Source organism: Artemia franciscana, chromosome 15 (assembly GCF_032884065.1).
Source record: "Artemia franciscana chromosome 15, ASM3288406v1, whole genome shotgun sequence".
Taxonomy (NCBI): Eukaryota; Metazoa; Arthropoda; class Branchiopoda; order Anostraca; family Artemiidae; genus Artemia; species Artemia franciscana.
In genome coordinates, this window is record NC_088877.1 from 41,833,946 (window position 1) to 41,978,124 (window position 144,179).

Genomic DNA, 144,179 nt, shown 5'->3' on the forward strand with positions numbered 1-144,179 from the left:
TGATTTTAATATTCATTTTGCAAATTTTGAGCTTTCTATTATTTGGTCGAATAACTAAATTGTGTTTTTGTTTTAATTATTTTATTCCCTTTTTAATTCTACGAGTTTTCACTGGCTACTCAACTCAGTCTCAGATTAAAGAAAATTCCTGTTCATACACTAACAACGTTCCATATATGTTCATTTTAGATAGCTATTACAAGAAGTCTTATTTTTTGGGGTGATATACAGACCAGACACATCTGTTGAAATTTAGAAAGTAATTGTTTGGTAGTTCCCGCTATATACAATAAGAACTTCAATTCATATTTTTTGCAATAACCTCACAATTGTTCAGAGTCATTACCAAATGAAAAAGAGGAGCTCAAAATAGGAAGACAAAAAACCATGACGAGATGAAAAACACACAAATAAATCATTATAATTAAATTGGTACAGCATATTCCACTTTGTTTTCACCATTAACAGGACACCCACCAAAATACATCTTTCCTAGTGTAGGGCAATATTGAATGTCGATATCGATATATCGCACCAAATGTCGATATCGAAACGTATATATCCATACGACATTATTTCGTTTTTTTTTTGTATTTATCGGTGAACATCCGGCTTTTGAATATAGCACAGCTGTATCCAAAAGTTGGCATAGTCTGTTCATAAACTACATCTAGTAGGGGTTGAATCTCCAATTTCACTGAGAGCCTCAGAAAGGCTAGGCTAGATAAAAAACCTTCTAGACTACGTTCAGAACACACTCGTCACGACTGCCATATACTTTAATTCGCGTTTAAAAAAATTACATATAATCCCGGACGATCTTCTCTAAGTTGAGAGTAAAATAGCAGGACCCATGGATTTAGTCTTACTGGAATCTGTATGAATAGATGCAAGTGCCATGACAGTTCCTTTGATTCAGCCACCACAGGATCAAGCCATTTTGTGGGGATTTCATAACGAAGTTTCAGTAGACAATAGAAGGCGAGATTCGTCAGCGCCTGCATCTGTCATGGTATCCAGATTTTCAGTAGGGAGTCTTTAGTTCCAAGAGAAATCGATCCACTCAAGTCATGGAAGTCTTGTAATATGGGTATCAGAAATACCTATAGAATTTGTCATAACACTAATGTCCATGCCCGCTACTAATTCCCTTTCTGAAAGTGGAATCCAAGCATGATCAGTTATTCATATAGTTCGTGGAAACAAACTTTAAGTAAGGAGCAACTCGACCAAATAGCAACCAAACCTAAAAGCATGGAATTTTGATAACAATAGGTACATCAAGTGAATTGGCCTTTATGCTGAATCCAGTTATGTAATATTCATCAAGTCTCATGTACCCATCAAAGGCCATGGAAGTCTGAAGAATCACGGGAGAGATTCTTTATGGGGTAATTTTACGCAGGAGAAACTTTCCATTGAGACATGGCAAGGGAGAATTTCCAGGAAACTTTTTCCTGGAGGGAGCAGCTCGACCAAATAGCAACCAAACCTAAAAGCACAAAATTTCGATAACAATAGGTGCATCAAGTGAATTGGCTTTTATGCTGAATCTAGTTATATAATATTCATCTAGTCTCATGTACCCATCAAAGCCATGGAAGTCTGAAGAATCACGGGAGAGATTCTTTATGGGGTAGTTTTATGGGGAGAAACTTTCCATTGAGACATGGCAAGGGAAAGTTTCCAGGAAATATTTTCCAAGGGGGAAGAATTTCCGGCATGATTTGAAAAATGATTAGAGAATAAAAGAAAAACAAGCCTTTTTTTTCAAGCGAAAGTTGGCTCAAATGGATTCTCCAGGAGGAATTGTCTGGAAGAAGTTTTTTGGGAGGAATTTTCAGCAGGCATGGAATTGTCTGGAGGAAGGGGGATCTAACTCGGAAGAAAGTTTCCAACGAGGAATTTTCTTGGGAAGATTTTTCGTGCAGGGAAAAGGCGGATTTTCTAGCATTATCTGAAAAATAATTCAATGAAAAAACAAATTTTTTCAACTAAAAGAAGGAGCAACAATGGACAAAATGAACAAACTGTTTCGTGCATGAGGAGGGGGTCCCTCTCCTCAACACATTGTTCTTTACGCGAATTTTAACCTTTTTTCCCAATTATTTAAGAAAAGCTCCTGAAGCAAAAGAGCCGTTTAATTAGAGTAAGGAGATTTTAAAAATGCAAAAAGAAATTTTTGTTTGTAGAGCGACATATTAAGGAGGTGTTATCCCCCTCATACATGGAACAATTTCTGTTCTTTTAAGGTTTAATGGTGCTCTGTACTTACAGAGGAATTTTTTTTTATTTAATCACTGAAAGGAATAGCCAACTCTCAGGAGAAAATATTAACATGCTGCTGATTTTGAATCACCAAAAATAGCCCGAAGCTTATTTTTCTTTATCCTTAGCCCGAGGAATTCCAAATCAGGGCTTTCGTAATTCCATTCATGTAATATGGAAGTTTTTTTGTATATTATTCAAAATTTGAAAAAGGTTGCGCAAAATACTCTATAATTACAATTCCTGTTAATGAATTTTGACAAAACCTACAGTTAATTTGAGCAAAAAAAATGATCGTAATTATCGAAACCGGCACATCGATTGTCGAATATTGAAAGTAAAAATTTCGATATATCGTTTAATCAAATTATCGCCCACACAAATCTTTGAATCAAAAATAATTCTGTTCACACATGTCACTAAATATCAACTCTAATAGAAAAGGTAATGTTTATCGTTCCAAGGTTGTTTTTTTTTTTTTTTTACAAAGTTCTTACAGAAGACGACATATTTTGTCGAGCGGAAACGACCAAGCGACGTCGTTGCGTAAAATCCGGCTGGTTTCGTCAATAGTAGTTCTGGTTTCTGGTGCAGTATATGCAATTACGTGGTCTTTGTCGAGCCTTTTGTGTCCAGAACCGCGCTAGTGAATCTCTGACGATGCCAGTAGGTCGAAGTCGAAGTGGTATTTACGCATTTCCCTCTTAACTTGCTCAGTTTTTGACAACTGAGACATTGTACAAACGTTCCAAAAGCCAAACTTGGTGTATGAAACTTTGCTAATGCCTAATGCCTGATGAAACTTTGCTAATGCCTGAGCAAAGGTGATTTTGCAAGTCACCTGGTATGGTGATTCTGGTGTGGTATAGTGAAACCTGGTTGGTATGTCTGTTTATGGGTGATTTTGAAATTAAATTGGTATTTCTGAGTTCAAGAGAAAATCTAAAAAGGCAGAAAACACATCACAGATACGTGTTTTAAAAAGCTATGTGAAAAGCAGTACCAGTAGTACGGCTCACCGATGCATAAACATGGGGCTGTCATTTATTTTAAACGAATTTTCACTAGCCAGAGAGAGAAATCCGAAACAGAAACGATATGAATTTACCCCTACGACTTTACTTTTTCCGTCATATGGACAAGAAATCCGGCAACCGAATCAAACCTCAATGGGGTCCCGAATAAATGCTCAACTTCTAGGCGAGGAAGCATATTCGACTGCAACTGCAAGTGAGGAATGAATTGCTATGAACGATACATATCAGCTAGACAATTAAAAACAGCCAAACGTCAGTCTTCAATAAGTTTCATTAAGTTAACCCCTTCGAAACAGAATATAGTATTTTAAGTATGCATACATAGCGTATGTCCGCCCTATTCTGGAATATGCGTGACCTGTTTGGGTGCCCTCAGCACTTAGAACAGAGTATCTTTGCCAGGAACTTGAATATATTCAGAAGCGAGCGGTGTCGATCATCTTGGGCCGCCGTGACATCCCCTACGAAAAGGCTCTGGAAGTGCTAGGACTGCCGTCACTTTAAATTGGACCCAACATAAAAAAGGAAAAAAGACAATGAATATTTTTTATCGAATTCGTATAATTTACTTTACGATTTTGCTGGGTTAGGCTAAATTGATTTTTTTTTTTTTTTTTTTTTTTTTTTTTTTTTTAGTTACACACCTTCTCTTGCTCTTTGGTAACATCTTTTAGATTTTACTTTCATCACTACAACTATGAAAAACTCATCGTAGCACAAAGCCACCTGAGGTCTACACAACTACATTTACTTCTCCATCCAAGTCCATTCAGATTTGCACTCTTTGTCCCCCCCCCCCCAAAAAAAAAAAAAAATTCATTACAGTGTCGATGATAGGAATTAATGTGCCTAATGTCACTTATAGGATTTTTACAGTGAAATCATAAAAAAAAAACTCGCTATGATTTAAGGAGTATCCATGTCGTTGAGAAAATATTATTATGTCCAAAGAAGTGCGTCTTTTTCCGATATTAATCTGCATTAACATATTTTTTTGTATATTTTACACGTTAAATTTGTCTTTAATCAGCAAAATGAGGTTTAAATAATATCAAAAAGTAGCTTACGCCAACTTTAACGAATCAGATCTTTCATACAGTTTAATGATCGGCTGAGATATTCAATGAAAAATTCCGATTGGCTCAAATTAGGAATTGCTAAATCTTGGAATTAGTAAAATCTTATTGTGAATGGGCCTTAAAAAATAGCAAAAGTGAAACAAGATGGACTTGATTCACACGGCAACATTGAACAGCAGTATGGTCAGCATTAATGTGTCTTTTTGAGCGAGTCTCTTTTGAAAAAAAAAAAAAACAAAAACATTAGGATATAGAAACGCTAATCAGCCATCCATTTTCAAAGTTCATTGTTTTAGCGTTTTTTCCCCACCACTACCTTACCGTTACTACTTTACGACCTTACCGTTCTTTCCTACCACAATGCTCTTACAGAAGAAGAAGAAGTAATTTTGCAGCATCTGATACCTTGGTATATAGACAATAAAACAATGATAAATTAGCTTTTACGTCAGCATAGTTTTTGAGCGTCACCACTATCGCTGCATCTCCCACACTAGAATACAAAAATTTAATTAATAAATATTCCTATAACATCCATTTTTGGCTTTAATCATCTCCATTGTTCAGTAGTAAGCAAAACAATCCAAACGGAGCATATAAGGGTTATCAGTTTACGTTGGACGATTTAATTATGCATAGCGGCCATGAGTCCCAAAATAGTACAGTATTGATAGCATTACTGGCCTTAACTACAACACCAATACCAGTGGTAGGTTTCCCAATTTATGAAATACTGGGCTATATAATTTATTAGTCCTATTGCAAGACCCTACTATCACCGCCATTATAGACCCAAGTAGACTAAGAGAGCTATTTTGAAAGTTTCAGTTCAATTTTCCCCAACATTTGAGTTTTCAGAGATTTCCCTAGAAATGAGTTGTTGTTTGCTGTGTAGCCATGAGATGTCATTCTGCTATTCTTGAAAATTTCTCCAAGTCCCCCCCCCCCAAATACGAAGAAAGATATTTTCGTACTATCTCCTATTATAATTTCCTTGCCAACAAAATTTAAAAAAAAGAAAAGAAAAAATAACTTCTTAAAGAATAGACTACTATTCACTATCCTTTTCTTCTGATTTATTTGTTTCCACTTCTGTTTCCACACTTTTCAAATCCTGAATGGCTTTTCCTGTATTGTGGGGTGCATCCAAATCCGGAGGTGGTATTATCGGTATTGCCGCATTTGGCCTTTTTGGGACAAACTGGTGGACACCCATTTGTCCGTGTGGGGCGTAAAAAGCCATTCCACCTTGATAAACTTCTTGTGCAGACTAAAATAAAATAAAGTTTTCATTTACCTTCGTGCAACAGACATAATGAATATAACAAAACATAAACAAACACTGTAAAAGTAATATGTTCGATAGTGTTTTAGGTTCTATTTTAGTTTTTTTTTTCAAGCAATCATATTCTAGACAAGAGAATATTTCTATATTTATTTACACATTTTACCTTAAAGCCAAATAGGCAGGAATTTTCCCAAAAAGGTGTACTTTGGCTAATCTAAAATTGTGCTAGTGAAGAACTTTAATCTAGTTTTGCCTTGGTAAAGAGCACTGTGTCTCCAACGTGTTACTTTTCCTTTCCTTTGTTGCCCCTGGCCACTTCGTATGGAAGAAGTGGCCGTAGAAACTCGGGAGGAGTCTCATACGATTGGAAGTTACTGTGCCCTTTTCTGCTACACCCCAGAGGAAATCCGACCATACTTTCCAGATGGTAATTTTTCACAAATCAGTCGAAAGGTCTAACAATATATCCTTATTGACGACTTGAACCCCAGAGCCCCTGGGGTAAGAGCCACGGGGTCTTTTATATTTTGTGTCCAATTAGATTGAAACTTTCAACGATCGTTTCCTAGGCCAAGCAGAAGCTAGGGTACAAAAAAAGCTCTTTTTGGCGACAAGAGTCCACCAGAAGAAATACGGTCCAAGATAGGGCCGTAGCTTGTTTTTATCGACACTAAACTTTACATCTTTAAGTCCTTCGGCAAAGGGGCCCCAATACTAAAGGAAAAATGTAAAAAAAACCGGTTCCCTGAAAACAGGAAATGAGGAAAGTTTTCCCTTTTTACGATTGGAAACTCACAGCCATTATTTTCTGTGTCAAAGGACACTTTTGCAGAAAAAAAACTACTTAGGGTCCCCTAACACAAAGTAAAATATTAAATTGTGCGACTTTCCCGACTGGCATAAAAGTTATACCCTTAAGACCTTGGATCATGGGGCCCTCATGTACAAGAAAATGAATAAATAAATTCCAAAATTCCAAATCTTTTTTAGATGGGGTACAGGCTCAAAAATGTTCAAAAAACCTCTTTTCCGATTGGCTTGAAACTTTCAAGATAAGATATTTACTCTGAAAATCGCTGTTACATGTCCCAAAGGGCAAATTCAATAAAAGAAGAAAAACAAACGGGACAAAAACATCACAACAAAGGTTAAAAAACAATTACACACCAAAAACTGGCAAAAAAATATATGCAAAATCTAAATTACCAGGAATAATAAATCAATTTCGCAACCACTATTTAAAAATGTTGTTTTATTAGACTCGCCAAAAAAATATGAACAGGTTAATAACATAGAAAAAAAAAAATCAAGTAATAAACTCAATAAAATATTTAAATATATGTTTGAATTAAAAGAGACATTAAAAACAAAGAGGGGAAAGCAAACGTGCAATCATATTCAAAACAAGGCCAACAACTTCTGCAAATAATAAAAGAGATAAACTAGGCGGGTAGTTTCTACATCCAGCGTTGTACAAACAGCGTTGTCGTTTCTCCCGCAACGCTGGTATGACTACGCGTTTAGACATTGCTTGTGAAATAATAATTCATTTCAACAAATGTCATCAACTTACTGTGAATCTGGTATAAATCGACTCCCAAAATTCAGTGAATTGACATTGCTAAACTCTGGACCATAAACCTCCTCCTCTTCCCTTTGCTGGTTTATTTATTTCTAACAATATGGCTGAAATGATTTGTCCGCTGTAGAGTGTTGCCAAAGTTTGATATTTGGACTGACAAAAGTGTACCCGAATTTTTTTATGGTGCACTGTTGTCACGTGTTGTATTATAAGCAGAAACGCCCAAATCAAAAATTTTGACGATTGTTTTTGCTAATCTGTCTAACTCACAGTTCAGAGGTATGACTGAACAGAAAATCATCTTGAACTCGGTTTTAAATTTTGTATCAAAATCGATGCTTGATGGATTAAGAGCCGACATAATTTTCAGAAAAAAAGTGTCTTTTCCACCCACGACGCTCTTTTAAAAGTTACGTTGTAGATTTCTGTAAATGGTTCGCTGTAGCGGCTAAAGAAAAACGAGCAATGCCATTATTTGTAATCTTTTCACCGAGTGACATACCTGTTATTGGTGATACTGCGGCTACTTCTGTGAGAGAGAGAGAGAGGGAGAGAGAGAGTGGAGGAGAGAGAGAGAAAAAAAAAGAAAGAGATGGTAAGATTTCAGAAGTTTACAAGAATTTATTCTGATCACTCAGCAAAACAAATTTTGTTCAAGGTGCCAAACAAGTGGCATTCTTCAGCCGAATCAGGCAGGGTATTCCAGATAATATGAGATACAATTAAGGAATTACAATAGATCTCACTGTTAGAGTTTCTGGAATTTGAATATATACTAGCTACGGAATATTCTGAGAGCTACAGAGCTTATAATTCGAGTGATGAGATACAAAATATAAACTAAATCTAAGGGACCGAGGAAGATTATCGTGAAGCTGAAAATCCCTTCATATACAGAATAATTTATGCTCATTTGAGTTTTAATGTTTTTCCTTACTTTCAGTTGAAAAAACATTTTTTTTTTTATGTTTAACAAATAACAATAGATTTGTTTAGTCTCAATAACCTAACAGTAGAGCTATGATAGCGTTACCCGGTGAAAAGTTTTATGATTTTTTTTTTTTTTATTCAATGCAATTTCTCAATGTAAAACTTTTCATGCTGTTTGTTGTGGATTATTCATATTAAAAGAAATGCTTATAGACAGGGACGTACGCAGGGGGGCCACGGTGCTCGGTTCCCGAAAACCACTGTGAAGCCGGGAAGGGGCACAAGCCCTAAGGCCCCCTCAATTGTGCCTTGACTCATATGTACCTAAGCTCAATTTACCGCTTTTTTAGGGTTTGGAATACTACCACCGCCAATTGAAACACAGGAAACACGATACACAGGAAAGAACACAAAGCTTTTCAACATCCAGTATCGGTCACAAACCAGTTTTTAGTGTTTTAGATATTTAGTTTTTCATCTATATATTAAGTTGAGGCAGAATCTATGTTGTTGTGCGGTAGCAGAAAGAGCCGAAAGGATTGGGGCTTTCTAAGAAGGTTAGGGAATGAGCTTTTACCAAGAATTGTAATGGAATTTCATCAAGAATCGTCTTATACCATTTTCCTGTTGGCCCCTATTTGCCTTATGGATCCTTGCTGTGGATAAGCTGTCTTTTGGCAAGTTTTAAAAGAGCTCAGGGTTGTTCGTGTTGTGTGAGATCATGTGAAATATGCTAAGATATTTATTTTAATCCTTACGAGTTAAAAGAATATCAACTAGATATGTTTGTTTATCAATGTTTGAATTGATATTTATTGGAGTAATTTTGGGAATTATTTAGGCCCAACTCATTTGATCATTGTTGAGTTCTTCGGGGATAATGTCTGAAGCTCTGGGTACTGAACGAGCATCTTCGTTTCCGATTTCCAATTTGCGGGATTCGTTCCCGTGATTTGCAGGAACCGAGGTGTTGCATTGTCTCCCGAAGGATATAAGCCTAGTACAAAATGATAGAGATTTTAAGAGTAGTTTGAAACGCTACCTTCTGGAATGCCAATAATGATTCAAATTTAGGAAAAAAATGATTTTTTTTCGGCTTGCTATTTTTCATTTTAGTTACGAGGTTAGGAATTCTAGATTATAAGGATGAAAACATCCCTTAGAAGCCTGGAGGTTGTTGAATGATGATATTAGCGCTGCTTTGTTAGTAAATTAATCTTCATGCAATGTACCCAAGGTCATTTTCATCATCAGATTAATATATACAAATAGCCTATGTTTTCAAATAAATTTATAACTAACATTCATGAACGTGTTAATTGGTGTAATGAGTAAGGTTAGTAAGTAAGGTAAGGTTAATATTACTGATAACGGTAAAATTGAATACCGATCCAGCGTTGCCAACGTTATACAATTAAACCGTTGTTGGTATAATTTAGAGGTCCTGGTACAGTAGACACTTAGACATTTCATTGCAGAATATAAGATTTTTGAAGATGTAATTTAAATTTATATTCAAAAATATAAAATTTTCAGTACATTGGATCGTATTTGCAGGGTTGTGTTTTATTTTTTTCAACTTTCCGAAACTTCCCATGTCACCTCTAAGGAATTAGACATGACACAAAAAGAAATCTTGGCAAATCTCAAACAGATCATCTCAAAAGGATTCAAAATTGGTTTCTGAAAAAAGATGAAGATATTTGGGAAAAAAATTGCTCGCCTTTTAATTTATTCGAGTATTTTGTCAGTGAACTCACGCAAAATGCTGTAATTATGCTGCAACTAAATACTTTGGGTATAATTTGGTCAAAAAACCTGTACACACTACTTCAAAGCATTGGCAACGCTGTATCATTCAATTTTTCTATTTCATCTTACTATTGAAGTAACTCCCAACTAAAGGCTTAGAACCGCTATTGGTTTAAGGGATAGCAGGGCCTGACCTTCTCTAACCTTGTTACATCTACGAATAAAGGATATAAAAAATATAGGCCCTTCAAATCGTCTAGTGTGTGAACTAAGAAAGACAGAATTTGCTTTCCAAAATTTATGTATAAACTTTCTAAAGTGTAGAATCTTTACAGCTCTTATTACAGCAATAAGGACGGGGCTTAACCGACAAAATCATATAGAAAGACTAACCGTTAAACCTTGTTGAGAGTTGTAAACTCCCTGTTGAAATGCAATTTGTTCCTGAGTGACACCAGGGAAAGTCATTTGCTGAGGTGCGGCCCCGGGTGTTGAAGCCACAAAATCATTTGGCGGATACATTGGGACTGGAGGCGGGCCACTTGGATACGTCACGTGAAATGCTGCAGCAGAAGGGAAAGTAGGGGCAAATGTTGGAACACCGGTTGCTTGTTGAGGCTGTTGAAACGGCGCTGGAAAAGGAATAATTAAAATCAGAAAAAATATAAACAAAATAGCACGTTATCAAACAGTTCGTGGTAACGAACTGTAGTAAGGAGCGACCCGGCTCAATAGTAACCTAAACTCTAAAGAATTGAATTTTGATATCAATAGCTACATCAAAAGAATCGCATTTTAATGCTGATTTTAAATATATAAGTTTCATTAATTTTAGACTTACCCATCAAAAGTTACGAGCCTGAGAAAATTTGCCTTATTTAGGAAAATAGGGGAAAACACCCCCTAAAAGTCGTAGGATCTTAACGAAAATGACACCATCAGATTCAGCGTATCAGAGAACCCTACTGTAGAAGTTTCAAGCTCATACAAAAATGTGGAATTTTGTATTTTTGCCAGAAGACAAATCACGGGTGCGTGTTTATTTGTTTGTTTTTTTTTTGTTTTTTTTCCCAGGGGTCATCGTATCGACCAAGTGGTCCTAGAATGTCGCAAGAGGGCTCATTCAAACGGAAATGAAAAGTTCTAGGGGCTATGTTGGAGGATCTTTCCTTGGAGGAATCTGTTATGGGGGAAGAAAATTTCAATGAAAAGGGTGCAGGATTCTCTAGCATTACTATAAGAAAACAATGAAAAATAAACACGGAAACCTTTTTTTAAATGAAAGGAAGGAGTAGCATTGAAACTTAAAACGAACAGAGATTATTACGCATATGAGGGGTTCTAAAAATACTTTAGCATAAAGAGCGAGGTATTTAGGAGGAGATAAATACCTCGCTCTTTATGCTAAAGTATTTTTAGTAATTTCAACTATTTATTCTACGGCCTTTCTGATTCAGGGGTCATTCTTAAAGAATTGGGACAAAACTTACGATTTAGTGTAAAGAGCGAGGTATTAACGAGGATACAAACCCCCTTGTATACATAATAAAAATATAAGGTTATGGAAGTTTGTTACGTAAGTTAATCCTTAAGTTACGTATATTCTTTACTAATAAAGACGTTCGTTAAAAATTAAAAGTTCTAGTTGCCTTTTTAAGTAGCCGAAAAATTGGAGGGCAACTAGGCCTCCTTCTCCACCCCTTATTTCTCAAAATCGTCTGATCAAAACTAAGAGAAAGCCATTTAGCCAAAAAAAGAATTAATATACAAATTTCATTTTAATAATTTAACCAAACATGCAATAATTCAAAAACGTTCAGAAATTAAATAAAAAAAACTAATTTTTTTAGCTGAAAGTAAGGAGCGACATCAAAACTAAAAACGAACAGAAATTACTCCGTATATGAAATGGGTTTTCCCCTCCGCAATTCCTCGCTCTTTACGCTAAAGTTTGACTCTTTGCCACAATTCTACTTTTTAAAACAATTAAAAGCTTTAGCGTAAAGAGCGAGGGATTGCGGAGGGGAAAACCCATTTCATATACGGAGTAATTTACTAAAGAAAATAAACTTGAATCTTGTCTAAAATTACTTTAAACCAAGGACAGGGAGAGGATTGAAAAAACAAAAAGCCGTAATTTTAGGCAACACTTTTTTAGTCCAGGGGGTATTTCAAATTAGTTTCAGGGACAAATTCTATTCTTTTAGTTCCAAATAAATTTTTGCGTCATAACGTGTTTCAGGTGAACAGAAATATTTCTATGTAGCCGACATAAAATAAAAAAAACGTATAGGGTTTACAGTGTAAATAATTAAGTGATTTATTTATGAATTTGACAAATAATCTACAAAAACATAAGAAGGACGGAGCATAAAAGAAAAAAAGAAGAAGACAAAACAAAGAACATTTAAACATAGCAACATAGCAACGACAACAGTATGTAGTTGCAACCTAACGCGTAAAAACAACCGACAATTCAATTATAAATCGAGCAAGAACATTAAACTAGGGGAACAACGGAAAATTACAACACGGCCTACTATTTTCTTTCTATTTTCTTTCTATGCATTTCACACTCTGTCATTTCTATTGTGAAAAGATAACCGAAAAACCATTCCATCATATTGGTCTTATTTATTTAATTAACTAAAAAAACAAGTTTTTTCAACTGAAAGTAAGGAGCGGCATTAAAACTCAAAACGAACAGAAATTTACTTCGTATATGAAAGGGGCTACTCCCTCATCAACGCCCCGCTCTTTACGCCAAAGTTTGACTCTTTTTCTCAACTCTTCTTTTTAAAACAGTAAAAAACTTTAGCGTAAAGAGCGGGGCGTTGATAAGGAAGCAGCCCCTTTCATATACGAAGTAATTTCTGTTCATTTTAAGTTTTAATGTCGCTCCTTACTTTCAGTTGAAAAAACTTGTTTTTTTATTTAATTTCTGAACGTTTTTGAATCAATGCATGTTTTGATTTTGGCTCTCCGCAGAGGAATAATTAAAACGAAATTTGCATATTTTTTTTTTTTTTTTTTGGCTAAATGGCTTTCTCATAATTTTGATCGAATGATTTTGAGAAAAAAAGCGGGGGAGGAAGCCTATTTGCCCTCCAATTTTTTGGTTAATTAAAAAGGCAACTAGAACTTTTAATTTTTTACGAATCTTTTTATTAGTACGTAACTATAAATTAGCTTACGTAAAGAACTTTTTATTCTCATGTTTTTATAGCATATGAGAGGGTTCACCCCCTCGTCAGTACCTCTCTCTTTACACTAAATCTCAAATTTAGTCCCAATTCATTAAGAATGACCCCTGAATCACAAAAGCCGTAGAATAAATACTTGACATTACTAAAAATACTTTAGCGTAAAGAGCGAGGTATTAGGAGGAGGTGAGCCCCTCATATGGGTAATAATTTCTGTTCGCTTTCAATGTAAGTTTCAATGCTGCTCCTTACTTCCAGCTGAAAAAAACTTTTTCATATTTATTTTTTCATTGTTTTTTTTTTTTAAATAATGCTAGTAAATCCTGCGCTCCCTTCATGGAAATTTTCTTCCCCCATGGCAAAGTCCTCGATGGAAAGTTCCCCCAGCATATTCCTCTCTTCTCAACCCCTCCCCCCAACCAAAAAATCCTCCTGAAAACGCCTGTACACTTCCTAATAACCATTACTATATGTAAGCACTGGTCAAAGTTTGTAACTTGTGGCCCCTCCCACGGGGACTGTGGAGGAGTAAGTCGTCCCCAAAGACATAGTTATAAGGTTTTTCGACTACGCTGAATAAAATGGCTATCTCAGAATTTTGATCCGTTGACTTTGGGAAAAACATTAGCGTGGGAGGGGGCTTAGGTGCCCCCCAATTTTTTGGTCACTTAAGAAGGGCACTAGAACTTTTCATTTCCGTTAGAATGAGCCCTCTCGCAACATTCTAGGACAACTGGGTTGATACGATCATTCCTGGGAAAAAAACAAACAAACAAATAAACACACATCCGTGATCTGCCTTATGGCAAAAAATACAAAATTCCACATTTTTGTAGATAGGAGCTTGAAAATTTTGCTATAGGGTTCTCTGATACGCTGAATGCGATGGTGTGATTTTCGTTAAGAATCTGTGACTTTTAGGGGGTGTTTTCCCCTATTTTCTAAAATAAGACAAATTTTCTCAGGCTCGTAACTTTTGATGACAAAGACCAAATTTGATGAAACTTATAAATTTAAAATCAGCATGAAAATCTGATTTTTTTATGTATATTTTAGCATCCAAATTCCGTCTAAAATTACTTTAAACCAAGGACAGGGAGAGGATTGAAAAAACAAAAAGCTGTAATTTTAGGCAACACTTTTTTAGTCCAGGGGGTATTCAAATTAGTTTCATGGACAAATTCTATTCTTTTAGTTCTAAATAAATTTTTGCGTCATAACGTGTTTTCGCAACATTCTAGGACAACTGGGTCGATACGATCATTCCTGGGAAAAAAACAAACAAACAAATAAACACGCATCCGTGATCTGCCTTCTGGCAAAAAAATACAAAATTCCACATTTTTGTAGATAGGAGCTTGAAACTTCTACAGTAGGGTTCTCTGATACGCTGAATCTGATGGTGTAATTTTCGTTAAGATTCTATGACTTTTAGGGGATGTTTCCCCCTATTTTCTAAAATAACGCAAATTTTCTCAGGCTCGTAACTTTTGATGCGTAAGACTAAACTTGATGAAACTTATATATTTAAAATCAGCATTAAAATGCGATTCTTTTGATGTAGCTATTGGTATCAAAATTCCATTTTTTAGAGTTTTGGTTTCTATTGAGCCGGGTCGCTCCTTACTACAGTTCGTTACCACGAACTGTTCGATTAACTAAAAAAATCCACAAAACAAGTTTTCAGAGAAAAGTAAAGAACTCCATTAAACAAAACTTGAGCAGCAAAATAATATTCCGCTGAAAATACCCCCCCCCCCCCGCGGATTGTTAGTCTCCAATCACCTTCGAGTTACAAAAAAAGGGATTAGAACTCTCAATTTCTGATTGAATGACCATCCTCCGAAGTTTCTACGGCCATAAGACGGAGGTGGGGAGGAAAAAGGGACAGTCCACCTCCTATACGAGATAAATTCTGCTCATTTTGGGCATAAATTCTAAACATTATCTTAATGCTTTGTTTAACTAAGTTCACTCACTTCATTTTTCATGAAATTAATTTAAAAAAACTTAATCCACAAAACAAGTTTTCCAAAGAGAAGTAAAGACCTCCAGTAAGCGAAAAATGAGCAGAAATAAAGCCAAATAATCTTCCAAGCGAAAAAATACCACAAATCACCATCAATAAATAAATTAAACCCGAAACGAACAGAAAACCAAACAAACCCACAACGAGCAGAAATCAACCTGAGTAGAACTGACAACCCCCCCCCCCCATAATTTGCACTTTACTGAGAAACAATATAAATATTATATGTTTTCACTTTATTTATTAAAATTAAAAGTAAAAATAATAGTAAAAATTATAATAGTACATTAATAGTAAAAATTATTAAGACTTAAAGGAATTAATATCAGTATATGTATACTAAACTGTCAATCCACATTTATTTGTTCTTTTGTTTTTGTTTTTTTTTAGTAAATTGCATGTTATGCTTAAATACAGTACAGAAAAAAAACACCTAAGCTTTAAAGAATAATTAATTAACTAATTTAATTATTAATCTGAAAATTCATCAACAAAAATATAAAAAGGACGAAGCATAAAATAAAAAGAAAAAAGAACATTTAGACAAGCAAAGCAACTGCAAAAATATGCAAGTGATCCACATGTTTAATGGGAAGTTAAAACGTGGACCACTTTTAATATCAAGTTATTAAAGATAGAGATAAAGGGGTCCGCGTGTGTAGTGGACCCATTAATATAAAAATATTAATGGGTTCACTATCTTTTTATGTACTTCGCGGTCTTGAATGTTTCATTTCTTATGTGAAAACATAAAATAGCAATAATAATCTTCTCTATAGTCTTATTTTATTTATTTGGTATTACTGCATGATTATTATTGTCGTGCACGCAAGATCTCTCTTGTGCTTTTGATGCATCCAAACACAACATAAACACATCAACTAAATCCTTAGCACACAAGAGCCAAAGTCCAGATTGACCGATTGGGATTTGGGGCACACAAGAGCCCCATAACCATTTAATTAAAAAAAAAATAACGCCATCTATGTTTGGCGTCTATTGCCGTTTTTTCAACCTTCGCAATCGTTTTTCTCTCAGGAAATCAGGTATTTATTAGTACCCAATTTTATCAATCACAGCAATTATATTAATTATTCTTATTGTTACACTTAAGAGATCAAACGATAGATGGCGTTGATGTTTCCTATTGACACTAGCACTAGTTTCCACTTTTAGAGGTTACCCATACTCTCTGCTTGAACGATCAGACCTACACTGGCCTAAATTGTTTATATCTCGATAAATAGACAAGAGCTTACTTTGTTCAAAAAATGCCGGAGCTTGGACCCTAACAGGGGCCGAAGAACTGTAAGCTGGGGCAAAAACTGGTGGCGAATGCTGTGGCATAACAGTAACCAAAGATGGTGCCGGTGAATTCGTTTGCATTCTCTGTGTTGAATATCTCTTAGGCCGATTAGCCCCTTCTTGAAGCCTAGGAGGCAATTCTGTCTTTTGATAAGTATTACCTAAAAAGTGTTTTTAAATGTTGTAAACAATGTTAACACAATATAGACATGTAAATAAAAAAAAATTAAATAAACATTACCAATTGGTTAGCTGAAAACCATTATACTATTTACAAATTCACAAAATTACAAAAAAAAATCACAAAATCAGTTCGTTTTTTCTTTCCTTTTGGTAAGTTATTATAAATTTTTTATATACATTTTCTTCTTGATGCTACGTTTCTCTCATATATATTTTTTTCTTTTTATGGCTACGAGCAAGGCTGTATCCAAAGGGGGTAGGGGGTTTGAACCCGATCCCGAAATTTTTAACAGACCAGAAAAACATAACAAAAATGAATATAAAGAAATTTTTTATGTATTTTTTGAAGTTTTTTTTTGTAACCCTTTTCCCAAAAAAATTCTTTTGTGACAATCCCCCTCCAAAAAAATCCTGGATATGTCCCTTGCTAGGACGCAGTTCTGTATCTTGACAAGAGTTAACTAAAACATCTTATAAAAATATTACAGAAATTGTTAAAACTATATATCCAAATCAACATTAAATAAACATTATAAAAAGGTTAGCTGAAAAGTATTATACCATTTATAAAACTAAACAAACTTAAAAAAAAATCATAAATCAAGTGGTTTTTCTTCCTCTTTCTATTTTTTATACCAATGTCTACAAGATGAGAGGCTGGTAGCCTTGGAAATGGAATCTATGCATCATTGAATATATTGCAAACATTGATAGATTCAATGAGGATGTTTTCGGAAGATACATCTATTTTGACAAAAAAAAGACGTGACAGAACACGGAGGCCATAAAAATGGGAGCACGTTTACGTTATTTTGAAGAAAAGATAAATATATATTTATTTTGAATCTTAATGATATTAGGTTTATTACACAAAAACGCTAACACAAGCCCAAATGGGCCGAATTCGCACAAAATAATTTCCAAATAAGAAAATGGTCCTCTGTGAAGCACGTGAACAAATTTCTATTCTTCGTCACTTTCATCACAACTATCAGTTCTGTAGTGTATTTATTTATTTTTTACTATTTGCGTCAACATTTTGATCTGTTAGTCGTCAGCTAGGCCATACGCAGGGGGGAGGGCTAGGCGAGTTTCATCTCCCCCCGGAAATATTTTTTGACACGTAAAAACGTAAGAAAAATGAATACAAATCTTTAAAGCGTTTCTTTATTTTTTTTACCCCCCCCCCCCCCCCGAAAACAAAAATCCTGGATACGGCCCTGATCATCAGCTGCAATGGGTGACTCACTCGTTGAATGAGTTGAATTATCCTAGCCCTCTGTCTTCTGTTAAGTTAAATTTCAGGTAACTTTTGGCTTTCAATGACTTAATGACAACTGGCTAGATTTTGTTTATGTGAATGGCTTTTTTTTAGCGAGAACTGTTGTCTTTTGGTTTTTGTTGTTTTTAATTTTTTAATTTTGATTTTATTGTTACTTTCTTCCGGGTTGTCAGCTTTTTGAATCTTCTAATTTTGGTTTTTGTTTCATTTTGATCACGACTGTTTGTTTTCGTCTTTTGGTCTAGTCTGTATCGTTCGCACTTTCGCTAAGAAAATTTGTCCTCCCGTAATATCCGTTTTATTTCAACTAGTATTTTTATTGGCCTTACAAACCCATTCTCACTTTTATTACTTTTTGCATTATATATTTTTTATACGGCCAGCATTATATATATATGGCCATAAGGCCAAAAAAATGGCGCTTATAAAATCCATACTCACTTTTCTTTTTTTTGTATTATATATATTTCTTTGGCCATCATTATATACATGGCCATCACCGCCATTTTTTGTTGGGCATGTAAAACCTATTCTCGCTTTTCTTCTTTTTTGCATTATATATTTTTTCATATGGCAGGCCAATGTGGTTAATTAAACGATTTTTCTTATTTTTGACTGCCTTAATTAAAAGCTTTACCATTGATACAACATATTATGTTGTATTGTGTGGCAGTTTGTATTGTGTGGCAGTTGTATTGTGTGGGAGTGTGGCAGTTATTATTGTGTGGCAGTGAAAAGCAGCATGAACAAAGTGAATATTTACATAAATAATTACAAACTAAGAAGTAATAACGAATGAAGCTTTTCAAGTTGAGTCAAAACATTAACGGGGAAGGAATTGCCCTTTTTCAATTATCTCCTAGCGTGGTCACAAGATAAAATTTACTGAAAGTGACTGGAGAAAAACATGGACCTAATTGCTGGATACGTTTTTTAGTGTATGATATAACAGACTTGTGTCAACAACCATAGTAAACCTTGAAAGTAGTAATAATAGTAATAAAACGATTTTATTTTTGAACACCTTACACGGTCATGCAGATGAGCGGCAGTTCTTGTCATAATAAGGCAGTAAACACATAAAACATATGAAAATCACAGCCATAGCCATCGTCATAAAAAATTATACATTAAATCGAAATATCACAGATTCAAACTAAACGGAGTCAAACAGAGTCAAATGAATAAAAAGAATAATGAACTAAACTACCACTGCTACTACTACTACTAATAACTCACTGCAGCACCAAGCCGCCCGAGGCCAAATACAGCTACGCACGCTCCTCCTTCAACCTAATCTATTCAAGGCCTCCCTCTTTACACCCTCCCAGGAAGTTCCCATTTCCTTTAAATCTTTATTTATGACATCCTCCCAACCCAGACGAGGACGACCTGTTGTCCGTGTAGCCCCAGACGGTTGGCCAAAAAGAACAATCTTCGGCCATATGTCATCCTTCATCCGCAGAACGTGGCCTAGCCATCTCAACCTTTCTTTCATTATAGCCCCAGAAAGCGGGATAGAACCACATTTTTCGTACAACCTACTGTTTGAAATACGATCAGTCAGCAGGGAACCCAGAACAATTCGTAAGCAATTTCTCTGGAAGACATCTAGTACATTTTCGTCTGCTTTTCGGAGCGCCCAGGCTTCAGTGCTATATTTGACCACTGTCATCACTATAGCTTCTAATGTTCTAATCTTGGTTTGCAGACTTATATTCCTATTCTTCCAAACTTTTTTTTAACTATGAAAAAAAAAACCATGAGCCTTAGCTATTCTACTTTTAACAACTTCACTGCTCCCACCATCTTTACTAATAATACTATCAGGGTAAATGAAGCTGCCAACCTGATCAATCTTTTCGTTACCCAACGTCACCTTTTCATCTTCACTTATTCCTAGCCTTAGTGACTTACTCTAAAAATTCATTCATTTTGCTCATAATTTCATCTAATATGCTTAAATTATCAGCATAATCTAAGTCCAGGAGCGTTTTGCCTCCCCATTTGATTCCGTGGTCTCCAATTGCCTTTCCTGTGCTCCTTAAGACGAGGTCCATCAAAATGATCCACATAAAGGGGGATAGAACACAACCCTGCTTAACTCCTGATTTAATACAAAACCAGTTGCTAACCTCATTTCCTACCTTAACCGCAGCAGTATTATTCTCGTACATAGCACAAATCACTCTAATGTATTTTTCTGGTATACAATATAAGAATAAGACCTTTGCTAACGCTCTTCTATCAACAGAATCGAAAGCTTGCTCATATTCGATAAAACTGAGGACCGAAGGTGTTTGACAACGAAGGCACTTCTCAATTATTAACCTAAGAGTGAAAACTTGGTTGACACACCCCCTATCTTTTCTAAAACCGCACTGTTCTAATGAACTAAAGCAAATAAATATATACAATTATTGACGAGTGGGTGCAGAATTAAAAATCTTGACGAACGAGGGAGCAAAACTACTTACGTACCGCATATGCCGTGCTGGTACCGGCCGAATTTTTCGTACCGCTTGAGCCAAACGTCGCGAGAGCCTTTGACGCGAAGGGGGATGCTCAGGGGAGAGGATTTCACGAAGCCGCAGACTAAGTAAGACGGACACATACACGGTACCGCAAAATAAAAGAGGTTTTCACAAAATTCAAAAACAATTTTTAACTACACACTATAATAATAATAATAATAATTTATTTATAACCCACAAAGTACATTAAACTGTGGAGTAAACACACAAAAAAAGAAAAAAACAAGACAAAAAACATAACAACATAAATAACGTAGCAGCATAACAACATACAACATAAGTAAATTACCTCAATTCAAAAAATGGCCAAAGATGGTCAAAAACACCAATCATTTGCCGAGTTTTAAGACATATATCTGTAGATAAATGTTTCAGTCGCGAGAGCACATCAACGATGTCAAATTTAGAAACGACTGTATGATTCCGATACCACCGAGGCAGACGCAGCAAATACTTGCAATACTTAAAATATCCTGAGCGTATTTTCTTTGTATCCTTCTTGCGAAGGAGGAAAGCAAAACCAGAAAGATAAAAAACAGCAGGGGCGCAAAAACTAGAATAAGGACGGCATAGTCCTTTTCGGTTATACCGACCACGATTTGGTGAAATTTTCGCGTATCCAACCCGCATAATTTTCAGCACGCTGGACGTAATAGCGGAGGAAGTAGACGAAAGTTACGTGGAAAAAGAGAGACCCAACCATTTAATACTTGCTGAACATGGTATAGTTGAAGAACCCAAGAAAAGAGGTGATGCTGATGGAGGACTCCCAAAACACAAAAACTCACATTTGGAGGCATTAACTGAAAGGCCTACTGTGGATAGTGCGGCTGAAAGCCGGTAAAAGTTGGTAATTAGACTATGTTTTGTCCGGCTAAGAAGCAGAACATCATCAGCATATGCAACGTGACTAATGCCTAAATTATCATTGTAAGAAATTGACGGTTGAAGACGTTGGAGACACGAAGCTAAAACACATTTAAATATGCTCGGGGATAATACGGCACCTTGCCTAACGCCTTTTTTTAACAGGAATATACTCCCCTACAGTACCATTCCACTTCACCCTAACTGAAGAATTCGCATACCAATACTTAAGCACGGAAACAATAGAAAGGTTAACACCTGAGGCTGCTAGAGGAAACAAAGCATTTGAATGAATTACACTGTCAAAAGCACTAGAAATGTCAACAGCCAAACAATACAGGGGACTTTCTTGAGCAACAGCTTGTTTCATTAGTCGACCCACAATATGGTGAGCTTGAACGCAGCCCATACCTTTTCTAAAACCAAGCTGGAAGGGTGTAAAATTGCACTTGGAGTTAATGGCCGGTAGCAGTACATATTCAAATAGCTTACTAACAAAACAAGACACAGTGATAGGACGGTAATTAGAGCAAGCACTGGGGTCCTTACCCCTCTTAACTATGGGAGATATACAACCGGACAAAAAACTATCTGGCACAACGGACTGTGCCAAACACATCTGAAACAATAACTGCAAATGCTTCAGCAGTTCAGGACAATCATAAGTAAAAAACCTGAAGCAAAGACCATCACTATCGAGAGACTCAGACTTATTCACTTGCTTAAGAGCTCGGAGTATAACACCAGATTCCACCGACAACACTTGAGATTGGTTGATACGAATAGGGAGGATTGAGTTGACAAGCTTTGTAAAATGATTTTGGAGATTAATATTAAATGAGAGCAAAATATTTTTATAATGAGAAACGAAGTCACATAGCCGAAGAGACGAATTAATTGGAGGTGAACACTTCACACTGTTTATAACACGATCCCAGGATTCCTTGTCACAAGGACCATCCCAGGCATTCAGTCTCGCTCTACGCAGGGAATATTTGTACTCTCGTTTGGTTTTCTGTTTTATTTGATGTACTGAACCAGAAGAAGGATGATCACAGGCTATCCACATACGGAGCCAAAACTTAGCTTTTTGTTTAGCCATCTTCACTTTAGGATCAACTTTCCAAAAGGGATTGCGAGTACCCGTTCGCACGCACTCGGAGGGAACAGCTTTTTTAGCGGCAGACTTTAGACAGAACACTATTTGCTGATAATACGAGTTGATATCTATCCAAGTTGAAGTTGTAGATACAGATGTTTGCAATAAGTGGAAAGGCACTTTAATAGATAATGATAACTGGGACAATGTCAATACATAAAGTGGAACATTGGTATTTTCCCAATTTAACTTTGAGAACCACTTGGGAGAGTTACATTGCACAGAGCTTGCAATGGAGCAAGATAGTTGGCACGTGATTGGTAAATGATCATCATCGATTTTAGAGTCGTCCACATGAACTATTAATGAAAGTAGAGTTGAATCTGACACAATTACATGATCAAGGTTGGAAGTAAGACCACAACGATTGTGAATATAAGTAAAAAGAAGATCTTTATCAGCAAGATGGAATCCTCCGGGTAGTGAATCGAGAATGATTTCAGATCGGTCAGAATTAGATAATAAGTCAGTGTTCATGTCGCCGACGAGAACCCATTTGGTGTTTTGTTTTGAAAGGTCGCTAAGTAATGTTCGTAGGCGATTACATGCTTGTGAAAAACTAGACAATGACTGCACAGTCTTTTTATTACAGGGGAAATAAATGTTTATAAATGCGGTATCACCACATTTTATCGCTAAAATGTTAGCGTCGCTTTGCAATAATATCGGCTGAGTCTTGTGTCTGAAATAGATGGCCAGACCTCCTGATGGTCTACCACAGGTTTTCTGGGCGGCTCTCAAGAAGGTATAATGGGTCCGAAAACGCTTTAGGCTATCAACATTCACTTTAGAGAGAAGGTGATCCTGTAGAAACACAATATCATTTTCAAGCAGCTCACTAATCAGTAGATCCTTGTCTTTTGTACCATTAATATTAAGGGACACAAAGCTAAACGGAGTTTGAGCATTCATTTATTAGCGTTGTTGAGAGCCGATCGGAGAACTTCGCATTTCAGACTAAAACTTACGTGTTCCATAGTGGAATTTGCACATTTTGGCGAGGCTTGGCAAGGGTTTTCCTTGGAATTCACATGAGGGCCAAAACATCTGAAACACTTGGGATTTGCTGGTGAGCGGGGACAAGCTCCAATCAGGTGATCAGTACTTTGACAGCGAAAGCATCGACGCGGAATGGATTGAAAGGGCTTAGTGCGAAAAATTTCGTACCCAATACGGATTCCAGACTCCAGTACCGCGTTCAGAGCGGTTTTGTCGATAAACTCGAGGCGAGAAGTGCGAGAACTGCCGATTTTATTAGCACTAATAAGTCCTTCCACTGAGGCCTCTAAATCAGCTCTTGAATAGTTATGGGCTATTTCACGGACAACAGCTAAAGGCTTTTTATCAATTACTTTGGTTTCAACGTTTGGAATGGAGCTAGTAACAGCTGCTGCCAGCATGTCGGCTGAGCGCTTATCACGTACCATCACAACCCAGCTTCTGCTGTGTGGCTTAGATTTCAGATTTACGATCCCCTCGTGACCATCCAACGTTTCGAGCTTCTTCATCCGAAGGATACGGTCGCTGAGCTCCGGGGGTGGGTTTCTTACAACGACTGCGTAGGACGGTTTCAACGTTTGGAATGGAGCTAGTAACAGCTGCTGCCAGCATGTCGGCTGAGCGCTTATCACGTACCATCACAACCCAGCTTCTGCTGTGTGGCTTAGATTTCAGATTTACGATCCCCTCGTGACCATCCAACGTTTCGAGCTTCTTCATGCGAAGGATAGGGTTGCTGAGCTCCGGGGGTAGGTTTCTTACAACGACTGCGTAGGACGGTTTTTTCGTGTTTTAAGTAGGGGCTACAAGCTTAGACTGTCCCTCAGTAACCTTGGACGCAATATCACGCAGCTGTTCAAGACAAGAGTTCACCTTGGCACTGAGGATACTGAAGGCATGAACAGGGATCATTGGCACTTCGCTGGGACATTTGATAACAAAGTCCGGAAGCTTTATGTTCTGGGAATCGCACTTTACAAGCGAAGAAATAATGTCCAAAGCACAGTTTAACGTAGCATTGGTTCCTACGCGCTTCGATGGGACTTCATTCGGAAAAAGTTTAAAAAAAGCAATTTACGGGTCTCACAAAGAGAAGAAGACTCGAAGGAATCGGCCATGTACTCTTTTATCGTATCGGGCGAAACTCCTTTAGCAAGATTTTTCTGTACAAAGCATACGGTAGGATTGTAGAAAAGTTCATCTTCGCACCAATTACCAGTTCCCATTTTCTCTAGATTGAAGGTTCACTTGCGAGAGAAGTAAGGGAAGCGTTGGAGGCTGCCAACCTTGTCCCCGCAATTTAAGGGACAAGCCCGGCGGGTACCACGGCTCTTGCAAACAGCTCTCCCCCATCCTTCTGCTTACTTTTCTCCTCTCACCTTTATCGTAACGCAATCGTCTATAATATCGGAAATTATAATTATTTTCGCAACTGCTTAATCCTAACCTATATCATATATAGGTCATGAAAATATCGATAAGAGAAATCACTGTTCCCAAGAGAATTTTCACTCAAGTCTGAAAATAATCCGCTTATTTATAATTCTTTGGACACTGAATTAATTATATGAAAATATTGGCTATAGGTCAGGTAGAGACGATAATCCTTTACCAAATATTAGTGATGGGTTCAATCCTATCATTTCAAAACGAAAAAAGAGCTCAAACAAAAAAGGCAATAGTCGCATACCTGACAACACTGTATTATACAGGCTTTAAAGAGATTTGTTAAATTTTTCCCTGAGGAATGTTGTAAGGACCGTCTTGGGTGCTCCTTTAAATGGTCGTATATCAAACAATAAGCTGTGCAAAAATGTAGCTCTATTCCACCTTCTAAGGTTATAATGAAAGATAGGTTTAGATGCCTAGTCTGCTTTTTACGGACGAGAGAAGTAGTTTTAGGGTTATAATGGGCTATATACGATGGGAATATATAATGGACTATAATTAATTATAATAACGGGCTATAATGAAAGAACTGTTAAGATGTTTAGCTAGAGGTTTGGAGATCCCTAAAGCAAAGCCATTTGCTACTCATTTCTCGCCTTAAAAAAAAAAAAAATTGATGGTGCGTGTTATACTTCAGTTGTCCAAAATAAACAACGTTTCAACCGAATAATTCTCGCCAAACTATATAATTCAACAGCATTGCCACATTTTTTATACACAGTACCAATTTGGAAGATTTTCTCGCAAACAGATAAACGTAAACTCCGTTCAGTATAATGAGTCGGAGGTAATAGGCTTGGGGCTGTCTGTGCAGTATTTCAACTCTTGTTGATAGAATAGCATTGCCATGTGCTTAAAACCATTTTGTAGCGAAGATGGGTCCAGGATTACACAAAGCCTCTAACCAAACTGGAAGTCATAGGGACTTCTTGCTGTCCGGTTCTAAGCCGACTTAAACACTTCGGTGTAGACTTGAGAAGATATGTTGGTCCCCGTCCTGCACTGGTATCCGGGATCGTTGCTTTTCCTCAGGCCAAAATAATTTCAACGATTTAAAGAACAAGCAAATTGGAATTTGGAATGTTACGATGTTTAAAAATGACTATCGTCTGGACATTTTGACTGACGAATTCAGACGGTTTGAACTGGACTTATTAGGAGTTTCAGAAGCTCATATCCCGATTGAAGGAAGCATGAAATTAAGTGACATTGAACTTGTTTACTCAGACAGGAAGGATGGGGAACGTAGGCATGGAGTAATGCTAATGATGAATATGAAAGCTGCTAAGTTTTGTTTAGGCTGGGTAGGTGTTAATAATAGGATACTAATTGCTCATTTTGTGACTAAAAAGTTCAGGGTATTAATTATATCAGTATATGCCCCTGTTGAACCAAATAACGAGAAACTAGTGACTCAGATGAATTTTACTTACAGTTACGGGAGCAAATAGACAGGGTATCAGGTAGAAATATTGTGTTTTTACAAGAGAATTTAACGCCCAGGTCGGTAGAAATAGGTATAGATGGTATTTCTAGCCTAGATAACTACCTCCCGGGAAGTAATGATATTGATAGACTCCAGGATGGAAATTTGAGAGAAACTTTCCAGGAACAGTTGAATACTAAACTTGAGAGTTTAAAATTTGACAATGTAAAAGATGTTTAAATTAATTTTAGAAAAACAATTTGTGAAGTCGCTGATAGTGTCTTAGGGAAGAAAGTTAAGACTGCAGATAGGAATATTAGTGAAAAGGCTTTATCTGAGTTATAGATCTTATGAAAACAAAAGGAATGTAAAGAAAGTGGAGAAAGCATTAAAATATGAACTAAGGAGATATGACGTGGAGGCCATGGATAAAATTGCTGAGGATCTGGAATATGCAGCTAGACAACATAATAGTAAAATATTATACTGGCATGGTAATAAATTGAGAGGGAGTAGTCAATCCGGAATAGTCCCAGTTAAAAATAGGAATGGTGCCAAAATTAGTGATAAGGAAAGAGTTAAAGAGAAATGGGCGGAACATTTTTAGAATGTGTAAACCGAGATACAGTTGCAGAAAAAGCTATAGATGGAAATGAAAAAGTTTGTGATACCTTGGGTATCGAGGAAGATTTTTTTTATGGAGGACAACTGAGGAGGATCTGGAAGATGTAGCTAGACGGGATAACAGTAAAACATGTACTGGCATGTTAATAAATTGAGAGTGAGTAGTCAATCTGGACTTGTCCCAGTTAAAGATAGGAACGGGGCCGTAATTAGTGATAAGGAAAGAATTAGACAGAGATGGGCGGAACATTTTGAGAATGTGCTAAACTAAGATAAATCTGCAGGAAAAGATATAGAGGATAATGAAAAAGTTCGTGATACCACGGATGTGAAGGAAGATTTTTTTGTGAGGAAGCATAGCGACACTGCTAAAAGGATTAAAATATAATAAGGCTCTAGGAGCAAATACCGTGATAAATGAATTTCTTAAATATGGTGGCTCTGAGGTTAGGAATAAGCTATTGAAGATTATGAATATGATTTTTGAAAAAGGGGAAGTACCTGATGATTATAGGAAAATCTTAATTAAACCACTTTATAAGAAAGGTAACAAGAGTGAGTGTCGTATTTATCGAGGCATCTGCAGGCAGCAAGTTACTCAGTAATAGGATTCTTTTTAGATTGATGCTGTAGACGAAGTTTTAAGAGAAGAACAGTGCGGTTTTAGAAAAGATAGATGATATGTCTACCAAGTTTTCACTCTTAGGTTAATAATTGAGAAGAGCCTTCGTTGTCAAACACCTTTGATCCTCAGTTTTATCGATTATGAGCAAGCTTTCGATTCTGTTGATAGAGGAGCTTTACCAAAGGTCTTATCCTTATATGATTTACCAGACAAATACATTAAAGTGATTATTGCTATGTACGAGAATAATACTGCTGCGGTTAAGGTAGGAAATGAGGTTAGTAACTGGTTTTGTATTAAATCAGGAGTTAAGCAAGGTTATGTTCTATCCCCCTTTATATGGACCATTTTGATGGACTACTGATAGTTTTATAGTTTATTAGTTTTTTAGTTAATAGTTTATAGTTTTATAGTTTATTTTTATAAGTTTATAGTTATAGTTTATAGCTTATAGTTCTTTTTATTAGTTTTTTAGTTTATAGTTGTAGTAAAAATTTTTTTAGTGTTTTATAGAAGTTTTTTATAAATTGTTCTAATGTTTGTGGTGTCTCTTTTTTCTCTTATTCCTGTTTTTTGTCGTTTTCTGTATCTACTCCGTCTCTGTGTACTTTTGTATCGTATAACGGGTTAGAAATAAATAAATAGGTAGATCTATGGATGAAGGATGAGAGATAGTCAAAAAGCAAAAAAAAATTGTTTTATCTATCTGAGGTCAAAGAATAATAGTTCGTCTTCAAATAGGGTGGTAAGAGGTCATTAGAAAGGATTTAAATGAAATTCGGAACTTCGTGGGGGGGGTAAAGAGTTACTGGAACGTTCACTGATTACATAAGTAAAGAGTGACCTTGAATATATTAGCGTTGAGAGGGAGGTGTGCATCGGTGATGGTTTCAGGCGACTTGATGGTCCAGTCGGTTGTTAGTAGTGGTATTAGTAATACTTACCATGATCAGAAACAGTTAGAGATTGTACACCTTTTTGCAACACTTCTTCAGTGTCACTACTGGCTTCCGCTTCGATTCTAGATGATCTGCCACGAAGTGGACGCCCAGTTTTCTGTTGAGTATTTTCTCGATAAACTTCTATGTTCTCTATGCTTTTCTTTCGGAATTCTTCCTTTTCTTTTCGAACTGTTTGTGGCTGAATGTATTCTCTCTTGTCTTGTCTTTCTGTAAAAAATATAAAGGTTGCAACGAAAAGCTACTGAGTTCACTTTCAGAACCAGGTAGATTTGTCAGGCCTTTCAGAAGTCAATCTGACAAAGTCTGCATCTAAATTAATAATTTATTTTATTATATTTTTCTATTTTTCACGTTTACTATTATTTTATACATAATTACATATTTACTTTATATTATTTTTAAGTTTTCAAGCAAATGTGTAACAGAACTTTATAAAGCCGTAATGACAAAAAAAAAAAAAAAAAAAGGATTGATCACCGTTTTACTTTCAAATATTGAACGTTTTTCTTGAAAATATTATTCAAATTATACGAAATAAATAATTAAACAATTCAAAACATAATTAGACTAAGCCCAGTCTAAAGGGCAATGTACAAGTCTGTTCTGTAGGACATTCTTTATAACTAAGGCCACTAGAAAAGGCGGAAACTATTTGACCTTCTTTTTCAACCACAATTATAAGAAACATAATCCAGTATTTAATTCGAATAAATCATTTCTTTTCTTCGGAGGGGTGTGGGGCACTATAGCCAATGTTCTGAGAGAAACACGCTCGGTCAATGTTGCCAAACATCATCTATCTAATAATATTTTAATAACATGATTAATGTAGATGGCATTTACAAATATTTGAGGAAACAACAAAGTATATCTGTAGCCTTTGGTGTTGATTTGGATACGCGGACCCTTAGCTGCTTTACGATCCAGTTCGACCTTGTCAAACTTAAAAACCTAAATAAAACACCTAAAAAAAAAAAAAACTAATTGAAACCTAACTAAAAAAGGCTGGCTTCTTTTGTCTATTCTTGTTATGTACCACTTAAGGTTCATGTTGCCATTCCAAGTTTTAAGTAGACTATTTTTCTGAAGTCATATAGTTTTAATATCTTAATACCACAATGTTCCTATAGTCTAGAGAATAGAATTTATTTGCGCTAAAAGCCCATAGGTCATGGCAAAAAATATAAAACAAACAAAAATTGTACAGAAATTACACAAATCCTAAGATAATCGTACAAAAACCTAGCTCTGTGATTCATCGCAGGTCAAAGGAATCTTGTCAAACTTCTGACCCCCATAAAACACTCATCCGCACCCACTCTCACCAACCACACGAAATCACCCCCCCCCTTACCAAACACTCCAAATCTTCAATCACTCAGCTCTTCACATTCACACATCAAGTTATATACACTCTCATTTAAACCTCCATAGCTGAGATAAACCGACATAGGTGAGATTCAATCCACCTACCAAAATACATTTTTAAAATTTGCATTGCTCTTTTCGAGATTTATTGATTAGTAGACTAATTGTTGAAATTAGATGCGTTTACTTTCTCATACTATAAATAAATTATTTAATATAAATAAATAAATGAATACACAACATACATAAACAAATGGATGCAGATACAACAGATTCCTATTTTAAGCAGAATTTCTTATGTCAAATTTAAAACTTGAGTTGATTATAAGCAAAAGGAGAAGTGTAATTTTGAATAATTCACCCCTTCCCCTGATTGATTAACTGACTAATTAACAAAATTAAATTTGTTGATTGACATTTTTCTTATATTACAGAAAAATTATTGCATACAATGAATAATGTTTTTAAAATTGAAACGAAGTCTTATTCTAAGATGAACTAAAGATGCCAATTAATTGAGTTAATATATTACAGAAATAGAAGCAAAAACATAATTTTTAAATAATTTGTTTCTTTAGTAAATATTCATGATAGTTTTATCCTATACGGCCTGTTATGGCCGTATATATGCCATATTATGCTATATACGGCTGTATAAGCTACGCTATACACTTGAGTATTCGCTGGATGTTTCGATGTTTCAATTTCATCGTTTTATGGTATACGGCCTGCTATGGCCGTACATCTGTCGTATTATGCTATATAAGGTTGTAAATGCTATGCTATACACTTGATATTCGCTGGATAATTCAATGTCTTGGGTTTTAGTTTGACTGTGTTTGTGATAACTCGAGTCAACATATAAATTTGTATGACGATGGCTATGGCTGTGAATTTACATAATTAGTGCCTTATCTTTTATTATTATAACTGCCAAGAACTGCCACTGATCGGCCTGACCCAATCAGGCGTTTAACAATAAAATCATTTGAGTTTGAGCAGGTATATCCTGTCACAATGAGCATTCAGTTATGTCTTTAGTTATGTTACGAGGATTCAGTTCAGTTATGAATAAGGATTTAGTTCAGTTATGAGGATTCCGGTCATACAAGATTTCCAACTGAGCTCGAAAAAGTACCATATGAAAAAAATACCATAATCTGGTAAATCCGTCCCACAACGTATCTTAAGGAACAAGCGTGGCACACACCAGGAAAATTACCATAAATTGTACATTAATGCCATGGATTAGTCTTCTTGATGACCATATTTTCCACGTAATACCTTCAATTGTGTATTTTTTTTTCCAAGACCACACTGTCTTTCTATGACAAACAAATAAACGTCTAAATCGGGAGAAGTCCGCTTATTAGACAGTGAAAACAGATACAAACGTCTGGATGCTTTGACCACATATACAGCAATTGTCATCAGCAGAAATCATTAAAAAAAACTCAAGCATTAAAACTAATATATTTATACAGAACAAAATAATTACTTCCAGTTCAGTCACTAGATTTGTTTGAGAGAGCTCAATAGCTGGGTTGATCTAAAATCTTGATTGTAAACTTTCTTCTTTCATATATCCTAAATGCAAATTGAATTTCTAGTGAAGGTGGTAAAATCTTTTTGGTCTTCAAATTGCAAAAGAAATACTGTTGAATTTATAGTTATATACTTTATTGATCGCATCTCCCTATATATACGACATATTTTCGACGTAATACCTTAAATACAGTTCTTAAACTCTCTCAAACAAATCTATTGAATGAGCCAGAAGCAATTATTTGTTCTGTATAAATATGTTAGTGTTAATCTTAATGCTTTAGTATTTCTGCTCATGACAATCGCTGCAAATATAGTCAAAAGACTATATATAGTCAGTATAATCATATATATATATAGTATATAATCATATATAGTATATAATCATATATAGTCAGTATGAATATAGTCAGTATAGTCAAAAAGACTTTTGTATCTGTTTTCACTGTCTAATAAATGGACCTATCCCCACTAGAACGTATATTCGTTCTTGATGACCATGACTGGGCAAATTGGTTTTAAGAAATATCTAGGAAGTAGTAAAACTAAGAAAAACATCTTGTCCCAAAAGAAGAGAAAAAGCAACCCTAAAATACCCAACACTCGCTACCTCCGGTTCTAATCTAAGAAGGCTGCATATTAGTATCTATTTAAAAAGTTAATAGTTAAATTTAAAAGTATCTCTAGTAAACCTTTTCTCTGAGATTTTTCCTCCTTCGTCTCTAACGAAGGAAATTCTTGAGTATCGTCGGTACTGGGTGGGGCAACCTCATTGTCAATGGGCCGTCTTTCAGCTGTGCTAGATTTTCTACTGCCTCCAGAGGCTGCCAAGGAATTTCGCCTATACGCTTCTTCGTCTTCCCATGACCTTGTGTACTTTTTTGGACCACCACTGAAAAATAAACAATAATGATCAGACAAAAGACTCGATTTTCATCACATTTCAGTTACTAGTTATTACAATTTAATTGTAGCCCAATATTTGGCGCTTTATGAGTGTAGCTCGATTTTATTACTGGAAGTAGAACATTGCAAAATGGTAACTTCAGAATTACTGGAGCTCTTCTCAATTTTCGGAACTTTACCATTGTAGCTTTACTTTGTCAATGCGCGTTAAACATTGTAAAACGGTGACTCCACATGTATAATTAACTGGAGCTCAACCCAATATTTGAATCTTTTCCACGGTAGCTTTACTTTATCACTAGAGGTATAAAATACTATAATGATAATTCCACTTTTACCATTTACTGGAGCTCTTCCCGATATTCGAACCTTTACCACAGTAGTTTTATTTGTTATTGGACGTAAAAAATCATAAAACCGTGACCCCAAATTTATAATTAACTGGAGCTCAATTTAACATTTGAAGCTTTTTCATTGTAGCTTTGGAGGTAGGTTTTGTCATTTTGAATTCTCAAAATTTGAATTCTCAAACCTACCTTGAGGTAGGTTTTGTCATTTGGAGGTAGGTTTTGTAGGTTTGTCATTGGAGGTATAACATTGTATAATGATGATTTCACATTTACCGTTTACTGGAGCTTTATAACTGTATTCTTCATTTAACACATATGCTTTCCTTTACCTCACCTGTAACGATATTTGAGCTTTGCCACTGTAACTTTGTTCTACCATTGAAGGTAATACATTTTAAGTAATGATTTATCGTTTACTGGAGTTTTTACACTATGTTTTTCAATAGGACACTTATATTTATCTTTACTTAAAATTTGAGCTTTAATCTCCCAATATTAGATCCAGTTTCAAATTAGTACGTGGAAGTGTCTATTTGCAAATGCACTTCTCCCAATATTATGTTTCTATTCATAGACATTCGCTGATGAGTGCTACTTTGAAATGTTTATTATATCAAAAGTGACATTTGCCTTACCACCTGTTTAAAAAAAGTCCAAATAAAGAACTAACAAGTTCTATCTCTACATATTAATGAAAGTAGGGAGGCTGCTACCATTCTCCCCGTCACAACCTCCTAAAGCACTAAAACACTTCACTGAAAATACTTGTTAATACTATTTTGGTTGAATATGATCTGCAAATTCTGCCCCTATGATCTATGATGTTCTATCTCCTCCTTCCGTAGCGAAAAAGTTATTGAAATTATATATATATATATATATATATATATATATATATATATATATATATATATATATATATATATATATATATATATATATATATATATATATATATATATATATATATTATATTAAAAAATTGCTCATCTTACGGAGCATATGGGATAGTAAAATGACTAAAATAGGTCAAGACTTGATATGCCAGCTAGACAAAATTTGAGGTAAAAAATCAGGCCATACGAAAAGACGGTAAAGCGTGTGGATGATTTTGTTTTCTATAAATCCCTTAAAATGATTTTTTAGTTGTACATATTATCTAATTCTTTATTAGCTTTACCCGTTTTTAACCATTCTAACTTATTCTAACACTTCTTTTAATTTCTTTGACTGAGGAATGATTTTCAATCTGTTATTACTGCTTTGGCACTGTTTGCCAGTTTTTCAGTTTTCTTGTTTTTTAAGATTTTTTGCTTGTTTTTTTTTATGACTGAAATGTGAATTTGGCCTTTCGGGGCTTGCGATAGAAAATTTTTCGAACTAAATGTCTTATCTTATGGCAAAGACATATGCTGCATTGTTTTAGACGAGGTACAGGCATCTCAGCCCAACAACTGTCAAAGTTTCAGTTGCCGGGTCTTTTTTTTGCTGAGACAGGTACCAAGCCTGTCACTTCAACCTTTCAGCATCTAAGATCGAACACAGGGAGCATGTTAACATCCCTCTGCATTGTTCTCAAGCAATCCAAGACCGTCTACACAGTCTAAGTTTGCAACCATCTCCCCTTCACAGTACAATCGCTCGTCGATATATTCCTCTAGGGTTTTACGCAAAACAAGGTCTACCAGGATAATCTAAATGAAAGAGGAAAGGACACAACCTTGTGTAACACCGGGATATAAATCGAATATAAACACTATCACTTGTTATCTACCTTTGCAAACGCTGTATCATTTTGATAGGTGACCAATTACTTTAACATATCGTTCTAGGAATCCACCAGGAGAAGGGACTTTGAGTAGGCCCTATTTGTCTATAGAATTAAAAACATGTTCATGTTAAATAAAACTGATCACTAATGCTATCTCCTAGCGTAAAACTAATCCATCACCCCATTTAGACTAAATATCCTATTTCTAGAATAAATGCAAAAGATCAGGCTGGACAAAATTTCTATATATGACCTGCAATCGATTTCTAGAAAAGTGGCCAGACCAGTGGATTTGAACAGAGTAGGATGAAGGAGGTTTGATCATCATTTCGCATATCCTGGCATGGCCTAAAGCTGTGACATAATTTCAGCCGAATTAGCAACCCTACAATAATTCGTCTACATCCCATTATTCTTCACAAAACTTTCGCCATATTGTAAATTCCCTATTTCCCCTATCTTATTAACTATTTCTTCTCCATCTTCTTCCACATCCAGAAGATATAAAGCGTATTTAGAGGATATAAGGGTGTAGAGAAACACATTTCCGAAATCAATGAAAAATTTATAAGCAACTAGGCGGAATGTACAAATTACAGCCAAATTAAAATTACCCATATCTTCTTCTTCTCCTAGCGCGGGGTGCAGTTTCTCCCTTACGAATGTTATAGCCATACATGGCGACTAATTCTTCCTCAGACTTTGGCCCTTGTTGTCTCTCATCATATCGATCATGAAGCCATCTATCAGCAACAACTCGTGGTGGTTTTTTTGGTCTTTCTTCTTGTTCTTTGACAACAGGTATTTCTTCCCTAAGGAAAAAGAAAAGAAGTGATGATTTAGCAAACTGAAAAATTCTTCCAAGTTCTTTTTTCTACTATTTGTAGAGAATATTAAAAATAAATGAGTTCAAGAATAAAAGAACTATTATACAGAGGCTGTTAGAATCTAATTCTGACATCTATTTTTGTAGATATTCACTACATCGCATTTAAAAATGCAAATTGACTAGTGGCACAAAATAGATATCGAAATGTTAGACGCTAAATATGAGATACACGGCCGTATTTATAGCTTTAAAATACACCTTATCTTATCTGTCTCTTATAAGTAGTAGCTGGAATTTTAATGTATTTTTTTCTTTTTTATTCTATAGATTCTTACATGTATGTAAATACACCACCCAATTCTGAGGGGAAGGGGGGTCACCACCTTGACGGTCAAGATTCGTGTAAATGTAAGTAGAAAAATACACAACACTCAACTGCACTCAAGCTAAGAAGGAGGGGCTGATCCTATCCTGGAGCTGCCACTGATACCGAGTGTTTCCACATTTTTCCACATCCACATTTTTATCATCCCATACCTGGGATCCATCCCATACCTGAACATACTCCAAAACATGCATGTACGCAGAAAATTTTTTCGTAGGGGGAGTGGGGATAAAAAACAAAATAGAGGAAGATGATGAGAACCTTACTCTGAATATCCTATTGAAGGTCATCCTTTGCCGGGGCAGCTGAACTTAGCATTCAGTGGGTTTTGCACTTACTCTTCTTGTATTTGTTTCGATTTGATTGGTTGTCGGAGGTCTAAATAGGATCTTACTTTAGTAAGATATAAGATCTTAAGTAAGATTAATTCAGTATCTATGGGCGAAATCAAAAATATTTTAGGATTTGAGAAGACAATAAATACAATATAAATACGCACAAATAAATAAATAAATATAAATACAAAGAACATGTTTACACTTTATTTAATCATCAAAACTATCCAACTATTTTACAGCTATTCGAAAGAATTACTGCTTTAGAGTTTGATTTCCCTGCGTAATTTCAAAGACATCTTCTTTTTGAACTTTCAAACCTAGCAGGTTCTGGCAAGAACTTTCAGAGTAAGACAAGATAAGAAGAAAGTTCAGACTTGGCGAATAAACAGGAAAAGATATTGCCAAATAATATTGGTGGACCCTCACAAAGCTAAGCAAAATTTTCTATTTAAAAGCACAACACAAGAAGCAATGAATGTTACTTCTGTGGTGGAGAGTATTCACAGAATCATCAGTGCCCTGTAATAAGGAAGATCAGCAGCAACTGCAGAAAACCCGACCATTTTGTAGGTGTCTGTCATCATCATCATCTTTACCATTCTTGAGCTGGTGAAATGTATTGAAACAAGCTGATTGTTTATGTGTAAATATAAAGTTGAAAGAGTGGCGATTCATTTAATGGTGTATCCTCTAAAACCTAATTATAAAGGACTCATAACTTCGAACTATGTGCCGCCTTATATAACCAGACAAAGAAAACAATTTCAACAAGAAACAATTATTCTGCTGAACTGCAGCAGAATAATTAGGATAATTGTTCGTTTTCAGGTGCAAAGAATGATCTAGATAGGTCACGAGTTAACGAAAATTCTTTTAGGGTCCTAATTTATTTTGGAAAAAGTTTTTCATGTGAACGACGTCACAAATTCTCAGACATCCAGCATCTTAATTATGGGTTTCACTTTCTTGAGCAAATGAAATGAAATCAAAGGAAGGGGGTGAAGAGGCTTCCACCTTATTACAAATCTCGAAATAAATAATTTCGTAGACCACACTGTTTTTCCGTTTATTAAATAAAATTAAAATATAATGATCGGATAAACGTTTAATTAAAACAGTGAGCGTTTATAACATTTCAAAAGTCTTCCTTGAAAGTTTTACGCGATGCTATATTTTCATTTCGTGTTTCATCCCTCTCAAATTCTTGGAATTTTTACAATCTTTTACACAATTTATAATATCACCCATATGACCTCTTTTATGGCGTAATTTTGCCCCAGAAACTCATGTGTACTTGCCTGTATATCACCATTGATATTTGACCCGGGAAACAAGGTTAAACTCTATATAAATCGCAAGTTCGGCAATTCTGCTTGTGAAAGCTGCCTTGAGAAAATACCCTATCTTATCTTCGACACCCTTTTTTCTTCTATTTTGTAAGCCATTTTCAGGGCAGATGTCTTCTTTGAATTATTTTTAGCAGGGGCTATAGGTTTTGGAAGTTGCCCATTGTTACCATATAAGGTTTTTTTATGGAAGATGTGGTCGTATAAAATTCAAAGGAGGCTCACTCATTGGAAACAGAAAGTTGTGGTTCCCTTTTTAAGAATAAAAAGTTCTCGGACGGCATCTATAGCGAAGGTTTAAGTAAGTCGACTATTTCTAGAAAATCGAATTGAATTATGGAATTGCTCCACAGAACATGGAGGTTAAACGAAATAGCTGAGTATTTGGGAATAAAAAGCTAGTATACCTCTGCTTACATTGCGTCTGCCAAACTAAAAATCGAAAGTAAGCACAGTTTTTCAATACAGGTATATATTACGTTTAATTTAATTTATTGACTGTGTTCAATTGCATATCATTGTTGATTGCTAACCTCATTTACACGTCTAAGTCCACTCTTGGTAATCGTACTGAATAGGACATGTTAAATTTTGGATTTACTTTATGAACTTGACAATTTTACCAGCCAAGAGTAAGAGAATATGGTTGAAACCCCCCTCCAGAAAATTAAAGACAAAGAAATGTGATTTCCCAAGTTCGAGCCCATCCTCACAGAAAAAAACTATTCACCCCCCTTCATAAGTATCAGCCATGTGAGTGCCTATGTCCATAAGAAGCTTTACAGGGGCGCTCTACAGACAACGTCACCAAGCGCTTAGTTAGAAGGTTTGTATCACAAATTGGGCGAAAGAAAAGTACAGGTAAAGTCACCCCTTTATAGCTCAGGTTAGAAATCGGGGGAAAGAAAAGACAGAGACAAAGTTACCCCTTGGCGGCACGAGTTATCAAGGACAACAGGCAAAAGAAGAAGCAAAGAAAGATTTACCCTGGTTCTAGACGATCGTCGTGTTCGTAAAAACCTCCTCTCTTCGGAATATACTGAGGGTTTTTTTTGTCCTCGTCATCGTCAAGAGACTTTGAAGCCTGACTTTCCTAAATATAATAAACAAATCAATTAAATATTATGACGTCGCTACTAGAATAATTATTAAATGTTCACGACGTCGCATAAAGAAAAGAAACAAATATAGCATAGAGGAAACATAGATATACTTCTGCTACTACAACTAACAATTACTACTAACGAAAGGATAATCCCCTATTAACCCTGGGAACACGGCTGTAAGTTACCAACTTCACCTATTTTTACGTAGAGTATTTGTAACTGGGAAGCATACAGAAATTTTCTGTGGGGGGGGGGGGGTATTTTCTGCTTAAAGATTTACTAGGATGAAGATTTTCTTTAGGGACGGAAGTTTTTAGGGCTGAGCTTTCCAGGGGAAATTTTACACGGGGGGATGATATAACCCATTTTACTGTAAATAATCTTTGTACGTGTTCTCTCTGTGGTGTACAGATAATCCTTGTCTGTGTTGTCTTTGAAGTGGTCTTCGTGTAGTATTTGCATGTCTCTATCTGTACAATAGAGTGGTATGTAGGATGTGTGTGGTGTGGAAGGTATATAGCTTCTATTTATAATAGGATTATAAAATCCTTGGACATAGGGCCGAAATAATCAATGCATCACCAAGCAACCTAAGACCAACCACGCTGCAATGGCTCCCCCTCCATCTCAATATACTGATAGCTTCCCTCTTTATTCCCTCCCATGAAGTTCAAACTTCCTTTCAATCCTTTCTTATGAGCTCGTCCGTCCTATTCGTGGCCAAGCCAATTTTGGTTTGACCCCAGACGATGAACAGGCACAATTTTGGTAGTTTATCAGCCTTAATCCGTAAATTGTGATCTAGCAATCTTAACTATTCTGTCATTATAGCCCCAGAAGACGAGATCAAACACTTCTTGTACAGCATGACCTATGTTTTGTTTGATATGTATTCATTCAAACAAGTAGTTAAAACAACCATATATATTGCTTACATATGTATTGTTGACACATGTATTGTTTGACATATGTTCATTCAAACGAGTAGTTAAAACTACCAAGTATATTGTCGACATATGTATTGTTTGAGATATGTTAATAAAACCGAGTAGTTAAAATTACCATACGTGTTGTTGACATATGTGTTGTTTGACACATGTTCATTCAAATGAGTAGTTAAAACTACCATATGTATTGTTGACACATGTTCTTTCAAACAAGTAATTGAAACTACCATATGTATTGCTAACATATGTGCTGTTTGACATATGTCCATCCAAGCGAGTAGTTAAAACTACCAGTAGAAAGTTACTTTGGAAACCTTGTACTTACTTCCTTGTACTTGTAGCAAGACTCAAGGATCTCACCTCTCCCTGGCGCCCAGTAACTTCGTCATTGCAGTAAGCTATGAGTCTCGGTCGTTCGCGAGTGATTCGATAAATTCGAACCAGGACAATTCCCATCTTCGTCCGTACTTCTTGAAGCCACAGATTGGGTCAAGGTCAGCCTTGATGCAGGCGAGCCACGTTTTCTTCTTTCCTCTATGTCGCTTTTTCCATCCCGGAAGAGTTGTACATCTGAGGGCTTTATTGACGAAGGTGTGGTGTGGGCGGCGAAGTGTATGGCCGAACCGTCAGAGTCTTCTTTGTTAAATTATAGTGGCCAAATCAAACCACTGATGGCAGATTTTGCGGAGTTCCTCATTGCTGACTCGATCAGCTTAATACCAGTGATTCTCCTTGAACATGAATGGTCAAATACGTTGAGGGCTTGAATATTGGATGCTTTAAGAGCCCACGTCTCACAGATTTAGCTAATAAGCAAATATCGTCGGCGTAGTCCAGATCGGTGATCACAAAGTTGGGACTTACTTCAACACCTGAAAAGGTCGCCATTGCTCTGATCATAATCCAGTAGATTGCGAAATTAGATAACATGGAAAACAATATACATCCCTGTCAGACACCAAACTCAATTTGGAACATCGAGGGGAGCACCCCACTGATCTGAATTTAAGCTCACGTAGGCTGGTGATATGCTTGGATAAGTCTGACTATCTTGTCTGGTACTCCATACTCTTTCACGGCCTTCCGCATTCCATCCCTTAGAACAGAATCAAAGCTGCAGTAAAATCTATGAAATAAAGACACTGTCGGTTTCGGGTGTTTTGCCCTGTAAAGGGTTTGTCTTAAGATGAATAATTGGTCGATTGTTCCCGCGTCTGGGCATCCCGCTGAATTGGGCCTTGTCTTCACGTTGCGCTGGATACGATAACGATTATATAGCACTATGGCAAATATTTTGGCAGCAGTGCACACAGAGAGATCCCGCGATAATTGCTATATTTTGTCTTTAGCCCTTTTTTGAAGACCGGAAGAATGATAGTCTACCCGATCCTGTGGAACCATCTTTTCTTCCCATATACGACAGGTTAGTTTATGCAGCCTGCTGACAAGTGCTGTCCCTCCATATTTGTATAGTTCAGCCGGAATAGCATCAGAATCAGGACCTTTATTGCTTCTCAGACAATTGATTGCTTGTCAGACTTCGTTTAACGTGGGGGGGGGCCATGTTCACGTCTTTGTATATATTGCTGGTTGAATTCGGTTCCTGCAGGTCATCAAGCTTGCTGTGGCTTGGATTACGGCAATGCTGATTATGATCCATTGTTGTGGAGAATTGGTGCTGGTTAAGTAGTTTGTTAAAGTGCTCCTTCCAGCGATTCATTTTTTCGGAATTATTTGAGAGTAAGTTATCGTTTTCATCTTCGACGGACGTACTAGTAGGCTTATGGGATTTACCCCTGATTGTTTTTAGGAGCTAATACATCTTCCTGGTACCGGATCTGGAGGCAGGAGCTTCCATGTCTCCAGCGATTTTCTCCCAGTACTGGTTTTTTTCATTCTTAGCCGACAGGTGGCATTTTCTTCTCAGGCACTTGAACAGCTCTGATTTTCTGTCTGATATCTGTTTTTTGTGCTCAGCCAGCTGAAATGTGCGTGTTGACTCCCATTTTTTGGATAGTCTTTTGCGGTAACCTATCGTAGCTTATGCAGCCTCGTGGATTGTATTGCGTATGGTCAGCCATTCAACATCCAAACTTTTGGTTTGTTCGTCAGCCCTCTGTACTTTGAGAGCTTCAAAGCGATTCGACATCTCTAAACGGAATGCCTATCGCATATTAGGATCATCGAAGCGACTGTTGTCAAATCTTTGTGGAGGTTTCCTCTTGAGGCGTACTGCTAGTTGCAACTTTAGATCTAACTTGACTAGAAGATGATGCGACTCATGTTTTGAGCTTGTATCTGCTTCAATGTACGATCTACTATTCGTAGCCATTGATTTCCAACGGCGGGACACGAGGATGTGACCAATCTGGCTTTTCGCTCTACCATCTCTTGAATGCCATGTGGCTCTTTGGCTGGGCTTGTGTTTGAAAATATAATGGTAATGACTTAAGGATTTGACGAAGCAAATCCTTCGTCATGGCAAAGTGAAGAGGTCTTTATCCTCTGCTACATCTAGCTCCAAGACCAAAGTTGCCAATTGCAGATTCAGCATTGGATGCTATCCCTAATTCTAGCGTTAAAGTCGGCTCCAATAAAAACGAGGTCTCGTTTCAGGACCTTCTTAAGTGTACAGGTTAGAAGTTGGTAAAAATGATCTGTTTCGCTCTCTGGTGCGTCTCTAGTTGGAGCATAAGCTAAAATAATTGATATGTTGAATAGATGGACTATGAATCGCGCATGGACTTTGAACTATGTGAAATAGGTTCCCACTCTAGAAGTGACCTCGATGTGAGGGGCTTAAAATGATCCCCACTTCACCATACACAGATCCATCAAGGGATCCAGAATTGAAAAGGGAGAAAGAAGACTCGTCTTCTGGAGTTCTACTCTGAGCCTTCCACAATGCCGTTGATTTGAGTTTCTGAAGCACACATGATGTGCCAATGAAAAAATAAACCACCAGTGATAAACGACTGGGGTCGCCAGGCATTTCATCAAACATACGTTCCAGCACCCTACACTGAGGGGTTCCAAAGAACTCACTTTTCAGAGCAATATTTGACCATTGAGATAACCTTTGCTACCAATATTTCAGTCTTATTTCTAAGACTTATCTTATTATTATTGCAAATTTTGTCCCATTACAAAAGAAACATATGCATGAGCTGTTCTAATCTATGCATTTTTACTGCATACGCCATCTTTCAACTAAAAGTAAGGAGCAAATCAGCAAATAGTAACTAAAACTCTAAAAGATGGAATTTGATAGCAATAAATACATCAACAGATTTGGCTTTTATTCTGATTCCCAATATAGAAAATTCATTAAATTCAATAACACCCATCAATAGCTATGAGTCTGAGGATCTTTGCCTGATTTGTCAAAAGGGGACCCCCCCCCTAAAAAAGACAAGAAATGAAAATCACACCATTAGATTCAGATTATCAAAAACACTCATGAGGAGTTTCAAGCTCCTATTTACAAAAATGTGTAATTTCGTACATTTTGCGAGAAGAAAGATTACTGATGTGTGTTTATTTTTATACTTGTTTTCAGGAGGTGATCGGACCGATGGCTCTAGGATTTCAGGAGGTTGCTCTTTTAGACGAAAATCAAAATTTCTAGTGGCTTTCAAGTGACCAAAAAGATTGGAGGGAGAAACACCCTTTTTCCTCCAAGACACCCGATCAAAACTTTGAGATAGCCATTTGATTCAGCACAGTTGAAAGGGCCAATAACTGTGCCTTTGGTGATGACATGGCCCCTCCCCCTATAGTCCTTACGAAAAGAGCAGTAAACAAAGTAATTTGTCCATTGCTCATTATAGCCTTTGTTATTGGGAAATATACGTTTTTTGGGGGGAGGGGTTATTTTTCATGGAAGAATTTTCCGTGGAGAGTTCAGTTTCTTGGGGGAATTTCGGAGGGTAAATTTTAAACGGTCGGGGGGGGGAGGGTTAAGTACCAGATAAGATTTGAAAAACGGTCAGAAATTAAATATAAAAGCTTTTTTTTAACTGAAAGTAAGAAGCAACATTAGAACTTAAAAGGAACAGGAACTATTCCGTACACGAAGGGGACTGCCTCTTCGTCAACCCTCGCTCTTTACAGTAAAGTTTGACTTTTTGTTACAATTCTTTGAGAAAGACTGTTCAAACACTAGGACGGCTAAATTTGAATGAAAAGCATTTCTGAGAACTGAAAGACTTTGGCGTATAGAGCGAAGGCTCGGGAAGGGATATCCCCATGACAGTCATTATCAAACAGTTCGTGGTAACGAACTGTAGTAAGGAGCGACCCGGCTCAATAGTAACCGAAACTCTAAAAAATGGAATTTTTATACCAATAGTTACATCAAAAGAATCGCATTTTAATGCCGGTTTTGAATATATAAGTTTCATCAATATCATTTATACCCATCAAAAGTTACGAGCCTAAGAAAATTTGCCTCGTTTTAGAAAATAGGGGGAAACACTCGCTAAAAGTCATACAATCTTAACGAAAATTACGCCATCTGATCCAGTGTATCAGAGAACCTTATTGTAGAAATTTCAAGCTCCTATCTACAAAAATGTGGAATTTCGCTTTTTTTGCCAGGAGACAGGATCACGGATGCGTGTTTATTTGTTTTTTTGTTTGTTTTTTTGTTGTTGTTTTTCCCAGGGGTGATCGTATCGACTGAGTGGTCCCAGAATGTCGCAAGAGGGCTCATTCCAACGGAAATATAAAGTTCTAGTGCCCTTTTTAAGTGACCAAAAAAATTGGAGGGCACCTAGGCCCTCTCCCACGCTCATTTTTCCCAAAAGCCACCGGATCAAAATTCTGAGATAGCCATTTTATTTACCATAGTCGAAAAATTTAATAACTATGTCTTTAGGGACGACTTACTCCCCCGCAGTCCCCGTGGGAGGGGCTGCAATTTACAAACTTTGACCTGTGTTTACATATAGTAATGGTTACTGGAAAGTGTACAGACGTTTTCAGAGGGATTTTTTTTGGTTTAGGGGGGAGAGTTGAGGGGGAGGGGTACGTGGGAGGATATTTCCATGGAGAAACTTCTCATGGGGGAAGAGAATTTCAATGAAGGGGGCGCAGGATTTTCTAGCATTATTTGAAAAAACAATGAAAAAATAAATATGAAAAGTTTTTTCTACTGAAAGCAAGGAGCAGCATTAAAACTTAAAACGAAAAAAAATTATTACGCGTATGAGGGGTTTACCTCCTCGTTATACCTCACTCTTTACGCCAAAGTATTTTTAGTAATTTCAACTATTTATTCTAGGGCCTTTGTGATTCAGAGGTCATTCTTAAGGAATTGGGACAAAATCTAAGCTTTAGTTTAAAGAGCGAGGTATCGACGAGCGTTGAACCCCCCCCCCCTCATATACGCAATAAAAACATACGAATATAGAAGTTCCTTACGTAAGTTAATTCGTAAGTTACGTATATTGTTTACCAATGAAAAGGTTTGTAAAAAATTAAAAGTTCTAGTTGCTTTTATAAGTAATCAAAAACTCGGAGGGCAACTAGGCCTCCTCCCTCGCTCCTTTTTTCTCAAAATCTTCCGATTAATTGCAATTAATTAATATACAAATTTCGTTTTAATTATTTATGTGCGGAGAGCCAAGATCAAAACATGCATTAATTCAAAAACGTCCAGAAATTAAATAAAAAAAAAAACAATTTTTTTAAATGGAAGTAAGGAGCAACATTAAAACATAAAACGAACAGATATTACTCCGTATATGAAAGGGGATTCTCCTCCTCAATGCCCCGCTCTTTACGCTAAAGTTTCTTACTGTTTTAAAAATAGAATTAAGAGAAAGAGTCAAACCTTAGCGTAAAGAGCGAGGCGTTGAGGAGGAGAATCCCCTTTCATATACGGAGTAATTTCTGTTCGTTTTAAGTTTTAATGTTGCTCCTTACTTCCATTTCAAAAAAATTGTTTTTTTAATTTAATCAGCTGAAAGAGCTTAAAGATAATATTTAACTGACAAACGTGATGGGGTTAGAAAACAATGTTGCCATCATCCACTTTAAGTGTGTTTATTTGGTTTATAATTAAACATCGATTTTTTATAGGTCAAATCTTTGTTAAGTGAATATTTATAGTGCTAGTATGAAACGTAATCTCGTTTTAATTTCCGTTTGTTAAAAAATTATTTTAAAATCTAGAAAAGGGTTATTTAATAGCAACTATAAATGATACAGAGTATTCAAGGAAGTGACAACAGGAACACGCACTTAAAACTTCCTAGGTTAAATTTCCTTCTTCACAATCGCGGTGTACTGAAATCCACATTGCCTTTTAAAAAATTTGCGATGGCCGGGAGTCGAACCCGGGTCAACTGCTTGGAAGGCAGCTATGCTAACCGCTATACCACCATCGCTTAGTAAAATAGGATATTAAAATAACAAGTGATAAAGCATTAGATAAATTTGAAGTTAATTATTTTACGTTTGAAGTAAATTTGATACATTTTCCCATTACTATTTCAGGTAGTATACAAGCACACAACCCAATGTGCCCTTTTTAAAGCTCAATCCAAATATACTAATCGCTTTCTACGTAATTTTACGTAAAATTCAGCCCTTAAAAGGACTTATAAAGGGATACCCAGCTCTTTATTGTCAGCCAGTAGTAACAGGGGCGTTGTTTGGGACGGGAGGGGGCAATAAATGTGGAAAAACAATATTATATTCCCATGCCCCTTGACTATCCAGATATTATCCCCTATTGACCCCCCTGCCAAATAAAAATAGTGGAGATTCGCCCCCCGGTAGTAAATAATTATATAAAACTACTTGAAAAAAATTATAATATTTACTTAGGTAGCACAGAAGAATTAGGGCTCTTCTGAGGGAAACATGCAAATAATACATCAGTTTTACGACTATATTCCTTATTTATGCTAATTCCATGTTTGATGGTCGCTTTTCTGACAATACACCCCATCCCTCTTCTCTTTGATGGTCCTACATAGAGCCCGATTCTCCGGGGGGAATTTCCAGCGAGAATGAAATTATCCAGGGGAAATTGTCCTGGAGAGCGGGGAGGGGGTAAGTGGGAGGAACTATCCATGGAGGGAATTTTCGTGGGGAGAGGTTATTTTCCCTGGAGGAGGAGCCAGTTTTCCCGGTATTATTTAAAAAGAACGACCAGAAACTAAATAAGAAAAAACATTACATTAAAAAACAATAGAAAAATATTTTTCAACTGAAAGTAAAGAGCAAGATTAAAACTTAAAACGAATATAAATAGTTACGTATGTAAGGGGGGTTTTCCCCTCCTCAATACCTCGCTCTTTACTCTAAAGTTTGACTTGTGTTCCATTTCTTTAAGAGCGACTCCTGAGACACAAGGACCGTTCAATTAGATTGAGAAGTTTTTTTAAAAATAATAAAAAGACTTTAGCGTAGAGAGCGAGGTATTGAGAAAAGGGGAACCCCCTGTTATACGTAATAATTTCTGTTCGTTTTAAGTTTTAATGTTCTCCTTACTTTTAGTTGATAAAACTTGTTTTTTTTTTTTTTTATTTAATTCCTCACAGGATCAGTGTTCATCTGATCTACAATTAGGCGCTTAATTAAGAAAATCATCTCCTCCTATTTCTAATATTCTCTTTATCATCCACCTATTTTTTTTTTTTTTTTTTTGCACTAGACCATCCCATATACCTAATTCCAATGTATATATCTGGCTGCAAGTGACTTTTTTTCAATTTAAATATACTTTTAGCATATATTGACTCTTCTTATATTAATCATATACTTAAAATATTTTCTTGGGGAGTGAACACGAAGGAAAGGGGAGAGCTCTATACCCAACTCCAAATTCCATTCTTTACAATTTCAAGTGTTATCTCTTGTTATTCTACGCACAAAAAAAAACTTCTAATTACAACGTGCAGGAGCAGATTTAGGGGCAGTTTTAGGGCAGATTTAGGGGCAGTTTTAAAAGCAGGTGTCCCCTTCAGAACTTTGACATTTACACTAATTAGTGGGGTGGCAGGGTGAAAAACACTCACAAGGACAACCAAGTTTTGTTTGTGAACCACCCAAACAGTAATTCTGTATCCCCCCCTCCATTCCCAGAGATCTGCACACATGCACACCTGATTAGGAGGAACCATGGACAAGAGTCTTACATATTCATATATATCCCTTCACTTGTCATTCCTTAGTTTCCTCAAAAGGGAATACTAATGAATTAATCAATAAATTGAAAACACAGGAGGTAACTATACCATTAGGGATATACATACCTAATTAGAAAAAACTTTGTCAATTAGTCACCCGGTTTATGCAATGCAGCTGAAGGGGTCAATTTCGGATTTAATTTTTTTTAATAGAGCTCATTTGGATTTTAGTTTTAGATGAAGTTTAAGTTTTTAATGTGTCTGTTGTTACTGTTGTTCTATTTGTTTGTTTAATTTGTTCATTTGTTTAATTAATTTGTTTTAACACATTTAATTTGTAGTTGTTTCGGATATCTTTTGTCATGGTAATCCTACTTGGGTATTATTTTTACTACTACACATATATTATATATTAGAGCCAGAGGGAGTTAGTATTTCCAATCCGCGAAACTGTCGATGGACGGGGGGGATTTTTTTCGGAAGCAGACGGGAATAATGCCCCCACTCCCTGTTCAGCCAACTGAAAGCTTTGGATCAAATACTCACTCAGGCCCTTCATGTGCATCCAAAAGACAACACGTGTCTCGTTGGTTAAACGTTTAGGCAGACAAACGTGGTCCGGCTAAAGGAGATAGATTTTAAAGTAGTTAGCGCTAAAAAAAAAAAGTTATTGCTGCATATTTTGCTGCAGTACGGGTCTGTTGTTCTATTGAAATATAGAGTAATGGCATAGCCAGGATTCTTTTCAAGTACAAATCCATTTCGGCATGGAGGGGATTAGTATATGAGAAATTCTCCAAGTATTTGATTTTTCACTCAGAATGACTTTTCGCGTGCATTCACCACAGGTTCCCCCAGCTACAAAGACTACACAGGTTCCCTCTGCTACAGGTGGCCCAAAGACTGCATCGCGTGGTTCTGTAACTCCACAAATTTGGTGTGGCAAACAACGGTATACTCAGAATTATGTCGGGGAGGAGGCTAAGGTATTTTTGCTGGGAAGGGGGTTCGAACGTAAATCTTTTTTTCTATTACCATAATGCAGTCAGAGGATATATTTCAGTACGGTTTTTCATTTTACTTGAGGTTGAACAGGCACGAAAGGATCTAAGATTTAAGGTAAAGCCTTCTCCAAAAAATTTAAGCGTAATCATAAAAATAAATGATAGCAATTGAAGAATTAGTCAAGTCATACCTCCCGACAAACAGATATTAAGAACACTACTGACAGTTAGGAACATATTTAGATCAACCTGAAATAGAAGTAGGCTTAGAAAATTACCAAGAAAAGATGATTTAAAGCAGTTTTAGTGGGAAATTGTTATGATTAGCGTTGGTCATAATGCTTCACTACCTGTCCATCACCTGCTTCTCTTTCTCCAATGCTGCCTTCGACTTCTACGTCACTTCCCGAGTCACTGCCAATAACTAATTCTTCATCTCCCGAAGAGAAATCTTCCTCTTCAGAGGGATGCTCAACCACTTTTTCTTCTCCAGGATTTGCTTCTAATTCAGAAGTCGTCATTGTTTCTATCTTGACCCCACTTAAACTGAAATAAGTTGACGGGTTATTAATTTTAATATTCACTTTCTCACTGCATAATACAAAGGGGTGGGGGAGAAATAAAATGAGAGATAGAGACAAGGAAAAAACAAATAACATGCTAGTTGACAAACGTGAATTGGATTCGGTTTTCTGTGTGTGCTGTACCACATTTATGTGCATATATGGACAGAGATCATTGGAAGACAGTTCTCCATGATCAAAGGATACAAAATGAAAATTTGAAAAAATTGCTCTAAGACCATAATATGTATACCTTAAAAAAAAACAAAAAAACAAAGATACGATACTTCGGTGCAAGACTGTGTTCGGTGCGATAAAATAAAAGATTGCGCTCTATGGGGCAGAGGTATCTAGAGATAAACCAGTAATCCCTGAGAGTAGTTACTTTCCTGTATCCTTAAACAGTTCTCTCTTCGTTCCTTATGTTTCTACTAAGCACCATGTCTACTTCTATCTCTCTGCCAAGTTTCGTCTCATTCCTACGAACTTTCATTTATCCCATTTTTTCCTGAAACTAGTTATGTGGGAAAACAGGCTGAAAAAAAAATCACCTTGACAACATGCTCTGTCTAAAATAATTGAACTTTGTTAACGACCGGCAACTCTGTTCACAAATAACGTTATCAAAAATGTTGCAGATACTAAAAACGTGTCCAAAATAATTCAGTAGGCGTGTAAACTATTTCCCCATATAACTTGATCATTTATCGCAGGGTTTGGCTCGTGTTTTTCTTGTTTTGTTATCATCTGTGGACTTTATCAAGGGGTTTTGGGAGCCCGATTTAAAAAAAAAACACTGATTACCATCGAAAAGGATGTTTTTTTAGTAGCTCACTTAAAAAAATCTGAAAAATCTACCAATTTTTAAGCCTCAGGAAGTTACAATTCATATTCACAATTATGAGTCATTGATGGACCCACGTATAGAGCCAACCCCGGACCATAGTAATCAAAAATGAAAAAGAGTTTAAATAAACTGTTTAATGCAAAATATTTCTGAATCGCCACTATTTTAGGAGTAAAATACTTCGTTTACAAGTAACTTTATATAATAGAATGATACAATGTACGCTTGATAAATCAAAGCCAGTAATTTTATTGGCTTAAATTATCTTTAAGATACACTACACACTGATCGATAGATATTTTAACAACTTTTAGCCTTCTTCGTTTTCTGCTGTTTATTTTAAATTTTCGTAACTTTTAATTTTTTTTTCTTCTCTTTAAGCAACTTCGTGAAAAATTTAATTTTCAAATCTGTCATCGACAGGAAAGGATATTAGAATTGACCGATCAATCTCCTTGACCACCAATCTCCTCCAAAGAAAAAGAAAGGAGAGTACGTTAAATTTATACGTGTCTACTATATTGTTGTCATTTATTACTGCAGCAACAAATTGAGAAAACTGTTCAGTACAACTTCCTTTTTTGATAATAATAATAATAATAATAATAATATTTATTACCCACAAACATACAAAAGTACAAACAGTAGAGTACAGAGAAAAAAAAATTAATAAACAAAGCAAAAACAAAAGTACACGTAACTCAACAATGACAAGCACAACAAAACTAATATAACAAAAAAACACAGTATGATAAAATAGACTAACAGATCAGTAGAATAGACGAAGTAAAGCCGCATTGATAACTAGAAATATTTACAAACACAGTATAGACCGCAGCTCATGTTTCGCATTCATCATTTATTATTAACCCACAAAGATAACCCTATGGAGAAAAGAAAAAGCAAACGAAATTAACGTTCAAAACGCAGAAACAATTGAAATCCAGTATTCCGGAAGAGGGAGGGGGATTGGACTAAAAGATTACATAAAAAAACTAGTTTTTCTAACTGAAAGTAAGGAGCGACATTAAACTTAAAACGAACAGAAATTACTCCGTATATGAAATGGGTTGTCCCCTCCGCAATCCCTCGCTCTTTATGCTAAAGCTTTTAATTGTTTTAAAAAGCAGAATTGTGGTAAAGAGTCAAACTTTAGCGTAAAGAGCGAAGGATTGCGGAGGGGACAACCCATTTCATATACGGAGTAATTTCTGTTCGTTTTAAGTTTTAATGTCGCTCTTTACTTTCAGTTAGAAAAACTAGTTTTTTTTATGTAATTTCTGAACGTTTTTGAATTAATGCATGTTTGATTTTGGCTCTCTACACATAAATTATTAAAATGAAATTTACATTTTAATTCCTTTTTTGCTAAATGGCTTTCTCTTAGTTCTGATCAGACGATTTTGAGAAATAAGGGATGGGGAAGGAGGCCTAGTTGCCATGCAATTTTTCGGTTACACAAAAAGGCAACTATAAATTTTAATTTTTAACGAATTTTTTTATTAATAAAAAATATACGTAACTTAAGAATTAACTTACGTAACAAACTTTTATATTCTTAAATTTTTATTATGTATATGAGGGGGTTTGTACCCTCGTTAATCCCTCGCTCTTTACACTAAATCTGCCTCAGCTGAAACGACGACTCAAGGCCCATCTTCTGAACAATTAGTAATGTTGAGTATTTTAGATTGAGAGAAGGGTATCTCCCTCCATTTTGTTAGATTGACCATTAGTTTTTGTTTTGTTTTCTTTTTTTGTGTTTTTTTTTTGCTTTTTTGTAGTTTATTTATCTTATTTATTTTTCTTTAGGATGTAAGTTAAATATTTTAAAGAAATGGATCGTATTTGATGTCAGCTATGCTTACAGGCCATTGCGGCCTATTTTTTTTTAGCTGATGAATGAAAGTTTATTGTATTGTTTTTTGAATAAAAATACCTACCTAAAAAAATCCCCTGAAAACGACTGTACACTTCCCAATAACCATTATTATATGTAAACACTGGTCGAAGTTTGTAACTTGCAGCCCCTCCCCCAGGCACTGTGGGGGAGTAAGTCATTCCCAAAGACATAGTTACTATGGTTTTTGACTACGCGGAACAAAACGGCTATCTCAAAATTTTGATCTGTTGATTTTGGAGAAAAATGAGCGTGGGAGGGGGCCTAGGTGCCTCCAATTTTTTTGGTCCCTTAAAAAGGGCACTAGAACTTTTCATTTCCGTTAGAATGAGCCCTCTTGCAACATTCTAGGATCACTTGGTCGATACGATGACCCTGGAAAAAAAAACAAAAAAAAAAACAAATAAACACGCACCCATGATTTGTCTTTTGGCAAAAAATGCGAAATTCCACATTTTTGTAGATAGGAGCTTGAAAATTTTGCTATAGGGTTCTCTGATACGCTGAATGCGATGGTGTGATTTTCGTTAAGAGTCTGTGACTTTTAGGGGGTGTTTTCCCCTATTTTCTAAAATAAGACAAATTTTCTCAGGCTCGTAACTTTTGATGACAAAGACCAAATTTGATGAAACTTATATATTTAAAATCAGCATGAAAATCTGATTCTTTTGATGTATATTTTAGCATCCAAATTCCGTTTTTTAGAGTTTCGTTTACTATTGAGCTGGGTCGCTCCTTACTACAGTTCGTTACCACGAACTGTTTGACAAGTATACTCTTGCCATACTTTCAGTGATGGTAAATGTGTCCTTCTTCTTAATGTTTTATTATTCTTCTTGTTGATTATTCTTGTCTTCTTCTTGTTGATCATTCCTTCTTCTTGGTTGATTACCCTTCTTGCTGATTATTCTTCTTGTTATGGCACTTGGTATTAACGAAGTGACATATAGCAATCGCAAATTCTGTTGGTCCCGGTTTTGCTACTTTAGGTACTTCCAGGTAAGCTAGGACGATGAAATTTGGCAGGCGTATCAGGGACCAGACCAGATTAAACTAGAAATAGTTATTTTCCCGATTTGACCATCTGGGGGGGGGGGGAGTGGTGGGCCTGTTAATTCGGAAAAAATAAAATATTTTTAACTTGCAAACGGTTGATCAGATCTTAATGAAATTTAATGTTTGGAAGGATATCGTGTCTCAAAGCTGTTATTTCAAATCCCGACCGGATCTGATGACATTGGGGGGTGGGAGGGGAAAACCTAAAATTTTGGAAAGCATTTAGAGTGGAGGGATCGGGATGAAACTTGGAGGGAAAAATAAGCACAAGTCCTAGATACTTGACTGATACAAGCGGAACGCATCCGCTCTCTTTGAGGTAGTGGGGGGAGGGGGGTTAATTCTGAAAAATTAGAAAAAATGAGGTATTTTTAACTTACGAACGGGTGATTGGATCTCAATGGAATTTGATATTTAGAAGGATATCGTGTCTCAAAGCTCTTAATTCAAATCCCGACCGGATCTGGTGACATTGGGGGGAGTTTGGGGGGACCTAAAATCACGGAAAACGCTTAGATTGGAGGGATCGGGATGAAACTTGGTAGGAAAAATAAGCAGAAGTCTTAGATACGTGATCTACATAATTGGAACGGATCCGCTCTATTGGGGGGGGGGCAATTTTGAAGAATTAGAAAAAATGACGTATTTTTAACTTACGAAAGAGTGATCGGATCTTTATGAAACTTCATATTTAGAAGGATCTCGTAACTCAGATCTCTTATTTTAAATCTCAACCGAATCCATCGTCATTGGGGGGGGGGCAGTTGGGGGGGGGATCTTAGAAAATACTTAAAGCGGAGAGATCAGGATGAAACTGGATGGGAAGAATAAAAACCTGTCTAAGATACGTGACTGACATAACCGGACCAGATTTGCTCTCTTTGGTGGAGTTGGGGGGGAGGGGGGTAATTTGGAAAAATGAGGTATTTGTAACTTACGAAAGGGTGACCAGATCTTAATGAAATTTGATATTTAGAAGGATCTTGTGCTTTAAAGCTCTAATTTTAAATTCTGACCAGATCCTGTGACATTAGGGGGAGTTAGATGGGGAAACCGGAATTCTTGGAAAACGTGAAAATTGGGATATTTTTATCTTACGAATAGGTGATCGGATCTTAATGAAATTTGATATTTAGAAGGAATTCATGTCTCAGAGCTCTTATTTCAAATCCCGACCAGATCTTTTGACATTGGGGGGAGTTGGAGGGGGAAATCTTGGAAAACACTTGGAGTGGAGGAATCGGGATGAAGCTTGGAGGATAGAATAAGCAAATGTCCTTGATACGTGATTGACGTAACCGTACTGGATTCGCTCTCTTTGGGGGAGTTGGGGGGAGGGGTTCAGTGATTTGGCGAGTTTGGTGGTTCTGGACATGCTAGGACGATGAAAATTGGTAGGTGTGTAAGGGAGCTGCACAAATTGACTTGATAAAGTCGTTTTCCCAGATTCGACCATCATGGGGGGGGGGCTAAAGGGAGAGGAAAAATTAGAAAAAATGAGGTATTTATAACTTACGAGTGGGTGATCGGATCTTAATGAATTTTGATATTTAGAAGGACATCGTGACTCAGAGCTCTTATTTTAAATCCTGACCGGCATTAAGCCTCTGATTTTCCTTTTAAATCAATCTATTGATTCTTAGAATTTTGTTAGAGCTCATACCATATGAGCTCTTAGGCTCTTGGCTCTTAGCTCTTCTTGCCTCGTCACAAGTGCCATATGAGCTCTTAGCTCTTGTCTTTTTGTCTTCTTCTTGTTTGATTATTTGGATATGCCAAAGCACAATATCTATATCATTCCAGGCTCAGCTGTAGCTTGGACCCCGGGCCCCGTGTTACCAAGCAGAGATCAATCCACTGTGCCACTATAGCATATTTTAAATATCCCTTTTTATGGCGCTTGGTATTTACCAAGTGACATATAGCAATCGCAAATTCTGTCGGTCTGTCTGTTGGTCCTGGTTTTCTAGTTTTGGCACTTCCAGATAAGCTGGGAGGATGAAATTTAGCAAGCGTATCAGGGACCAGGCCAGATTAAATTAGAAATAGTCATTTTCCCGATTCGACCATCTGGGGAGAGTGGGGGGACGGTTAATTCGGAAAAATAAGAAAAAATGGGGTATTTTCAACTTACGAACGGGTGATCAGATCTTAATGAAATTTGATATTTAGAAGGATATCATGTCTCTGAGCTCTTATTTTAAATTCCGACCGGATCCGGTGACATTGGGAGGAGTTGGAGGGGAAAACTTAGAAAATGCTTAGAGTGGAGGGATCGGGATGAAACTTGGGGGTAAAAATAAGCACAAGTACTAGATACGTGATTGAAATAACCGGAACGGATCCGCTCTCTTTGGGAGAGTAGGTGGTTAACTCTGAAAAATTAGAAAAAACGAGGTATTTTTCATTTACGAAGGAGTGATCAGATCTTAATAAAATTTCATATTTAGAAGGACCTCGTAACTCAGATCTCTTATTTTAAATCACGACTAGATCCGGTGTTGTTGGTGAGAACCTTAAATCTTGGAAAAGACTTAGAGTGGAGAGATCAGGATGAAACTTGGTGGGAAGAATAAGCACAAGTCCATGACACGTGATTGACATAACCGGACTGAATCCACTCTCTTTGGGGGAGTTGGAGGGATCTGGTGATCCCTCACCACAAATTGAGATATTTTTAACTTAAGAAAGGGTGACTGTACCTTAATGAAATTTAATATTTAGAAGGAACTCATGTCTCTGAGCTCTTATTTTAAATAATCCCGACCAGATCTGGTGACATTGAGGGGATTTTGATGGGGAACTGGAAATCTTGGAAAAGAATTAGAGTGAAGAGATCTGGATGAAAGTTGGTGGGTAGAATAAGCAAACGCCGTAGATACGTAATTAACGTAACTGGACTGGATCCGCTCTCTTTGGGGGAGTTAAGGGGATACAGTACTTTGGGTAGTTTGGTGCTTCTGGACATGCTAGGATGATGAAAATTGGTAGGCGCGTCAGGGACCTGCACAAATTGACTTGTTGAAGTCGTTTTCCCTGATTTGACTATCTGGGGGGCTGGAGGAAGAAGAAAATAAGACAAAAATGAGGTATTTTTAACTTGCAAGTGGGTGATCGGATCTTAATGAATATTGATATTTAGAAGGAATTTGTGTCTCAGAGCTCTCATTTTAAATCCCGACCAATATTAAGCCTCTGATTTTCCTTTTAAATTAATCTTTTGATTCTTAGAATTTTGCTACAACTCATGCCATATGAGGTCATGGCTCTTCCAACCTCGCCGCAAATGTCATAAGAGCTCTTAGCTGTTGCTTATTGAGGAGAGAGTAAAAAAAAAGATGACCACAAGAGCAAATAAAACTAGTGGCTTTCTATTTTTAAAAGAGTGATCTGGGCACAATGTATTTTTTTTGTACTTTCAAAAGGCTTAAAGCAGAATACTATTTTAGGGTAAGTGGATGGTCTAATAGTTATCCACTAAGTTATCCACTTAGGGTAAGTGGATAACTGTGTGCTTTTTCCAAGAACTAATAGAGCTTTTTGAAAAATATTACTTAAAAGTGTTATTATCTCTTCAAAGATGTCACTAAACCAGAAGCTTGAGAGTAGAAGGTGTGATTGATATTACCATTGACCAATTACCTTTCACCAATTACCAATTACATTACCATTGATCAATTTTCCCAAATGTTTTCCCGACTGAGCAAGTTGATATTTCAGCATAAACTGGCAAACTAATGTAAGATCCTAGTCCCTAGCATAATTTTATTATTAAAATTATTTATGCCAACTATTAAAATACATTTTGGGGATGCACATCCCCCCTTCCCAACTTCTCAATTTCAGAGTGTGGAGTATAGCAAAGTAATGTATTTTGTCAAACTGGAACTAAAATCAAGAAAAAAAGGCCAAAATTTACAGATCCGCCAGTAAACAACAACAATAGTACCATTTGTCTTTACTCTTCTTGTCCTAGTTTATCCCCTTTCTATCCTTTTTACTGTTTTACAAGAACGACAGCAAGGTGAGCTCTGGAAAAAGGACCAAGTGTATAGAAAAATAGCCATTATTAAAGCTTAGTTTGTAGCTTTGTAATAACCTATATAAGGGCTTCTTAAACTATGGGTCACGACCCCATTTGGGGTCGCGTAGCGAAATTGTGGGGTCGCGAGTGATAAAAATACAATTTAACAAAAAATGCAACTTGTAAAATTATTGTTATAAAGAAAAATAACAATCATCGTAGATAAATATATCATAAAATCTTCTGGTTCGGAAAGACTGTTTATACCAGCATTTCTATTCTGATCATTATAATATCTTGTATAAACTTACTATGAATCAGAAGATGTTATAGAAATTTATAAAAAAAAAATGTAGATTTATTTTTGTCAATCTCTTAAAACCGAAATAATCTTAATAAATATTATCAAAAAAAATTTCTAAGAGTTATTTCGAAGAAACTATATAAACATTTCGTGTTATTTTCATTAAGCCATTGTATGATTGTGAATGAAAAACATGTTTTTCCGAATTAGTCAGTTTAACCCTTTCGCGACCAACAGGACCTTGCAGTCCTGGCATGTAAAAATCATTCGGGTGCTTCTTAATTGATTGATAGCACCAGAATTGAACGATGTGCTTCAGGATGCTGTTAAAGTCATAAATTTTATCACGAGCCATGCCCTTAACAGTCGCTTATTTTCAAATCTCTCTAAGGATATGGATTCCAACTACACAACTTTTTTATTACATGCAGAAGTAAGATGGTTGTCAAGAGGTCAAAATTTAAAAAGATTATTATTATTAAAGGACGAGATCGAAATATTTTTAACTGAACAAAATGTGAATTTGCTGCTTTTTTTTTAAATGACTTGTGGCTATCCAAGCTGTGTTATTTTTGCGAAGTTATACGATCTTAACTTGTCTCTTCAAGGAAAAAATTGCGATATATTTACTTCAAACGAGAAAATTGAAAGTTTTATTAAAAAGATCAGCATTTGGAAAAGTAGGGTCGAAAAAAATTCGTTTGAAATATTTTCCAGTATCGACAATTTTGTAATTGAGAAAATTCATTGTAAAACTTTTATCACAAAAACTATTGTAGATCACTTAAAAGCGCTAGTAAATACAGATCCGGACATATTTTATATTAAATATTGATTAACAAAAAATAGTTCGGACTCAAAAGCCGTTTTGGATTGACTTAAGTGAGATTCATCATCTGCCACTTAAAGCTCAAAAGGAATTTGCTGAGCTTTTGTGTGACTCAAACTTAAAACTACAATTAAAAAAAAACCCTTGACTGAATTCTGGATTGGAACTAGAACTGAATTTCGCATAATCGCCGATATGGCATTAAATGTACTTCTGCCATTCAACACCACATATTTATGTGAAGTTACTTTCTCAGCTTTAAAACACATTAAATCTCAATATTGTTCAGCGATAAAAATGCTGAAGAGGTCTTACGTCCAGCAGTTTCAAACATTACACCAAGATTTGATTTGTTATGCAATAAAAAACAGGCACATCCATCTCATTAAATTTTTAACATAAACTTTAATTTAATATTTACCACGCAACTACTTGGATATATTCGAGAGAACTAAGATGGTCAGAATCCACTTCTTTTGAAACTATAATAAAAACATTTCTATAACATTTTGTGCAAATTTGAATTTTAGATTTTTATATGTTTCAAAACGAATTCTAAATTTATATATTTTCATATGCATATGTGTATTGTTACCTAATAAATATATCATCGAAAAATATTCATTTATTTTTCTTTTATATTTGTTGGGGTCGTTAAGAAACTCGCAATCATAAATGGGGTCGGGAATTACAAAAGTTTAAGCAGCCCTGACCTATATTGTTGATGGAATAGGTCCTACAGCCACTTTCATTTTTTAATCGAGGGAAAGCCTAGCATTCCTACCTTGAATAGCATGCCCCTTATACATGTTCAAAACAATTTTAAAAGATAAATTTGTCAAATGAAGTTTAGAATATTTAAAAATGGTGGCACTTTATTTGACAACAGATAGAAACAACAATAATATTATCAAACAAAAATGTTTTTATTTAAATAGGACAAATAGGAAAAAGGGTAACAGCAACCTTGTAAAAAAAAAATACTAATATGCAGTGTCAAAGTCAAGACACTAGCAAGAATTGAGCAACACACATATCTCCATTTTGGTATATAGTGTCTTTTTGGGTGAAAATGATACACTCTATATACTTCAAAGGAAACAGTAGTAAGCACAGGTCTGTCTAGTTTCAAGAGAACAAGTTTCAATCAGCCTCTGATACATGAACAAAATACAAACGTTTTTCAACTGAAAGTAAGGAGCAACGTTAAAGCTTAAAACAAGACAGAAATTATCCTGTATATAAGGAGGCTACCCCTTCGTCAACTCTTGCTCTACAACTGGAAATCATACTCTCAGGCATTTAATTGAAATTAGTTTTGGGTAGAATTCCATTTTCCAGTTCCAAGAAATAACATGAACAGGACTGAGAACCCCAATGTCTTCTGATGGGCAGAACATAATTTGTGCTTTACTGAAAACAAAACACATTATAAATGTTTTCACTTCCTTAACCTTAACAAATCAAAATTATTAAGACTTTAAGGAATAGATGTAAGCATATGTATATTAAACAGTCAATCCACATTCATTTGCTGTGGTTGTTTTTTTTTTTTTTCAGTAAAGTGCAAGCTATGTTCTGGTCTTGAAAAGGCATGGGGGGTGTCAGCCCTATTCACACTAATTTCTACTTGTTTTGAGTTTGACTTGGTTATTTATTGTAATTTCTGTTTGTTTTGGGTTTCATTTGTATATTGATGGTGATTTGCAGCAGTTTTATGCCACAAAGATTATTCAGCTTTATTTATGCTCATTTTTGTTTAATGGAGCTCTTTACTTTTTTTGAAAAACTTATTTTTGGAAAAGTTTTGTTTTAGTTAATTCACAATAAAGAGACTTTCAAAACTTGTTACAGCTTCACATGATAGAGGTACCTGCAAATTGAATAATTCTTGATGAGCTACATAATTTTTGTTGCATCTTTTGACCAACAACACACAATTGAGAGATCCATGGTTCCAAATTACTGGTTTTTCCATGACATTGGATATGTCTAGGCATTTTCCAATATTACTGATAATTTTTTTTTTTTTGTATCTGCTTCAATGCCTGGACAATGCCTGGTTGTGGTGAAAATATGCTTCTAATGTTGAACCTTGATGCCAAATATCTACCAAATTTTCTTTGGCTTGGTTTATTAACTCCGTTTAAAATATCAATAATTGTATACTTATTTTCATATTAATGTGTTTATGCCTGGACAATGCCTGGTTGTGGTGAAAATATGCTTCAAATGTTGAGCCTTGATGCCAAATATCTACCAAATTTTCTTTGGCTTGGTTTATTCACTCCCTTTGAAATATCAATAATTGTATACTTATTTTCATATTAATGTGTTTATCTTTTTTTGTTATCATTTTTTTTGTGAAATTTGGCACACTGAGATGTTCTGGCCTGAGATAAAGATCTTATAGGGTCACAAGTTGTAGAACATTTGTTAAGAGCCTTAATTTTGGAAACATATTTTTCATGTTTCATGTGGATCTACTTTCATATGCAATTTAGAGAGCAAAAAGATACAAGATGGTATCGCAATGACATCATGTATTAATATAAAAGGCTGTATACAGCAATAAATGACGTCATATTAAAAACTACACCACAGTATTACAACAGCCAACATTATATGGCTTAAAATTCTACTCAAATAACTGGAATTGCATTTTTACCACTAAACCTAGGGAAAGGAAACTGATAACTGAAAATTATAGTAAACAGTTGTTTTGTCAAAATTTCAATAGGTAGGCCAGGCTTCTTAAACTATGGGTCGCGTAGCAAAATTATGGGGTCGAGAATGGTAAAAATGCAATTTAACAAAAAATATTTTTTAACTTGTAAAATTATCGTTATAAAGAAAAATAACAATCATTGCAGATCAAATCATGCTGCAGGAATGCACTGCAGGGCCAACGCAGGGACCTTAGTAGTCAAGAAACGTCTTTAATCTGATACAATACAATACAACAATCATCATAGATAAATATATCATAAAATCTTCTGGTTCAGAAAGACTATTTATACCAGCATTTCTATTCCAATCATTATAATATCTTGTATAAATTTACTATAAAACAGAAGATCTTATAGAAGTTTATAAAAAATGTAGATTTATTTTTGTCAATCTCTTAAAACCAAAATAATCAGAAACCAAAAACCAAAACCGAAACCTGAAAACAGATGGTGCAAGAGCAATGATGGGCAAAAATATTGGTTTTGAATCATTTTTTCAAGCTGTTCATTATGATCATATAACTTTTACTAATTGCCTTATTCACCAAGAGGCAGCAGCAAAAAAATTAGCACCAGAATTGAACGATGTGCTTCAGGATGCTGTTAAGGTCATACATTTTATTAAGAGCCATGCCCTTAACAGTTGCTTATTTTCAAATATCTGTAAGGATACATATTCCAACTACACAACTTTGTTATTACATGCAGAAGTAAGGTGGTTGTCAAGAGGTCAAAGTTTGAAAAGATTATTGTTATTAAAGGACAAGATCAAAATATTTTTAACTGAATGAAAATTTGAATTTGCTGCTTTTTTTCAAAATGACTTGTGGTTAACCAAGCTGTGTTATTTGTCAGATAATTTTGCAAAGTTATACAATCTTAACTTGTCTCTTCAAGGAAAAAATTGCAATATATTTACTTCAAATGATAAAATTGAAAGTTTTATTAAAACGATCAGCATTTGGAAAAGTAGGGTTGAAAAAAATTCATTTGAAATATTTTCTAGTGTCAACAATTTTGTAATTAAAAAAATTCATTGTAAAACTTTTATTGCAAAAACTATTGTAGATCACTTAAAAGAGCTAGAAATAAAGTTCCAGACATGTTTTATATTAAATATTGATTTACAAAAAATAGTTTGGATTCAAAAACTGTTTTGGATTGGCTTAAGGGAGAGTGATCATCTGTCATTTAAAGCTCAAGAGGAATTTGCTGAGCTTTCGTGTTACTCAAACTTAAAACTACAATTAAAAAAAAAACCCTTGACTGAATTCTGGATCAGAACTAGAACTGAATTTCCCATAATTGCTGCTATGGTGTTAAATGTACTTCTGCAATTCAACACCACATAATTATGTGAAGTTACTTTCTCAGCTTTAAAACACATTAAATCCCAATATTGTTCAGCGATAAAAAATGTTGAAGAGGTCTTATATTCAGCAGTTTCAAACATTACACCAAGATTTGATTTGTTATGCAATAAAAACAGGCACATCCATCTCATTAAATTTTTAACATTAAACTTTAATTTTATGTTTACCATGCAACTGCTTGGATATATTTGAGAGAATTAAGACGGTCAGAATCCACTTTTGTTTTTGAAACTATAATAAAAACATTTCTATAACATTTTGTGGAAATTTCAATTTTATATTTTTATGTGTTTCAGAATGAATTCTAAATTTATATATTTTCATATGCATATGTCTATTGTTACCTAATAAATATATCATCAAAAAATATTAATTTATTTTTCTTTTATATTTGTTGGGGTTGTTAAGAAACTTGTCTAAGAATCAAAAATGGGATCAGGAATTACAAAAGTTTAAGAAGCCCTGCTATAGACCTATCAAATAGGCAAGTTTCTAAGACTTAGATATCAGAAAAGGGTTAACATGGAAGCTTGACAATACCTTCCAAGAATATGTTTTTGGTCATTGATTCATTGCTGGAAGTTTAATTTTCCTAACCTAACCCCTTTCCAAGATAGCAAAAGTTGCTAAACTAGAATGCTACTGTAGAAAGTATGTACAGTTTTCTTAGTGGCTAAATCAGAAAGTAGTGTATATATATATATATATTATTCTTCCATGGATTATTCTTTATGGTTGATTGTGTTTGGCTATGCTGTTTGACCTATGTGATTGTATGGATGAGTAGGGTTAAGGCCTCATTCAAGTGCTGGTCTATATTAATCACTAATTTAGGAAAACTGTCTTCCTTTTCTCCTTCTGTCTCTTTTTTTTTTTTTTTTTTTTATGTGTTTGTGCTGTTGCATTGGTGATTTCTCTTTTCATGATATATATATATATATATATATATATATATATATATATATATATATATATATATATATATATATATATATATATATATATATATATATATATATATATATATATATATATATATATATATATATATATATATATATATATATATATATATATATATATATATATATATATATATATATATATATATATATATATATATATATATATATATATATATATATATATATATATATATATATATATATATATATATATATATATATATATATATATATATATATATATATATATATATATATATATATATATATATATATATATATATATATATATATATATATATATATATATATATATATATATATATGAGATCTAATAGCCAACTGGTTGGCTAATCTAAACCTGTGTATAGATCTGAGACTTTAATAGCAAACTAGTTAGCTAATTCCTATAGTATATATAAATTTTACTGATGGCTGACTAGTTTGCTATTTTAAACTGAAGTTTGTATATACATGGGGTTTGAATAGCCAACTAGTTAGCTCATTCTATAAAGTACATAGGCTACAGTTCTCTTATTAGCTGACTAGCTTGCTAATTTAGGCTGAAATGTATATATATATATCTGAGTTCTAATAGCCAACTGATTAGACAATCTTATTATGTATATATAGCTGAGATTTTAATAGGCTAGCAAACTAGTTAGCTATTCATTATGTGTATTAGAAACTTTATTGATAGCTGACTAGTTGGCTCTTTTAAACTAAAGCTTATACATACCTGGGATCTTAATAGCCAACTAGTTACCTAATTCCCCAAGAACATTAGAAACTTTATTGATAACTAACTAGTTGGCTATTTTAAACTAAAGTTTATAATAGTTACCTGGATACTATTAGCCAGCTAGTTAGCTAATTTAATAGTCCATAGCCTATACAATTCTATTATTAGCTGACTAGTAGGCTAATTCAGGCTGAAATTTATATAGAGATGAGATCTAATAGCAAACTGGTTGCCAAATTGATATATATATATATATATATATATATATATATATATATATATAATGATTGGTGAAGGATTTTTACTAGGCTATATATATAAACTATATACTATTTTATATTAGCTCTATGGTGGATATCCTAGTCATAGCCTATATACACACATTATAGTCTAGCTCCAGCATTAAACAAGTTATCTTTCAAGGTTGTAATTTGCACATTATAGCCTAACTCCAACATTAAACTAGGGTAAACAAACTTTTTTTTGAAAGACTACTTTCTTAGCATACTGAAAAAATAGAGACAGGTTTTTGGACCAACCCTATTTTACTACAGCATAATACAATGTGAGGGTAGTAGCCTAACAAGAGCTCACTTTTTCTCAACCTTCTTGGAGAAATTTAACCAATAATTTGTTAATATAAATTAAAAATGTTGTCTCTGTTTTAACAAGCAATTGAAAAGAAAAAATATGCACATTATTTGTGGTTTACAGAATAAGGGCCAATAATAAAAACTTAATTTTTTAGAATCAGTAGGAAATCAGCTTTCTATTACTATATGAATAAAACTGAAACACTAAAAAGATATACACATTAAAATAGGATATTTGGTATTTCCAAAAAGAGGTCCTTCCAATTTAAACTAATAAACTAACAATTTCAATCATTTGATCTTAAACAAATTTAATAGTAACCATGTTGATGCAATGCTCAGATTTTTAGCTATTCATTGACAATCATACTTCTTCTCAATTCCTATTTGGTAACAAGATCTGAGGGATTTTGTTTTACACAATTTTGCTCAACGTGATACTAGTTTTTGAACCTAGTTTAATTTTCAGGCTGTAATATATTCTGAATGTGGCTGAGTGTCTAATATTGCCAAAATATTATTCGAGATGATTTTAAAAGTGTACAATAATGGAATGAAACATGATCATCTGAGTAATTACAACATGGGATAATGTAAGATTTTCATTCAATGTTTGTTTGGCTTTTAGATATTCCTTGGGTCATGTATAGGACTAAATAAAAAGAAGAGGGATGTACTTGCAATTGCACTGATTATTATGTCTGAAAAAAAGCATAAAAAAGAAATTGAAAGGCTTCTAGCTCACCAAAATATAAACAGAGTATATTTTATTTCTTTTCTAAAAATTGATGGGTAAACGTCAAAACAACCTGCCCTAGAACGGAGTTGATTTGAGCACAGACAAAATGTATATAATGAAGACGTCCAACTGAAATAATTGTATTTTACTAATAAATCTGGTATTTGACCTCGTCTGTTCTCAGATTCTCAGGATTTTAACATGCATGAACTTCCTCAGACATGTTCTGCAAGCATCTGGATACCCAACCCTTTTGAAGAAGTGGAGAAAGCATTAAAGCATGTACTAAGGAAGTATGAAATGGAGGCCATGGATAAAATTGCTGAAGATACTACTAGATGACGTAATAATAAAATATTGTATGGCATGGTAATAAATTGAGAGGGAAAAGTGAATCTTGACTTGTCCCAGTTGAAGGTAAGAACGGGGCCACACTTAGTGACAAGCAAGAAGTTAAAGAGGTATTGGCAAAATATTTTGAGAATATGCCAAACCGATATAGGGTTGCAGGAAAAAATATAGAGAAATGAAAAGTTTTTGATACCTTAGATGTGAAGGAAGATTTTTTTTTTGTGAGGAAGAATTAGTGACAGTACTAAAATGATTTAAAAATAACGAAGCTCTAGGTGCTGATAGTGTGGTAAACGAGTTTCTTAAAATGGTGTGTTTGTGGTTAGGGTTAAGTTACTGAAGATTATGAATATAATTTTTGGGAAAGGGAAGTACCTAGCGATTTTAGAAAAACTTAATTAAACCGCTGTATGAGAAAGGTGATATGAGTGAGTGCGGTAATCATCGCCGCTTTAGTCTGGTCTCTTTGCATAGCAAAATAATTAGTATTATGACATTTTTAGACTATAGATGCTGCGGATAAAGTTTTAAAAGAATAACAGTGTGGTTTTAGAAAAGTTAGAGAATGTGTCAACCACGTTTTCGCTCTTAGGTTAAAAATTGAAAAAGTGCCCGAGTTATCAAATACCTTAGGCCGTCAGTTTTATCGATAATGAGCAAGCGTTCGATTTTATTGATATAAGAGCTTTAGCAAATGTATTATTCTTGTCTGGTATGCCTGGTAAATGCATTAAAGGGATTAGTGCTATGTACAGAATAATAATGCTGCGATAAAGGTTGGAAATGAGGTTAGCAGCTGTTTTTGTAATAAACCAGGATTTAGGCAGGGTTGTGTTCTATTCCCTTTTATATGGATAGTGTATTAAGAAGTACAATAAAGGCAATGGGAGACCAGGGAATCAAATGGGGAGGAAAACTTCTCCTGAACTTAGATTATGCTGACGATTTAAGCATCCTAGATGAAATCAGAAGCTAAATGAACGAGCTTTTAGAGGTTTTGCGAGTTCAAGGTCCTAGAATAGGCTTGAAAATAAATTTTAAGAAGACTAATTCACTAAAGCTAGGAATAAGAGAAGATGAAAAGATGACCCTGGGTTACGAAATGATTGATCAGGTGGACAGCTTCACTTACCTTGGTAGTAGTATTAGTAAAGACGGTGGGAGCAGTGAATGTAATTAGAATAGCAAAGCCTCTGGTTTCTTTTTCGAAGTGGAGAAAAGTTTGTAATAATAGGAAGATGAGTCTGCAAACCAAGATTAGGATATTGAAAATTACAGTAATAAGTGCCCAAATATGGCTCTGAAGCATAAGCGCTCCGAAAAGTCGATGAAGATTCGCTAGATGTTTTCCAGGGAAATTACCTGCGGATTGTTTTGAGTACCCGGCTTACTGACCATATTTCAAACAGTAAGCCATGCGAAAAGTGTGGTTCAATGCGCTTTCCAGGGCTATAATGAGAAAAAGGTTGATATGGCTAGAGTACGTTCTGCAGATGAAAGGTGACATATTGTCGAAAATTGTCCTTTTTGGCCAACCGTCCCCCAACCTTTAGTGAATTAGCAGTATTGATCATTAATCCCTATATGATGTTGAAACTTCAGTGTAAAGAAAAACAGTTTTAAGGGGTGGCAGGCCTCTGCGCATAGTCTAATTTCTTTGTTTTTACTTTAAATGTTGCTCTTAACTTTCATTTATTTTTCTAAATACTTGGTATCACATTTGATTAATCTTCTATACGAAATTGAGGGATATTCTGGAAAGGACGGAAGATACCTCCCCCTCAGTGCCCTATTCAAGGGTCTAAATTTTAACCTTGCATTAGTTCTTCAAATTTGATAGTTACCCATGAAAAAGCTTACAGGGGAATGGTTCTAAAATAAAATAAAAAAACAAAAAACATTCAAATCATAGCGTTTAAAAACTTAAGAAAAGGAGGATGTCTTTGGACAAACTGTTATACTTTTGATGCTTGGAAGGTCCTTTTCGATTTATGACATGGCTTTAAACAGAATTTTAAAAAGGCTTGTATCTTATAAAACATCACTTCATAAGCTATTTCATATAGAAACAAGCAAATTTTTTCAACTGAAAGTGAGGAGAAACATTAAAACTTGCAACAAACAGGAATTATTCTGTATATGAGGGGGACGGTCTCTTTCTCAACCATTCACTCTTTACACTAAAGTTTCTAGTACTTTAAAAAAGCTTCTTGACCCAAATCAACGGTCTTTGTGCGTCAGCAGGCGTTTTTAAAAAAATGCTACAAAAATTCAATCTTTAGCATAAAGGCCGTTTTAGCCGAACAGATTGGTGCGCTGGATTTAGGAGCCTTATTTTCTATTGGAAGTATTTCCCGGGGTGTAAACCCCGGGAGGGGGGCGGCCACCGCTTTAATTAGCCTTTTATCCTTTTTTAAATGACTGTTTCTTTTCTTTTTGCATTGTATGGTATTTTAATTCTTATTCGAAAGCAAGAATAGACTCTTTCAGAGATTGAAATAGATTTAAAAAGGTTTGAACATTATCCCGCTTCACTTCGTAAGCTATTCCATATTGAAAAAAAAAGTTTTTTCAGCTGAAAGTAAGGAGAAACATTAAAACTTGCAACAAAAAGGCATTATTCTGTATATGAGGGTGGCTCTCTCTTTCTCAACCCTTCACTCGCTATGCTGAAGTTTTCTAGTGCTTTAAAACAGCTTCTTAATCCTATGTGTATCGGCGGGCATTTTTAAAGAAATGATACAAAAAATTCAACCTTTAGTATGAAGGTTGTTCTAGCCGAGTGGATTGGTGCGCTGTATTTAGGATCAGCCGAGAGAGAGAGGGTTCAAATCCTTTTGGATTTAGGACGGAGTTCAGCGGCGTAACTCTGTAAGCTCAGTCAGAGTCGACTTAGCTTTAAATGAGTTTCTGGAGAAATCTGGGGATGGTAAACAGGAAGGGTGTGCGAAAGCACAGTATGGCTGGTCCCCGATCCCCCCACCCCATTGCACTTCCTGGCTGACGTATCAAGAAACGGTCATTACCAGCACCGATAGGGATTGCAAGATCCATTGCCGTATTCTTTACTTTTTTTTAGCATAAAGAGTGAGGGATTGAGAACGGAGTAGTTCTCCTCATATACGAAATTATTTATGTTCGTTTTAACGTTTCTCCTTATTTTCAGTTGAAAGACTTGTTTATTTAAAGTTAGTTTCTGATCATTATTCAAATCATTCCCTGGACTAACCAAGATACGATGTAGGCGACCAGTCGGCATAGACCCTTCGATTTCTTGTTGGTAAATTCAATATATAAATAGTTTTGTATATTTTGTTAGTTTTATCGTCACATTTTTTTTATTTTTCTGCTTAAGCGGCAAAATTTTGGAATGTAATTTTAAGTTTTGCACAAAATTTAAACATTTAGTCAAAATTTCCGCTCAACAGCAGTTTTGTCGAAAAAGTCCTTAATAATATTTTTACTATAGAATTCCAGGCGGGCAGAAAGGATTATTATTGTTTGTATGTATGAAAATTTCTGCATGACTTTTGATCTTCTTTGCGGCTGAAGCCATCACAACTCTACAATAGGGCTTACTGATGTTTAAATAAGGTGTAAACAAGTTTAAAAAACATTAAAACAGAGTATACGAGTAGCGAAACGGAAATATTGAAATCTCTGGAAACAAATTCTGGCAGCACTTGACCCCGCCACACCCAAAGATATTTTCTGGCGATGCTCAAGATGCCACCACTCGCCTTTCCCACCTCTGTTCCGATACACAGGTAAACTTAATATTTAATGAAACATAAATGATTATTTTTGCAATAGAAAGGGCATTGTTACCCCCTCCCCTTAGCATAAATAATTAAGACATAGACAAAAATATTCTCGGGAATCAAGAGGTATTAGTTATCAATTTCTAACACACCCCCTTCCCAAAACTCATTCTATGTTTATTTGAAAGATCCAAGAAAGTTTGGATATCTAGGCATAAAAATGCACCGTTCGAGAGACATGCCCCCACCTACAAACTAGCCCACCACTGTTTTTGTTTCACACAAATTGATGAGCACTTACAAATCACTGTATGTAATTTTATGCAAAATGAAGCAAATCATATTAGTTAAATGAAGATTTGAAATAGATGTCAGAAACATTTTTCTGCAATAAGAATTGAGTTTCTACCTCTGAACACCCTTATTCAGGCTTAGTCTAAATGATGGAAGATGAGAGACTAACTCTTGCTCCCCACCCCATACCTTTTTTCTATCTGTATATGAAGAATCAAGGAGAATTTGACAATTTGGGCATTGAAAAATGCTCTATTAAGCATCTGTCCCCCTTCCCACACCCACACAATGATCCACTATCTTTATAATAGCGAATGCGCAATTATGCATGACAAAACATAATTTCATGACAAATCAATTGAATCAACTTAGTTAAATCAATCATTGAGATACTCCCATAAGTTTTCTTCTTCATTTAAATTCTCAAAGGTGTTCTCTATAGGGTGTTGGCTTGTGAGGTGTTGCAATCAGGCCAAATGGGCTATTTATTAGTTAATTATTAGTTAACAAGCTAGGTTTTGGTAGAGGACAATAGAGCTTTTTTTGTGTTTTCTTTATTTTAGGGTATAAATTAAAAGGAAAGTTATACTTTATTACAATTATTAATTAGTTGCCATAGTTAGTTAATTATTAGTTTGCATGCTAGGTTTTAGTAGAGGACAACAGAGCTTGTATATGTTATTTTTGTCCTTTACTTAATAGTCTAAATTAAAGTAAAGTTGCAATTTACTGCAACTATTTATTAGTTGCATTAGTTAGTTAATTATTAGATAATCATGCTAGGTTTTGGTGGAGGACAACAGATAGGGGAATGCCCTACAGATAGGTAGAGTAGCTCCATAGGAGGCTTAGACCAAGTAGGACCTTATCCCAGTGGGGTCCATAATAGAAACTGGGAAACCCTCCCCTGGGGGTCATAATTACAGGGGGAGGAGGAAGAAGGCCCCTCAAATGTACACTCAGCAGGGCCAACTGCCGTGTTCACACGTCAGATGAGTTATAAACCTTCTCCCAGTAATGGGTTAAATTGCATGGTGAAGCAGAACACCATCGTGGGAGGATCCTCCATAGGAGGACAACTGCGGCAGGGCGTAAGATCCAGGTTCATGGACAACGGCCTCTGTAAAGGGCTGCCTCGACCCTTTCGGGGTACCTGCAAGACTGGGAAACTTGCGGTCAATTTTTCCCACTAGAGGAGTGGCACCCCTCGAGGAAATTATAGCCTAGTAATCAACACAGCACTCGCACGGGATTCTGATTATTGGATATTTTTCTGGGCTTGGTTTGTTTTGATGGGCGTTTTCGGGCTGAAAAACCTCTTCCTAGCTAATTTATCTACTATGGGCTGCCTTCCCGTAGTAGCATAATATTTGTAGGCATGAATATATAATGAGTCGGAGGTAATAGGCTTGGGACTGTCTGTGCAGGATTTCGACTCTTGTTGATAGAAGAGCATCACCAAGTGCTGAAAACCATGTTGTGACCAAGATGGGCCCAGGATTGCACAAAGCCTCCAACTTACTGGAGGTCCCAAGGACTTCTTGCTGTCCGGTTCTAAGCCGGCTTAAGCGCTTCGGTGTGGACTTGAGAAGATATGTTGGTCCCCATCCTGCACTGGTATCTGGGATCACTGCTTTTCTTGAGGTCAAAATAATTTCAAAGATTTAAACAACATGAAAATTGGAACTTGGAATGTTACGACGTTAAAAAATGACTATCGCATCGAAATTTTGACTGACGAATTCAGACGGTTTGAACTGGATTTATTAGGAGTTTCAGAAACTCATATCCCAGGCATAGGAAGCATGAAATTAGGTGACATAGAATTTGTTTACTCAGGCAGGAAGGATGGGGTACATAGACAGGGAGTAGGGCTCATGATGAATAAGAAAGCTGCTAAGTCTTGTTTAGGCTGGGAAGGTATTAATAATAGAATACTAATTGCTCATTTTATGACTAAAAAGTTTAGGGTATCAGTTATAGTAGTATATGCCCCCATTGAACCAACTGATGGAGATACTAGTGACTCAGATGAATTTTACTTACAGTTACAGGAGCAAATAGACAGGGTACCTGGTAGAAATATGGTGTTTTTGCTAGGAGATTTTAATGCCCAGGTTGGTAGAAATAGGGATAGATGGTATCCTAGCCTAGGTAAATTTGGTGTAGGAAAAGAAAACAGTAATGGCTATGGGCTTTTGCAATTTTGTAGGTATAACAACCTAGTTATAACCAATACGGTGTTTGGTCACAAAATGGCCCACAAGTTGACATGGTATTCACGTGATGGTAAGACAGCAAACCTTATTGATTATGTTATTGTAAACAGAAGACTAGCAGGATCAATACAAGATACTAGGATGTATAGGAGTGCCGTTATTGATGTTAAAAGTAAAGATCACCATCTAGTAGTGTCTAAGGTTAATTTAAAGCTGAAATTTCGGAAGGGTAACTCCCTCCCGGAAAGTTATGATGTTGGTAGACTTCAGGATGAAAATTTGAGAAAAAAATTCCAGGAACAGTTGAGTACTAAACTGAAGAGTTTAAAATTTGACTGTGGAAGATGGATGGAATAATTTCAGAAAAACAATTTGTGAAGTTGCTGATGGTGTCCTAGGGAAGAGTGCTGAGACTGCAACTAGGAATATTAGTGAAAAAGCTATAAGTTTAATAGAGAGTAGAAGGGGTTTGTATAAGAATTATCTGAGTGATAGGTCGTATGAAAACAAAAGGAATGTAAAGAAAGTGGAGAAAGCATTAAAATATAAACTAAGGAGATGTGAAGTGAAGGCGATGGATAAAATTGCTGAGGATCTGGAAGATGCGGCTAGACGGCATAATAGTAAAATATTATACTGGCATGTTAATAAATTAAAAGGGAGTAGCCAATCCGGACTAGTCCCAGTTAAAGATAGAAATGGGGCCACAATTAGTGATAAGGAAAAAGTTAAAGAAAGATGGGTGGAACATTTTGAGAATGTGCTAAACCGAGATACAGTTGCAGGAAAAGATATAGATGAAAAAGTTTGTGATACCTTGGATGTGAAGGAAGATTTGTTTAGTGAGGAAGAATTATTGACAGTACTAAAAGGATTAAAAAATAATAAGGCCCCAGGTGCTGACAGTATGATTAATGAGTGTCTTAAATATGGTGGCTCTGAGGTTAGGAATAAGCTACTGAACATTGTGAACATGATTTTTGAAAAAGGGGAAGTACCCAACGATTTTAGGAAAACCTTAATTAAACCACTGTATAAGAAAGGTGACAAGAGTGAAAGCCGTAATTATCGAGGCATTAGTCTGGTCTCTGTAGGTAGCAAATTACTGAGTAATATGATACTTTTTAGACTGAGACATGCTGTAGACAAAGTTTTAAGGGAAGAACAATGCGGTTTTAGAAAAGGTAAAGGATGTGTCGACCATGTTTTCACTCTTAGGTTAATAATTGAGAAGTCCCTTCGTTGTCAAACACCTTTGGCCCTTAGTTTTATCGATTATGAGCAAGCTTTCGATTCTGTTGATAGAACAGGGTTAACAAAGGTCTTATCGTTATATGGTATGCCAGAAAAATACATTAAAGTGATTTGCGCTATGTACGAGAATAATACTGCTGCGGTTAAGGTAGGAAATGAGGTTAGCAACTGGTTTTGTATTAAATCAGGACTTAAGCAGGGTTGTGTTCTATCCCCCTTTATATGGATCATTTTGATGGACTTCGTCTTAAGGAGCACAGGAAATGCAATTGGAGACCATGGAATCAAATGGGGTGGAAGAACGCTCCTGGACTTAGATTATGCTGATGATTTAAGCATATTAGATGAAAGTGTGAGCAAAATGAATGAATTTTTAGAGATTTTACGAGTTCAGGGTGCTAAAATAGGCTTGAAAATTAATGTTAAGAAGACTAAGTCACTAAGGCTAGGAATAAGTGAAGATGAACAGGTGACATTAGGTAACGAAAAGATTGATCAGGTTGGGAGCTTCAGTTACCTCTTGGTAGTATTATTAGTAAATATGGTGGGAGCAGTGAAGATGTTAAAAGTAGAATAGCTAAGGCTCAGGGTGTTTTTTTCACAGTTAAAAAAAGTTTGGAAGAATAGAAAGATAAGTCTACAAACCAATATTAGAATATTGGAAGCTACAGTGATGACAGTGGTCAAATATGGCTCTGAAGCATGGGCACTCCGAAAAGCAGATGAAAATTTACTAGATGTTTTCCAGAGAAATTGCCTACGGATTGTTCTGGGTACCCGGCTGACTGACCGTATTTCAAACAGTAGGTTGTACGAAAAGTGTGGTTCAATCCCGCTTTCTGGGGCTATAATGAAAGAAAGGTTGAGATAGCTAGGCCACGTTCTACGGATGAAGGATGACAGATTACCGAAGATTGTCCTTTTTGGCCAGCCGTCTGGGGCTACATGGAAAGCAGGTCGTCCTTGTCTGGGAGGGTGTAAAGAGGGAGGTTTTAAATAGATTAGGTTAGAGGAGGAGCGTGCGTAGCTGTGTTGGCGGCTTGGTGCTGCAGTGAGTTATTAGTAGTAGTAGTACCTTGTATGGACTACATGACTTTCCAGGAACGAATGAACCCCTGTGCAGCATTACTTCCTCAGCAACAGGGAAGATTTTTTTCATACTTTTAGATAGATTAGCTATCTCAAAATTTTCGATCAATAACACCTTCGAGCTCTCTGAGGCAAAATCGCAGTATAGTGCCAAAAAGAGGGGAAATATGTCACTTCCCATGGTAAAATCTTTTTGGTCACTTTAAAAACGCACTAGAATTTGGTAGTATCGAATGAGCCCTCTTCCAATCTTTTAGGATCACTGGCTTAATACGATTACGATCATCCCTGGAGGAAAAAAAAGAAACAGCAAATATTCACGCATCCATGATCATGTTTCTGGGAAAAAATGCAAAATTCTGGATTTTTGTAGAAAGGAGCTTAAAACATGTACAGTAGGGTTTTATGATACGAAGAATCAATTGGTGTGATTTTAAATAAAGTTTCTTGATTTTGGGGTGTTTTTACCTAGTTCGAAAATTAATCTAATTTTCTCAGGCTTGTAGCTGTTGATAAATAATATTAAACTTACTTAATTTTACACATGTGGAAGATGCACAAGAACCCAAATCATTTGATGTATTCATTTTATCAAAATTTCTTTTTTAGAGTTTCAGTTATTGTTACCCTGATTTGCTCCTTATTTAAAGTGTATAACAAGAACATTAAAATAAAAATATTTATTTTTTCAGCAACGGAAATCCACAATTCTCTCATACTTTTCTTTTAGTCCTTCAAAAATTATGAAGTTTTTAGGGCAGCATCACAATTTTGTCAGTGTTGCCATATTGAACCGTGAAAATACTTAAGCAGAAGTAATAAGTTAACGTCGAACGCCTTTCGTCCGTAAAAGTTCAAAATACACCTCCATAAAAAGATAACTACACCTCCAAAGGAAATTTACAAATTCTCAAATTGTTCGGTACCATATGCTCATGGCTTGTTTTTACCCACGTCTCTTTTCTTGAAATTTGGCACTTGCTACTACCAAATTCTGTCAAAAATTGAATTCCTGATTTTTCATAGCTTTTTAAAATACATATGGTTGTTTAAGTTTCCACTTAACCAACTGAAACAATTAGATTTCATCTTCACTGTCTTTGGTACCGCAAAAATGAATACTTTTGAGATTTTTTTATTTTATTTTTATTGGTTGCTGGAAAGATCAATCACATGTTACCACTTAAATTTTTGGTACGTTTTCCATGCCATTAACGGTCTAATAATGTAATATCTTAGTTTTTTTTATAATTGTCTATTCAATTAAATAAATGAAACTCCAACTGAGATCACTTGCTTCAGTAATAAAATTAGACTAAGGGTACAGTAATGTAAAAATTTTACTTAAAATGTATACAAACGAAAATACGAAACACACAAATTGCAGAGAAACAGAAGAACTACTCGTTAAAAATCCTGTAATTGAAAGGCTTTTCGTTCTTTTTATACGGCTAACATTTCACACAACAGAACTAATCAGGTGGAACTAAACTTTTCGACCTTTTTCCTTGCTTGAAATTTTATACAGATAAATAATTTTTTGACAGACTTTGATAATTTCCCAGCTCCCGCCAAGATTTGAAGAATACCTTCTTTTGGTGTTTTCATTTGAAAATCTAAACAAAAATATTTTTTCAGATACCTTTTTTTGTCTTCATAAAGAAATGGAAAAAAAAACCTTCCCCACCCCCTACATTTTCGTAAATTTGTGCTCCTGGTGTAAAGGCTGAGTGTCACAGACCCAAACTATACAAGATCATAGAACTTACAAGGCTATAAAAAGCAGCTGTATAAAAAAGGCTACAGACCTTATACAAAGACGTCATAAACTAATTCGACACTAATAGAAAATAAATACCGTTATAAAAGAGCTAGGATATCTTAGGGCTTGGACATTCGTGCGATAGCAAACAAATATCTGAATTTCACGAAGCTAGTTAAAGTGCAAGAGCAAGAGCGAGAGAGAGAGAGAGAGAGAGAGAGAGAGAGAGAGAGAGAGAGAGAGAGAGAGAGAGAGAGAGAGAGAGAGAGAGAGAGAGAGAGAGAGAGAAACCAAAAGCAGCAATCAGTTATCAATCTGTGTCAATCTCCAACTGAAATAATCTCCAAATTAAAACAGATTAACCAATCTGGTTTTAAGAAGGCGGAATCATTGGGCTTCCTTCTTTGATAAAGGCTTAAGAATTAATATGATTGGTTAAAAAAAATACGTCACAAATGTAAATCCACGAGATTAAAACAAAATCTTAGCCACAGAACTATAGAAGCATAATCACTCTTTCTCTAAATGTAGAAACGGTTACAAAAGGCTACAGCGCTTAGACAGAAAAAATCGAAAAGAAAACTATAACGAAAATTAAAAAAATCAAAAATGTAAACTTTTTTGAATTTCATACAGAGATTTTGCACAGTTGTGGAGATCTGCTAGCTCAGCGCTGTTAAGCGTTTGTAGAATGATACGGGAAACTCCAGTGTCACCGAGTATACAAGGAACGGATAGGAATACATCTTCAGAAATATCATGAATTCCCTAAAAAAAAAAAAAAATAATAAAAGTAATAAAAACAGAAGAAAATTAATAAAAAACCTGACGTGCTATGAAGGCTCTTGGGTAAAAAAAACTCATTTAAAAGCTGAAATAACAAGCATATACTTGCAAGACTCCAAGGTGAATAAACAAAAAAAAAAAAAAAAAAAACCAAACAGGAGCTGAAATGGTAGAAATAGGTTGCCAAGACTCACAGGTGAATACCAAAAAAAAAAAAAAAAAAAAAAAAAAAAAAAAAAAAAAAAAAAAAAAAAAAAAAAAGCTGAAAATAGACACATTGTCAGGGCTCCTGGGAAAATAAATAAACTTTTGTAAAATGCATATAAAACCTGAAATAATAGACGAACGGAGCGAGGACTCTCAGGCTATTAAAAAAACATAAAAGCTAAAATAATACAAATACACTATAAGCACTTCCGGGATAATAAACAGGTAATATGAAATTAACAATTATTTTATTGAATGCGGTATGCCCTGTATAAATGGTTGACATATGCAGATATTAATGACTGTTGAATGTATATGTACATTAAACGACCACTTATATTGAAAATTGAACGAATAAAGAGTATTATTACTATTATTATTAGTATCAAAATCATTATTATTATGTTTTCTTTCTTTCTTACTATAGCGAATTTAAATGATGTTATACGTATGTTTTTTTTACCTCATTCACCCCACGTCAACCGTTCAGTTTTGGGTGAATCATGTTGATTTTTATACGTAGATTGTTGTTAATGTTAAATAAATAAATATAATGAACTTACTGAAAACCCGTCGAGTTAACAAAAGTAATGACGTAGCAAAGAGAACAAAAACAAAAAGGAACACGGAAGAAAAATAATAAAAAAAAAGAAAAATAATAAGGCAAAACATAGCAAAACAAAGGAGTCAACAAATACACCAAACATTACATACAAATAAACAATACAAATAATAAAACAGTTCACATGATTTCTGTAGAAGTAAATTAAGCGAGCATTAAGAATTATATATGGTCAAGGTAAACTCCCATATCACTTTCTTCTTAAGCATTTCCAGCTCACTACCCTATCAGAGAGAAGAACCCTCCTGTGTACCCGGTTTGGGAATAAGCCATGACAGACCCCCGTTTCGAAGATCTATTCCTCCGCCTTTTCAACCTTGAAGATCCTGACTTCAAAGACCCAACTCGCAAAAAGTCCCCATTCTTCAAACTCTCCCACCAATACACGAGAGATACAGGAAGAGTTTTATTCCTGCAATTGTAAACACTATTAATCAGTGAATTTGTTGTATTGACTCAGTTTTTTAGTTGATGATCGGTACTTTTTTTTAATCTAACAAGCGTCTGTCTCTGAGTTTTTCTCTTTTTTTATTTGACAAGTTTTATCTGACTGCATCACCTGACGTAAAGCGCTAATTCGAAGCCACGCGCTGTGAAAGTTGTTTTTAAAATAAAAGTTTCTCTCTCTCTCTCAAATCCTACCACTGGTGCTTATGCGCGTGCCACAATCTAGTGTACCACTGGATCATGTTTTAACATCTGAATTTTATTCTCCATAATAGCATAAAACCACATGTGATACCTAAGAAAACAGCCAAAATGTTAATTCACTTATTTTAAAGACACTTAAAAAACCCTCAGGGTACAAAATTACGCACAAAGTAAGCTACAAATGGAGCCAAGAGTAAGTTATCTATCCAAATTACTAAAGTTTCTGCGAATTGGTCAGTTGACTAGGAAAAGTTTTTACGAATGATTATTGTGATTGTTGTTTGTAATGATGGTGAATTTTGATATAAAAAAAAGAAATTCAAATAAAGAACTAGCATATTTTGTGAAATTTCATTTCCCCCTGCCAGTCCTTGAATATTTTTCATAAGTAGTCTGTTAACTGAATTGCAAATTTCTGCCTTGAGAATAAGTAGGAGAGATTTCAGAATTATTTTGTGGACAAATCAGTTGATTCCGAGCTTTCAGAGAAAAACCTTTTGATAGCTGTGAAGTTAGTCTCTGATTCTTAGTCGCTACGTTTTCTTTTTAAGGTTATTCCTAAGTTCTTCCTAGGTATATTCTTAAGTTCATTATTGCAAAAGACCTAGCTTCTTTATTACAACAAAATAGGCTGGCAGTGTAAGGTTTGCTAAAGCAAATTTAGCATCCACTGTCTAATTTTCAGTCTTGACTAAATTGCAACACCCCTGCCACGCGTTGCTGAGGCGCTGCGTGCCCCAGCAATACATATGCAAGGTGCTAATTTTTAACTATGCATAGTTCTTTTTCTCTCTCTCTTTTTTTTTGGTTTTTCTTTAGTTTTTTTTGTAGTTTTTTCTTTAGTTTTTTTAGTTTTTTCTTTTGATTTTTTTTTGTTTTTCTGGTGTTTTCTTTTTTTTAGTTTTTCTTTTGTTAATATATATATATATATATATAAATAAATAAATAAATATATATATATATATATATATATATATATATATATATATATATATATATATATATATATATATATATATATATATATAGAGAGAGAGAGAGAGAGAGAGAGAGAGAGAGAGAGAGGGAGAGATCGGTATATTTAAAACACAAAAATCATACATTTAAACAAAAATCACACACTACAACTCAGCATTAAAAACTGATGTGAAGAAAGGCACAAATGAGTTGGCGTATCGATTGGTTCGTACTTTAGGGGGTACAAGTTTATTTTGTAACCGAGTTCGGCTATTGGGAGAGGCTGGTTCGGGTAGTAGTGATCGGTGGCTCTTATTGGCTAGGATAAATTTTCCAAATTGGTGAATAAGGTGTTCAAGCCGGACTTTAAGTGGAGATAAATTTAATTTAGCGAGGGCTTGATCATAGGGTATGCCACGGTCTCGGAGTATAATCCTTGTTGCTCTTTTCTGGACGCACTCTATGTCGCGTAATAGGTACCCTGTGCGGATAACAGATGGACCCCACACCGGGAACGCGTACTCGAGCAACGGGCGAACATAACACGTGTAGGTATGGAGAAGACTTTCAGTATCACACCAAAAACGCCTCATTTTGGTAAGTGTCTGAAGGCTTGCATTAGCCTTGTGGACGGTTAAATTAATATGGGCACTGAAACTACAGTCACTAGTGAAAGTTACTCCTAAGATTTTTATTTCGTTCACAATCGGGAAAGGGACTAGAGGCATATCTATATTCCGCTTCAGAGGGTTGAAACGAATTATCTTCGACTTGGCTACGTTAATGGTAAGATCATGACTTGAGCATTCGGTCTTTAGCTGATCGAATAACTGGTCTGAAAACTGCTTTGTTATGATAGTGTTTTCGACCAGGTAAGCGAGCACTATGGACAGATCATCTGCAAACTTGTAACGGTCGTCGTGATGGTTAAGCAGGGGATTAATTACAGCCAGGAAAATTATTCCAGCTAATTTTGTGCCTTGTGGGGCCACACAAGAAGTATCTGACCATGATGAATCCGAATCGTTTTTGTGGAGTGCAAAGACTTTTTGTTTTCGGCCAGTTAAGAAGTCAAGTACAAGGCCAAGGGTGCGTCGTTTGGCCCCCATTTCCTGAAGATTCATGCCTGCAGTCAGGTGGCGGATTAGGTCAAAGGCCTTTCGGAAATCCACTGCGCAAATGTCGACGAAACAGCTACCTTTTTCAAGCCATTGGAGGACGCAGTCAAACATCCGTACTAGGTAGATTGTAGTGCTACACTTGGGGAGTCCACCGTACTGAAATTTATCAATACGCCCATGAATTTGTTTCAGAAGAAACTTGAGTATAAAGGCCTCAGTTACTTTCGCCAAACAAGGTGTAAGTGAGATCGGGCGGAGATTGTCGCATGCACTAGGGGCGCACTTTTTTGGAATAATTCTAATATAGGCCCTTTTCCACTGTGACGGGAAACAGCCAGAAGCATAACACTCGTTAATGATGCTGGACAGTGGTAATGTTATGAAGGCTGCATATTCATGTAGCAGTTTGGCAGGTAATTCACCAGGGTATGAAGATGTATTCGGTTTGATCTTCCCTAATTCCGTGTAAACATCAAACTCACTGACTATATATATTGTTTGTAACAAACAAACAGTATATTTATATATATATACGGAAAAATAAGAATATAAAATAAAATATATAAATATAAATATCAAAGAACTTATAAGTTATCAATTAACTTATGGTAACGAACTGTAAGTAATGAGCCACAAGGCCCAATAGTAACCAAAATTAAAACAGGATTTTAATAAAATTCCAAATATATAAAATTCAATGAGTTTAATGTGTCCGATCAAAAGCAACGAGCCGAAGAAAATTTGCCTCGTTTTCGACAAAGGGAGAAAACATCCCTAAAAATTAGATCAATCTTAATGAAAGTCGCCATTAGATTCGGATTATCAGAGAACAGTACTATAGAGGCAGGATTCATGTTTTGATGCTTTTTTTATATAGAGAAAGATTTAAGTCTTACATTTGCAATATGACGGTCCTTAAGCTCAAGCGGACAGTAGCATGAGCTAATCTCGGAACAACATTGAAACTTAAAAAGAACAGAAATTATTCCGTATGAAAGGGGCTGTACCTTAATCAACCTTCACTCTTTACGCTAAAGTATTAAAGATCTATAAGATACTTCTCAGTCGAATTCAACGGCCTTTGTGTTCCGGGAATTGTTCTTGGAGTATCGGGAGTAAAAGGTTATTGAACCTTTTAACTATGCTGAGCCAAATGGCTATCTCAAAATCTTGATCAGATTTCATTGGGAAATAAGGGGCGTGGGAGGGGGAATTGTTGCCTTCCAATCTTTTTTGGTCACTTAAAAAGGGAACTAGGACTTTTAATTTCCTTTTTAATGAGCCCTCTAAGGATCATACAGAACATCGGACATTAGAAAGTCAAAGTTTCTCAGGGTCGTAACTTCTGATGGGTAACATTAAACTTAATGAATTATTTATATTTAGAATCCTCATAAAAGGTGCCAGGCTTATTCCCCCGGGAAATTCTCCACTCCCCGCATAAAATTTCACCCATAGGCAAAAACGAGCAGCCACAGAGAAAAAATATGACAAATTAGTATAATGAAAAAAAGAAGACATTTTGAACAACCAATATTCTAAAATATTGGCAGAACAAGTGGTTTTGAATGTCTTATAGTATTTATTTTTATATTTTAATTTTACTTTAATTCTTTTTTCGTGTTTCTAGGGGTTGAGTCATCATAGCAGGGTAAGACAAAGCTTAACGCTGGGGACGCGGACGCGATATCAACCCCAAACGCAAACTTATTATATATTTTGAAGTTTTTGAACAAAACAAATATCTCAAAATTTGGTTCGATTTCATCGGGGTTACAGGAGGGTTGCATAGCAAAATAGGAGGCGAGAAGGAGGCTGATTGCCCTCCATTGCTTTTCGGTCGTTAAAATGGACAAAAGAACTTTATATTTTCAAACAAATGGTCCCTTAACCACTTTTTAAAATAACACCCTCCATTTGAAGCAAATGGGAAAGAAGCTTTTAACACGTCTATGGCTTTTTTTGGACTGCATTTTGAGGCAAAGCAATATTTTTTTTTGCATTTTCCTTCTGCAAAAGGGAACGCTTAGCCCAAAGTTTCATTAAAGTTTCAGGCCAATCGGAAAAATTCGTTGTTTTTAAAAGTTTTTATTTCGTCCTTTGTTAAAAAGACACAAATTTCAAAGAGACACATCCTTTGAATAGTTTTTTGTACATTTGTCCCCTTGACCCAACGACTAACGACTGTAAGTTTCAAATTGATCAATTTTTTTTTATCATTTCCGGGCACCTAACTCCTCCCCTTCTAACAGCAAAATGTTCATGATCTTTTTGAACAAGAAAACAACCCCTGAAGGCTTGACGCCACTAGAATCATGAGATCAAGCATGCCCCCCCCCCATTTTTCCAATATAAATATATCTGTACGGAATGGACAATTCGCATAACATACAGCCAATATCCCAGGGGCTCTGATCATCCTTAGATGCAAGTTTATTGATATTTGCAACTACTCTTAACAAAATTGGCACCCATAAATATTGATCAGGTTTCCTAAGGGGGTTAAAAAAGGTCTAGATACTAAAAGCGATTCTAGGACAGGGGCTGGTTGCTCTCCTCATTTTTTACTTTTAAAAGGTAACTAGAACTCTTAATTCCCGATCGAATGAGTGGTTTCCGGAGATTCTATGACCACTAGGGGGGGGGGGAGATGGCATACCCCGTCCTATACGGAATGAATTCTGCTCTTAGGTTTTGATGTTACTCTTTACTTTCATAATAAGGGGGTAGACCATAAATATTCCTAGAAATCAAGAAGGATAAGATATCAATTTTTACCTCTTCCCCCCTTCCTTAGAACTAATTCTATGTTTCTCTGAAGGTTTAATGAGAGTTATGATGTTTTGGCATTAAAATGTATCCTTTGAGGCATCTTCATCCCCTCGGCCGACAAAAAGATCCACTACCCCTTTTTCATAATAGCTGATGCGCAATTTTACTGCACATAATTTTTTGAAATATGGAGCAAATGGGTTTGGTTAGACGAAGAAACATTAAAATAAATGTCAGAAACATTTTTCTGCAACAAGAAGGGATATATCACCCAGTTGCACCCCTATTCAGGCATATAATAATGATAGATAGTAATAAGCTTACCTAAGCTATGGATGTCAGGTGGTTGACTTTTTCAAACTATAATTTCGACAGGACCTGTGCCTGTCATCATCAGGTTCAAATTCAAATTTCTTGCCAGAAACTAAGGTCACTAAATAAATAAAACTCAAAACACTAAACAACACTAATAATGAGCCGAACCTGGGATTATTGTTATGACAAGGCCCAAATTTTGGTAGAGGCATTGATGGCCGCTATCCTAGTAGATCTTAAAGAGGTTGGGCCTGTAGTAGAGGGGTGAAGTTTTTTGTGAGTTTTCACAATGAATTTATAATGACAGTGAAGGATTATATAGTAGAACAAGAACTCGAGAGCATGATTTCAACCATCATCTGCGAAGTCTTTTTCAAATGGTTGAAAATCATGCCACCTTAATATGGGTGCACAATGAATTTAGAATGACAGTGAAGGATTATACAGTAGAACAAGAACTTGAGAGCATGATTTCAACCATCATCTGCAAAGTCTTTTTCAAATGGTTGAAAATCATGCCACCTTAATATGGGTGCACAATGAATTTAGAATGACAGTGAAGGATTATACAGTAGAACAAGAACTTGAGAGCATGATTTCAACCATCATCTGCAAAGTCTTTTTCAAATGGTTGAAAATCATGCCACCTTAACATGGGTGCACAATGAATTTAGAATGAAAGTAAAGGATTACATAGTAGAACAAGAACTCGAGAGCATGATTTCAACCATCATCTGCAAAGTCTCTTTCAAATAATTGAAGAAGCATGCCATCTTAACATGGGTGCACAATGAATTTAGAAAGACAGTGAAGTATTGACAGCTGACAGTGAAGACAGTGAAGAACAAGAACTCGAGAGCATGATTTCAACCATCATCTGCAAAGTCTGCTTCATAGATTTGTGAAAATTACGGATCCCCTGAGACGACTACTTGTTTTTCCTCAAAATAGTTCATTTACTTGGTTCTAAAATACTGACATAACACCATTCAACTATAAAGGGAATAGAAACTCAATAAGTCTATCCGGTTCTGTTTCTTTTGCTAGGAGCCTTACTTACCAGGGCAAGTCCATTGGAGCAAATGTGAAAGAAACTGTAAACCTTGCAATTAAAAAATATGCTGGTTTCAAGTTTCGTTTCAAGGGAGAGTTCATTGTTCTCAGTTATATAATAGCCCAACAGTTCCTCAAATACTTGCCCTTGCTCCTCTCTAGTTTTTCCTTAATTGTGGCAAGAGAAGGCAAGTTCACCTACTTTACTTTAAATTATTTGCAAAGTATTTCATGGAACTTCCAACTTGGACAAGTAACTCTTTTCTGCAAAGAAAATATCAATTGGTAAGCCCAGATGGGGTTATTGAAAAGCGTATTTGTGATTTCTCTACCAAATGCCAGAAGTCTTCCCATCTTTGGTAATTTCTGTTAGTCCCTTGTTTGTAGCTATCAAAGTGCGTTTTTATTTCTGTTGTCTCTTTTTTGTTTTTTCTTGATTTTTACTCTGTCTTTTCCTGGGCTTTCTGCCCAGTTTTTTGTGATGAGATATAAATGAAATGATGATGATGATGAAAAAGAACATAATATTGACAACACGACATTTTTTAGTAGTTATAGATACTTTTCGTTTTAAACCAATCCTTTTTTTATTGATTATACATGGTTAGACCTAGGTCAGTATTCAGAACCCAGGATAGTTGAAAATAACACACAGATATGCCATTTAAACTCTTTTGGATAAAATGTTTTTTTTTACCTTTGGCACGAGCTTAAACAATAGTAAAAATAAAGAAAAAAATAAATACAACAAATATATTTTATAATTTTTTTTATATTTAACTTCAGGATTTTTCTCGGTAATGCTAGATAACACTTTTTCCCTCAGAGACGAAGTAGCGCAATCCGCAAAAATTGGAGGGGGGGGGGGGTGCAAATTGTAATTTCGAAAGCCAAGGAGGCAGACATTTCTGTTGTTTTTCCAGTTTTTCAATAACGGTATTTTTCACTGATAATACCACAAAACGGTATTATCCGTAATCTACGGGGGCCAATGACTCTCCCCCAATTGCGGCTCGGGGTTTATAACCCCCCAAATTCCAATTGACGCCACAGCAGGGATGAACGAGAATTTCGTATTTTAACAGTTCTTTATATCCTTAGTTTTTTTTCGAATAGAATAGTACTTTATTATCAAGCAAACTCTCACAACATAAAAAACTGCCAAACTTATTGCCTTGAGTCAGCTAGCCTACATTGTATACAAAAAAAACCCATAAGTGCAATATTAAAACATTGCCTACAGCTATGAATCAAACTTGCCTGTCAAATAAAATGTGTACAATGAATAAAATGAATAAAAATGAGCACACAAACATAAGTAAAATGTAAGCAATATAAGTAAAATGAATAGAAATGAGGGCATAAGTAAAAACATAAGTACATTATATAATATACATACAATTATGAATCCAACTGGCCTATCAAATAAAAATTAAAAAAAACAAAACAACTAACACATTAACAATACAAATGACACATTAACGTGATGCATAATAATTTTCATTTATTTATGATTTCAACGGATGCTGGTACAAAGCTCTTTCCATAACGCTCAGTTCTTGCATTAATACATAAAAAAAACTAGGTTTTTTTAACTGAAAGTAAGGAGCGACATTAAAATTTAAAACGAACAGAAATTACTCCGTATATGAAATGGATTGTTCCCTCCGCAATCCCTCGCTCTTTACGCTAAAGCTTTTACTTGTTTTAAAAAGCAGAATTGTGGCAAAGAGTCAAACTTTAGCGTAAAGAGCGAGGGATTGCGGAGGGAGCAATCCATTTCATATACGGAGTAATTTCTGTTCGTTTTAAGTTTTAATGTCGCTCCTTACTTTCAGTTAAAAAAGCCTAGTTTTTTTTATGTAATTTCTGAACGTTTTTGAATTAATGCATGTTTGATTTTGACTCTCGACACGTAAACTATTCAAACGAAATTTGCATATTAATTCCTTTTTTGGCTAAATGGCTTTCTCTTAGTTTTGATCATACGATTTTGAGAAATATGGGATGGGGAAGGAGGCCTAGTTGCCATGCAATTTTTCGGTTACATAAAAAGGCAACTATTAATTTTAATTTTAACGAATTTTTTTATTAGCAAAAAATATACGTAACTTTAGAATTAACTTACGTAACAAACTTTTATATTCTTTAATTATTATTATGTATATGAGGGGGTTTGTACCCTCGTTAATACCTCGTTCTTTACACTAAATCGTAAGTTTTGTCCCAATTCTTTAAGAATGACCCCTGAATCAGAAAGGCCGTAGAATAAATAGTTGAAATTACTAAAAATACTTTAGCATAAAGAGCGAGGTATTTATCTCCTCCTAAATACCTCGCTCTTTATGCTAAAGTATTTTTAGAACCCCTCATATGCGTAATAATCTCTGTTCGTTTTAAGTTTCAATGCTACTTCTTCCTTTCATTTGAAAAAACGTTTTCATGTTTATTTTTCATTGTTTTCTTATAGTAATGCTAGAGAATCCTGCGCCCTTTTCATTGAATTTTTCTTCCCCCATGACAGATTCCTCCAAGGAAAGATCCTCCAACATAGCCCCCTCTCCTCAGCCCCACCCCCAAACAAAATAAAATCCCCCTGAAAATGTCTGTACACTTCCCAATAACCATTACTATATGTAAACACTGGTCAAAGTTTGTAACTTGCAGCCCCTCCTCCAGGGATTCTGGGGGAGTAAGTCATCCCCAAAGACATAGTTATTATGGTTTTCGACTATGCTGAACAAAATGGCTATCTAAAAATTTTGATCCGTTGACTTTGGGAAAAAAATGAGCGTGGGAGGGGGCCTAGATGCCCTCAATTTTTTTGGTCACTTTAAAAGGGCACTAGAACTTTTCATTTCCGTTAGAACGAGCCCTCTTGCTACATTCTAGGACTACTTGGTCGATACGATGACCCCTGGGGAAAAAAAAAAAAAACAAAACAAACAAATAAACACGCACCCGTGATTTGTCTTCTGGCAAAAAATACAAAATTCCACATTTTTGTAGATAGGAGCTTGAAACTTCTACAGTAGTGTTCTCTGATACGCTGAATCTGATGGTGTCATTTTCATTAAGATGCTACGACTTTTAGGGGGTGTTTCCTCCTATTTTCCTAAATAAGGCAAATTTTCTCAGGCTCGTAACTTTTGATGGGTAAGACTAAACTTGATGAAACTTATATATTTAAAATCAGCATTAAAATGCGATTCTTTTGATGTAGCTATTGATATCAAAATTCAATTTTTTAGAGTTTTGGTTACTATTGAGCCGGGTCGCTCCTTACTACAGTTCGTTACCACGAACTGTTTGATAGGATTTAAAAACAGGATCTTTTGAGCTTTTGATCGAGGTTTAACAGGGCTTTGAAGGGCAATAAGGGGCTGGGAGTATACACTGAAAGCGTGAGTTACGACGCAGATTATTTCAGAAATTGGTAAAAAGAGTAACACGTCCGGCTGCCAAGGTAGGGAGGCGGAATTCCTTGAGGAGGAGAATGTAAGGTACTTTTCCCTGACCGTAAGTAATTCTCAAAGTTCCCTTCTGGATAATTCCTAGCTTATCGGAATGATCCACCGCAAGACAAAAATACCACACCGGGTAAGCTTACTCAAACTGTAGACGGATAAAAGATATATATATAAAGGCGGAGGATACGTGCTTTTGGGCATGAAAATTTAGCAAGTAGCTTAAGGAGAGACAGAGATGTACCAGCCTGTTTAACAATAGAGCAAATGTGGACAAAGTTTAAAGATATAGAAATCCATTACCTGTACAAGTGTGGAAACAGCATAGCTGGATTGGCTATTCTCCAGAATAGCTCTAGTGAGCGCAGCCACACTAAGACCAATACCCCAGGAGGTGTAGCCCTTGAGCTTAATAATCTCTTGGGCACTGCCAACCACTTCTTGGTGCAGCTGGGACCAATTTTCTACATCCTTTTTTGTTCCAACACGAGAATCAACGTCACGGAGCCTTACACCAGCTAAACTGGCATCAGACCAGATTGGAACTGAAAATCAAACGTTGTCTACAGTCTTACTATAGGAACTATGCAGACCCAATTTAAATTATGTTGTTGTTTATGAAATACATTATGCGGTATAATTTTCTGGCTACATTCTTTGTAAACCCCCACCCACCCCCTCAGAGCAATGCAGCTTCAGATTTTTTTTGTTGTGTTAGGCGGAAACAATGTTTTACAACCCTCAAATAATTTCTGAGACCACACCGACAAAGCATGAAAAAGGGAAAAATTCACGGAATAAATTAAAAAAATCCCGGCCAGCGAAAAAATGAGAGAAAAACACAAATATTTCGGTCAAGATTTAACCCAACCGTCTTCAATGTAGATTTAAGAATTGAAAAAAAAATATGGATAAAATTCCACAGGATAATCTTTAAACATAAATATTAAAATAAAAGGGCTTTTCTCAATCAACATTGAAAAGACAAGTTAATAATAATAAAAAAAACTTTTTATTTTTTAATGCTAATCGCTTTCCAGGCATGGTATCAGTAGAGTTTATATAAATTCTAATGCATCATTAACGCTTTACTGAAAATGAATTATATTACAAGTATTTTTTTAACTTACAACATTGAAAATTAAAATAAAATTTCAGTGAAATAAAATCTTGATTTCCTCAGCTTTCAGCAATTAATATCAATATGTAAACATTCAGTTTCATTTTGTTAGTTCTTTCCAAGACCGTTCAAGACACAAATAGTTATAATAAAACTAAATAATGCAGTAGACTTTAGACTTTTACAGGTAGTAGGGAAAGGTGCAGTTGCCAAACTCTTATTTGTAGCAATTTTTATCCGTTTTAAGTTTCATTATAACATACAATTTAAGTTTTACTCGATTTAAGATTTATTTATCAATTTAAATTAGTACCAGTTGTATGTTTGTTTGATGAATTTATGGTTGTTTTGGGTTTCCTTTATTCTTTAATAGTAACTTCTGGTCGTTTGGAATTTGAATTATTATAGGAATTTGTTTCTGCTGGTCTTAAATTAAGATGGCTGTTAATTAAGATGGTTCTATACTTTTTTTCGAGAAATTAGTACCAGTTGTATGTTTTTTTGATTAATTTATGTTCGTTTTGGGTTTCCTTTATTCTTTAATAGTAACTTCTGGTCGTTTGGAGTTTGATTTATTATAGGAAGTTGTTCCTGCTGGTCTTAAATTAAGATGGCTCTTGATTAAGATGGGTCAATATTTTTTTGAAAAATTTCTTTTTTGCAAAGTTTTCTTTAATTAATCCCAATCAATGGTGAAAAGACAAGTGAATAAAAAACTAAATAATGAATGGCAACTCACAATTGCACTCAGGAATTTATTTTATATAGGGCTTTTTTAAATACTAATCGCTTTTCAGGTATGGCATCAGCAGAGTTAGAGCACCAATTGCGATTATATTGAAAATATGAAACATCAGAATTAAGACGTTCATTGTAAATGGGGCTGAAATAAGTTAAGAGCTGAGATAATTTCTTTTATCAATCCGTCAAAATACCTGAATACAAATTTGATGTTTTATGTCAAACTCCTAATAGGACGTTAGCTCCTAATAGAACGTTTTAAGATTGTTCAAACAAGTCATCAAAATGTACTTTTGTGTGTGCGTAAGTGTTTGTGTGCTCTGTATCTAAAATTGGGTTAACTGCTTCGAATCTTTTACTAGCAAATGTTTGCATGCTAAGTTCAAAATTTAATCCTATTTTTCTATTGCCTTTGATTTTTAACTAATCATTTTGCATTTATTGTTCTCCAAAACCCCAAAAACTTTAAATTACCAAGGACATCGAAACTAAAACACTTTTTTTTGGCACCTGACTTTTACATAGGCTATTCATACCAGAAAATCACAATATTCTAAGATTTTTCATTTGGTTGTTATGCAATTATAAGATTTTAAGGAAAGCCTTTAGGAAAGGCTAAAGGCTTTCCTTTGTTGCCATAACAAAAAGTGGAAACTTTACTTATTTAGAAAAAAAAGCTCCACGAAATGATTATAAAAGAAGTAACAGTAAAGATTATTTTTAAATCAGAAGATAATAAGTATTTGTTATATCTATAGTCAACTAAAGGGACAAATCTTACAGAATAGGATTGCTTGATTGGTCTTCCAAAGAATATTCTTTTCTAGGTAAGTCAAATAACTAACAATTTGAAGTGTCCAGCCTTTAATAATTTTAATAGCATCCATATTAATGCATAGCTTCCGTTCTTGCAAATATCTTCTGCAGTTGCCGTTTTGGACTCGCAACCTGTACATTTCAAGCAAATATGGGATTCTTGATATTTCTTCAAAAATACACCAGCTTGTGGACAGGTTCCGTCCACAAGAAATTGTGAAAAATGAGGTATGTTTATCTGACGAATGGGTGATTGGATCTTAATGAAACTTGATATATTGAAAGATGTCATGTCTCAGATGCTCCATTTTCAACTCGGATCGGATCCAAGGACATTGGGAGGGGGGAGGGAGGTAACGGAAATATTGGAAACCAGAAATCTTGGAAAAAGCTTAGAGTGGAAAGATTGGGATTAAACTTGATGGGAAGAATAAAAACAAGTTCTAGATACGTTAATGACATAACCAGACCAGATCCGATCTCTTGGGGGAGTTGGAGGGATTTCTAGTGCTTTGGCGAGTTCGAGAATAAGCACAAGCTCTAGATGCGTGATTGACATAACCGGACCAGATCCGCTCTCTTTGGGGGAGTTGGGGGGGGGGGGGGGGGTCCAGTGCTTTGGCGAGTTAGGTGCTTCTGAACGTGCTAGGACGATGAAAATTGGTAGGCGTGTCAGGGACCTGCACAAATTGACTTGATAACAGTCGTTTCCCCGATTCGACCATCTGGGGGGGGCTAAAGGCTCTGGGCCCCTCCGACCTCGTCACAATTGCCGTGTGAGCTCTTGGCTCTTGTTTTTCGTTACTGTCCTGTATCTTAGTACTCCTCTAAGTGCATGACTGAAATAAATTACAAAAGCTTAGATTTATAGCCGTGCTCGTCTTTTGATAAAATAATTAAGAAGGCCAGAGTTTCTAGAGCTCCATAATACATTTTTTCACTCATTTTCCGCTAATTTTTGACACACGTTGCTTATTTTCAAACTTCTAAGTTTGAAAAAGTTCCCACTAAGCGTTAAACTGTGTAACTACACACGTAGATCTTTTTCATCAAAAATTGTGCTCTCGTGGTTCTCTAATTTTTGAAAACGTACATGGTTGCATAAGTTCCCACTGAACCAATAAGAACCAGATTCCATTTTAGTCTCCTTGGTACTTCATGGTTTACGGTGTAAACCATATGGTTTAAAGTGTAAACCATATGGTTTATAGGTTATATGGTTACAGACGTATATGGTAGCGTAAATTTCCACTTGGCAAAATTCAGAATTCATTTTTAGTGTCCTTGGTACTTTATAGTTTTCGGTGTAAAGCATATGGTTTATGGGTTATATGGTTACAGACGTATATTGTTGTGTAAGTTTCCATTTAACCAGATTCAGATTTCGTTTTTAGTGTCCTTGGTACTTTAATAAATAAGGGTAGTAGAGAAAGCCTAACTAAATTTCTGAATTGAGCATGCAAAACAAAATTAGGATTTTAATGGAAAATGGATAAAATTACCAGGAATACCTAGATTTCAGAAAAAAAGACTGCAGAAAACTGCAGCAGACGAAACAGTTATAATTACATATTCGACTTCACGCTTTATCAGAATCCCAGAAAATTCTTTTAAATCCAGAAAATTCTAATTTTCGTCTCAGACGAAAAGTTTCAGGTCATGCCTACATAGACGAACAGCCTAATTTGTAGGGAACATCTCCCCTTCGCAAGACCCCTCTGAAAAACTTTAACCAAAGACTCTGAAAAACTTTTCTCGCATTTTTGAAAAAAAGAAAACGTGAAATCCCCCCTCTCACAAAAAAGCTTATGATAGGAAAAACAGCCTAGAAAGCTTCAGGATAGAAAGCCCAAGGCTTATACATAACACCATTCAGCTAATGCTAAATAACGCCCGTTCATAATAGGTTTAGCAAGTATCTAGGGCTACCCAAATGACTATGTTTCATTTTGGAAATGCATTATAAACCTATAAGCAGCATATAAATATAAAATATATATACAAAATAATATAATACATATATATAAAAATATAAGCCAATATGAAAATGTTAAATTTTGGTCTCCGTTTTTAAATAGGTAAGCGTTAGGTAAGCGTTATATGATGTTAGAAGAGATTTATTAATAAAGAGTTTACTAGACATAGGCCTTCTGATACGTTTTGTAGAAATAAATAAATATTATTATTTTTTAAATTAAACATTATTATTAAACATTATTATTAATTATTATTAAGTTAAATATTATTTAACTTAAATATTATTAAATTTAGACGTTAAATATAATTACGCTAAACATTATTAATTGTTAGTTAAATAATAATTAGGTTGTTGAGACGCTAGTGAGGGTTGGGAAATATATGTATAGAGTTTCGGTAAGCAGACTATTAATAATACAATGTTAAAAAGTTTCTCTAAGATTGTTTTAACTGTGTCTGAATGATGCCACCAGGTGTCAGTGGTACAGCTTCATTTGATGCGGTTCTTTATTCTAATGTTTGCTGACAACACTGTCCTGTTGGCTGACTCAGAAGAAAACCTACAGAGGCTTTTGTACATTTTAGAGAAATATTACGAGACAGTTAATACTTAGTGTTAGTAAATAATGGTTTTGGTTTCTGGGAGAAATGATAAGGGGGAGAAAGAGGTGTTTAGGATTTAAGGGGATAATTTACCTGTTGTGGATGAGTTTATTTACTTAGGGTGTAGGTTAATTAAGGGAGGTAAGTGGAGTGAGCATGTAGAATTAGTTGAAAATAAGGGGGAAAGGAATGGTTCTAAGTAATTCCTTCAGGTCAGTAGGTCTTAGAGATATTGAGTTACAGAAGCGAGTGTAGATCAGACCAGTGATGGAGAGTGGAGCCGAAGTTTGGGGGGTTTGATAAGGGTGTTATATTAGAAAGACTACAATTAAGGTATTATAGAAGGATGCTAGGTTTAAGTGAGAGTTAATACTTAGTGTTAGTAAATCAATGGTTTTGGTTTCTGGGAGAAATGATAAGGGGGGGAAAGAGGAGTTTAGGATTTGAGGGGATAATTTACCTGTTGTGGATGAGTTTACTTACTTAGGGTGTAGGTTAATTAAGGGAGGTAAGTGGAGTGAGCATGTAGAATTAGTTGAAAATAAGGGGGAAAGGAATGGCTCTAAGTAATTCCTTCAGGTCAGTAGGTCTTAGAGATATTAAGTTACAGAAGCGAGTGTAGATCAGATCAGTGATGGAGAGTGGAGTCAAAGTTTGGGGGTTTGATAAGGGTGTTATATTAGAAAGACTACAATTAAGGTATTATAGAAGGATGCTAGGTTTAAGTGAGAGGCTTAATAGCTTAGTTATTAAAGGTGATTTGGGAATTTTGGCGTTAAGATGTAAGAGGCTGGTAGAAATGGTGAAGCATTGGTGGAGTTCCTGCCAGACGGTAGAAGATGTTTGTGGATGGGGCAGATTAAAGCAATTTTGGATTCGTGTGGAATTTCAGAGGAATGAAGTGGGGAGTGGGGATGTTGGAGAGGTATTTAAACAGGTATAGTCAACTTTAGTTGATCAGGAAATGCAGAAGAGGGGGTGCTAGATCAGAACGTCTGACTATTCTGAGTTGTATTCTGTGGTAAAAGAGACATAGGGAAAGAAGGTACATTTGAGAGTTGAGCTGTTTAAGAGATGATATTCTTTGGATGATTTCTTGTAGAGGTAATTTTATGCCACTTGGGAGAAGAAGAAGATATTTGGGAAGAATTAGAATGAACGGTAGTCCTTACAGTTGCCCGATGTGTGGAGAGTGGGAGGAAAAGTTATTGCATTTTTTTGGGGAAAGTTGTGGGTGGAAAAATGATCGGGGAATGGGTGTTTTATTAAAATTAGGAATCTGGCATGATTTATTCATGAGGGCATGACTCAGCGTGAGGGTGTTATATGATGACTCAGTTTAATTTGGTGTTTTTTCTTGTTTTAATAGTTAATTTCAAAACATTGAATAGAATTTTTAATTGTATTTGTATGTTGTTCTCTTTTTTGCGGCCATGGCCCTGTGGCTTTTTTTAGCGTCAAATAAATTACAGTTACTATACTATAACATTAAGATCCACCACAGCGATTACTTGCGTTTTATTCCACTTCCTTTCACGGATTATTCCACCATTATTTCAGTACTTATTAATTACTTTCATCTGATGTGTTTTTTCAGAAATTAATAATACCTTTGTTATTTCGCCAAAAAGATAAAAGCTAATTTCAGTACTAACTGCTAGAGTCACCATGTTCACCAATTATCCAGCCATGACATATAGATGGCACCACCTTCAACCGCTGTGACAACAAAAATCTAAAACGCGAAGAATCCAAATTAGTGCCCGACCCAATGACACGGTTGGCTGGGAAGCCGCTTAATTTCCACGCAGCATAAGCCAAAGTATCAACTGAAATAAAGAAATAGCCTGAAGTGTTAATGCAGACAAAACCTTTCATTAGCATAAAATTTCAACAAACTGAATTAATGCAAAAAGTTACGAAGTTAGACAACGCCATTGAACCAAAGAAAATAAGAAAAATTATTTTCTTACAGTTTCGTGGTAAAAATTTATTTTAATAACTAATCTCTACGACCTAGTCCAATCAGTGTTTTCCCCAAAATAATGGGATTTCTCAAGAGACAAATGGAATCTGTTCTCAGCGTGAAGATTTGGAGTCACACGTCAATAAATTAATCCAGTCAGGTCAATCATTAAACAGCAAATTAAATCCTAGAATAAAAGGTTTCAATCCAACCTGATTGGTTTATCTGGAGGAAATTTTAAGCCCGTAAAAAAAAGAAGAAAAAACTTAGTCACAAGAGCTTTAAAGTAGTCCCTCTGTTCTCCTTGATCGAGCAACATAAGGATTTTTTAAGAGCCAAGGACTAAAATATATGGCTCTAAGAGAACCTTCTGCTTTGATTTCTAAGCCACGTGGTTAAATTTTCAATCCTCAACAGTTTTCAGGTCTCTCAAGTCAAGCCCTGCTTAAAAGCGCTTCAATAGCAAGAGGGAGGGGCAATTGCTCCCTAGGTTCCTCTTAGATTTTGAAGAATAACTTTTTGGGTATTTTCATTGAAAAACCCTTATTTATTTTTATTGAAAATAAATAAAAAAGGAAAAAGACTGCCCTGGCTTTCAAGACGAAGGCTTTCAAGCTCCCGTAATACCCTAATTTCGGTTATAAAATGTGCTAAGTATCTTAAACAACAGTAATTAATTTGAAATTATTACAATGAATATTTTTCTGATTAATACTGAGAGCAGTAAACAAGATTAAGGTTATATTGGCAGCAATCCTAATATAACCTATCATCCAATTAAGTGAACTCCCCTTCCCCAGAGGAAATTAAGACCACTTCCCCAAGAGAAAGAAATCAAACGCTCAATATTTTAATTCACAATAACTTACTTTAACCACAGCATTCATTTAATTATAGTATCATTCATCATGGATAATTTATTCTCAGATGAATGAATCATGAAGAATACACACGATTATAGTAAATTATTCCGAACCAGAATTTTAAAAATTTGATTCCAATTTCTTCCTCATAATATTTCGGCGATTTTCCTCAAAAGTTAAAAGGTCTGTTATCGTACACTATTGAAAGTACTGCACTATGCAATACACTATTACAACTATTGACAAATACACTGTTGACTAATACACAAACCTAATACACAGCTGACAATACACTATTGTCGTACTGCTAGAATAATAAGAATAATGAATATTGTAATAGTAAAGAATAATAAATAATGATGAATAATTTCATAATATTATTAATACTAATAATTAATAATAATAAAGAATAAACCCAATTTTTGGTGATTCAGCAATAGCTTTTAATCTCTGTCGATACCCGAATCAGAATTCATTTATGAAGGAAATGACAATCGTTGAATACAGCTCAATAGACGAACGAGACGAGATGAATGACGAGATTGAATGCGTGACTCAATTAGTCTAACTAAAATCATTTACTTTAGACAAATCATAGACAAAAATTGTGGTCAAATTCTATCACAATTTTTTATTCTATTGTTTTTATCTTAAAATTAGCCTTCATACAGGGTTATCCATTGCTCAAGCATTGAAAGTTGTGGAGGTAGCCGAGGTATTAAAAGAAATTATTAGTTAAGAATTGATATTTATAAAATTGAGACATTCAACGTCCCAATGTTACTTATCCTCGTTGTTTCAAAATACAGAACCCGTGACACATTACCTAAAAAGGGAGAGGGCGTTCTTTACACAAGAGAGTAAAGATTGTTTCTGAAACGAAAAATGTCCCTTGTTTGACGCAGAATAAATCAACCAATTCCAAATAATTCAGCATAACATTTTTATACGCATTTCTTATAGCGCAATATTTTTTTATTCCAAAGTTGCAAATTTCTAGAACAAAAAGTTGCTTTTAAAAATTGAGCGCATATAGATGGTGAAAAAATTATCTGCCCAAAAACCGGAGTAAGGGGCACCATTTCATGTAAACGTAAGGGAGAGTCAGTATTTTTTTTTTCAATTTAGTTCTAATTAAATACAAAAAAAGTATTTTATAAAAGTAGTATATAATATTAAATATAGGGGAGGGGGACTACCGTCCTCTACTTGGCACTCGTGACTGGAGTGCTAAGTGCCAAAAGGAAATTGATTTAATTTTAAGATCGTGAAACACTTTTGAGTCGTTGCCAAATTCATAATGGATATATTACAATATTATAGGGAGTCGAGTCCCAAATGGGACTAAAACCCATTTGGGTTTTAAATACCACTTTGACAGCCCAGGAATAATTACAAATGTTGTTTCAAACTATTCTGATCTTCAAATAAACTGGCTCCCCAAGATTTTCAGAAAAGTATGGCTATACGCTATTTTATTTGCCTTTTCAAATTGGACTGGAAATCATATGGTGAATGGTAACGGTTCCTTGTGCTAATTAATATCTGTTAAAACATGCGAACTCATCATTGAAAGGAATTAATTCAGTCACATGTAGATTGTCGTAAAGAAGATTACGTTAAGTTTTTGCTGTTGATTTTGGCTTGTTACAGAGGAGATAAAGCCCATTTTAAAATAGTGTATGATGATTTTCAACATTGAGCATAAAAGATATTGATAATTATTGATATTCCAAAACCCTTAAATTTTTAAAATAAAAGATAAGATTTGGCAAATCGAAACGTCTTTGCGTCACTTGTGCAACACGCACAGCTCAAGCATCACACACCAAATTTCAGCGTCTGATGTTTCTGTTGCAACACGAAGTGCTAAATCACAGGACATCAACTTTCAGTATTTGTTGTCACTGTTGCCACTTACAGGGTTCCAGCCTAGGGCATCGAGTTTCAGATTTTAACGTCACTGCTGCCACACAGCTCAAGTATCAGAACTTACTTGTTAGAGCAGACGTGAACCCCTCACCCGGCATCTAGAAGACCGCATGATTGATTCCCATTTGTCGCGAACTCGCGCCAGCTCTTCAGCAAATTGGAACCAGCAGCTCTACCTCTTTCTGCCGAACTTTCGAAATCCACCAATGGTATCGAGGTAGTTTTTTGACAGTTGCCCACAAATTCTTCAATTGCCCTTCACAACATCTGTGCCAATTTGACCAAGGAGCAGCTAAAAGTACTTGCTTGATGATGCGGTCATTGAGTCTTCTCGTGACTTGGCCAAGTCAACACAATCTTCTGTTCGACAATCGAGGCTGTGGGCTGGATGTTAGATCGGCGATAACACACATCAGCATTTGAGATTTCGTCTGAGTATTGAATCCGCAGGATTTTTAGTAAAGAGTTTGTTATCACTGTTGCAATACACAGGGCTCAAGTATCAGAGATCTTTCTTCAGCGTTTGTTGTCAGTGTTGCCAAGTACAGGGCTCAATCATCCGACCCCACATTTCAGTACGCTTAAAAACAGTATTAGACACATATTTGCAGAGAAACAAACTCATATTTCTAGATTCTCCATTTCCTGAATTATGCAAACAAATTTAATCAGCAGAAAACCATTTTTGTTACAATACTGATGTAATTGGTATCGACACTATCATACAAAGATAGATAATTAAGAAAGAAAAATGGATTTAATTTAAATAAAGCAGTGGAACAAAAACGAAAAAAAAAACGGCAAAAAAATTAATTTAAAAAAAAAATCTAAATATTTCGGCTCCACGTCCGGTTAAAAAATACGGTTAAATGGACGGAATATACATTTAATTTATAATGTTTAAGTTTCTGGGTGCTATATATAGTATAAATATTATTAACCCGGTAAATTTAATCAGGGGTGGTGACCTGGGGTTTTATGACCTTTTTTTCTTCAAATAAATAGTCTTCATTTTAAATAGATACCATTTATCCATTGATTGTAAAGAGGAGAATTACCTTTTGTACACTAGGCTATAGATATTTGTTTTATCTTGTTCAGTGAGTAACAACAGTTCTGGAAGTGTTTAGAGTGTAGGTTTTATTTATTTGTTTTGTTTTTTAATTGTTTTTTCTCTTTCTTTCTCCAATGTGTGTTTGTTTGTCGTTTCTTTAGATAGTTTTATTTTACAATCAGTTTTATTACTTTTTTATATTTTATTATAGTTTTTGTACATAAATTTTCATAGTTTTTTTTTAATCAGTTTTATAGATGGTTTTATTAAAAATCAGTTTTTTCTTCTAATTTTTTTTCTTTCCATTGAGAAAGGCTACCGGACGTGGAGCCGAAATGTCAGGATTTTTTTTATTAATTAGTGCTTTATTGTGATTGTTTTTATCGTTTTTCGTTGCACTACTATAAATTAAATATATTTAATTATATATATTTAATATATATATATATATTTAATTATATATTTGTATTTAAATTAAACCCGTTTTTTTCTCTTAATTTTTCGTAAATGTTTTATTGCGGTCGTTTTTTCGTTTTTTGTTCCACTTCTTTATTTAAATTAATTTTGTCTCTCTTAATTTTTCGTAAATGGAAAAACACTGTGGTCTAAGAAATTATTTACAATGATGGATAATTAGAAAATAGAATGACATCTAAAGAGTAAATAAAAGTAATTGCAATGTTAACTACTAACCAGGATTTGTAACTATAAGAAGAATTGTTTCTGGGCTATACTTGACTAATCTCGGAATTATTTCCTTGAAGATTTCTAAATTCTTTGGTGCCAAGCTAGTGCGTGAATCCCCAGGTCCTTGTGGTACTCCAGCAGTAACAATGCACAACTTTGAGCCAGCTGTTGCGGAGTATTGAGTATCTCCGTAAACTTGTGCATTTCTTACAAATGCAAGACCATGCTGGAGATCCAGTGTTTCTCCTCTGAGTTTATCAGGGTTACGATCAACGAGGACCAGCTCACTAGCAATGTTCTGAAAAAATAGTCTTAGCTTACAAATAGTTTTTGAGGGAAAGAGAAAAAAGAAAGAAAGAGAGAGACGGTCTGACCCATAATTTACTATCAGAATTATAATCAACGAAGACTAAAAAAAAAAAAGGTAAAGGATACGGCATTAGACTTTACAGTCCGTACCGGCGGTGCTGATCTACGTTTCTTGGCCCTTCAGCCAGGAAGTGCAATGGGGGGTTAGGGGCCAGCCATCCTGTGCTTTCGCACACCCTTCCTGTGAATGAGTACTGTTAGTGAGACTAGCTCTCTACAGAAATATTTTTAGCATACAAAAGGTTTTTCAAAAGAAGCGTGTTAGAAAAAAACAGTTTGCGAGATGAATACAGCAAGGTTCATAAATACTGTCTGATTTTTGAAGATTTTTTAACTTCTTTTATAGCTTCCGTACAAAAGAGAGGGGATGAGAGAGGCAGAGACAGGGAGACAGAGACAGAGACAGAGAAGAGGAGGGAGGGAGACAAAATCATATCAAAACTTAGAATAATTTGTATTGTTATTTTATTAAGTTTCTGCTAATGTATTTTATTATTTAATACTGTGAATATGTCTAAAGCATGCTTATTTTGGTTAGTTTTATTTTATCACATTTACCAGAACTTCGGGTCATTTTCAGAATGGCATTGCTCACGGGGAGAAAATTCACCCGAGACTTTAATGATTCTATTAATTTTAATTATCAAAGTTAAAGAGAACTGTACATATTTTTGACAACAATATCATCTTACTAAGATTAAGGCCGAAATGCTTTCAGCAGTCCTTTCATGCCTCGATATATATTATCGGTATATTAGGTATGTAAACATATATACATATACATGCCCTCTTTTGCATAGCCTGCAAAGAATTGGAACAATAGACATACCATTTAGACAGAAACTGATAAACAAAGGTAAATATATAAAACAGAAAACGATATAGATAGGGGGGAAGAGAAAGAGGGGGAAGGAGAGTGGGAAGGATTTAAGCAAATTACCAGAATATTTTTAAGAATTCTAGAAAATAATCTATAACATGGTGCTAAGGTAAAATACGGGCTACATTATTTTATTTCAAGTAATTACGGTAATAGATTATTATAAGCCAAACGAGGGGACATAAAACAGAATACATAAATAGAACAAGATAAAATAAATGAAATAAATATTAATATTGTATCCCCTTCACCAAAGGAAAAACAATTTAAATTTCAGTCCTTACTTTCACCTCTCCATTAGATTACTTAGAAGTCTGCCAAGGATTTCTTAAGGGGATTTTATACCTTAAAATAATTCTGAAAATCCTAGTGTCAGCTGAGCGTCTCAAAGACAAAGGACCCATTAGCAAATTTGCCCAGGAAATCAGCCACCATCGACAGCTGTTGATAACCTGTGATTTAACATTTGATTGAAAAGGCAGTGAAATTATTCCACCATGGTTTTCAATCAATCTGTGTTGCACCACAGGGAGCTTTCAAAGCTGTCAAATTGCTCAAATGATAATTCGTTGCTAGAACATTCTCATGCCACTTATGCTAGAACATTCTTAGAGACTGTCCTTACCTGAATTTTAAAAATGAAATACTGCTATATTTAGTCAAAAACACAAAAATTGAGCTTTCTAATAATGTAAGCTTCATCAAATCTGAACATCTCAGGAACTACCTTTCCTGAATCAGCTACATGATAATTATTTCACATCAGAGAGTTCTTTTGAAACACGTTTTAATTTTGTTTTTTTTTACTATGGGCTGTTCAGCCTCTTAAAGAACTCAAAATAGAATTTTACTCAATAGTGAGGAAGCTAAATTATTTGAATATGTGAATATTTACCACATTATATTTATAAAAATTCTAGAAAGTTTATTCAATTCAATTTATTCAAATAAAAAAAAAGATAAGACCAATGGTAATAAAGATCCTGGAAGCAAACTTGTTGAGGACCATAACAACAAAAAATTGAAAATGAAGAAGAGAGAAAAATAAAGAAAAGAGAAAACATGGGTACTTAAAGCAAAGTGAATAAAAATTTAGAGAATTATAATACCAAAATTTTAGCACATTGTAATACAGCGTGCGAAAATTTGAGGATAGCTCGACACTGGAGGGTATTATATTCCATTGGAGTATAAATTTATAAGTGGGGGATCGCTGAGCGGAACTAGAGACACACTTGGGGACAATGAAGGAACGGTTGGATGAACGGAGATAGAGCCCTTCAGAATTTATTAATTAATAATAAATTGTCTTATCATTAAAATAAGACAATAATTGGGGATGAAGATTTTTATAGTAAGCGGAGTAAGCAAGGGATAGATTTAATTTTTTGATTATTTGTACAAAAGGGATAATACCAAAATCGGAGTACAAGTCCTGGGTGGGATATAGTCGGGGCATCCGAAAAACTGCTTTGACGGCACGGTTTTGGGCAGATTTTAATTTTTTGGTAACTGAAGTATAAGCGGATCTGTTTGGGATAATGCGGATCCCAAACAGATCCGCAGCATGAGATATATCGGTAAATAAAAGAGTAATAAAGGGACAAAAGGGTGACAAGGATATCGGGAGAAAGAAAATAATTCACACGATTAATCATACTTACCTGTCGCAAGATTATGGCTCTGATGTAGGACACATGTGTTACAAATGATAGGGAGGAGTCTATGTGGACACCAAGAAACTTGGCAACTTCGACCTGCGGGAGGAGATTGGTAGAATATTTTAGGCCAAGTGCTTGCTGAGCTTCATTTTTTTTTGTAAGGGGTTCAAAATAATACAACCTGACGATTCTTGCTGTTAATGGTTATGCAGCTAACGAGACACCACTCATGTACTCTATTGCGAAGGGTTTGAGTAGAGGTGATGACGGATGGTAAATTAGGACCGGTGATGAAAAAGTTGCTATCGTCAGCAAAAAGTATTGGGTGCACTGTTGGTCCCAGGTCCGTAACCAAATCATTAATATAAAGGAGAAAAAGTATTGGACCAAGAACAGAGCCCTGAGGGACGCCCCTCCGGACAGGTAGGGGATGTGAAGTCACCCCGTCCAGACTCACACTCTGTGCTCTACCAGAGAGATAGGAGCCGAACCATGAGAAAGGAGCTCCACGAATCCCTAAGTTGTTGAGTTTACTTAATAAAACACTGTGATCAACCATGTCAAAGGCCTTAGAAAAATCGAAAAATAAGCCCAATACAGTATTTTTAAGGTCAAGTTGGGAATGCATAAACTGTGTGGCGTCTCTTAGTGCATGAGGAGTTGAAAATTTGGAACGGAAGCCGTATTGATGACGAGAAATCAACGAATCTGAAGAATGAATCCCAAATAAAAAGGGAGAAAGACGTCGGAATATAATTCTCTCGAGCACTTTAGATATAACTGGGAGAAGTGAGATTGGACGATAATTACTTATCTCAGACGGATCGCCTTTTTTATGAATCGGGATAACAATTGTTGATTTAAATATTTCTGGGAAGACGACATTGGTCATTGACAGGTTTGCTATGTGCACAATGGGTTCACAAACAAAGGAAGATACGGTCCTAAGAAGCTTATTACTTATGCCAAAGAAGTCAGGTGTACTACTATTAGAGAGAGATTCGATAACTTGAAGCACCTCTTTACGATCAGTTGGAGAGAAAAACATGGATCTGGGATTCTTGCTAGGGTGTATTGACTGGGAGAAGGAACAGAAGTTAGCATTCGGAATATTAGTGAAATAATTACTAAAAGCATCCGGTACTGAAATTGGGTCGATTAATCTGCCACTAATGTCCTTAAGGTTAATATGTACAGATGTCGAATTCCTTTTTTTTAAAGAATTTTATTTATTGTGGACCAAATTTTTTGCAAGTTCCCTTTACAGTGAGAGATTTTTGAATAATAATAATTTTTTTGCTTCCCGGACGAGTTTGGTAAATAGATTTTTGTATTTTTTTTTTAATTAATCAGGTCAATAACGCTACTGGTTTTGCAAGCTAACTTATTTAGGGCATTTTTTCGGTATGAAGAGATTATCAGGCTATTGGACATCCAGGGGCGTATATGGGTAGTTTTTCGGTTTGATTTACGGACTGGAAAGGTTGAAATGATAAGATCACTCAAGTCCATGGGTAAAACCATTTGTGGCTGAATTAACATCCTGACAATCCAAAACCTTGGACAAGGCGAAGGATTTCAAACGATCCGTGAACTGGTTCATATTCACAATATTATATATTCTATTTAATGTAGGGGCATTAGTTCTAGAGGTTTGAGTAGCTGGTAGGGAGAGTAGGGAGAGAGGGAAGTGGATACAAAAATGTTGTCAATTACAGTAGCCTAGCTGTAGACCTCATAGGATCAACTATAGTAGGAAAAAGGATTATGGGAAGAAGATCACTTGAGGTAAATGTTTCAAAGAAGGTATCACAATCATTATTATTGCTAACATTTAGTAAATTACAATTGAAGTCCCCAAAAACTATTGCCTTCTTTTGTGGTAAATTAATAAAACTAGAAAAATCATCAAGCAAATTACAAAAGAAAGGTGTCGGAAATGAGGTTTTTTATCTTTTCATTATAAAATAATGAAAAGATAAAAGAATTCTTGTCAACACTTATTTCTACGATTATTGAATAAATGCATCTACTATTTATAGGTTGCGAGAATAAGGATTCACAGTCTAATAGCCTGGTGAATTTTAGACTTGACCGGATATAAAGGGAAATGCCGCCAGAGGACTTGGTTAATTTTCTTTCAATACGAATAGCTTGAAAGCCAGGGAGGGAAAATTCATTAGCATCATCAATTTCTGAAAGCCACGTTTCCTTTATTCCAATTACGTTGAAGTGGCAATAACCATTAATGAAAATTAAATCTTTAAAATTAATCCACATTATTGCACAGTGACAAATTCGTGAGAAACGTAAAATCTTGTATAGTACACATTTAAACATCCATTGTGGTCTGAGTTTCATCATCTCCTCGATTAGAATACTGGAATTCTTCTTCAGCCGACGAAATATTATTGGTAGTAATTTTGGACTGGGATGGAAAGTTTGCCGTTTTTGGTTGTGGCATTGTCAGAGCCTGTGTTAATTTGATTTGCAGTTGATTATACAGGCTTAGCTAGCTTTGATGTGGAATCTATGTCTTTTTTGATGGAGGATAGTTGAGCTATAGCTGCTTGTAAGATCTCATCACCTAGGAGTTTAGTGATAGCTTTCTTCTTGAGAATATTTTTGCTTTCCTCAGGTTCATTACTAACCTCAATTAAGTGACTGACTGTGAGATAAGTTGCAAGCCTTTGCCATTCTTGGCTACTTTTGGATGAATATTTTGGAGGGAAGGATGTTGAAGTAAACTTTAAGTAAGGGATGGGGGAACTGACTAGAACCTTGAGTATGAACATTATTTGCCTCTTTTGGGAATGATACTGTCTTTGCGTCTTCTAGAGCAACTGTTGCTTGGCTTCTACTGGGCCGAGGTGGTGTGGGTTGCTAAGGGATTCTTGCAGCTACAACTGAGTAGGGTAGGTTCATTTTATCAGATGTTCTAAGTGTTATGACTCGCTTTTGGTGAGCCAGGCAAGATTGTTTTTGGAGGGCGGTGTCTCCCTTACGGTTACAATTTCTGCAGAAAGGGTCTGACTCAGGTCATTCCCTAATTGCGTGGCCTGTTTTCCCACACTTAAGGCAAGACGGATGGGACTGTTTGCAATGTTTTTTGCTGTGGCTGTGTGCAAGACAAGTGGAGCATTGTAGGGGCTTAGGCTTATAAATCTTGTAAAAAAGGGACATACCGTACAAGAATATTTCTCTGTTTAGCTCAACTTTGCAGGAAATAAGGATTCAACAGCTTGGGTGAAGGACTCCTTCTTTGTTTAAACTTAGCCTTACTGCAGTTGAAGGATTAATGAGAAGGCCTGAAGAATCTATTAGTTCAGTTTGTATTTCCTCCACTTTTACACCGGTATCAACACCATACAGCACATACTTGCGTAAGTTTTCCACATCTTTTTTTGTGGCTAAAATTTTCCAGCCATCAAGAATTATTTCTTTGGATTTTGGCAGGACATGGCCTGCCACCTGAGAAGACGTAAAGTAAATATCAATAGACTCGTCCTGCTTGAAAACAAGTTCAAAATTTACCTTGGTGATCAGAAAGACAGCTTTCCTAATTTGCATTATTCGATCTTTTGAAAAGGGTTGGCCATTGGTTTTCTTGATTGAGACAGTATAATAATTGGGGTAATAGGCAGTACTAGTTTCTGGGACATTTGAAGAGAGGGGTTGCACTAACGCTGGCGAACGAGTTTCATCCTTTTTCCTCTTTTTGCCAGGCGTCTCACCTCTTTCATTAGAGTCGGCTAAGGCATGAATTCCTGACAAGTGGCTAACTGTTTTGGATCGCGTAGTTGGGGGGGGGTCTAGGAAGAGTTTAAGAGGTAAGTTGGAATGGCAACTGGCTAAGGGTTTCAGTGGGATTATCCTTCTCGGGTGGTAGCCTTAGGGGCTGCTTTTTTCCCGTCATTTATTCCAACAAGACACTGCAGATTCACGAACTGTTAATCAGCATTAATTCAAGGCTACTTGACCAAAAGTAAATATGACAGTTTTTAATCAGCAATAACACCAATATATTCAATGTTAAGTAGGTTAATCACTCGCACACAATATCCATGGGGGCTTGCAGATGGTAATAACCTATTAATATTCAGTTATGGAACTAAATTATAAACTATGATAAATAATAACTCACTTTGTATGAAGTGAGCAATCCCTCACAATTAAATCCGCAAGTTAACTGCGCAATCAAACACAGTACAGTACAAAAAATAATCCGATTGGGTTCATAAGCTAGTTCCTTTTGGTTCAGATACTTAACTCATACCCGTATTCAATGCATATTAATTTCTCAGCAAAATAAAATAAAATATTAGAAGAGTTAAAAAAGAGTTTTAAAACATACAACTAATATTTATGCTTGGGTTAAAAAATGAAATTTGATTTTTCAGTTTTGAAAACGTGCACATTTCTAGATCATTATTCCTAACCACTCGCTAGGTTCAGAGTAACTCTAGGCTCGAACAGAAAAATGACTGCAATAGAAGAGAGAGAGAGAGAGAGAGAGAGAGAGAGAGAGAGAGAGAGAGAGAGAGAGAGAAAGAGAGAGAGAGTTGGAACAGAAATAAGCGTACCTGTGATAGAATACTAATTGCACATGCCATGCCAACATGTCCAAGGCCAACAATGGTGACTTTACCACCAGATAAGGGTGAGGGTAGTTCAAAATCATGCATTAGTTTTTCTCTAAGGGGCTTTCCAGAATTTACTAGAAAAACCCAACAGCAAACGTATGAACAGGTAAGAACTTTTGCACAAGAAGGTGAGTAAAGAATAAAGCTGAAGCAATTGAGACAAATAGAGGAAGAATAACATTTAATAAGTAAATTAAACTAAACACATAAATTAAATCTAACAGCTTAGTGTAAGTAATTTTAGGATACGAGAAGGCAATTTGGGTGATCAGGTGACCAGTAAGACCCAGATATTCTTCCTAGCATTAATGTAAAAAGAATCATTTTTCAAAAATTGGGATGTTTCAAGAAGAGACCCGTAGTAAAAGGAGCAAAAATAAGATTATATAAAATTCAAATTTAAAAAGAACAGGAATGAATATCAAAGAATAAATGAAACACAAGACAAAGGATAAATTTTCAGTAAGACCCAAATATCATTTCTAGCATTGATTAATTAAATAAAAAGTTAGGAGAAAAACAAAAAAAAGTAAGGAGCGATATTAAAACTTACAACGAAAAGAAATTACTCCATATATGAAAGGGGCTTTTCCTCCTCAACGCCCCGCTCTTTACGCTAAAGTTTGACTCTTTCTCTTAACTCTACTTTTTGAAATAGTAAAAAACGTTCGTTTTAAGTTTTAATGCCGCGCCTTACTTTCGGTTAAAAAAAAATTGTTTTTTATTTTATTTCTGAACATTTTTGAATTGATGCATGTTTTGATTTTGGCTCTCTGCACACAAATAATTCAAACGAAATTTGCATATTAATTTTTGTTGGCTAAATGGCTTTCTCATAGTTTTAATCAGAAGATTCTGAAAAAGAAAGGAGCAGGGAAGGAGGCCTAGTTACCTTCCAATTTTTTGGTTACTTAAAAAGGCAACTAGAACTTTTAATTTCTTACAAACATTTTCATTTGTAAAAAAAATACATGACTTATGAATCAATCTACGTAACAAACTTCTATATTCGTATGCATTTATTCCATATATGAGGGGATTCCCCCCTCGTCAATACCTCACTCTTTACACTAAAGCTTAAATTTTGCCCCAATTTCTTAAGAATGACCCCTGAATCACAATGGCGGTAGAATACATAGTTGAAACTACTAAAAATACTTTAGCGTAAAGAGGGAGGTATTACGAGGAGGTGAACCCCTCATATACGTAATAATTTCTGTTTGTTTTAAGTTTTAATACTGCTCCTTAATTTCAGTTGAAAAAAACTTTTCATATTTTTTTTTAAATAATGCAAAAAAAAATTGTGCCCCCTTCATTGAAATTCTCTTCTCCCATGACAAATTCCTCAATGGAAAGATCCTCACACATAATCCCCCTCCCTCCTCAACTTCTCCCCCCCCAAACCAAAAAAAAATCCCCTGAAAACGTCTGTACACTTCCCAGTAACCATTACTATATGTAAATACTGGTCAAAGTTTGTAACTTGCATCATCTCCCATGGGGACTGTGGGGGAGTAAGTCGTCCCCAAAGACACAGTTATTAGGTTTTTCGACTATGGTGAATAAAATGACTATCTCGGAATTCTGATCCAGTGACTTTGGGGGGAAAATGAGCGTGGGAGGGGGCCTAGGTGCCCTCCAATTTTTTGGTCACTTAAAAAGGGCACTAGAACTTTTAATTTCCGTTAGAATGAGCCCTCTCAAGACATTCTGGCACCACTGAATTGACACGATCACCCCTGGAAAAACTGAAAAAAAACATGCATCTGTGATCTGTCTTCTGGCAAAAATGTGAAATTCCACATTTTTGTATATAGGAACTTGAAACTTCTATAATATGGTTCTCTGATACGCTGAATCTGACGGTGTGATTTTCGTTAAGATTGTATGACTTTTAGGGGGTGGTTCTCCCTATTTTTTAAGGCAAATTTTCTCAGACTCGTAACTTTTGATGGGTAAGACTAAACTTGATGAAACTTATATATTTTAAATCAGCATTAAAATGCGATTCATTTGATGTAACTATTGGTATCAAAATTCTAATTTTTTAGAGTTTTGGTTACTATTGAGCCGGGTTGCTCCTTACTACAGTTTGATTATTTTTCAAAAATTAGGGCATTCAAAGAAAAGTACCAAGCCAAGCTAAAACCTAGAAGGAGCAAAAACAATGTCACATGAAATCCAAATTTAAAAAGAATAGGAATTAACATCAAGGGATAAACGAAACCCAAAACAAACAGAAAGCAAAATAAATAATCACATAAAACACAAAGATGACAGAAACCACCTCTGAAACAAAATCTAAAACAAATGACAGCTAAATTGAATGGCAAAGTCTAACTTCAGATGAACAGAAATTATCAAGGAGATGGACTACTGCCCCCTAAATCTTCTAAAGACCAGACGCTACAACTGAAAGTAATATATATTTTGAGCAGTGTATCTTTATTTGCCATAGCATTAACAGCTATACAATAAAAACAGAACACCACCAGAAGAATCGATGTTTCAAAATAGGATTGGTGCAATGCCATGCCCTTCCTCTAATACCTCTGAACAGCTTGAGTGCAGGGGCATAATTTAATATGGGGCAGTGGGAAACTGCGACTCCCAGACCTCAGTTTGCCTCCCCCCCCAGATGAAATTTTGTTCCTTCAAAATCTGGCCAAAACTAAGATAAGACTACATCATTCAAGCATCCACAGAAATTATTCAGTTTTTGTCAGTATATTTTTATCTTTATGGCACTATATGACTGATTTTTCAGTTTCACAGTCATTTTCACTTGAATTGAAAAAAATGGCTCCAACTTTGCCCCTTCCCTCAGGATTTTGATGAAGTCATGCCACTACATGAGTGTTAACTGTTTTTTTTTTTTTTTTTCCTAAATACTGCATATTTGAGCAATGTGATTTTTACTTGACAAAACAGAAAAAAAACGAGAAAAACAGAAACAACAGATTTTACATGATAAAACAGAAATGAACTGACAAACAGAAAAAAACCCACAATAATCAAGAATACTGGAAAAAAATAATGAAAGTAGACTGATTGTTAAATATTTAATAATATTGATTAAAGGAAGTCATAGTAAATGTTTATACATCAACATTATAATTATAAAAGAGAAAATCTTTAATACTTATTTTCTTTTCATTAAAGCACAATTCTTAATGGAGTTATTCCAACCTCTGTTTGCTGTCATTTTTGTTCACTTTAGAATTAACTTGATTATTCATTGTAATTTTTGTTAGTTTTGGGTTTTGCCTACTCATTGGTAGATTTTACTGTTCATTTTAAGTATGAATCATTCCCCCGTTCCCCTTCAATTTCATGAATTTATGCTGCTGTTGTTTTGAACCTTCATGACACTCCAGAATAGCATTTCAGGACTAATAAGTAAAGAAAATAGTCATACCTAGTGAGCAAGCTCCCCTAAGTTGTGACTGATGGATTCTATGAGCTGGAGTAATTCCATACTTAGAGCAATTTGGATTTTGTACTTTCTGGAGTGTATTTGAGATCGAGAAGGAGTATTTTAATGATGTTGAGTAACAGGTACTGAGAGCACTGTGAACTGGTGCTGTTTGAGCAATAACAGCTTTCAACAGTTTTGGAATCAGCTTGATCAGATTATGTCTAAAATTCAACATAGCTGCTTAATATGTAGGCAATACCTGAAATTAATTTGGATCACTGTAATGTTCACAATTTCGAAAAATATTAGGAATAACAAAGACAGAATAAATCAACCAGTCAAGATACTAAACCTGCAAATAAAGAATTTGGAACCAAACCGGAAAAAATGACAAAGCCAATCAAATCAGACATTTAAAAATTTATACAAAGAAAAAGATATAGCTTGTTCAATGTACATGTGAGTCTTCATCCATAAACTATATCTAGTAAGAGTAGTTTTCATGTCCTTCAAATTGATCTGATCCTCAAAAGTTTGAGATTTCTCATAGGACTGTCACTGATAGAAACCTAATGTCACTGATGATACAACTAAAAGACAGTTTTTCCTTCTAAGAAAAAAAAATCAAATAGTTCCTTCATATTTTGTAAGATGGCACAATAAAATTGGGGCTAATACCTGTAGCTTTGAAATCACAGTAGAATAGAAGAGAACATGATTTATTCACTTTGAATAGCATAAATTTAGCATAGACACATAATGAAAATTTCAAAATGCATAGAAGAAAATTTTAAGAACAATAAAAAATACACTGAATAATACAAAAGGCCCATTTTGTTTTTAGTATTATGATAAAAGAATTTAAATTATATTTTGATACTTAAGGTATGAATTTGGAGTAGGCAAAAGGATTAGAAGTGAGTGACTAAAGATCTTGTAAGGGTATGGCATTCTACTACTCTTAGGTTTGATACAGGTTTTGAGGGAAGACTGGGAGGATGTAGAAAGATTTATAGTAGATTGAGAAGAAGTTTTAGCATTACTATTCATTTGGGCGAGGGAGTACGTAGAGCACCCTGCAAAACCAAGAATCTAATTTTTATGGTCTGATAATTTATAGTAGCATACCTTGTTTTAAAAAGTTTTTTATAATTAGTTATATCACCAAGAGAAGAGGAGGTGGGATTAAAAATTAATAGATCATTAAAAAAAATAACACTAAAAACCCTATTAGGATGAGTCCAGAAGTAACTTTTCATGGATGTGCTAAATGAAGACTATGGCTTCTTGTCTTTTCTAGTGGTAGGCTATCTTTACTCAGCACCAGTGACTCAAACTAGCTTAATCTGTCAGCAAGTTTAAAAAAAAATGCCTAAAATGTTTCTTGACTAGTACTTTTGGTGAAAAATCTTAGTTCAGAAATAAATTTGCAGAAAAGAAGAAACTGCTTACCACCTTTGAGAATAATAATTGTCTTTGAATCCTAAGGATCAGCAAGGGAAGCCATGTCAACAATGAAAAACATTCAAATTTTCATAGGCTAACAAAACCTTACCTCTGTTGAAAGCAAACAAAGACAGCAATAGCTTGGACAATCCTTTGTGTACCAGATCATAAGACTTCCATAAATCCTCCTCCACTGGCAAGCAGAATGCACCCATTACCAAGGAATACCAAAGAATAGGCACCATAGAATACATGAACATGACAAAGGAGCCCTTTAGACAAGCTGAATCTCAGTATAGGAGGAAATTACACAAAAGCACATTTGAGCAAAAATCTGAAAAACTACAGGAACTAAAGTCTAAGCAGGGGTTCCAATTCCCTTCTAAATTTTAAAAATGCATATTGTTGGTATTTCCACAGCAATAAAAAGCTAAAATTCTACTTTAGCTACTTTTGGCTATCTTGGAAAGGGGTTAGGTTAAGATAATGAAACTTTCAGGGATGGGTCTACAGACTAAAGTATGTCCTGAGAAGGTTTTTTCAAGCAACTACCTCTACTCCTCCCCTCTGTATATAATACAGATTATTGCAAATTACTGCTTGTTTTTGCTCACATTCCATCCTATATTACTATTATGCTCATAAAGCAGTGCTTACCAGTAAAAAAAAAAAGAAATAAGCCATTTGTTACCATAAAGGTAGTATTTAGTAGCCTACTATTAAAGTACTATAAAGGTATTTTATAGCATATAAAGGTAAATATGTACTAATATGACATCACAAACCTGGTTTTTTGTATACCATAAGCAAACATAAGGTTAGGGGGGACACTTTAATAAACAAGGTTAAGATCTGTAATTGTGTAAGGTAAGCACTGATTTATGATTAGGCCTATAATAGTAAGATAGGATGAAATGTGAGCAATAATAAGCAGTAATATACAATAATTTGCATTATATAGAGAGGGGGATGGAGTGGATATAGTTACTTCAAAATTCCTTCCCAGGGCCTACTTTAGTCTGTAGATCCATCCCTGAAAATTTCATCTTTATAACCTAACCCATTTGAAGATAGCCAAAAGTAGCTAAAGTAGAAATTTACTTTTAATTCAAAGTAAAATTACATTTTAGGTACTTTTGGCTATCTTGGGAAGGGGTTAGTTTAGGAAAATGAATCTTTCAGGGATGGGTCTACAGGCTAAAGTATTTCCTGGGAAGGTATTTTGAAATAGCTACCTCAACTTCTTCTCTCTCTAGAGGGTCCTGACCTTGATGACCTTTGAAAATCTGTTCTATAAAAGTGAAACCTTGCAAAATATGTTTTCTGCTTAAATGAAGTACCAAAAATTGTGTTCAGCTTCACAACTTTGCTCAATCCCAACTTATAAGGTTTTAAAGATATGCAAATATATTTCCTAAATTTTGAAGAAAAAAAAACATTGATGCAGCTTAAAATTCTACTCAAATAACAGGAATTACATTTCCAGAACTAAAGCCAGAGAAAAAGAAACTGATAACTGAAAATTAAGGTAAAATATTTTTGTCAAAATTTCAATGGGTATTTGACCTGTCACATAGGCAAATTTCAGGACTCTCTAGAGGGAGGTACGACTCTAGTTTGGCATTTGTGAAGGGACACACATGCACGGAAAGGTGTAGCATAAATGGCAGACAGTAACAACAGCAATCAAAGGGATAAAATTAACCCTTGACTGGGCTGCCCACTTAATTCAACAATCTGTCTTATCTTTTTTCTACAATTGGCCATGACTTCCACTTTTCTCCACAACTATTCCCTCTTTTTTAAATTCAAAAATCAATGGATCTTGGTCGAGGCCGAAGGCTAAAGCCAGAGAAAAAGAAACTGATAATTGAAAATTAAGGTAAAATATTTTTGTCAAAATTTCAATGGGTATTTGACCTGTCAAATAGGCAAATTTCAGGACTCTCTAGAGGGAGAAGGATTGGAGATGAAAGCCAAGCAAGGATTGGAGACTAAAGCCAGAGAAAAAGAAACTGATAACTGAAAATTAAGGTAAAATATTTTTGTCAAAATTTCAATGGGTATTTGACCTGTCAAATAGGCAAATTTCAGGACTCTCTAGAGGGAGAAGGATTGGAGATGGGTCCCTAAAAGTCCCTTCCTGGGACATACTTTAGTCTGTAGATCCATCCCTTAAAATTTCATTTTCGTAACCTAACCCCTTTCCATGATAGCCAAAAGTAGCCTAGCTAGAGTAGAATTTTGCCTTCCCTGATTCCTAAAGGTATATAGGCCACTTGAATTTACCCTATCCTTTCTCTTAATAGAAAAGCTTATAGTCTATATGTTAAATTAGCCTTGCAGTAGCCTAGTGCTTAAGCAGCATTCTTGTGGTAAAATGCTAGCACTTTCTGTTGTAGCCTCTACTGGGATAATATGCAGTGGACTCCATGATTGTCCATTAACTACAATAATTATTATTGAATTTTTAGGGCTTGCCTTTTTAACAATGTAGCCTAAAATAGGGTAAAATTCTAGTTAATTGACTTCTTGCTATCTCAGAAAGGGTTTAGGTTAGGAAAATGGAACTTTCAGGGATGGGTCTACAGGCTAAAGTGTGTCCCAGGAAGGTATTTTAAAGTACCCATCTCCAATCCTTCTCCCTCTAGAGGGCCCTGAAATTTGCCTACATAACAGGTCTATACCTATAGAAATTTTGACAAAACAACATTTTACCTTAATTTTCAGTTAGTAGTTGCTTTTTCTCTGCCTTTAGTTCTGAAAATACAATTCCTGTTATTTGAGTAGAATTTTGAGTCATATCAATCTTTTTTTTGTTTAATTTAGGAAATGTATTTGCATATCTTTAAAACCTTATAAAATGGAATTGAACAAAGTTATGAAGCTGAAAACAATTTTGTTGTACTTCAATTAAGCAGAAGATCTATTTTGCAAGGTTTCACTTTTATAACACACATATTTTTAAAGGTCATCAAAGGTCATGGCCCTCTAGAGGGAGAAGGAGTGGAGGTAGTTTCTTCAAAATACCTTCTCAGGACATACTTTAGTCTGTAGATTCATCCCTGAAAGTTTCATTTTCCTAACCTAAACCCTTTCTGAGATAGCAAGAAGTCAATTAACTAGAATTTTACCTAAAATAGTATTTCTCAGGAAAGGAAGGACAGTGAAGGAGACATGTTAGAACAAAATAAGAAATTTTTAGATTACATACTGCATGTTCCTGATTTTTGTAAGGTTCATGTCCACGGAAAAACTGGTTTATCATGAAATGTAAGGATAGCTAGCAATTATTAGGTGTATAGCCTAGGCTGCTTAAAAGAGCATTAAATTGCAACCCAATAAGTGGGCTATTGCTGTTTTCACCATCTAATTTCTAAATGGCAACTTAATAAGTACTCCTGTTTTCACCATTTAATTTCCGAAATATTAAGAAAATACAGATTCTGTATAGTCTTCACAGCCCAATGGGCTAACACGTGCCTGTCTGGCTTCTAGTTTACCATGTATAAAAGAAATCCTCGTTTCTGTGTTTCAAATTGAGCTGCTTATGTTATTTATAGGTAGCGTTCTGTAGACAAAGAATACTACGAGTGCGTTCGACTTGGACTGTAGTTACAAAACCCAATCGACTTCAAGCATTTTACATTTCGTCAATACGGTTGCTCTAAATTCTTTTCCCTTAAAGTTTAGTTCACTTTTCCCAAGTCCTTTCACTGTGTAAGGTCAGCATTTATCTACTTTTTGATGTACAGAATTTTGATCATAGACTGTAAATTTTAACAAAGGTGGCCTTAAAATGTTTTAATAAACTCCATTTAATTTTTCTTACTGTTTCCCTTGGCAATTTGACAATTGCCTTAATGATAAAGAAGCCAAGTTTCAATTTCCAGACATTTTCTGAACTACTGTTGACTAACAGAAGTCAAATCATCATTAGTCAATTACCGTACTTCAAGTAATTGACTACCTAAGTAGTCACACTACCTAAGTACTAACTTGCTCTCGGGTAAAAAAATCCTTTTCTTGATGATTAACAATAAGTAGCATAGATAAAGAGAAGACTTAAACTTCCTGTATTGCATTGATAAAAAATAAAGAGCTGAATCTTCCACCTCCTTTCATCTATAAGGTTAACTGACATGAAAAAACCTGTTGAAGAAATTATTACTTGCTGAAAAGATAGCTGTTCTCCGTCAGTTTGATTTCATAAATTTTGATGTGCAATGTTATGGTGATTTTAGACGGCTTATAAGCATAATCCTAAACTAGAATTTTCTGGTCATCTTTTGCTTGGACAGAAAAATATTCCATCATAAAAATAGAGTAATCTTGTCAATTAACTTTAAACGTAGTAACACAGAAGCAATTACGTTCACAGAACGTTGACGTTTGCAGCGTGTGTTTCACAGCTCAATTATTCTTTCGCGCGACGTTCTGAACATTCAATGAATGTTAAGACGTTCTTAACATTCTGATTTTATAGAAATGGTGTACAAGACAATTTAATCTCATAGCCCAGTGTCGAAATTTTCCAATGAGACGTTATATAGCAATAAACCATTTTGAAAAAGTATTTGCTTGAATCTTCCAGTTTAGTTTAGGTAAGTATGTTTGTTCAATCGATAGACTGCTTAAGCTTTATTCTTCTTAGGCAGAATCGAGATTGTTTTATTTGTCTTACAAGAAAACTACTGTCCAAGCCACTCCATGGTCATACTTGTCGATAAAATAACAAAGTTTTATCAATGAAATAGTTTTTATCTCGGTTTTGAGCTCAGACATATACTACAGAAGCGGAATATTTTAATTTGTAAAAAATTTGTTTAAGCCACTTGTATATGCACTAATTTGCTTTCAACTGTTCCCGAGTAATACGACATCTTTTAATCTTTGCCAAATTCTTTTTACAGATAGAACAACCGCTTTGCAAAGCTTCTATCAATTTGGTTTCAAAAATTATGCCTCAACCCTTAACTCTGATTGGACAATTAAAATTTTTTAAGGTCGTTCTAATTCAAACCAGATATTTTATGCGAAAAGAGAAATAACTTTGTTATTTTTTTTTATAGACCTTTCAATTAGACATATTTATACAAAATAAATAACCAACATTCATCCATAGACATATTTTTATCAAAAATTATAGATCTCCCAAAAATAAGATTTCTATGCCTTCAACCTCTAGTTCTCTTCTAAATTCTTGAATTTCGTTTTTGACTCAAGGTTGCTGAATTAAGGATCTTGATGAGAGTCGAGTTAGATAGTGTTTTGTTTTTAGAGTTTGTGCATTCAGTCTGAGTAAAATTCTATATTCCAAGGCTTCTATTGCTTTTATTTATATTAAAATTATAAATGATACCATGTTTTTACCTTCATTTGGTATTTCTATTTCAACTACGGGAGTTAACGTGTGTTCAGTGTTATAGCATATAATTTACCCATACCATTAATTGTATTTAGAGGTGTAAACCTTAAAACCTGGCGATTCTCGTTTCTAGCTACCAGGAAACCGTTTTCGGCCATTGTTGATGTGGCAAAATGTTCAACAACAAACTAAAACGCAGGCATTTTTGATTTTCAAATAAAGAGTTTAGTTCTTATGGCACTTGGTATTAACCAAGTGACATATAGCGATCGCATAATTCTGTCGGTCTGTCTGTCGGTCTGTCGTTCTGTCCCAGTTTCGCTACTTTAGGCACTTCCAGGTAATCTAGGACGATGAAACCAGAGCCAGATTAAATTAGAAATTGCCATTTTTTTCCGATTCAACCATTGGGGGGGGGGGAGTGGAGGGACGGTTAAATCGGAAAAATTAGAAAAAAGGAGGTATTTTTAACTTACGAACGGGTGATCAGATCTTAATGAAATTTGATGTTGCAAAGGATATCGTGTTTCAGAGCTCTTGATTTAAATCCCGACTGGATCAGGTCACATTGGAGGGAGTTAGGGTGGGAAAACCTAAAATCTCGGGAAACGCTTAGAGCTGAGGGATCGAGATGAAACTTGATGGGAAAAATAATCACAAGTCCTAGATACTTGATTGACATAACCGGAACGGATCCCCTCTCTTTGGGGGAGTTGAGGGGGGATGTCAATTCTGAGAAATTAAAAAAATGAGGTATTTTAACTTAGGGAGGAGTAGTCAGATCTTAATGAAATTTGAATTTTGAAAGGAAATCGTGCATCAGAGCTCTTATTTTAAATCAGGACCGGATCCGGCGACATTTAGGGAGTTGGGGGGGGGCAACCTAAAATTTTGGAAAACGCTTAGAGTGGAGGGATCAGGATGAAACTTGGTTGAAAAAATAAGCACAAATCCTAGACACGTGATAGACATAACCGGAACGGATCCGCTTTTTGGGGGAGTTGGGGGGGGGGAGTAAATTCTAAAACATTAAAATAAAAATGAGGTATTTTTAACTTACGAAGAAATGATCGGACCTTTATGAAATTTCATATTTAGAAGGCTTCGTACCTCAGATTTCTTATTTTAAATCCCGACTGGATCCAGTGTCATTGGGGGGGGGGTAGAAATCTTGGAAAACGCTTAAAGCGGAGAGATCAGGATGGAACTTCGTGGGAAGAATAAGCACAAGTCCAAGATAAGTGACTGACATAACCGGACCGTATCCGGTCTCTTTGGTGGAGTTGGGGGGGAGTAATTAGGAAAAACTAGAAAAAATGAGGGATTTGTAACTTACGAACAGGTGATCAGAACTTAATGGAATTTGATATTTAGAAGGATCTTGTGCTATAGAACTCTCATTTTAAATCCCAACCAGATCCAGTGACATTGGGGGGAGTTGGAGGGTGAAACCAGAAATCTTAGAAAACGCTTAGAGTGGAGAGATCAGGATGAAACTTGATGGGAAGAATAAGCACAAGTTATAGATACGTGGTCGACATAATTTGAACGTTCTCTTTGGGGGAGCTGCAGGTTGTTAATTTGGAAAAATTGGAAAAACTGAAGTATTTTTAACTTAAGAATGGGTGACCGGACCTTAATGAAATTTGATATTCAGATGGAACTCATGTCTCTGAGCTCTTATTTGAAATACCAAGAAGATCTATTGAGATTGGGGGAGTTAGAGGGGGGAACCGGAAATCTTGGAAAATGCTTATAAATGTCGCAAATTTGTGATTGACATAATCGGACTGGACCCGCTCTCTTTGGGGGAGTCATGAGGTGGGATTCAGTGCTTTGGCGAGTTTGGTGCTTATGGACGTGCTAGGACGATGAAAATTGGTAGGTGCGTCAGGGAGCTGCACAAATTGACTTGATAAAGTTGTTTTCCATGATTCGACCGTCTGGGGGGCGGAAGGGAGAGGAAAAATTATAAATTGATGTATTTTAACTTACGAGTGGATGTTCGGATCTTAATGGATTTTGATATTTAGAAGGACCTAGTGACTCAGAGTACTTATTTAAAATCCCGACCGTCAGTAAGCCTCCGATTTTCCTTTTAAATCACTTTATTAATTCTTAAAAATTTTGCTAGAGCTCATGCCAAATTAGCTCTTGGCTCTTCCGACCTCGTCAGAAGTACCATATGAGCTTTTAGCTCTTGTTCTATGTAGGGGTCATGTTTTATTTGTAAATATTCAATATCAGTTTTCTTTTTTTATCATTTGACCAGCTTAACCAGCTGGTAAACTTGACCAGTGGAACTGCTACGTTTAAAGACCAAGTTTGAGATTTCTGTAGTTGACATGTCAGTACTTGCGTGGTCTTTATTTAACCGAACAAAAAATCTTGGGACTTCGTGCCACGATTTTACCGGCTTCTTTTTTTACCGAACGCACAAAAACTTTGGGGGGGGGGGGGAATCCCGCCCCCATATTTGACGGCCCTGCTTATAATTATACTATACTATTTAAGTATACTATTAATTATACTGAAAAAATGGCTAATTTTACTAATTATGCTAAACTTAGTCTTGAAACCTCAAAATTCAAAGATGAAAATTTTCAATTCATCTTTGGGAGAGGGGAGCATTCCAACCCTTTTAATGATTTTTTTTTTTCTGCACTTTTGGATTATATTGAAAATCTGAATTTAAGACTGTCATCTCTAAAATTTAGGCTACACAGCTAGGGTATATGTCACGCAACATCGCAGTAATAAAAAGCTAAAGAAAAAAAATGAGGAAGTGTCGGTGACCTTTCTTTAAATTCAAAGCCGAGTATTAGAAATAACATATCTTAAAAAAAATCTAGAAGGGTTTCTGGTGTTCCAGTTGATTTTATTCAGCAATATTACAACAAATCGAAATTCAGGTTCAGTTCAGTGATTTTTGTTATTCGGTCAATTGACCTTAGTTTAAAATTAAAAAAAGAAAAATTCAACTGAAAGTAAGGATTAACATTAAAAATCAAAATGAACAGAAATTATTCCGTATATGGAGGACTTGCCGTCCTCCTCAATATCTTGCTCTTCGCGCTAATTTTTCTTGACATTTTTAAGAAAGCTTCCTATTCTAATTAAATAGCCCTTGCGTTTCAGGGGTCGCTCATAAAAAAATTGGACAAACAGTAAAATTTTAGAGTAAATAGTCGGGTATTGAGGAGGAGGGCAACCCCTTCCTATACGTAATAGTTTCCACTCATTTTTGAGTTATATCTTTAACCCTTATTTTCAGTGGAAAAAAATTGGTTTTTAAAAATTTAATTTCTGATCATTTTCCAAATAATGCCGGTAAATCCGTCTCACCCACCATGAAAAATTCCCTCTCCTCGCGGGAAACTCCTCCATGAAAAGTTCCTCCAACGCAAAATATTACCCCCCCCCCCGTAAAACTCCGTCCGGGCAGTTCCATCCTCGCTAAAATTCCCCCTTCTGTGCAATTTCTTGCACAAGATTCAGCCAGAAAAATTCTTCTTCGGATACTTTTATTTAAAAAAGACTTTAGGTTCTAATCGTTGTTCGATCATTCTGGAAACCACCCCTTCCATAGAAATTATTTTCTGGAAATCAAAATACACTGAAAGTTTCGCCTGGACAACTCCAACGGAATATCTGCATAGGCAAAATTGAGTAGGCAAAGAGAAAGTAAGACAAATAAAAGAATTTCGTACAGAAATTCTGTCAAATCCCCATAGGGTAAAATTTCCTCTGGAAAGCTTACCCCCAGAAATGTTCCTCTACAACGAAAACTATCCCTATGGACCCCCCCCATCTTTTCAACAAATACAGCCTGTCCCAATAACATATACTGATGTTACACATTATTGTTCTGTATATGTGCAATAACACGTATGGAAGCATTAAGTACAATAACATTATACTTCCAAATAATAAATACTATATGTAAATATTGGGTAAATTTTATAACTTAAAGTTCAATCCCCAGGGGCTTGGGGTTCATATTATCTCCAAAGGCATAGTTTTGGGACTTTTCAACCGTACTGAACAAAATGACAATCTTAAAATTTCGATCGGACTTTTTTGGCAAAAAGAGGGGTGTGGGAGGAGGGCTAGTTGCCCTTTTTGGTCACTTAAAAAAGCCACTAGTACTTTAGATTTCCGTTCAACTGAGCTCTTTCACGATTTTCTTGGACCATTGATTTGATACGATATTCGTGATCTTGCTTCTGGTAAAAAATTCACAATTCCACATTTTTGCAGTTAGGAGCTTGAAACATCTATAACAGGGTTCTCAGACACGTTGAATCTGATGGTGTCATTTTTATTGAGATTCTTCGACTTTTACAGGGGTGTTTCCCCGTCTTTTGAAAATCAGGCAAATTTTCACGTGCTTCTAGCCTTTTATGGGTAGCATTAACCTTATATACTTGGAATTTGCACAATAAACCTGTCATTTTGATATATTTGTTGACATAAACTCCTTTTTTTAAAGTTTAAGCTACTATTGTGTGGTGTCGCTATTTAGTTACATTTCGTTACCACAAGCTGTTGGATAGTGAAGCACAACAGGAGATTTGATTCATTTGAGAGGTCCCATCTCCTCATTCAATGGTTTTATTTGTATTTTTTTTTCCATTTCGATTTTTTGTTCTTTTTTTGTCTTCTCTGTCAGTTTGGTTTTCGAGTTTTTCTTTTATCCCTTTTTGTCGGGTCCCGTCTTGTTTAGTTTTTATGGTTTTTCCAGTAAACAAATAAACAAATAAAATAGGTTGTAAAGATTGTTACTAGGCCTGTACAAGTTAAATACCAGTGTATTTCTTGCATTTAATGTTTTATTACTTTAAGATTGTATTATTTGTATGTAGTGTTTTAGAGCCTGTTTCTGCCTTCCTTTCTTTTCAAGGCAGAGGTCGACTATGGTCAGAGCCTGACAGCCAATGAGAGGCTATTTTGGGGGTCATGGAACCAGATGACTATACTTGGGACCTGGAAGAGAAGGAGGGGGTAAAAGACATAATTTCTGGACAGTTCAGCTTTGGAACCAATAGTGACAACAAGTTGTTAGAGGAACACCGTTGGAGAGTTTGAGTAACCTCCACTTTTCATCATATACGGTGAGCTCGGAGGATTTAACGACAATCTCCACATCAACTACCATCGGAGCGTTCCTGTAACCCCCACCTAGCCAACTATAGATGGTGAGCTTGGAGAGTGCAGCAGTACCCTTCAAATCCTCTGTGCCAGCCGGGGCAAGTTGACTATAGCTTGGATACTCTAGAGCTTCAGGAGGAATGTTCACGAGTGTGTACTAGTATTTTATATTGTTTGCTTGCTCATTAAACTAGTTTTAGAAAATCTTGAGTAGATACGAATTCTGCCTACCACGTTACCCAAGGTCTTGTCCTTGTGGAGGTTTGATCATCCCCCCACTGGGGACAGATAAAACGGCTGTCAGTATCGTCTTTATTTGTCATCAAAATCATATTTTCTAGTTAAAAGACTAACTAAAAAGTTGTTTTTTTTAGCTAAACACACTAAAATAAATAGACTGATATCTGAAAAGTTGCCTTTGTGGGCTAAACACCTCCGCCCAACCTTGATCATACCTATAGTTTTATCCCTACTCCCCAAGTGAACCCAATAATCTGAAAGAAATTCGTACTTATCCGTTAGCCAGTATACACTCGAGAATTTGGATCTACAGGTACGGGGTTGAAATAAGTGAGATACTTGGGAGATAGGTAGAATATATAATATATATATATATATACATATATATATATATATATATATATATATATATATATATATATATATATATATATATATATATATATATATATATATATAGAAAAAACACCATCCGTAAACGTGATGTATTTTGTCACATGCTACAAAGTGGTACATTTTTGACATTCATTCAATCTTCCAAGTGAGAAAGGGGGTCAATAGCTTGACATACGTAAACTGAGCCGGGGTTAGTGATGGCACAATCTTATGGTTTGGCTTAGGGAGACAATTAGCTTCAGCACTAGAAAACTGCACTGTAGCTATATTTTAACAATTATTTAGTTGGTATTTTGGTTACATTTTGCATGTAGCCCCGATGTACGTAACCCCTAACCCCCTTCCCTAATACACAAATATAAAGCCCAAATGATATATATATATATATATATATATATATATATATATATATATATATATATATATATATATATATATATATATATATGTTAATTAATGCTATGACTTTACCCACTAGCTTTTTTGCCGGATTGTCTGTCTCTGTAACAGATTCTGACAACCATAAAATAATGATGCTGATTAATGAAAACAAACTACGTCATCAATGATGACTTAATAATCAGACAAGCGTAGCCCACACAGTACTCGCTCTTGATTCCCGTTTCTTTTGGAGAGAGACCAGCCAGATCAGAAACAAAATAGGAAGTGGACTTTGCAAACAATTCAGTAGGCGTTGAATTTTATTTCAGGATACTTTGACTGATTAGTATAACTACAGCGAGTCTACTTCAGCGTAAGGTAAGATACATAATAATTAGAAGCTCTTACATGCCACACTTCTATAAAGACGTGGTGTTCGTGTCGCCGTGATTTACTGCCGCTGAAATGCGGAGGTGTGAAGCAGCTAACGGAGGTTGAAGGCGAGGGTGCGTTAGTTTTCCGCCACCTGGTGTTCAGCGCCACGTGTGCTGCACAGTTCCTCCATTCTAAGAACAGTTTCCGCCACGCTTGGCACAGTTTTAGTTATGCTTGTCAATTGTCATGCCTCACCTGGTGTATTGGATTTCTGAAAGCGGGTGCCCCCCTGTGGTGACGGATTTCAAGAGGCGAGGATAAAGGATGACCTTCAAGCTTGTCCCTTCAAAGTGTTACTAGTTTTCGGGGTAGAAACCTAGAACTGGGGCTGTTGAGAAGGAAACATGAGAAGAAAACAATTCTTAATTCATAATATACAGAATAATTGTAGGCAACACATTTTGACAGTGATTCTACCGTATTTTATCGCCCCTCCTAATATGCAAATATATAGTCCATAGTATGTATTTCCCATATGCTTTTCCATTTCTTGATTTCGTCACAGTTGATTCAATTTACGGGTACACGGGTTGAAACAATCGACATATGGCAAACTGCATGGGAAATACATAATTTGGGTATACATTGCACATTGGGGGGTGGGTAAATATTATTTAATTGGAATCAAAAAACGTTTACTATAATTATTCTGCATATCAACGCCCCGCTCTTTACGCTAAAGTTTGACTCTTTCTCTCAATTCTTCTTTTTAAAACAGCAAAAACTTTAGCGTAAAGAGTGGGGCGTTGATGAGGAAGCAGCCTCTTTCATATACGAAGTAATTTCTGTTCGTTTTAAAATGTCGCTCCTTACTTTCAGTTAAAAAACTTGTTTTTTTAATTTAATTTCTGAACGTTTTTTAATCAATGCATGTTTTGATTTTGGCTCTCCGCAGAGGAATAATTAAAACGAAATTTGTATATTTTTTTTCTTTTTTGGCTAAATGGCTTTCTCATAATTTTGATCAAATGATTTTGAGAAAAAAAGAGTGGGGGAGGAAGCCTAGTTGCCCTCCAATTTTTTGGTTAATTAAAAAGGCAACTAGAACTTTTAATTTTTTTCGAATCTTTTTATTAGTAAAAGATTTACGTAACTTATAAATTAGCTTACGTAAAGAACGTTTGTATTCCCATGTTTTTATTACATATATGAGGGGGTTCGCCCCCTCGTCAGTACCTCGCTCTTTTCATTAAAGCTTAAATTGTGTCCCAATTCATTAAGAATGACCCCTGAATCACAAAAGCCGTAGAATAATAGTTGAAATTACTAAAAATACTTTAGCGTAAAGAGCGAGGTATTAGGAGGAGGTGAGCCCCTCATATGGGTAATAATCTCTGTTTGTTTTAAGTTTTAATGCTGTTCCTTACTTCCAGCTGAAAAAACTTTTTCATATTTATTTTTTCATTGTTTTTTTAGATAATGCTAGTAAATCCTGCGCTCCCTTCATGGAAATTTTCTTCCCCCATTACAAATTCTCGATGGAAAGTTCCCCCAGCATATCCCCCTCTTCTCAACCCCTCCCCCAACCAAAAAATCCTCCTGAAAACGCCTGTACACTTCCCAATAACCATTACTATTTGTAAGCACTGGTCAAAATTTGTAACTTGTTGCCCCTCCCACGGGGACACTGGGGGAGTAAGTCGTCCCCAAAGACATAGTTATAAGGTTTTTCTACTACGCTGAATAAAATGGCTATCTCAGAATTTTGATCCGTTGACGTTGGGAAAATAATTAGCGTGGGAGGGGGCCTAGGTGCCCTCCAATTTTTTTAGTCACTTAAAAAGGGCACTAGAACTTTTCATTTCCGTTAGAATGAGCCCTCTTGCAACACTCGAGGACAACTGGGTCGATACGATCACCCCTGGAAAAAAAAAAAACAAAACAAAAAAACAAATAAACACGCGTGATCTGCCTTCTGGCAAAAAATACAAAATTCCACATTTTTGTAGATAGGAGCTTGAAACTTCTACAGTAGGGTTCTCTGATACGCTGAATCTGATGGTTGTTAAGATTCTGCGACTTTTAGGGGGTGTTTGCCCCTATTTTCTAAAATAACGCAAATTTTCTCAGGCTCGTAATTTTTGATGGATAAAACTAAACTTGATGAAACTTATATATTTAAAATTAGCATTAAAATGCGATTCTTTTGATGTAGCTATTGGTATCAAAATTAAATTTTTTAGAGTTTTGGTTACTATTGAGCCTGGTCGCTCCTTATTACAGTTCGTTACCACAAACTGTTTGATTAAATAAAAAAAAACAAGTTTTTTAATTGAAAGTAAGAAGCGACATTAGAACTTAAAACGAACAGAAATTATTCAGTATATGAAAGGGGCTATCCCCTCCTCAACGCCCCGCTCTCTACGCTAAAGTTTTTTATTGTTTTAAAAAGTAGAGTTGTGAGAAAGAGTCAAACTTTAGCGTAAAAAGTGGGGCGTTGAGGATGGGACAGCTCCTTTCTTATACTGAATAATTTCTGTTTGTTTTAAGCTTTAATGTTGCTTCTTACTTTCAGTCCAAAAAACTTGTTTTTTATTTGATATCTGAATCTTTTTGAATTAACACAGGTTTTGATTTTGGCTCGCCGTACATGAATAATTAAAACAAAATTTGCATACTAATTTCACTTTTTTTTGGCTAAATGGCTTTTTCAAAGTTTTGATCGGACGTTTTTGAAAAAAAATGTTCGGGGAAGGGAGCTTAGTTGCCCTCCAATATCTTTGTTACTTAAGGCCACTAGAACTTTTAATTTTATTTACGAACGTTTTTATTAATAATAAATATACGTAACTTACAAATCAACTTACGTAACGAACTTTTACATTTGTAACTTTTAATTACGTATTTGAAGGGGTTCGTCCCCTCGTCAATACCTCCCTCTTTGCACTAAAGTTTGAATTTTATTCCAGTTCTTTAAGAATGACCCCTGAATCACAAAGACTGTTTAATTAAAATAAATGGCTCTTTTGAAATTACTAAGAATATTTTAGCGTAAAGAGCGGGGTATTGATATGGGGACGAGCCCCCTCATTTGCGTAATAATTTCTGTTCGCTTTAAGTTTTAATGTTGCTCCTTACTTTGAATTGGAAAAATCTGTTTGTTAATCTAATTTCTGAACGTTTTTGAATAAAAAAAGGTTTTGGTTTTGGCTCACCGTACATGAATGATTAAAAAGAAATTTGCACATTACTTTTACTTTGTTTGGCTAAATGGCTTTTTAAAAGTTTTGATAAGACGATTTTGAGAAAAAAGGGGCGGGGAGTGGTCTAGTTACCCTCCAATTTTTTGTTACTTAAAAAGGCCACTAAACTTTTAATTTTATTTACAAACGTTATTAGTAACAAATATGCCCAACTTACAAATTAAGTGACGTAAACAAAGTCTATATTCGTATATTTTATTACGTATATGAGGGGTTTCGCCCCCTCACCTCGGTCTTTACACTAAAGTTCGAATTTTGTTGCAATTCTTTAAGAATGACTCCTGAATCACAAAGGCCGTTTAGTTAAAATAAATAGCTCTTTTGAAATAAGTAGAGTTAAGAGAAAGAGTCAAACTTTAGCGTAAAGAGCGAGGAGTAATTTCTGTTCGTTTTAAGTTTTAATGTTGCTCCTTACTTTCATTTAAAAAACTTGTTTTTATTTTATTTAATCAGTCACAAAGCTGGATTTCGTCGAGATTGCAGAAACCCGGTAAAATAAACTACCTATGACGTATCACAATGTTCAGTTTAAGGGAAAAAAACAGGTTTTTTTAAATGAAAAAAAAAAACTGGGTTTTTTTATTTAATTTCTGGACGGTTTTGAATCAATGTATGTTTTGATCTTGGCTCTGCGCACATAAATAATTAAAACGAAATTTGCGTATTAATTAATTGCAATTAATCGGAATATTTTGAGAAAAAGGAGCGAGGGAGGAGGCCTAGTTGCCCTCCAATTTTTGGATTACTTAAAAAAGCAACTAGAATCTTTAATCTTTTACAAACGTTTTCATTGGAAAAAAATATACGTAACTTACGAATTAACTTACGTAACGAACTTCTATATTCGTATGTTTTTATTGCGTTTATGAGGGGGTTCAACCATCGTCGATAACTCGCTCTTTACATTAAAGCTGAAATCTTGTCCCAATTCCTTAAGAATGACCTCTGAATCGCAAAGGCCGTTGAATAAATAGTTGAAATTACTAAAAATACTTTAGCGTAAAGAGTGAGGTATAACGAGGAGGTAAACCCCTCATATGCGTAGTAATATTTGTTCGTTTTAAGTTTCAATGCTGCTCCTTACTTTCAGTAGAAAAAACTTTTCATATTTTTTCCCTTGTTTTTTAAAATAATGCTAGAAAATTCTGCGCCCCCTTCTTTGAAATTTTCTTCCCCCATGAGAGTTTTCTCCATGGGAACATCCTCCCACGTAACCTCCCCTCAACTCTCCCCCCTAAACCAAAAAATCCCCCTGAAAACGTCTGTACACTTCCCAGTAATAATTACTATATGTAAACACACGTCAAAGTTTGTAACTTGAAGCCCCTCCCACGGGGACTGCAGGGGAGTAAGCCGTCCCTAAAGACATAGCTATCAGGTTTTCGACTATGGTGAATAAAATGGCTATCTCTGAATTTTGATCCGGTGACTTTTGGGAAAAATGAGCGTGGGAGGGGGCCTAGGTGTCCTCCAAATTTTTCGGTCACTTAAAAAGGGCACTAGAACTTTTAATCTCCGTTAGAATAAGCCCTTTCACGACATTCTAGGACCACTCAGTTGATACGATCACTCGTAGGGAAAAAAAACAAAACAAAAACAAACAAACTAAAAAAACAAATAAACACGCATCCGTGATCTGTCTTCTGGCAAAAAAAATGCGAAATTCCACATTTTTGTAAATAGGAGCTTGGAACTTCTACAATAAGGTTCTCTGATACGCTGAATCTGATGGTGTGATTTTCGTATTGATTTTTAAGATTGTATGACTTTTAGGGGGTGTTTCCCCCTATTTTCTAAAATGAGGCAAATTTTCTCAGGCTCGTAACTTTTGATAGGTATATCTGATTTTGATGAAACTTATATATTTAAAATCAGCATTAAAATGCGATTCTTTTGATGTAATTATTGGTATCGAAATTCCATTTTTTAGAGTTTCGGTTACTTTTGAGCCGGGTCGCTCCTTACTACAGTTCGTTACCACGAACTGTTTGATATGGTATATTCTTTGGGCTATATATAGGATCATTAGTGGGTGGGTATTGTTTCTCTCTAAATTTCTGATTTTATACTGACCCCTCCATAGGACCTTACCCTGTGGATATCGGGGAGTGTAATTGTAGAACTGGGGCCATTGAACGGAAACAGGTTAAGAAAACAATTCGTACTTCATAATATATAGAATAATCGTCATTAACGCATTTCGATTACGATTCCACTATGTTATAACCCCCATCCCTAATGAACTAATATATAGCTCAAATTTCCAATGTATTTCTCCATGTGTCATTCTTGTTCCAACCCGTCCACCTGTAAATTGAATCAACGCTGACGAAATCAAGAAACGAAAAACACATAGAAAATATATAATTTGGGCTATTATTTGCGGCTTGTCAGCCGCTTTTGCAGTAACATTTTTAGGCCCTTTTAATATTTTTCTATATATCAAACAGTTCTTGATAACGAACTGTAGTAAGGAGCGACCCGGCTCAATAGTAAACGAAACTCTAAAAAACGGAATTTTGATGCTAAAATATACATCAAAAGAATCAGATTTTTATGCTGATTTTAAATATATAAGTTTCATCAAATTTAGTCTTCGTCATCAAAAGTTACGAGCCTGAAAAAATTTGCCTTATTTTAGAAAATAGGGGGAAACACCCCTAAAGGTCACAGAATCTTAAAGGTCACGAAAATCACACCATCGCATTCGGCGTATCAGAGAACCCTATAGCAAAATTTTCAAGCTCCTATCTACAAAAATGTGGAATTTCGTATTTTTTGCCAGAAGACAAATCACGGGTGCGTGTCTGTTTGTTTGTTTGTTTTATTTTTCTTTTCCCCAGGGGTCATCGTATTGACCAAGTGGTCCTAGAATATCGCAAGAGGGCTCATTCTAACGGAAATGAAAAGTTCTAGTGCCCTTTTTAAGTGACCAAAAGATTGGAGGGAGCCTAGGCCCCCTCCCACGCTCATGTTTTCTCCAAAGTCAACAGATCAAAATTTTGAGATAGCCATTTTGTTCCGCATAATCAAAAACCATAATAACTATGTCTTTGGGAATGAATTACCCCCCCCCCCCACAGTCCCTGGGGGAGGAGCTGCAAGTTACAAACTTCGACCAGTGTTTACATATAATAATGGTTATTGGGAAGTGTGCAGTCGTTTTCAGGGGATTTTTTGGGTTTTGAGGGTGGGGTTGAGGGAGGGGGCTATGTGGGAGGATCTTTCCTTGGAGAAATATGTCATGGGGGAACAGAAATTCAATGAAAAGCGCGCAGGATTTTCTAAAATTACTATAAAAAAAACAATGAAAAAATAAACATGGGAAAGTTTTTCAATTGAAAGTAAAGAGTAGCATTGAAACTTAAAACGAACAGAGATTATTACGCATATGAGGGGTTCTAAAAAACTTTAGCATAAAGAGCGAGGTATTTAGGAGGAGATAAATACCTCGCTCTTTATGCTATAGTATTTTTAGTAATTTCAACTATTTATTCTACGGCCTTTCTGATTCAGGGGTCGTTCTTAAAGAATTGGGACAAAATTTACGATTTAGTGTAAAGAACGAGGTATTAACGAGGGTACAAACCCCCTCATATACATAAAAAAATTAAAGAATATAAAAGTTTGTTACTTAAGTTAATTCTTAAGTTACGCATATTTTTTACTAATGAAAAAATTCGTTAAAAATTAAAATTTATAGTTGCCTTTTTATGTAACCGAAAAATTGCATGGCAACTAGGCCTCCTTCCCCATCCCTTATTTCTCAAAATCGTCTGATCAAAACTAAGAGAAAGCCATTTGGCCAAAAAAGGAATTAATGTGGAGAGCCAAAATCAAACATGCGTTAATTCAAAACGTTCAGAAATTACATAAAAAAATTAGTTTTTTTAACTGTAAGTAAGGAGCGACATTAAAACTTAAAACGAACAGAAATTACTCCGCATATGAAATGGGTTGTCCCCTCCGCAATCCCTCGCTCTTTACGCTAAAGTTTGACTCTTTGCCACAATTCTGCTTTTTAAAACAATTAAAAGCTTTAGCGTAAAGAGCGAGGGATTGTGGAGGGGACAACCCATTTCATATACGGAGTAATCCACAGTAAGGTACAAACCGAAAGTGTACCTTTTTTTGTAATTTCAGCAAGACTCTGACGAATAGTTACCGATATTCTAAATAAATGAGTTCTGAACTGATATATAAAAAGAAATGCTTTTGTCTGCTGATTCCAAATATATAAATTCATTAAGTTTAATGCCACCCATCGGAAGTTATGAGCCTAATATATTTGCCTAAGTTTTGAAAAAGGGAGAAACACCCCTCCCCCAAAAGTTGAGCGATCCTAATGAAAGTCACGCCATTAGATTCCGCATCTCAAAGCACCCTATTGTAGAAGTTTGAAGATCCTATCTATAAAAATTTGGAATTTTACATTTTTTTCCGACGAGAAAGATCACAGATGTTTGTTATTTGCTTTATTTTTTAGCTATTATCGAACCAATGGTCTTAGAAGATTGAGAGAGGACTCATTCGAACAGAAATTAAAATTTATAGGGATCAAAATGACTGTGCCACGAGAAAGGGGTATTTCTGCTATATTCTGAAGCCAAACTTTTATTTTGCCTCACAGAGAACCAACTTGCTATCGATTGTAAATTCTGAGATAGCCGATTGATTTGAAAGTTTCGAAAAATTTTATTGAATTTCCCAGCTGCAGAGGAAGTAGTGCCACATATAAGCGCGTTCGTTCCTGAAAAGTCACTTAGTTAATACAAAATAAATGGTTAATATGCATATCAAACAGTTCTTTAGTAAGTAAGGAGCGACTCGATCAATTAGTAACCGAAACTCTAGAATACGAAATTTTGATAACAACAGATAGGCTACGCAAAAAATCGAATTTTTGTGCTGAATCTAAGTTTACAAAATTCACTAAGTTTAATGCTACCCATCAAAAGCTACGAGGCTGATAAAATTTTGCTGGTTTAGGAAAAAGAGGGAAACACCACCAAAAAGTCAAGAAAACCTTCCATTGGGGGGATTTCCAGGAAAAAATTTTCTACGGAAGGGTATTTCCTGCATGATTTTTTGAAAAATCATGCAGGAAAGTCTTTTTAAAAAAATGAAAGTAGGCCAAGGAGAATAAGTACGAAAATTTTTTTGGGAAGACTGAGGGATTGAGGAGGGGGCATCCCACCCTCATATCTATTCATCCTTACTTTCAGTTGACAAAACCTGCTTAATTTTTATTTAATTTAGCTTAATTCTTTATTTACCTAAGTCGATTCACTTTATTTTTTATGAAATTGTGTTTAGTGATGTTTAATTACGCACTAGATATTACAAAGGAGAGGGTATTGAGTAGTTGGGGGGGGGAGGTAGATGTCCATAGGCGTGCATTCCATTCCTCTATTGTCTAACTCTCCATGATCCTTCAGATAAACATAGAAAAGGATATGGAGGAAGATAGGAATTAACCTGTCATCTCCCTTCATTTAAATTAAGCCTGAATAATGGTGTTGCGGACTGATATCCCCCTTCATAATGTAGAAAAATGCTTCTGATATTTATTCTATAGTTTCGTTTAACTGAACTGATTTGATTCATATTATAAGACCATATACAGGGATCTGTAAGTGCATATAATCTATAATGAAGGAGGGTTGGTTCGTCATTTTGTAGGTGGGTGGTGGTGGTGGGGATGTGTATTTTACAAAAGGGTTCACCTTAATACCCAATTATCCTCGAAAAATGCTGACTAAATATTCAAGTTTTGTTCAAAATTTTAATACAATCTAAGATTTTAAATTTTAAGCAGAACAAGAGCTAAGAGCTCATATGGCACTTGTGACGAGGCGAGAAGAGATCAATAGATCATATGGTATGAGCTCTAACAAAATTCTATGAATCAATAGATTGATTTAAAAAGGAAAATAAGAGGCTTAATGCCGGTCAGGATTTAAAATCAGTGCTCTAAGTCACGATGTCCTTCTAAATATCAAAATTCATTAAGATCCGATCACCCACTCGTAAGTTATAAATACCTAATTTTTTCCAATTTTTCCTCTCCCTTTAGCCCCCCCCCCAGATGGTCAAATCTGGGAAAACGACTTTATCAAGTCAAAATGTGCAGCTCCCTGACACGCCTGCCAATTTTAATCGTCCTAGCACCTCCAGAAACACCAAACTCGCCAAATCACTGAACCCCTCCCCTCAACTCCTCCAAAGAGAGCGAATCCAGTACGATTCTGCCAATCACGTATCAAGGACATTTGTTTATTCTATCCACCAAGCTTCATCCCGATTCCTCCACTCCAAGTGTTTTTCCAAGATTTCCCCTCCAACTCCCCCAATGTCAAAAGATCTGGTCGGGATTTGAAATGAGAGCTCTGAGACATGAATTCCTTCTAAAAATCAAATTTCATTAAGATCCGATCACCTATTCGTAAGATAAAAATACCCCATTTTTCACGTTTTCCAAAAATTCCGGTTTCCCCCTCCAACTCCCCCCAATGTCACGGATCTGGTCGGAATTTAAAATTAAAACTTTAAAGCACAAGATCCTTCTAAATATCAAATTTCATTAAGATCTGGTCACCCTTTCGTAAGTTACAAATACCTCAATTTTCAAAATTACCCCCCCCCCACCCCAATTCTACCAAAGAGAGCAGATCCGGTCCGGTTATGTCAGTCACGTATCTTAGACAGGTTTCTATTCTTCCCATCGAGTTTTATCCTGATCTCACCGCTTTAAGTATTTTCTAAGATTTCTGGTCCCCCCAACTGCCCCCCCCCCCCAATTACGCTTGATCCGGTTGAGATTTAAAATAAGAGATCTGAGTTACGAGGTCCTTCTAAATATGAAGTTTCATGAAGATCCTATCGCTCCTTCGTAAGTTAAAAATACGTCATTTTTTCTTGTTTTTCAGAATTAACCCCCCCCCCTCCCCAATAGAGCTGATCCGTTCCAATAATGTAAATCACGTATGTAAGACCTCTGCTTATTTTTCCCACCAAGTTTCATCTCGATCCCTCCAATCTAAGCGTTTTCCATGATTTTAGGTTCCCCCACTCCAAACTTCCCCCAATGTCACCAGATCCGGTCAGGATTTAAAATAAGAGCTTTGAGACACGATTTTCTTCTAAATATCAAATTTCATTGAGATCCGATCACTCGTTCGTAAGTTAAAAACACTTCATTTTTTCTAATTTTTCAGAATTAACCCCCTCCCCCAACTACCCCAAAGAGAGTGGATCCGTTCCGGTTATGTCAATCATGTATCTAGGACTTGTGCTTATTTTTACCACCAAGTTTCATCCCGATCCCTACAAATTTTAGGTTTCCCCCTCCCAACTTCCCCAATGTCACCAGATCCAGTCGGGTTTAAAATAAGAGCTCTGAGACACGATATCCTTCTAAATATCAAATTTCATTGAGATCCGACCACCCGTTCGTAAGTTTAAAATACCTCATTTTTCTAATTTTTCAGAAATAACCGGCCCCCACTCCCCCCCCCCAGATGGTCAAATCGGGAAAATGACTATTTCTAATTTAATTTGGTCCGGTCCCTGACACGCTTGCCAAATTTCATCGTCCTAGCTTACCTGGAAGTGCCTAAAGTAGCAAAACCGGGACCGATAGACAGACAGACCGACAGACCGACAGAATTTGCGATTGCTATATGTCACTTGGTTAATAGCAAGTGTCATAAAAACTGAAAAAGCAGGGTGCTACCAATAAATTTACTATAATTGATATATACAGTTTAACAGCAAGGAATCGGAGGGTTCTGAGAACCCCCCCCCATTACATCTTGGTTAGTCCTGGGTACGATTTGATAAACATTTATATATTAAAGATTTGTGTGATAAATGTTGTGGTAAAAGCCAAATTTGAGACAAAATTCGAGTGTGAAATTGTAAAAAAAAGTCAAACTTTAGCGTCAAAAGCGTGGTTGAGGAAGGGACAGCCCCCCTCATATAACAAATAATTTTTGTTCGTTTTTATGGGACATTGGGGGGAGTTGGGAGGGGGAAACCTAAAATCTTGGAAAACACTTAGAGTGGAGGGATCGGGATGAAACTTAGTGGAAAAAATAAGCACAAGTCCTAGATACATGATTGAAATAACCGGAACGGATCTTCTCTCTTTGGGGTAGTTAAGGGGGGGGGGGGGTTAGTTCTGAAAAATTAGAAAAAATGCGGTATTTTTAACTTACGAACGGGAGATCGGATCTTAATGAAATTTGATATTTAGAAAGATATTGTTTCTCAGAGCCCTAACTTTAAATCCCGACCGGATCTGGTGACATTGGGGGGGAGTTGGGAAGGGAAAACTTAAAACTTGAAAAACACTTAGAGTGGAGGGATCGGGATGAAACTTGGTGGGGAAAATAAGCAAAAGTCCTAGATACATGATTGACATAACCGGAACAGATCCGCTCTCTTTGGGGTAGTTGGGGGGGTAATTCTGAAAAATTAGAAAAATGAGGTAGGTAGGTAGGTAGGTAAGTTTTATTTTATCCACAATACAAACATAAATAAAAAAATGACAACACTAATAAATTGTTGCAGCAAAAAGAAAGTCCTAAGGACTTGTGCTGCAATTTCATATTATGATTTACATCTTATAAATAAATATCTAAACATAACATCTCATGATTAACCACCTAGCCTATCTTATATATAAAAAATAACAACACGTACACATGAACAAAATACAACAAAATAATCATATTAAATATCATTTACCGGTATTCAGTCCCCACCCCACATCAATAAACTGCAAAAAAAAGACATCAAAAACCTTCTGCCCTTCAAAACCTATTACTTAAATAAAACATTTTCAATTTATTTTTAAACCCATATAAAGTGACAGACTCCCTGATGCCAGCCGGCAAACTATTCCAAACAGAAGGCCCCAGATTCCGAACCACATATGATGATCGAACTGTTTTTCTTTGTTCATGGCTTAAAAGTTGTGAATTTCTTGTATCATAATTATGGTACTCCTGATTCATGGAAAAATAATCATGAAAATACTCAGGGCATATATGTTTCATGCTCTGGAACACAAAAATTGATGCCTGGTAGTCACGAATCTGACCAACATTTAAAACATTACACCGGGAAAAGCTAGCAGTAGTTTTGGATTCAACCTGCTCTTTTATGTCCGCAATCAATCGAATGCTTTTATTTTGCAAAATCTGGATCCTTTTATAATTAGAGAAGAAATTACTAGCCCAATGAACACAACCATAATCTATATAAGGATGAACAAGGGAAAAATAAATGATTTTTAAAATCTTGAACGGAAAAGTTTTTTTTACACGTCTCAAAATTCCTAGACCCCTAGCCATTTTAGCACCAATAACACTGCAATGCTTTTTCCAACTAATATTATTATCTAAATAAAACCCCAAATACCTAATTTCAAAAACTTGTTTAATGGGTAAATGTCCAAAAAAAATGTTATTATTATCATTAAGTAACCTACCTGTTCTACTAAATATAATGTAATTTGTTTTAGATGCATTAACTGCTAGGGAACTACCTATTGTAAAACTGCGCAAACGTTCAAGTGCCAAATTAGCCTTATGTGCAACCTGCACCAAACAACTACCAATTACTGTTATCGCAGTGTCGTCCGCGAAAGAGGTCAGCGCTTCAACTCCAACATGTGAAGCCAACGAATTAACATAAATAAGATAAAGTAGAGGTCCCAGCACGGAACCTTGAGGCACTCCACACTTAACACCGAACTCTCTGCTTGATATATCTGATAAAGCAACTTTGATAGTCCGGCCATGCAAATACGATGAAAACCACTTTACACAAGTACTACCTAACCCAAGCCCACTTAGTCTACTAAGAAGAGTATTAAAATCAACAGTGTCAAAAGCCTTACGGAAATCTACAAAAACAGTTAAAGGAATCATATTATTTTCAAATGCATTATCAACAAAACTTAAAAGATGATGTACTGCGTGACTAGTGGAATGTTTACTTCTGAAACCAAACTGTCCATTATACAAAATTTTCTTCAAATCCAAAAAATCATACAATCGTTTATAAATAACTTTTTCATAAATTTTACTAAATAAAGGTAAAATGGAAATTGGTCGCCAATTACAGGGTTCTGAGGGGTCCCCACCTTTATGTAAAGGTATGATTTTAGATTGTTTCAGTTCCGACGGGAAATGCCCTTTAACCATTGAGAGATTAATTAAATGAACCAGTACCGGTAAAAGATACACCGACACATAATTAAAAGCCTTTAGGTTCAATCCATCTACACCAGAAGAATTTGATTTAAGGCTACAAACAATTTTTTCAACTTCTTCTACATTACATGTTACAAATTCAAACCCATTCTGCATGCTTGAAGGATTTACCTTAATGTTGACGGCACAACTACCTCTAGACACTTCATTCTGTATAACACTACCAATTTTCGAAAAATAATCACCCATGTAATTTGCTATTTCCAATTTATCATGAATAATTCTATTACTAGTTTTTAAATTGGTTATACACATATCTTTTTTTTCACATCCTATCACTTCACGGACAATTCCCCAAGTATCTTTTATATTACCTTCCTTAATCTTCAAACAGTTTAAATAATACTCATTCTTTGCATTTCTTTTTGAATTATTTACATAATTTCTCAACTCTTTAAACTCATTTAAAATCATTTCAGATGGATTATCAAGATATTGACAATACAACTTATTTCTTTGTCTTATTAAACTCAAAATTTCATCATTTATCCACGGCTTTCTCGGTTTAGCTTTCTTGCAATTAATTTTATCCAATGGGCAATTTTTCTCAAACACAGGGTAAAGAATATCTGAAAAAATGTTAAAAGCTTTTGAAGCATCATCCTTTTCATTGTAAACCACCTCCCAATCCAACGAACTAACTTCATTTTTAAATTTAGCCAGATTAACTTCTTTCATGTCACGCCGAAGAATCTTGTTTTTTCTTTTAATTTTACAATGTGATAACTTCTGCAACAAACAAGGAAGCGGTAAGTGGTCCGAACCAGAATGGATTAATACATCACACATGCTATCTTCCACCATAACTTCAGTGACGAAAACATTATCAATCAAAGTTGCAGAATGGTCTGTTAATCGGGATGGGATAGAATTTAATGGGAAAAGACCAAATGAAAGCATGACATTAAGGAAATCCAAATTTTTGGCTTGAAGATCTAATAAATCAAAATTAAAATCACCTATGATTACAATTTTATCAAAATTTCGATTTATTTCAGATATTAAAATTTCAATTTCCTCTAGGAAAAAATCCGGACTAGCACCAGGGGGTCTATACACCGATGAAATAAGAAGTGGATTATTATTACTTGTCACTATTTCAATAGCAAAAGTTTCAATCTTACCTTCAATCCATAAAGATAAATCTTCCCTTACTTTAAATTTTATATCATCCTTGATTATGAATGCTAAACCTCCCCTTCCCATCAATGACCGGTTCTTGGAAATAAATGTGTAACCTGGAAAATTAAACAACGAAGCAGGACATTGTTCACTAATAAATGATTCACAAATACCTATCACTTGCACCTCACTGTTAAGTTTATTAATTATATCAACTACATCTTCATGTGAAGTAGTTAAATGACAATTCCAGTGGAGAATCTGGAATCCGGACAGCATAACGGGTGCACTCACATCATCTACTGCAACATATTTACTAAGCCTTGCAGGCTATTTATCCGAAAATTCCGACCGGCTACCAACATCACTCGACAAAATATTATCCAACGAAAAGCGATTTTTTTCTAACTGAAGTAATCGTGAAAACATTCATAAATAATTAATCCTACTTCCTATTAAAGAACTATTACTACGAAAGAATGTAAATACTAAAGTACACATTTATAACTACTAAAACGAAAAAAAAAAACAAACTCAGATTATATGTCGTCACAACTCCACAGTCGGCGTGTCCGAGCGTCATTTCCAGATCGAGCGAAAATACGGCCGTGATCGGACCATACGTTGTGGTTACCTAACCTATCACGAGCCAGTTGCAGAATTTCTCGTCGCTTCTTAGTTAAACTTTCAGACACAAATATACCAGATTTGGCCAGTTTGCTCTTAGCAGCAAATACCTTTCTAGCCACATCCTTAGACGAAAACTGGGCGAGTACCGGTGCAATCATATCAGGCCGCGTAGGATTCTCTGGAAGGGTAAATCTATACACTTTAGTTAGTTCCGAAACATAAACTTGTACGCCCATCTTGTCCGAGATAATATTACTAATACACGATTTTACATCAGCACCCGGAGCTTGTTTGACACCACTGAAAATAAGTGAATCCAGCCTATTTTCCTGCTCAATATCGTCAAGTCTACTTTCGATCTTTTTCACTCTCTCTTCGAGTATCATGAAGCTGTTTTTTAGTGATTTTAGTTGCTTTTCGATAAAATCAAATTTTGGCGAGTATTCCACCATCAAAGAATCATATACGTCAGATATCATTGATTCAGCCGAGTGCGGGAGTTGATTTTTTATGCGATCGGAAACTTTACGTGAGATTTCATCCCTGAGATTCGCTTTTACAGCTTCCAATTCTTGTTGAGTCTGAGTTAGTCTCATGTTCAGGTCAGAAGATTGGTTGCCTATATCCGGGCTTGAATTTGACGGATGATTTTTCGAAAGATGTCCTGGTTGTTCAGTGCTGTTAGAAACAGTGCCCTTGCGCTTAGGACGGGACGACATCGTAAACTACTAATTAGTAACTCTAATTAACATGAGACAAAGACTTACACGCAAGGGGGGCTTTTTTACGACCCCCTAGCTTCAAATAGTGCCAGATATTATCCAATTAGGTTTGCAGCAGGCTAATCCAAATCAATTTCCTGCATCCGATATGACACGAACAAATTATAACACTGGTTAAACGAGTTTTTTAACTTACGAACGGGTGATCGGATCTCAATGAAATTTGATATTTAGAAGGATATCGTGTCTCACAGCTCTTATTTTAAATCCCGACCGGATCTGGTGACATTGGGTGCGAGTTGGGAGGGGAAACCTAAAATCATGGAAAACGCTTAGATTGGAGGGATCGGGATGAAACTTGGTGGGAAAAATAAGCAGAAGTCTTAGATACGTGATTTACATAATTGGAACGGATCCGCTCTATTGGGAGGGGCGGTTAATTCTGAAAAATTAGAAAAATTACGTATCTTTAACTTACAAAGGAGTGATTGGCTCTTCATGAAACTTCATATTTAGAAGGATCTCGTAACTCAGACCTCTTATTTTAAATCTCAACCGGATCCAGCGTAATTGGGGGAAGTAGTTGGGGGGGGGGAGGACCGGAAATCTTAGAAAATTCTTAAAGCGGTGAGATCAGAATGAAACTGGATGGGAAGAATAAAAACCTGTCTAAGATATGTGACTGACATAACCGGACCGGATCTGCTCTCTTTGGTGGAGTTGGGGGGTGGGAGTAATTTTGAAAATTGAGGTATTTGTAACTTACGAAAGGGTGACCAGATCTTAATGAAATTTGATATTTAGAAGGATCTTGTGCTTTAAAGCACTAATTTTAAATTCCGACCAGATGCTGTGACATTGGGGGGAGTTGGAGGGGGAAACCGGAATTCTTGGAAAACGGGAAAATTTGGGTATTTTTATCTTACGAATAGGTGATCTTATGAATTTTGATATTTAGAAGGACATCGTGACTCAGAGCTCTTATTTTAAATCCTGACCGGCATCAAGCCTCTTATTTTCCTTTTAAATCAATCTATCATAGAATTTTGTTAGAGCTCATACCATATGATCTCTTGGCTCTTAACTGTTCTTGCCTCGTCACAAGTGCCATATGAGCTCTTAGCTCTTGTTAAGTTTTAATATTGCTCCTTACTTCCAGTTTAAAATACTTGTCTATCTTAATTTAATTATTGATGGCTTTTTCAAATCATGCCAGGAAATCCTCTTACTCTCCCCCATGTAAAATTTCCCCACGTAATATTCCCCAAGGAAATCACCCCGGAAAATCCAACCCCCGTGGAAAATTCTCTCCCCCCCACCCCGTAGAAAATTTTTAGCCCCCCAAAATTTCCATGTATTTCCCATCAACAAATACTATATGTGATCAGTGGGGAGATTGCGTTATTTACAACCCTTTCTTCAAGGACTATAGGGGTCACGTTATACCCAAAGGCATAGCTATTGGACGTTTGAACTATGTTGAATCAAATGACTATATTAAAATTAGAATTCTTTGGGGAATCAAAGGGTGCGGGAAGGGATTGAGTGGTTAGAACCTCAGATTTACAAATGAGGCATCTCCTACTCTTTTAGGATCAGTGGTTCGATACGTTCATCCATGGAGAAGACAGAAAAAAAACAACAACAAATAAACACGCATCCGTGATTAGGCAAAAAATGCAAAATAAAACTTTTTTGCATATAAGAACTTGAAACCTCTACAGTAGGGTTGTCTGATGGGCTTAATTTGATGGTCTGATTTTCATTAAGATTGCTTGACTTTTGTGGGATGTTTCTCTCCTTAAACAAAAACTGGAGAAATCTTCTCAGGTTCGTAACTTTTGATGGTTAAAATTAAGCTTAGTGAATTTTACATATTTGGAATCAACATAAAAAATCAGTTCTTTTGACGTAGATTTACTGTTGTTCTCAAAATGTTATTTTTCTTATAGAATTTCGGTTACTATCGTGGCGAGTCGCTCCTTGCTTACAAATCTTTAAAGCGTTGAAAGCTACGCTAGAGCTTCGATAGAGAACGTCTGTCATGTTGCATAGTCTGGGAAACGATTATTTTGTTTTCGTATTAAGCTAGAATTTTGCTCATTACTCCTATTGAAATTTTTTTATTGTTTTAGGACGCTAGTAATAAAAAGGGCACCTTTCAAAACGTTTACAAAGTAGGCTTTCCAGCTTCTTATAGTGAGGTAAATAACCGAATTTTCTAAAGTAGCCTATAGTCCTGAAACCCCTACTAAATGCAAAATCAGAATATCTCCCCCCAAAAGAACTATTGAGCATAGTTTTATTTATTACTTTGCACTGAAATTTTCAGTAAGCTATGTTAAAAATTAGAGGGTCGCACTGTAAGACTTAAAATCTTCCATTAAAATTTTCACACAGAGCATATTTTTTTTAGCCTATTTCATCTTCTTCCTTTAAGTTTTAGGTAATTTTTTTGTGCGAAATAATTTATAATTTGGACTTTATATGATATCAGGGTAGTCCTATACTTTTTTTGTCAGATACAGACTGTGAATGTGAGTCCAGAGTTGCTGCCATCAGTGGGAAAAATCGTTGTAAGCTATATATATATATATATATATATATATATATATATATATATATATATATATATATATATATATATATATATATATATATATATATATATATATAATCTTCCATTAAAATTTTCACACAGAGCATATTTTTTTTAGCCTATTTCATCTTCTTCCTTTAAGTTTTAGGTAATTTTGTTGTGCGAAATAATTTATAATTTGGACTTTATATGATATCAGGGTAGTCCTATACTTTTTATGTCAGATACAGACTGTGAATGTGAGTCCAGAGTTGCTGCCATCAGTGGGAAAAATCGTTGTAAGCTATATATATATATATATATATATATATATATATATATATATATATATATATATATATATATATATATATATATGTTTATATATTTCGACCATATGTCTGGGGGTTTTCTAGAAAAAGTATCCAACCCGCTGGCCGTTTTGAGCTTCTTTATTTTTATGGCACTTCGTATTAACCAAGTGATATACAGCGATCACAAATTCTGACGGTCTTTCTGTCTGTCCCGGTTTTGCTACTTCAGGCACTTTTTTTCAGCAAATTAGCAGGCGTATCAGGGACTGGACCAGATTAAATTAGAAATAGTCATTTTCCCGATTTGACCATCTGAGGAGGAAGGAGTGGGAGGCCGGTTAATTCGGAAAAAAATAGAAAAATGAAGTATTTTTAACTTACGAAAGGGCGATGGGAAATATAATTAAATTTCAACTTAATGAAATTTGATATTTGGAAGGATATCGTGTCTCAGAGCTCTTATTATAAATCTCGACCAGATCCTATGATATTGGGGGGGAATTAGAGATGGGGAACCTAAAATCTTGGAAAACGCTTAGAGTGGAGGGATCGGGATGAGAATTGGTGGGAAAAATAAGCAGAAGTCATAGATACGCTATTGATATAACCGGAATGAATCTGCTCTGTTTGGGGGAGTTAGGGGGGGGGTTAATTCTGAAAAATTAGAAAAAGTGAGGCATTTTTAACTTACGAAAGAGTGAAAAGATCCTGATGAAATTTGAAGTTTGGAAGGATATCGTGTTTCAGAGCTGTTATCTTATATCCCGACTGGATCCGGTGACATTGGGGGGAATTGAGGAGGGGAACCTAAAATCTTGGAAAAAGCTTAGAGTGGAGGGATCGGGATGAAACTTGGTGGGGAAAATAAGCACAAGTCCTAAATACTTGATTAAAATAACCGGGACGGATTAGCTCTCTTTGGGGGAGTAGGGGGAGCTGTGGATTCTGAAAAGTTAGAAAGATGAGGTATTTTCAACTTACGAAGGAATGATCGGATCTTAATGAAATCTGATGTTTGGAAGGATATCATGTCTCAGAGCTCTTATATTAAATATCGACCTTATCCAGTGAAGGGGAATTTAGGGGGGGGGTAGAACCTAAAATCTTGGAAAATACTTAGAGTGGAGGGATCGGGATGAAACTCGGTAGAAAAAATAAGCACACATCCTAGATACGGGATTGACATAATCGGAACGGATCTGCTCTCTTTGGGGGA

The 144,179-nt window shown here is 35.5% G+C and overlaps 3 protein-coding genes and 1 non-coding gene across 10 annotated transcripts in view; 1 reads left to right on the forward strand and 3 right to left on the reverse strand.

The window, feature by feature from the left end:
• Window positions 1-5,349: 5,349 nt before the first annotated feature.
• Window positions 5,350-65,274, reverse strand: LOC136036485 (protein CASC3-like). The gene is made up of 9 exons (XM_065718748.1): window positions 65,222-65,274; window positions 48,970-49,165; window positions 38,408-38,514; window positions 35,138-35,335; window positions 32,189-32,388; window positions 28,566-28,790; window positions 16,428-16,634; window positions 10,330-10,568; window positions 5,350-5,654 (listed from the first exon to the last, which is right to left on the reverse strand). Exons 1-9 carry the CDS (start codon window positions 65,257-65,259, stop codon window positions 5,436-5,438), a joined length of 1,629 nt encoding a protein of 542 aa, XP_065574820.1. The 5' UTR covers window positions 65,260-65,274; the 3' UTR covers window positions 5,350-5,435.
• On the reverse strand, window positions 45,795-45,866 carry Trnag-ucc (transfer RNA glycine (anticodon UCC)). Its single transcript has one exon. It is a non-coding gene; the product is annotated as a tRNA-Gly (tRNA).
• Window positions 65,275-75,573: 10,299 nt separating the features above from the next.
• Window positions 75,574-144,179, reverse strand: part of LOC136036496 (L-lactate dehydrogenase-like) — a 102,199-nt gene continuing 33,593 nt past the window's right edge. Inside the window, exons 1-7 of one of the 7 annotated variants that reach the window (XM_065718767.1) lie at window positions 115,644-115,685; window positions 110,695-110,953; window positions 107,217-107,350; window positions 99,730-100,021; window positions 94,877-95,050; window positions 88,268-88,509; window positions 75,574-76,781 (exon numbers count right to left, since the gene is read on the reverse strand). In XM_065718767.1, coding sequence (XP_065574839.1) covers window positions 76,617-76,781; window positions 88,268-88,509; window positions 94,877-95,050; window positions 99,730-100,021; window positions 107,217-107,350; window positions 110,695-110,929 — 1,242 coding nt within the window. In that variant the 5' untranslated portion in view covers window positions 110,930-110,953; window positions 115,644-115,685 and the 3' untranslated portion in view covers window positions 75,574-76,616. Of the gene's footprint in view, window positions 76,782-88,267; window positions 88,510-94,876; window positions 95,051-99,729; window positions 100,022-107,216; window positions 107,351-110,694; window positions 110,954-112,249; window positions 112,642-112,692; window positions 113,076-115,623; window positions 115,686-144,179 lie in introns of those variants that run through there. The other 6 variants (XM_065718769.1, XM_065718770.1, XM_065718768.1 and 3 more) reach the window with 6 other exon arrangements.
• Window positions 123,900-144,179, forward strand: part of LOC136036495 (advillin-like) — a gene marked incomplete in the record, with an annotated part of 128,196 nt that continues 107,916 nt past the window's right edge. The window contains 1 exon segment of the mRNA XM_065718766.1: window positions 123,900-124,054.

What these genes read in the sequence shown, in the direction of transcription:
- LOC136036485 (XM_065718748.1), bottom strand. Translation starts at nt 65,259, where the DNA reads ATGCTTTTTTTCAGACATAATAATCAGTGCAATTGCAA. An exon ending in TCTAACTGTTTCTGATCATG is followed by an intron (nt 16,635 to 28,565) that starts GTAAGTATTACT and finishes AACACTTTTTAG; the next exon opens with GTAATACTTATCAAAAGACA. An exon ending in ACTCTCAACAAGGTTTAACG is followed by an intron (nt 5,655 to 10,329) that starts GTTAGTCTTTCT and finishes ATTTTATTTTAG; the next exon opens with TCTGCACAAGAAGTTTATCA.